Source organism: Pelophylax lessonae (assembly GCF_965119305.1).
Source record: "Pelophylax lessonae genome assembly, chromosome: 8".
NCBI classification, from domain to species: Eukaryota; Metazoa; Chordata; class Amphibia; order Anura; family Ranidae; genus Pelophylax; species Pelophylax lessonae.
Window position 1 is genome coordinate 250,547,692 of NC_138775.1, and position 144,179 is coordinate 250,691,870.

Below are 144,179 nucleotides of genomic sequence, written 5' to 3' on the forward strand. Positions count from 1 at the left end.
TATCAAGGTTTATATGTGACTTTTTATATGTCAACATCTCTTTAGGGTAAGGCCGGCCATAGACCATTTGAACCACGTATGGGCAGGCTTAATGTACTCAAGTTGATCGATCAACGTTTGTACAAGCAGATTTTACATGTGATTATCGCTAGCGGCTGTTATAGCTGATAGCAATAATCCCTGTGTTCTCCCGCTGGTGTGATGTCTCCCTCACCCCCCACAGGGAGAACACAATGACTCGTGCTTTAGGGGTTCCGCTGTCAACACTGTTCGTGGTTGCAGGAAAGAAATTCACTCCATCTATGGCCGGTCTAATGGGCCATACACACTATAAGATTTTCTGAAGACTTTTTCCTTTAGACTTACCAAAACCATATAATATGAGGTCAAACCTAAACACTTTCAATTTGTATGCAATCTGGCAGGCCCTTGCACTACATAGAAAAGGTAAATCTGAAGGAAATCTAACCACAAAAGTTGGATAATGTGTATCCAGCTTTAGTGACCCTTTTAGAAAAGAATGAGCTTGTCACAGCATGTTGCTGACAGACGATCATTTCACACAGACCAGAGGGTTTGTTTATAAATGTTTTTTTGTCTGATTAGAAAGATGTGCGACTCTTGGTTGAAAGCTATGTAAAATATTTTTAGGTAAACCCCTCAGCTAAAAATTATAGGCAGTATGGCATTGAGTATTATTCTTATACAGGATTTATGTAGTACAGTTTGTGCAGTGCTTTACAATATTAGGGCAGACAGTACAGTTACAAAACAATCCAATACAGGAGGAATCAGAGGACCCTGCTCTTTAGAGCTTACAATCCAAGAGTATGACGAGATCCGACACAATTTATTTCTCCGTTTTTTTTTTTTCTTTACAAATGAACCACATAGACCAATGGTGGACATAGACACCGTAAAGAAAAACAGATTGGATACTTATAAAATAACAGCAATTCCCCTATATTCATGGTATTTTATCTAAATACCACTTATTGATATTTGTGTGCCAGAGTTTTCTTCCTGCCAAGTGTGATTTCTCAATGGTTTCAATTGCACCTTCTTTAGCGCTAATGGGTCTGCCATGTGCTTTCAGAAAGGTTGGGTATTCTATCCCTTTACAGTACAACTATTCATCCTTTATAGCCCCAGGTTCCTCCTCCATTGCACCCCTCCTCTTCTTCATTGAGCCCTTCTGTTCTTTGGAGAACCTGTGCAGCAGTGAAAGTACAACAGGTATTTTTAGAACCCAACACCTAGTGCACATTCCCCCCAGATCTTTTACTTAGGGTCTCCCACACTCATTTGTAATAATATTTTGACTATGCTTATCTTGCTGATATTTGGTTGTATAAGGGTATCGAATCTGTATATTCTCAATACTTTATGTTGCGCTTCCCCAAAAAAAGCCGATTGGCAATTTGGTCGCTCTGTTCTGCACCTCGACTCCAAGAACAACCTCAGCCCCTCCGACACACCTAGTTGAATAAAAGTCACCCCAAGCACTTATAGGAACACAGGTATAGATACCTTTAACTATGGGGCCCAATTGTGCCATTGGTGTACTTGAGAATAGTCCCTGTCAAGCCTACTGGCAGCAATAAGGCTATTAATACTAGATGACTGTATGATCATTTCCTAAAGGGCTCCGTCTCCGTCTCGTTAGTAAATCCCCACAGCAGCAGCTCATCAGTCTGCAGGATTCAGCCCACCATCACGTCACACACAGCAATCACCCCGCTCTCTGTTCTTCACCCAGGTGACTCTGGCTGTGGGCACTACTGAGCTTAGCACTCTGGACCCTGCTCAGGCCACTGACATGCAGCAGGATTGGTGCACACTGGACAGCGATGTGCAACCTCTAGTCTCCCGCACAGCAAAAAAATGCTATATATATTTGTAGCCTGAGAAATACAGCTCTTTCCTCTACCGATCGCTGTCTCCCTCTGGGAACTGTGGTCCATAATTGTCCATAGCATGGCTCCCTTCCTGAACTTAAATTCTTACATTCCATTGTGAACAGCATAAAGGTTGCCTGATATTGTTAGGCTTGTATGCTCCCCCTACTGGCTGGAGGCAGGCAATGTTGATAGGTCCAGCATGAACAGTTTAGTGAGGACATATTGAGCAGCTGCAGCCAGTGTTTCTCTCTCACTCTTAATTCTTAGCCAAGCACCTAGCTACACTTATAGCTGCGTTTTTTAAAATTCTCTAGAAAATAATTAAATAGATCATTTAAAATAGGTCTCATTGCCAAACATATGAGGAGAATCCTTTTGGCTCAAACGTTTTTGAGCTTCTGTACATCATGCAAATGCTCTTTAAATATGAATGCCTTTTAGCAGGCAAACCTTCTACTCCTAAGATGAAACCTATTCATTTTGTTTTTCTCAGGCCCTAATGCATTCTTGATGCAGAATTTGGCTCTAGCCATTTCTGTGTGCATACAGCCATCTCTGTTGCCTGAAACAGTTGATTTTACATAGTTGATCTGGTTTAAAAAAAAAAAGACCAGTCCATCACGTTCAACCAATAGAAAAAAAAAAAACACAAACTCGCAAGTAGCAAACCTTCATAGCCACAATCCTTTACCTAGGGCTGGCCCAGGACCTTGTGCTGCCTGGGTCCAAGAATGAGATTCTGCCCCCCCCCCCTTAAAAAAAAAAAAAAAAAAATTGGGCTCACCAAAAGGCCCCCACATCAATTATATATAAAATCTTGAAAATATTATATACTTTTATCTTTTTCCATAACTCACCACCGGACCGGTCCACCAAACACCCACTGTCTGTCCTCAGTCCTCCTGTCACTCCTGTGCCTGCCACACCCACAGCCCTAGATGATCCAGCTTGCCCTGCGTGAGATGGGAGTGCACTGATGTTTGATGCCATTGCGCACACCACGATTATGTGAGGGACATTCCCTGGAGGAGACGCTCCGCCTCCTCATACTCATCGGTTTGCACTACGGGGGGGGGGGGCAGTATGAGCATTGGAAATGCCTCCTGTAACACCCCGCAAACTGATGACACACAAAACAGCTGGAAAAAAAATCTTGGGAGTCAATTTGCTGCCCCTCTCCAAGTGCTGCTTGTGTCCAATGAACCCAGCAGGACCCATGGTAGGGCCGGCCCTGCCTTTACCTACAGTTCATCCAGAGGAAGGCAAATGGGGATAACTATTATCTGGGGGTGCCTTTTTTAGGCTTCATTTGTGAGGATAACATGAAATAATGGGCACTAATGTATGTACTGTAGGTCTTCTCAACTGGGTTCCATTTACAGATGATTAATAAATAACTGTTGTAACTGTTTCTCTTCAGAAACTGTATTGGACAGAATTTTGCCATGAATGAGTTGAAAGTCGCCCTCGCATTGACGTTACAAAGATTTGAATTGAGTCCAGACCCTGAGAAAGTGCCAAAGAAAATTCCTCAGCTTGTTCTACGATCTGTAAATGGTGTCCATGTATATCTGAAGAAAATAAATATGTAAATAATAATAAAATAAATAAATCGCTGACTTTTGTAATATTACAAAACATTTCTGAGTGATAAATGTGTGTGAGTTTCTTGCAAGTCATAAAGTAAGAGTTCCTTACAATGGTGGCATTCTTAATAGCTATCTAACTCCCAGCCAAAAGCTGTACTTGAATTTACTGGGGGAGGATTAGAATATATTTGGGGTTTTTATTTCTGGAGAAATGTACTCACATTTGCATAGTTAGTCTGGTTGAAGAAAGACAAGTCCATCTAGTTCAACCAATAAAAGGGAGGAAAAAAATCCTAAAAAAATAAATCCTACGTTCCTATATACACAATCCTATACCTGCGATTGATCCAGAGAGAGGTAAAAAATCCAAAGCATGGTCCAATTTGCTCCAGCACGGGAAAAATTCCTTCCTATTACCCCGAGAGGCAATTAGATATTCCCTGGATCAACCCATAAATGTTTGTATCCAGTTATATTATGAATATCTCACTTCTTGGATGCTGGAATCTCATTGGAAGGGACAATGTTCACCAGAGGGGTGTGTACATTGGATCTCTGGGGGGAAGGGAGGCAGCACATCATATAAATCCAAGGGCTTTTTTCCAGGCAGAATGTGGTTGAACTCAATTTCACCACTTCCACATTTCACCCTCCAGCTCTCTGTTCACCTGGCTTCTGTGCTTACATGGACAGCTTGCCTCTCCCGGCTCTCCTTCCTTGCCCTGTGTTTACGGCCGGGGATATGGGAGTTGCAGATGGTAGCGGAGTGGGGTCATGGGTGGGCCGCACAGTAGGCTGCACCCTCTGGGATCACTATCTGCTCTTGGGTGCACGGATGCCGACACCCATGGATGATCTCACTGCAAGTAAGAGAAGCGAAGCCACCTGAAGTGAGTGGAGGCACTAGAGCCGAGCGGGTGTTTTTATTTTTTTTAAAGGTAAGATGTATGGAAGCTTTGAAGAAATGGCGGAGAGAGGACAGTGGAGAGGGTTGTGTGCAGAGATGGGGGATGGAGGGAGACGAGGACAGATGTCAGAGCTGGGAAGGGGTTGAAATGAGATATGAATGGGGGATGCAGAGGTAAGGACCTGTAAAAAGAGAGCACAACTTGGCACTCTGTAGGTAATTAACCCCTGAACCCTGCACTCTATACATGGCACACTTCTGAACTCTTCAATCTGTGAGTAGCACACCCCAGAACCCTGGACTCTGTGGGTAGCACACCCCAGAACCCTGGACTCTGTCCCAGAACCCTGGACTCTGTGGGTAGCACACCCCAGAACCCTGCACTCTGTAGTACACTTCTAGACACTGCACTCTGTATGTAGTACACTCCTGAACTCTGTACGTAATGCACTCCTGGTATTTAATGCTCCTTAAGACCCTCCCACTGCAGTTTGACTGCACTCACCATTGATGCAGTTTGCCAGGAGGGAAGGGTGTGTGGTTGGGTTCCTGCACCTATTCTCTGAGAAAAAAGCCCTATATAAACCATAAATCACAGTAGACCGCCTGGTGCCACCTTGAGCATGCCCTGGTCCTGGCCTGTGTGGCCTATCCAGAAATTCAACCTTGAATAAACCCAGGAAGAAGGAAGAAAAGTCTGCATAACATACACACATAACACAAGGATACACAAAGGTTCCTACAGCCTCCCAAGTAGACCTACATCTATCGCTCTCTGTCACATTTACTTAGTGTGGAAGACATACCTCTGTAAATGGATCATAGTGGTTACTATGGTATTTACCTCTAAAGTCATGTGTATGCGGAATCTTTCTGACTTGGCAATTCTCTATTTGAAAAAACTTAAACTGGTCTCCTGTGACAGATGGTCCAAACCACTTCCTTTTCCAGAAAACATGCCACCCTCTCTAATATGATTGAAAGGTATTTCCCTTAGGCCTGTTTCATACCTGTGTGCATTTTGAAATGCACAGAAATGCATGTGACACAAACATACATTGAAAACAATAAGCCTGTTCACATCTGTGTGTGCTTTGCGCTGCATTGGTACAAATCAGGCATGTATGATTTTTGTGCTCTGTGATTCCCAATAAAATGATGAATCCGTGGGTAAGATGCACAAAAGTAGATGCGAGCCTTAAAGTGAATTAGAATTTACCAATATACATCAACGATCCTATATTTATCATTCAAATTCTATCTTTTGTACAAGATGCATTTAGCATCCCTCTAACTAAATACTTAAGCTTGGTTTAGAGACTTATGCGTCTGCGTTTGTGTGCGCATGTTGGCCAGCCTATTCATTTCAATGGACTGCCCTACCTGCAAAAACATGGGGAAAGAAGTCTATGACCCTTTTTTTTTTTAAATAGTACAGTACTAAACCACAAGGTGCGGCAGCACCATGCCCTTTTGCCAATGGTGTGGAGGTGCCAATAAAAATCAATAGCAGTGTGCTTCTGTATAGGTCAGGAACGTGCGATTTTGCAGGATCACAACAAGCATAGATCTGTACCAAGCCTTGAACTCAACTATTTAAAAAAATCTCGTTATGTTCTTGTTTGTGTATTGCTTATCAAACATCTGCACCTCCTACAACACTACATGTAACTATTTTTTGACTGGGACTGTGCAAATTATCCTATTAAAACTGGCAGTTTTATCAACACATCATCAATGTCATCATCTTTTTTGTCATTTAAAAAAAAAAAATACATTCTATTATGTTTTCAAAATAAATATAGTAAAAAAAAATAGAAGAACACAATAAAGCAGACAAAATTATCAGGGGAACGAACCCTGCAAGCAGAATATGAATAAAGGGTACAGTACCTGACTACAATATGAATATAAACACCTCATATCTTACATGTCCATTGTAATAAAAAAATAATTCATTAGAAAACGAATAGCAGCTAACAAAATATACTGTAAGTACAGTGCCTTGAAAAAGTATTCATACCCCTTGACATTTTCCACATTTTGTCATGTTACAACCAAAAACATAAATGCATTTTATTGGGAGTTTATGTGATAGACCAATACATAGTGACACATAATTGTGAAGTGGAAGGAAAATAATAAATGGTGTTCAAATTTTTTTTTTACAAATAAATAGCTGAAAAGTGCGGCATGTATTTGTATTCAGCCCCCTTTACTCCGATACCCCTAACTCAAATCTAGTGAAACCAATTGCCTTCAGAAGTCACCTAATTAGTAAATAGAGTCCTCCTGTGTGTAATTTAATCTCAGTATAAATACAGCTGTTCTGGGAATCCCTCAGAGGTTTGTTAGAGAACCTTACTGAACAAACATCATCATAAAGGCCAAGGAACCCACCAGACAGGTCAGGGTTAAAGTTGTGGAGAAGGTTAAAGCAGGGTTAGGTTATAAAAAAAATCCCAAGTTTTGAACATCTCATGGAGCACTGTTCAATCCATCATCCGAAAATGGAAAGAGAATGGCACAACTGCAAACCTACCAAGACATGGCCGTCCACCTAAACTGACAGCCCAGGCAAGGAGAGCATTAATCAGAGAAGCAGCTAAGAGGCCCATGGTAACTCTGGAAGGGCTGCAGAGATCCACAGCTCAGGTGGGAGAATCTGTCCACAGGACAACTATTAGTCGTGTGCTCCACAAATCTGGCCTTTATGGAAGAGTTGCAAGAAGAAAGCCATTGATGAAAGAAATCCATAAAAAGTCCTGTTTGCAGTTTGCGAGAAACCATGTGGGGAACACAGCAAACATGTGGAAGAAGGTGCTCTAGTCAGATGGGACCAAAAGCAAAACGCTGTGTGTGGCGGAAAAACTAACACTGCACATCACCCTGAACACGCCATGCCCACCGTGAAACATGGTGTTGGCAGCCTCATGTTGTGGGGATGCTTTTCTTCAGCAGGGACAGGGAATTTGGTCAGAGTTGATGGGAGGATGGATGGAGCCAAATACAGGGCAATCTTAGAAGAAAACCTGTTAGAGTCTGCAAAAGACTTGAGACTGGGGCGGAGGTTCACCTTCAAGCATGACCCTAAACATACAGCCAGAGCTACAATGGAATGGTTTACATCATAGCATATTTATGTATTAGAATGGCCCATTCAAATTCCAGACTTAAATCCAATTTAGAATCTGTGGCAAGACTTGAAAACGGCTCTCCACAGACGCTCTCCACCCAATCGGACAGGGCTTGAGCTTCATTGCAAAGAAGAATGGGCAAAATGTTACTCTCTAGATGTGCAAAGCTGGTGAAGACATCCCCAAAAAGGCTTGCAGCTGTAATTGCAGCCAAAGGTGGTTCTACAAAGTATTGATTCGGGGGGCTGAATAGAAATGCATGCCACACTTTTCCGATATTTATTTGTAAAAAGTTTTGAAAACCATTTATCATCACAATTATGTGCCACTTTGTGTTGGTCTATCACATAAAATACACTTACGTTTTGGGTTGTAACATGACAAAATGTGGAAATTTTCAAGGGGTAGCCAAATACAGAGCAATCTTAGAGGAAAACCTGTTAGAGTCTGCAAAAGACTTGAGACTGAGGCAGAGGTTCACCTTCCAGCAGGACAACGACCCTAAACATACAACCAGAGCTGCAATAGAATGGTTTAGATCAAAGCATATTCATGTGTTCGAATGGCCCAGTCAAAGTTCAGACCTAAATCCAATTGAGAATTTGTGGCAAAACATGAAAATTGCTGTTCACAGACGCTCTCCATCCAATCTGACAGAGCTTGAGCTATGTTGCAAAGAAGAATGGACAAAAGTTTCACTCTCTAGATGTGCAAAGCTGGTGGAGACATCCCCAAAAAGACTTGCAGCTGTAATTGCAGTGACAGGTGGTTCTATAAAGTATTTACTCGGGCGTGGCAGGGGGTGAATACAAATGCACGCCACACTTTTCCCATATTTATTTGTAAAATATTTTGAAAACCATCTATCATTTTCCTTCCACTTCACAATTATGTGTCACTTTGTGTCGGTCTATCACATAAAATCCCAATAAAATACATTTAAGTGTTTGGTTGTAACATGACAAAATGTGGAAAATTTTGAAGGGTAAAAATACATTTTCAGCTCAATTTTGAAAAGCTCCATTAAAAGAGATTTGACTTCAAATATAGAAGGAAAAGTTTTTACTCCATTGTGTTAAAGGGTAACTCCAACTTAATGGGAAAAAATAACGAATAAAGAAAAAACAATAGCATATACAATTGTAACGCAAGTCATATTGTAATCAAATGTTATTAAAAATTGCTTTTCCTTTTCAATCTGCAGCTCTGTGATTTACTGTAAAATGCAATACACTATGGCTACCTGGAGGTGTTCTATACACAGAATGTATACTGACCACACCCCCAGAAACATCATTTCCTGCTTTTGTGATTGGCTCGCCGATTTTCCCAAGTCAGATTTGTGACATGCCCTGCAACAAAAATGCCATTTTTGGTGAGATATTTTCAATAGGAAATCACATTTATAGGCATGTAGACCCTGCAATGTTCCTCCTTAGTGCCCTACAGGTGCAGCAGTTGGTTGATAATTATAAAACCACTCCCATTAGACTCACATGGCACATGGACACAGAGAAACACACAGGGATTTCTTTAGAATAACAAAAGGTAGGAATCTGCAACAACGTTTGTTAAAATCCTCGCAATGTACAGAGATCACCCAGAGGGGAATGTTTTTTTCTCAACAAAAGTGGAGTCACTCTATATTATTAATCTTTTACCTATAAGTAAGATATAATTCAATAAGGTGTCTCTCAACAGATAATGAACAGGAACAAAAAGAACAGTTCTTAGGCAACAAAGGCGAAGAAAACTTTTAGGGCACATTTGTTAAACACAAGGCCCACGGGCCAAATCTGGCCCTCCAGGCAATGTCATGTGCCCCTCACACCCCTCCTGCAACTGCAGCACCCCTCTCGTCTCCACCCTCACCTCGTCTCAGCAGCCTGCAGCAGAGACTAGGACAGAACTTCTCCACCAAATCCTGCACTCTTCCGTGCAGCCGTACAGAGGCTCGTCTTTAACAACCTGTCTCAGCAGTCAGCAGCAAAGAGGACAAAACTCCTTCTACAGATCCTGCACCTCTCTGTGTAGCCACAGCACCTCTCCTCTCCACATCCCCTGGTCTCAGAATTCAGCAGACTCCAGCAGCTAACTCCAACCTTCCTCTGGTCTTCCTCCAGACCCTGCACTTTCTGCTTCCCAGGTCCATCACCAGCTTCATCCAAGGTAAAGGGGGTGCACTGTTAAAAAAGGGAGGGTGGGGCACTTTTTAAGCGATGTTCCAGTAATTTTTGTATTTATTAAAAGTCAGCAGCTACAAAAAGTGTATCTGGTGACTTTTATTAAAAACTCACTCCTGTCCCCCAATCCAGCGATTCGGCTGCTCGAACCCTTGGTTCTCTCCCTCGCCTCTCTCCGGCTTGCTACTTCGCAGCCGGGTGTGCACTGCGCAAGTCACGCTTTGCCTCCTTAATGGCTGGGCAACCTTCTGGGACCTGTGACGTGTCCCAAAATATTGCCAGGATGGGGGGGGGGGGGAGAACTTCCGCTCAAGTCACCTAGGCAGCCTGAGTGGAAATGGGAGTGGGTACTTGTCAAAACTAGGTACCCACTTTCCCTCCCACCCCCCCAAAGAAATGACATGCTAAATGTGGCATGTAAGGGGTGGGGAGTCCTTAAAGTGGAACTTCCACTTTTGGGTGGAACTCCGCTTTAAGTCCAAGCAAAGGGCAATGAGTGACATTAATTAGGATATGTCTGTAAGGGCTCTTTCACATGAGCCAGCGGATGACAGCTCCGTCTCCGCTTGCAGTGCGGAGAGGGAGGTGTCACAGCTCCCGCTGCTCTCTATGGGGAATCGGATGAGAGCGGACCGCCTGTCCGCTCTCATCCGATCCCATCCGATCCGATCCCCAGAACGGATGGAAAATAGGGTTTCCATCCGTCCGGATTTCACGAACAGGATCAGATGCGGATGGCAGCTGGTGTCAGCGGACATGTCACCGCTGACATCCGCTGCTCCATAGGGCTGAATGGGGCATCCGATCAGATCTGCCTAAAAAACTGACAGGCGGATCTGATCGGACCGCCCGTGTGAAAGAGCCCTAAGGCCCCTTTCACACGGGCGCTCCGTATGTCCGCAAATCATCCTATTTTTTTGCGGATGATTTGCGGACATAATGTAAGTCTATGTCATTGCGGATGTCAGCGGATGACCATCCGCTGACATCCGATTTTCTTCCTTTCAGTTCTGTTCTGTTTTTTGGAACGGAACAGAACCCTATTTTTCCTCCGTTCAAAAAACGGAAAGGAAGGAAAATCGGATGTCAGCAGTGTCATCCGCTGACATCCGCAATGCCATATACTTACATTATGTCCGTATATCATCCGCAAACGGATGGGATGATATGCAGACATACGGAGCGGATGACACAAATGTCATCCGCTCCGTGAAAAGAAAAAGTCCAGCAGCAGAGCAAAACACCGGACCGGCCGTGTGAAAGAGGCCTTTGTGTGGTTCTGAACATAAGAGCAACTATAGACAAAGAATGGTGTGTGTATGGAGTACAATATGATATCAATCAACTGGTCTGCCAATAAAGAATCCCTGCATAACAATAAGGAAAAACACAGAATAAGCAAAGTGTCCCTCAGATAGGGAGTTTTTAAATAGTAAAGTCTGAAGTTGATGAAAAAAACATTAATATATTATTATTATTATTATTACACAGGATTTATATAGCGCCAACATATATAAGCTGTAAAGTTGTACACAAACTGTTCTTTTCTCCCTAAGGGCCGGTTCACACCAGGAATCGCACAGGAATGCGCTGTGTGATTCACATGCGATGAAGTGCGGTGCAAATTTGAGCCTATTCATTTTGAATGGTTTGAATTGCACTGGACCGCACCAAATGTAGTGTATTCACTACTTTAAAAATGTTCTCTAATCGTATTGCATGGTACTTCTGTACAATGCAATCTGGTGCAGGCAAACATACTGCATTTATGCCCTGTGTTTGTCGTTAGCTTAATATTGATACCCACTGCAGATCCCAACTGCAGTGTGTCTTGAATGCAGTGCGGGAACTGCGCACGGAACACAGGTTTCCCTCACCACGTTCTGCTGTGAATGGGCACTTAAGGGCCATTCACACTATAAGATTTTCTGAAGACTTTTTCCTTCAGATTTACCTTTTCTATGTAGTGCAAGGGCCTTCCAGATTGCATACAAATGTAAAGTGTTTAGGTTTGACCTCATATTATATGGTTTTGGTAAATCTAAAGGAAAAAGTCTTCAGAAAATCTTATAGTGTGTATGGCCCATTAGTTTGTTGCAATGTAGCATCAAAAGAGGATTAAAGCTCTCTTAACCACTTTAACCACTTTAGCCCCGGAGGATTTGGCTGCTCAATGACCAGGCCCTACTGTGCGATTCGGCACTGCGTGACTTTAATGGAAAATTGCGCGGTCCTGCGACCCTGTACCCAAACTAAATTGACGTCCTTTTTTCCCCACAAACAGAGCTTTCTTTTGGTGGTATTTGATCACCTGTGCGATTTTTATTTTTTGCGCTATAAACAAAAAAACAGGACACAGAGGCAGCAGCAGGATCCATTGGCTGCTGTTGCTGTCAATCAAATTCTGTGAGGTGGGATTAGGGCTGAGCTGGGCTTTGTGTGTCTATGGACACACACAGCCTGGCTGGGGAGTGAGCCAACAGGTGTTCCCCCACAAAAGACGAAGAACCAAGAGCGCTAGTCGGGGACCCCAAAATAAGAGGTTTGTGGACGCTCTGTGAAAACCCCTTGCACAGAGCAGGTAAGTATAACATGTTTTAATATTTTAGAAAAAAAAAAAAACTTTTACGATTGATGTAAATAAAAGTCTGAATAATGTGATAATCATTTTAGTTAGGAGGTTTTGTTGATTATATTTTGGGATGAATATATGGGAGTGTGCAAATTACATAAATGTTGCTTGGAAAAAAGTTTACAGGAAAATGCATTATTTTTTTTTATTTTTATTTTTTTATTTTTTTTACGAATTATTACCAATACATAACAAATACATAAAAATAAATGTTTCCAAATGTGCTGCCAATCTAAAGCTTTATGTGTCCCAAAAAAGTACAGAATAAATAATAATAATAATAATAAAAATAATAATAAATGTTGGGGTAGACTCTAAAACCTAAAAAATATAATGTGTTGAAATGAGACATTGAAATGAAAAAATGCTCTGGAATTCAAGGGGATTTAGGGAGAAAAGGGCTCAGAACTCAAGTGGTTAAAATGATTGTTATATACAATATAAAATAGATCAAACACAGAAATAATATCAATAGGGGATAGGCCCAAAACAAGATGTTATAACTTATAAATACATACATAAATAAGACAAAATTAAATAAATCAGATGTAAATGTAGATATTCTACCACTAGAACTTTTTCCATAACAAAAAAAGCACAAATACATAGAGAGAAATGATAGAACAGAACGGATAAAATTGAATCTATAAATTGTTGTCGGAACCACCCCTGGATGGGGAACAAAACTAGGAATGTGATAAAAAATATCAGAAGTGTTTCATGCATATTAGATAGATACATTGATCTTTAACCACTTAAGCCCCGGAAGATTTTACCCCCTTCGTGACCAGGGTTTTTTTTGCGATTTTTTACTACGTGATTTTAACGGACCATTTCGCGGTCATGCGACGCTGTACCTAAACAAATTTCACGTCCTTTTTTTCCCACAAACAGAGCTTTCTTTTGGTGGTATTTGATCACCTGTGCGATTTTTTGATCATGCGCTATAAACAAAAAAAATAGCGTAAATTTTGCAAAAATAACAATATTTTTCACATTTTTTTAAATGAAATTCCCAAAAAAAAAATGTAAAAATCAAAATTTTTGAACATTTTTGGCCAATTTGTTTTATGCTACATATGGTTGGTAAAAAAAATTGCAAAAAGCGTATTTTGATTGATTTGCGCAAAAGTTATCGCGTTTACTAACAAAGGGAAAGATTTTTGTCATTTTTGGTGTTTTTTTTTTTTTAACGAGTAATGGCAGCGATCTGCGTTTTTTTTTTGCGGGACTGCAACATTGCGGCGGACAGATCGGACCCTTGACTGACATTTTTGACACTTTTGGGGTTACCAGTGACATTACTGCAGTAATCAGTGCTATACATGTGCACTGTTACTGTAAAAATGACACTGGCAGGGAAGGGGTTAACTGTATTGGAGAGGGAGGGGTTAAGTGTGTCCTAGGGGCGTGTTTCTAACTGTGATGGGACATGTGTACTATTGTAAAAACAGAGATCAACGGTTCTACATAGTAGAACCGTCTGATCTCCATTTTTACACATGGGAGAATGACAGGCGGCTTGTTTACATAAGCTGCCTGCCTTTCTCCCGCTCTACCGACGATCGTAGTGTGACCGGCGGACATCGGGTCTGCCGGTCACACGCACGGACTCCTCCGTGAACGAGCCGGGGCGTGCGCGTGCCTCAGCGGGCGCGCGCTCGCCTGCTATTGGCTCACAAACCGTATATATACGTCACTTTGCCTGGCCGGGGCTGTCAGGCGCAGTATATCTACTTGCGGCGGTCGGCAAGCTGTTAAACAAGAATTTATAGTGGATGAAAAACGAAGTGAATGTCATTTTAAGAGATACACTGTAGTGCTGTACAGCTTACCTCCTCTCTTCTCCTCTCCCGCCGGCTGCTGCGGGGGATGTTTCAGGATAGAGAGCGAGGGAAGGGTATGGTAAATAATTACTGACCCCTTCCTTTTGTGAATGAACAGTGAGTGATCTGTACCAATTGCTCCTGTGTTCATTCCAAACTGAAGAGTAGTAAACTATGTTCATTATGCTTCAATTTGCAAATGAACAGGAAGCCACTCAGCACAGAGCACTTCCCATTAGTTCACTATCCAGTCCCCAATCTCTGTCCTCAGTCCCTCTTTTTGTCTCAAAAGTGAGACATCAGGGGTCTGTTTAGACCCTTGATATTCACCAAAGCCTCCCAATGGGACTCCTAAAATTGTTAAATATTAAAAAATAATAAAAGTAAAAAACTACTGACACCGTCCATTGCCCTACTGAGACTGATCTCTGTTCTACTAACACCGTCCACTGCTCTGCTGATATACGCACATGTGTGTTTGTGCTCTGTGGTGCACACCCTAATGCAATAAGCTGCACACACCTATGCTTACTGTAACATGCGCCGTAATGTGAATGGGCTTATTACTGCAGAATTGAATCAGGGAGAGTGGTTGTAAAAAGAATTTTATGTGATTCATTGAAACATTTATTGTTCTTCCCTGTCATCTACTGTAGATCTTACAGTTATACAAACAAACTACGATGTTGCATCATTCAAAAATTCTTTACACCTGCCTTATACTATTGTAATCGTTTTACTGTGCTTATTTTACATGTTACAACCTCGCAAAGCACTAAAAACAATCTGTAGAAGAAAAGTAAATAAAAGTGATTACATTATGTAATACATTCAGAAATGTACAAGTAATCACGAGACTTGAATGTGTTACCTTTACCTTCCTTTCAATAAATAAAGCATGGGACAATTGTAAGAGTGATGACATTGCGTGTACTAACCTCATAGAAGATATTAAATTTCAGGCAGCTTGAAGGCCATAGGCTTATTCTGTGACATTGTATAGAGGGGAAAATGCATTATCCACAGCAATAGATCAGCCAAACAAGAACAACATGAATTACATTTCGTTTTTTTTATATTATAATGAGCACTTTGCTCCATGCCCTATTTTATGGGACTGGTCCAATAGTTTTACCTATAATTATTCAATTTAAAGAGAAATTATAATATTTTTTTTGTATTAGATACAGTATCCTGTATAGGTGAACAAAATATAAAAACATTAAATGAAAATGCACACTTATTATTGACAATCTAATGGTGTCATGGAGAATGGCTCATAAAATGTTGGCGCGGTCTGTAGTTTTGGCTGCTGGCCAAAGTTGGGTTAGCCTCTACTATTGTTCAGAAAACACATTTAGATGCCGGCAATAAATGAGAAGCCTATATTCCCGTTGTTGTGAGCAGCTCAGCCTGTCCTGACTTTCCCTCATTATAGATTTCCTTTAAGAATATTACTGTAAACAAACCCAGGATTGTGCCTATGAAAAATGAAAAAGCTTTGCAGAATGTTGAATCTGGGGTATCTGATTGCTTTTACCCACTTGGGTCCCCAGTGCCATTTTAAAACAATGTTGAGGATAGCGAATATTCATCAGCAAGGACTATAGAATTTTCATTATCTCAACGACATTCTTCTGAAATTTCATTTTTCAGAAATGCTGATCTACAGAAAGATGCTTCTTCAATCCTTCCAATCTTTCAGCTGGCTCGAAAACTTCAAGAAAAGCCAAATGGAGCCCAGAAAATTTGAGTTTTTGTGTGCAGTTTTGAACACTGCAAAGATAAGAAGAAAAAATGTGATTTACAGCAAGAAATTTGACGGCATCTCAGTGTCTAAAATGAATAAGCATTTTGTCCGCCATTATTCTAGCAGTGAAATGGGTTTATTGCAATATCAAAGGTTTTCAGGTAGAATTCCTGAGACAGTGGAGCTATTGGAGTCTTCTACAAGAGATCAGAATAACATCCTACCTGAAGCAATCCTTGTGATTGTGGGTGATGTTTTCAATTCTCATCAGTTTGTGGCTCTTGAATCATTGTTAAGCCCAAGGCCAGTAACACTGAATGGGGATCATACCTTAAGGATTTGCCAGTAGAAGTGGTCCAGACTGAAGACTGGCACAGTCTCCATTATTCTGGAATTGAGGGCAGCTTGGCAGAGTTGGAACAATTTCCATGCCAACAAGTAGTGCCTGAATCAGTCTAGTTTTAGGGTATGTGTTCCCTCAAATGGCCACAATTTCTCATCTCCTTGACAGTATGAATTCACATAGGGGCACTATTATAGTGATACTTCCATTCTGTACCCACAGGCTCTGGTTTCCATTGCTCCAGTTGTTAGCCACTGAACCTTTGATATTCTTCCCTCCAGTTTAGAAACTTCTGTACCAGGATCAAGTTCTCCATCCATGCCCAGATAAACTACATCTAGTGGCATAGAAGTAAAAGGGAAAGGCTAAAAAAAAATCAATGTTTCTTTTTTGCTCAGTGATCAACACACTTTTGAAAGCTCGTAAGACCTCAACAAATATCGTGTACAGCAGAGTATGACGAAAAATTCACAGAATACATGTCAGGAAATGACCTTGATCCTTTTCTCCCAGTGGTTAAGCATGTTCTAGAATTTCTTTAGAAAGGCTCCAACAAAATCTAAGAGTCAGAACTCACATGTATCTGTAAATTCTATCAATATACAGTGCATCAAAGCATGTATCAAGATTCCTCTCTGAGGAAACATTTCTTACCAACTTGGGATATAGCTATAGGGTAGGCAGCATTGTCAGCAGCACCCTTTTATTCCCTGGAATTATCTTCAATCTAGAATCTTACCTTGAAAGCAATTTTCCTGATGCCAACATTGCAGCATACATGTGATATAGCTCCACCCCGATATCCACCCACAAGACCTGTTTAAATTTATAAAAGGAAAGCTAGAGCAACATCCCCCATTCTCCTTTTTGTGCTAAAGATCTACACCTGCAAGATCGTGATGTTGCGATAAGTCCCTACCTGCCGACTGAGCCTTATCAGCCCCTCCCAGGCTCAGTCCCGCATCTTAGGTTGCTAAATGCACCAACAAGGTATGGAGCCCCTTCTGGTGGTCCTTTGGGGCTAAGGAGTTCTCTAACTAGAGACGTCAGAACCTCATGTGGTGCATCTGAGCTGGTGTTTGTGGGAGCAATTTGTTATTTTTTTTTCTTTTGTCTGCAGTTTTATCCTTTTCACCTGCGACTTTTCTTGTGACTGGTGGGAATGCACGATCTGGTCCAGGTTTTGTGTCTGTTTCTAGTCTGAGGGCTGGCTATGGCATTCATGCATGCACTACGCAGAGAGTCTCATGTGGCGGCCATCTTTGTTATTTCATGTCCAGCCTCAGGCATTTGTGAGGTGGGTTTTGCACTGGAAACATCTTCTGTTTTCTCTTGCTTATGCGGCAGGTGGATAGGGAGAGGAGGAAAGTGATTTTGGCACATGTCTTAATCTCAGTCTCTTTCATTTTACTTTCTGCTCAGTGCTGGCATCCTTGCTCCAGTATAAACTTTCTGCCACGTAACCAAGACTTCCATGTGCTCAAGTAGGGACTATTAGTGTGGTAAGTAAGAAGAGAAAAAAAGAGTACCTTTCCATGAGCATAGCCTTCATCTTCTGGTGCAACCCAAGTCCCGCACAGGAGGCGCAGAAAGTTACCAGTGAGTGTCAGCACTCCTCCTCCCCTGAGCGCTAACAGCGACAAAAGGGTAAGAAGTGCTGGGCTTGTGGCGTGGACCTATTACCAGACGAATGCGTCTGTGGATATTGCTGCCGAAACCTCTGTAAGGGCAAAGAAATCTTCGGGCCAGCAAGTCATGTCCCTTCGTGGGCAAGTAGTTACTCCCTTCCATACTCCATAATAAATGGAAAGGTGAAGAGGTTGATTCAAGAGGAGTGGCATAAGTGACATAAAGGTTTACATAAGTAAGCAGTGGCAAAATTATATCCTACCCCAGAGGGAAATTATGCTTCGCTGCTCAAAAGAATGGCACTGCAACATTTTAACTCACTAAACATACATTGCAGTAACACACACACTTTACAGCACTGCACCCTACTGGAAAGATGTGGACTCTACCATTATGCATTTTGTCAGGAGTGTTATTCTTCCTAGGGAAGATTCGGATTATGCTGGCTGTGTCCTCGATCAACGAATTGACGGATATCTGAGAGATTCATGTCGAGAGGCAGGTTTGCGAGCCAGTGATTGCATGACTTCGTGGCAAGAGCAATACAGTTGGGAACCAGAATCTTGAGGCCACCATCACCATCAATTGCTAAAAGAGCAGGATATTAGTGCTCCTGGTGAGCTTAAGTGCTTGGCGAATTTTGTGAATGAAATAGCATTTGTTATTATAAATGTTTCTGACTATACATTATACACTGCTCCAAAAAAATAAAGGAACACTTTGAAAACACATCAGATCTCAATAGCTAAAGATAGCATGCTGGAAATCTATACTGGGAAATGTTTTAGGAACAAAAGGATGCCATCATTGTTTTATAAAAAAAAAGACATATCCAGGGATCATCCGGGATATTTTCGCCCGTGATCTGCTTAATAAGTTGTTGTATCTTTAACCAGTACTTACGGATCTTGGGGCATTCCCACCATATATGAATCATTAAACCCTCTACCTGACACCCCCTCCAACACATGTTTGAATTCTCGGATTGGCATTGGTGAGCTATAACCAGTGTAAAAAAACATCTTGAGAGAAACTTGACAGGAGGCACTGATGGGCGGCACTGATGGACACTGATGGCCAGCAAAGATGTGCAGGCACTGATGGGCACTGACTGACAGCACTATGGGCACTGATTTTGGGCACTCTGGGCACTGATGGTGGGCACTGATTGGCACTGTTTTTCCACTTTTCTGTAATCAGGGCACTGATGACCTGTCCTAGTCTCCCCTTTGAGGAGGAGCCCTGATCGGCTCTCCTCACCACACACTCTGACTCTGACAGTGTGAGGCGAGGAGAGCCGAATAACGGCACTTTCTCATTTACATGTGACCGGCTGTGATTGGACACATTGCGTAAAGAGCCATGTCATTGGCTCTTTACCAAGATCCGGGCAGCGCCTTGTCCTAGCAACACGGTGCAGTCACGCACTGCACGCCCCCGCGGGCGCGCAAGAGAGGCCGTTCTGGTGAGCCTTCATATGCCGGCATCCCAGAACGAGAGCTGCACTGCTCCGACGTCATTTGATGGTGGGCGGGCAGTAAGTGGTTAATCCACTATTTAAAATTTCAGATTTTGTTGGATTTATCTTAAAGTTTGACAGTTATCTCCTCAATTCTTTGATGACATTTGGGAGACTTTTTCTAGGGTTGCTAATATAGAACAAAACATTGCTTACATATGCTGCAATTTTGTGTTCATCCTGCCCAATCTTCACCCCCTTTATATCTACGTTGCCCCTAATAGATGCCAGCTAAGATTGCCTTTTTACAGGAGATGTATATCACACAAAATACAAATGTGAAGATATACTCAAAACATTCCCGACCTGGTACTATGGAGACTCACCCATAAAAAGAATAAAGAGAGTAGCTATAGGGTTTGCTAAGGATGTGAGGTTTTCCCTAGAAGAAAGATTGGTCGACCCAGAAGGTCGATACATCTTTCTTAAAGGACAACTATATACTGCCCAAATTAAAACCTGATAGGTTATCTAAAGAAAGTATTGGATAAACTGTTTTTTTACACCTAGCAGGCAATTTTAATTTCTGTATGGACCCATCTATGGGCTGTACGTTGAGTGCACGGTTGAAGGAAGGAAGTTGTATTAGGAAACTGAGAAACAAGCTATTTCAATGCCAACTAGTAGACACTTGGAGAATCCATCACCCAAGGGAGAGAGATTATTCATTCTATTCTGCCGTGCACTCTATGTACTCAAGACTTGACTATATTATGATAGATCATAGGTTGATAGAAGCAGTAATCAGTACATCAATAGGGATAATGACCATTTCTGATCACGCCCCAACAGTTTTGGAAATAAAACCCCCAGAGTTCCTTAAAAAAAAGCAATCTCATGGAGACAAAATGAAGACTTATTGCAGGATGAGGAAGTGGGAAGGAGAGTTGAGGAAGAAATCGACCAATATTTCCTAGTAAATGAAACCCCCAATGTCTCACTAGCTACAAGGAGAGATACATATGGAGAAATAAACCGGGAAAATACCTGTCTGGGCTATTAAACAACAAAAAATCGAATAATTATATAGAAAAAAATAAAAACTAGCAAAGGAGAGAAAATAGCTTTTCAAAACTATTATAATAACCTTTCTACTGTTCGTCAAAAAACATACCTGAGGTGGAACAATGTGGAATCCTTTTTCAAGCAACTCCTTACCTGACGCAAGTCTCTTTGGCCTACATTGTGAAGCGCACCCACAGGGTGCCAACTGTGCCTAGACCACTGGGATCTCCTCCAAAGCTGTTCTTGGACAGTTTCTTGAATTACAGAGATTGCAACCTCATCATGCAACCCCAGGATGTTACGTCAGTTGTGTCTCTCCACACTCTCCCTGTAAGGTTTTTTTTAGAAGCCCTTCAAATAACTGTTCAAGTTTTGGGACATTAAGTCCTCCAGCACTGCTTTGTTTTATGTTGGCGAGACAGGGGGTGTTTTATCTTGGTTTATCTTTTTGTATTTTTTTTTTCTATTTCTCACTTTTTCTTTTCTGGGACTATGTTTTATTGCACTACACTGCTCTCCCTTAAAAGGTCTGGGGAGCATTTCAAAGGAATTGCACCTTTTCTGAGGAAGTTTAATTGGAAGATTACTACACAGCACTGTAAGTGGCAATGTATAGCTATATATTGTGGTTAGATCCCCCTCTTGTGACATTTTATGGTATTGCAAATACACTATATTACTAAAAGTATTGGGGCGCCTGCCTTTACACGCACATGCACTTCAATGGCATCCCAGTCTTAGTCTGTAGGGTTCAATATTGAGTTGGCCCACCCTTTGCAGCTATAACAGCTTCAACTCTTCTGGGAAGACTGTCTGCAAGGTTTAGGAGTGTGTCTATGGGAATGTTTGACCGTTCTTCCCGAAGCGCATTTGTGAGGTCAGGCATTGATGTGGACGAGAAGGCCTGGCTCACAGTTTCCGCTCTAAGTCATCCCAAAGGTGTTCTATCAGATTAAGGTCAGGACTCTGTGCAGGCCAGTCAAGTTCCTCCACCCCAAACTCGCTCATCCATGTCTTTACGGACCTTGCTTTTGTGCACTGGTGCGCAGTCATGTTGGAGCAGGAAGGGGCCATCCCCAAACTGTACACACAAAGTTGGGAGCATGAAATTGTCCAATATGTTTTGGCATGCTGACACCTTAAAGGTTCTCTTAACTGGAACTAAGGGGCCAAGCCCAACCCCAGAAAAAAGCCATTTTAAGGGGAGGAGAATTTAACATTTTCGCTCTCAACAAACTGTGCAAGAATATACTATTAATTCCTTTATTATGAAATAAAATAAAATGTGGTTGATATGTTACAATGTAAATGTGGAATACAATACGTTGGGCAAACCATCAGATCCCTCCAAGTCTGATTAGGATAGGGTGACCAGATGTCCCCGGTTTTCAGGGACAGTCCCCGGATTGAGGACACTGCCCCCGGTCCAAGTCTGTCCCCGGTTTTGTCCCCGGATTCATAGTTACATAGTTACATAGTCAGGTTGAAAAAAGACACAAGTCCATCTGGTTCAACCAACAAAAAAAACAGTATTGAAAAACCCAACCATACAATCCCATATACACAATCCTATACCGTTGTATACAGTTGATCCAGAGGAAGGCAAAAAAACACCAACAAAGCATGATCCAATTTGCTACAGCAGCATATTCCCTGGATCAACTTTACCAATAAAAAATGTTAATACCCATTTATATTATGTACACCTAGGAAAGAATCCAGGCCTTTTTTAAAGCAATGTATTGAGCTGGCCAGAACCACCTCTGGAGGGAGTCTATTCCACATTTTCTCAGCTCTTACGGTGAAGAAACCTTTCCGTATTTGGAGACGAAATCTGTTTTCCTCTAGACTTAAAGAGTGCCCCATTGTCCTCTGTGATGACCTTAAAGTGAACGACTCAACACCAAGTTCACTATATGGACCTCTTATGTATTTATACATGTTGATCATATCCCCCCTTAATCTCCTCTTCTCAAAAGAGAATAAATTCAGTTCCTCTAATCTTTTCTCATAGCTGAGCTCCTCCATGCCTCTTATGAGTTTGGTTGCCCTTCTCTGCACTTTCTCCAGTTCCCTGATATCTTTTTTAAGAACTGGTGCCCAAAACTGAACTGCATATTCCAAATGAGGTCTTACTAATGATTTCTACAGGGGCAAAATGATATCTCTCTCTCTGGAGCCCAGGAAATATTTTTACTTCTTTTTCTCTGTCCCCAACACCCCCCCCCCCCCCCCATGTATTCTTCTTTTTTTAGTTCTCTGTTTGTTTTTTAATACGTGACCTATGGTTGGTTTATTATTATTTAATTTTTATTAGGGATATTTATACTAGGTGGGGGTCTAGCCTTTGAGTGCCCCCCTCTGGTATACTATTAGATATACTTACAGTGCCTTGCGAAAGTATTCGGCCCCCTTGAACTTTGCGACCTTTAGCCACATTTCAGGCTTCAAACATAAAGATATAAAACTGTCATTTTTTGTGAAGAATAAATAACAAGTGGGACACAATCATGAAATGGAACTAAATTTATTGGATATTTCAAACTTTTTTAACAAATAAAAAACGGAAAAATTGGGTGTGCAAAATTATTCAGCCCCCTTAAGTTAATACTTTGTAGCGCCACCTTTTTCTGCGATTACAGCTGTAAGTCGCTTGGGGTATGTCTCTATCAGTTTTGCACATCGAGAGACTGAAATTTTTGCCCATTCCTCCTTGCAAAACAGCTCGAGCTCAGTGAGATTGGATGGAGAGCGTTTGTGAACAGCAGTTTTTAGTTCTTTCCATAGATTCTCGATTGTATTCAGGTCTGGACTTTGACTTGGCCATTCTAACACCTGGATATGTTTATTTGTGAACCATTCCATTGTAGATTTTGCTTTATGTTTTGGATCATTATCTTGTTGGAAGACAAATCTCCATCCCAGTCTCAGGTCTTTTGCAGACTCCATCAGGTTTTCTTCCAGAATGGTCCTGTATTTGGCTTCATCCATCTTCCCATCAATTTTAACCATCTTCCCTGTCCCTGCTGAAGAAAAGCAGGCCCAAACCATGATGCTGCCACCACCATGCTTGACAGTGGGGATGGTGTGTTCAGGGTGATGAGCTGTGTTGCTTTTACGCCAAACATAACGTTTTGCATTGTTGCCAAAAAGTTAGATTTTTGGTTTCATCTGACCAGAGCACCTTCTTCCACATGTTTGGTGTGTCTCCCAGGTGGCTTGTGGCAAACTTTAAACGACACTTTTTATGGATAATTTTAAGAAATGGCTTTCTTCTTGCCACTCTTCCGTAAAGGCCAGATTTGTGCAGTATACGACTGATTGTTGTCCTATGGACAGAGTCTCCCACCTCAGCTGTAGATCTCTGCAGTTCATCCAGAGTGATCATGGGCCTCTTGGCTGCATCTCTGATCAGTCTTCTCCTTGTATGAGCTGAAAGTTTAGAGGGACGGCCAGGTCTTCGTAGATTTGCAGTGGTCTGATACTCCTTCCATTTCAATATTATCGCTTGCACAGTGCTCCTTGGGATGTTTAAAGCTTGGGAAATCTTTTTGTATCCGAATCCGGCTTTAAACTTCTCCAAAACAGTATCTCGGACCTGCCTGGTGTGTTCCTTGTTCTTCATGATGCTCTCTGCGCTTTAAACGGACCTCTGAGACTATCACAGTGCAGGTGCATTTATACGGAGACTTGATTACACACAGGTGGATTCTATTTATCACCATTAGTCATTTAGGTCAACATTGGATCATTCAGAGATCCTCACTGAACTTCTGGAGAGAGTTTGCTGCACTGAAAGTAAAGGGGCTGAATAATTTTGCACGCCCAATTGTTCAGTTTTTTATTTGTTAACCAAGTTTGAAATATCCAATAAATTTCGTTCCACTTCATGATTGTGTCCCACTTATTGTTGATTCTTCACAAAAAATTACAGTTTTATATCTTTATGTTTGAAGCCTGAAATGTGGCAAAAGGTCGCAAAGTTCAAGGGGGCCGAATACTTTCGCAAGGCACTGTATATCTCTGCTATTGTCATGTTTTTTATGAATATATACTGTATTTGGGGGGTTAATTCTCGATCTGTATGGATCGCACAGTCTTTTTAGACACTTACTTTGATCCTACTCCCCTTTTCGTGCATATTTATCATTTGTATTCTTTTTTTTTATTAATTTTTTTGTGCGGCCAATTACCAGATGGCCTTTTCTATTGGATTGGGAATTTTACTGGCACATCACTAGATGGCATTAGGCCGCTGTCCACTTGGTAAAGCTAATTTTATTCTGTTTTAACTACTTCAGCCCTGGAAGGATTTAACCCCCTTTATGACCAGGCCATTTTTTGCAATACAGCACTGTGTTACTTTAACTGACAATTGCGCGATCGTGTGACGCTGTACCCACATAAAACATCATTTATGTCCTTTTTTTTTCCACAAAAAGAGCTTTCTTTTGGTGGTATATGATCACCTCTGCGGTTTTTATTTTTGCACTTTAACAGAAAAAGAGTGACAATTGTGAAAAAAAAACACTATTTTTTACTTTCTGCTATAAAACATATCCAATAAAAAAAAGTAAAACTATTATTTCTTCATCATTTTAGGGCCAATATGTATTCTGCTACATATTTTTGGTAAAAAAATCCCAATAAGCGTATATTGATTGGTTTGCGCAAAAGTTATCGCATCTACAAACTATGGGATATTTTTATGATATTTGTCTTTATTTTTTACTAGTAATGGCGCAGTGATTTTTAGCGGGACTGTGAGATTGCGGCGGACAAATCAGACACCTAACTGACACTTTTTTTGGGAACCAGTGATATTATTACCGTGATCAGTGCTAAAAAAACATGCACTGTTACTGTACTAAGGACACTGGCAGGGAAGGGGTTAACATCAGGGGCGATCAAAGGGTTAACTGTGTGCCTAGCTAGTGCTTGCTAACTCTCTCATTCTTCTCCCCTGTCATAATGGGGATCGGCCTTATTTACAAAGGCAGATTGCCATTCTGCCTCTCTGGGGAACGATCGCGGGTGGCTGGCAGACATCTGCTGATTGGCATCTTCTGTGTCCAATCAGTGCGTGACCGCGCCACTGGCAGCGTGCGCGCGCCCCCCAGTGTCTATTACACGAAATGACATACAGGTACCTTGTTTCGCACAATAGAGCCGACCTGCCACAGTAAAAGTGCAGTAGGCAGTCGGCAAGAGGTTCATATCTAGAGGTAATAGTTTTTTTTTCAACTAAATGCCGTCTCCTAGGTTATTACAAGGCCGCTCTCTATGCACGATTATTTCCTGATGGTTTCATACATACAGGAATTCCTGCTTCGCCCATGCTTTGTTATATATTAATAGTGTGGTGCACGTCTGTGAGCCACGCCCCTCACAATGTCAAATGTATGATGAAACTAGTTGGGTGGTACCAGACGTGACGTCATCACGCTCATCGGCCGGAAAAAGGAGGGGGAGATATACACATTAACAAGTGCTATACGATGGGAGTGGATAACCAGTACTATAGCCGCATAGCACCCACCTGGATCTGTGAGGCCCGCTTCTATGGTGCAAGGCATAGATTTGTGCAATAAAATAGTTACCTCTCTAGCATATGAGGAATATGTAGCATGTATGGCTCTTTGAATCCAGGGGCAATTTAGGCTCAAAATTTTGTTAGCCAGGAGATGGGTCTCCATAAGAAAAATGATATGAGGGCATTGAGAGCATAGGCATTGAGACATACACTATATTACCAAAAGTATTGGGACGCCTGCCTTTACACTCTCATGAACTTGAATGGCATTCCAGCCTTAGTCCGTAGGATTCAATATTGAGTGGCCCACACCATAACCCCCCTCCCCCACCAGTGATTTGGACCAGTGCACAAAGCAAGGTCCATAAAGACATGGATGAGCATATGGAAACGCAAAGTATTTTTTGCCTTAAATCTTACATAACATTCAAAATCAATGTTGAGTGATATATTTCTTCTCTCCCCCCCCCCCCCCCCTTAATTTTTTCTTCATCTTTTTTTTAGTTCTCCATTTGTTTTTCATTACGTGATCTATGGTTGGTGTATTATTATTATTGCATTTTTATTAAGGGATATTTATGCTAGATGGGGGTCTAACTTTTGAGTGCCCCCTCTGGTATACTATTCGATATACTTATATCTTTGCTATAGTCATGTTTTTTATGAATATGCACTGTATTTGCGGGGTTACTTCTCAATCTGTATGGACCCCACAGTCTTTTTAGTCAATTACTTAGATACTACCCCCCCTTTTAGTACATTTTTTATCACTTTTATTCATTTTTTATTTATTTTTTCTTTGGCCAATTACCAGATGTTTTACCTTTTTACTAGACTTTTTTTTCCATTGGATTGGCAATGTTACTGGCATTCCACTAGATGGTGGTAGGCCGTTGTCCACTTGATAAAGCTTGTTCTTTCTGTTTTAAAATTTAGAGGTAATATTTTTTTTTTTCCCTCACTAGATGGCGTTTCCTTGGTTATTACAAGGGTGCTCTCTATGCACGATCATTTCCTGTTGGTTCCATACATACGGAAATTCCTCGTTCACCCATACTTCGTTATATATATTATTAACTTGGTGCACCTCTGTGAGCCACGCCACTGACGATGTCAAAAGTATGACCAAACGCATTGGGTGGTACCAGACGTGACGTCACCACGCTCATCGGCCACCGGCTAGGATTTACTATATCGATGCCTGTTCAGCAGTTGCTGCAGCATTTCCACTTATAAAAGATGCCTGTTTTTATCTTAGAAAATGCAAGTGCACTCTATGTTTTAAAATAAAGAAGTTACATTTCAGTATCACACTATGAGCATTTGTATTTTACATGCCTTTTAACACCAGGAGCAGAACCGCAAGGTGGAAGGCTCCGGGATCACCATTTTCCATGTATATGTTTTTTTTTAGACAATTCCTGAGGCGTTTTTTTGGCTCTTTTTTGGTTTGGAAGCCAGTTTGTTCTGGTAAGCAGACATCTTTCACTGACTGGTTCTATCCGCGGAGGTTCGGGAAAGCTGGTTCTCTTTACACATGTCATCCCCTTGGAAAACACATTTGGGAACACCATTATCTTTTTTTTCTTTGCACTTCTTGGACTTGATTTCACTCATGTATATTTTAATGCTGTGCCATCTGTACAAGATGGTTTGGGAAATCGATTACATGTTTTATACACAAGAGCATTTATAATTTTTGTCACTTGTATTGATAAGCGCACTTTTTGTTTGTATATACACTGTTTAGGTTTTCATCTATTAGCCTGTGGCAGCAGCTGTTATGGTTATTTATCACGTAATTTAGCGCAGATTTTGCATAACTGTTTTTAAATGGTAAAAGATCTCTCATATCTCCCGAGGGGTTTGTCTGACCACTCTCCACTCCAGGTTATCCTCCAATTAGCAGATCCTAGACCTCCTGGGTCTCGGTGTCTTTTACCTGGGTGGGTGGGTGGGTGAGTGAGTCATTGGTCAAGGAGGTCATTCAACCTTATATGCTATCCGTTTGGCAGTTAAATGAAGGCACCTCCATGCCACAAATAACCCGGGATGCTTTTAAGGGGGGAGTACATTTCGACCATAAAGGCAACTAGGACTCAACAAAACCATACTAGAGTTCTGTTATGGTACAAGGAGAAAGCATGTGCTCAGGCTCATGCTGAGTTACCTTCTCCTGCCTCACCGTCAGACTTGCAGCAGGCAAGAAGGGAACTGTATCTACACTATCAAGAACTTACCCACAAATCTATGAGTCATACAGTAGAGCAAATGTTTGAAAAAGGAGATAAAAACAGACGCCTTCTGGCTATCTTGGTGGCAGATGCTCATCCCTTAACTGTTATGTCTTGTATTTCCTCTCCTTCTGGTTCATTAGTAACCTCCCGTGAGGAGATCCTTAGATCTTTTGTCTCCTTTTATACAGACTTCTCGCATACATCCTGCTCTAGAGAAGATCTAGTAGCGGTTCTGGAGCCCCTCCACCTCCCCACATTCCCTGGTGCGGCCTGTGACCTGGTAGATGCCCTTAGTAAGGTGGAGGAGATTGCCACAGTGATCCATTCTTTTCTGAATTGGAAGGCAGACGGGCTTCTGATTGCATAGTACAGGCACCATGTGGAAATGCTCTCCCCACGTCTTCTGACCCTATGTCGGGATTTTTCGGAGTGGCTGTCTCCCCTCCTCCTTTTACGAGGCCCATACAGTTCTCATAGCCAAACTGGACAAAGATCCTCTTCAATGTGCATCGTATAGGCCTATCTCTCTTTCAAATATGAATTTTAAAAATCTTACCAAAATATTAGCTAGTAGGCTCATGTTGGTTCTACATCATCTAATTTCTTCAGACCAAATGGGTTTTATGCCTGGTAAAGCCACTGATTTTAATCTCAGGAGGGTTTATACCCATATACAATTGGGCCTGGAGATCCCAAGTGGGGGATTCCTTGTGTTTTTATTCTTAGAAAAGGCCTTTGATTCAGTTGATTGTCAGTACATGCGTGAGGTCTTGTCTGTGTTTGGCTTTGGCCTGATTTTTCAACAATGGAGCCATAGTTAAACTTAATAGAATGGTCTCCCAGTTTTTCTAGGTAGCTAGGGGTACCCACCAGGGATGCCGTTATCCCCAGGTCTATTTGCCTTAATGATAGAACCGCTGGCAGTGGCTTTGGGGGCATCTTCTGGGGTGAGATGAATCCAAGTGGGCAAATACGAAAAGATGGCTTTGTGTGCATGCTATCACATGTATGCTGCCATTCAGCCTATCTGTTTTACAAGTCTGAAAGTTTTCCACGTTATTAAAAGTTTCTGGCATTCCCTACCAAGTTTTTTTGCGTGGATGTGCTATAAACCAGGAGTAAAAAAGAGGGGGGGGGGGGGCTAGGGACAGACAGAGCCACTGCTCTCGTATATGTAGCACACCCCTTAAGGAGCCACAAGTAACTGGGATCCCCCACACTGCACAACAAGGCATACAGAGCCTTCACAGGCACACTTGAGTCAAAGAACAGTCCGTGACTTTGTTGTTTTTATGGTTTTTTTTTGAGGGTAATAACTTGGATAGGGTTAGGAGGTTATGGGATGCCCACTTGAATTCAGAAAAAACTTCTGGGACAACTCTTCCTATATACAGTCTCTATATACAGCTCTATAGAGTGCTCCACTTCTTCCTCCAGCACTCACTTGATTACAGAACCCAGCTGGAACACTGTGAATTATCCGATAGTCACTCAGTCAGATGAAGTAACAGCCCATTACAGGCAGGAACGCGAGGCCCCTTAGATGTGTGGCAGAATTTCAGTGTCCAGCTTACATCACTCCTGTGGCTACTGATCCCAGCACTACCTCTTCAGGCACTGCCAACACACTTGGCTGCAGTTGCCCCCTTTACTAGTCACCGACAGCCTCCTCAGCACTCCATCTCCATCTTCCACCCAACTGCTCCTGCTGGCATGACTGATGTCCATTTATGAGGTGGTCTTCCTCCTTTCCAGCCTCTTTTTGCTGGGGATTGGTCAAGGAACTTATAGATATGCATGGCAGCCCCTCCTTACTTCAACCCTCCAGCTCTGGAAGTTTCTACCAGCTTTCAGATCAGGGGGAAGTGCCAGAGAAAGCTGCCTGATGAGTCATCCAACCCCTGAGTAACTGAACCCTGACCCAGATTCACAGCCCAAGCTTGGCCCTCAGCCAAACTAACATTTTCCTACACTAACACTACTTCTAGCACACACTAGAGGGTGCTACATGTAGTATGTAAATGTAAGCCTTTTTTTAAAACAATGTAAAAAGATCCTTATAACAAATGTAAGGTGCATCAGGAGCAATTAAGGGCATAACTGTGCACCACTGTCTTGAGCCGCACAAGGAATCAGTCCACAACCAAGTGTCTGGATCGCTGAGAGTGTGTCGGCTCAGATGCTGAGCCACCGCCTAATGTCCCAGTGCCGAAAAGGTCCACCACACAGATGACACCACCAGAGGATCCTGGTGACAACAGGACGCATTCAAGGAAATCTTCCTCTTCTTCAGCTCGGCATACACTCAGCAATCTGGACGCTGGGTTATGGACTGATCCACTGTGCGGCTCAGGACAGTGCACTGACAGCGGCACACAATTTTGCCTTTCATTTCTCCTGATGCATCTACCTTTGTGAGTAAGATCTTTTTACATTGTTTTAATAAAGGCTTACATTGACATCCCTTCCCCTTCTTTTGTCTTCACACAGACCCTCCTCCATGGTTGACAGCCGCATGCTTTTAGTGTCAGTTTTTTAATGTCTAGTCCAAGGCAACCCGCTCATTATTCTTTGGTATTTACCTTTTATCCCATTTGTTTAGATTTTTGGGATATTTTATATCTTTTTTTTTTTCTTCTAGTGAAACGCATACATTCATCAATTTCTCTTGTTTCTTTTACAGTCTTTAGAGAAAGCATTGGTGAGAGTCGAGGGCTGTGCACTGAGCGCCTCTCTTTGGCGCTCAGCTTTTTATGTTGTTCTCTATATACCATGAGTATGATGCCTTGATTATCAGGAAAATGGGAAATTGTATACTTACCTGTCGGTAATTTTCCTTTCCTGATACAATATCATAGTGTGATATTAAAGACACACGTATAGGTCCAGTAGAAGTTTATCATCCTTGATAAAAAGTAAGACAATAATGTCATTACCTATGCTTAGACAAGCCTCATTGAAGGGGGAATGTTGAGCCCTCGAAAAGTGATAGCATTATCGCCTGACCTTTTATTAAGAAAATAAACTTTGACTTGACCTATTACAAATGTGTGGCATGCTAATCTTTCACACTGTACTTGGGATACTCTGGGGACCCTAAGGATACCCCATGTAACAGAGAGTGGCTTCTAGCTACCTGCATTTTACGAGTGATCTAGCCTTTTTGGAACTAGCACTTCTAACACAATTTCTGTCATATAAATGCATTGCAGCATAGGATTCGCTCCTAGTCCTTTGGCACCTACTTATTTATTAATGTGCTGTGCCTGACTAGGTTCCTTTATTTATAGAGTGGTCGGTCCCATAGATTCAACAGACAAAAAAGCTCCTATGCACCGCACATCACTGGAAGACCCCGTGGATATGTGAAATGACAGACTCAGCCTGGTAAATAGGACCTTTTTTGTCTGTTGTATTATTAGAGCTGAGATGTGCTCTGTCCTTGCCAACACTCCCAGCGGTGTACTACAGGAGAGAACCTGGCTGGAGCCTTGAGTGCCACCCCTTATTTGTTGGCTGGTCCTATAGATGGGCAAAGTTATTCATGAGTGTGTTATCATGCATTTATATCAGGAAAGAAAAATCTGAAAGGACTGTCAAACCTTAGCGGCAGCGCTCACTCTGATAGGTTGGTGTTGTTGAAGACGCTGCTCTCCTTGAGCGGGGGAACTCCAAATCATTAGAAACAGAAAGAAAGGATGGCGCAAACGCCTAGTGCATTACCTTAGACACCTTAGAAATTTTATTTACAAAACGCCAAAAGCATACTCACAAACATAAAAGGATAAAATGCATGTCATACACAACTCCAGTAACGAGGATGACACATCTCTGTGGTTGGACAGCTGACACAGTTCAGGGCTCTGAGGAAGGCAGCATGCCCCCCCCCCCCCAACGCGTCAGTGTCCAACCGCAGAGATGTGTCATCCTCGTTACTGGAATTTTTCATGACATGCATTTTATTCTTTTATGTTTCTGAGTATGCTTTTGGCATTTTGTAAATAAAATTTCTAAGGTAATGAACTAGGCATTTGCGCCCTCCTTTTTTCTGTTTCTAGGAAAGAAAAATAACCAACAGGTAACTGTACAATTTTCCATCTTTTCCCGGTTGGAGAAGACTGGATCATGCTTTAGGCCCCTTTCACACTTTAGAGTGCAACTTTGATGCAACTTTGGATGGGAGCAAATTGGATAAGACTTTGGCTTTGACCAGTTTTAGTGGACAACTGTGCACACAAGTTGCATTGTATAACATTCAGGTATGACTTTCATGCAACCTCTGAGGGTTAACATTGAAGTCTATGGCCCTCAAGTTGCATGAAAGTCGGACCAAAGTAGTGCATGAACTACTTTGAAGCTGCTGCAACTTTTAGTTGCGCATATATGAATGGTTATCATTGGAAACATGGAGAATGACATGTCGTGCGACTGCGGGTTTGGGATTTTTATTTATTTATTTATTTGAAAGATGTGTCCTTTTTTCAATCTATGTAACCCAAGTGAAAATGAAAAAATGTATTTATTTTAATTCTGTTTTTACTGTAACTGCAACACTTACCTATAAATGAATTGCAAATAAATACATTTGGCTAATGCATACCTAAAAAAAATGAATCCACTAGAAATTGTTTTTTGATAGACTCGTTTGTTTGCTTTCTTTCCTTTGCATGCATGCTGATTCATGCACCTGCTCTATCTGTGAATGATTGTTTGGGAAGTCACACCTTTTACCTTCAGGGTTTATCCTCCTACGCCGTTCATTTCTAGCAATTGCATTTGTGAAGTCACGCCTTCTCCTGTTACTAAACTATATATAAGACTTGACATACAGTACAGAGATCACTCAGTGTAGTGTACACAGTGCAGTGTGCACTTCCAGCATGGCGTCCTCTATATTTGGATTGCCTTCTCTGAGTTTTTCAGATATATTTCACTGGGTTGCCTGGCTGTGTGTTCTCTATGTCCTATATACAGCTTATTCATTGTACCTGAGGAGGAAGCAGCATCTGAAAGATTTCAGTTCCTTTCCAGGTCCTGAGACGCACTGGCTGTATGGCAATGCACATGAGGTAAGGCGCTGTGATGTTTATCTTGACAATAATTAAAGCTCAACTGCAGACACCAGAATTTTAATGTGTGCGCGTGTTAAGCAGTTTGGCTCCAGATAATTTTTATTTTTATTTTCTGCATACACGCAAAAATCTACATTTTTGGCAATACAATTAATTAACCCCCAAGAAAATGATATATTTTCTGAAAGCAGAGGCCCTGTAGAAAAAAAAGGTCATAGTTTTCAAATTTTTGTTTCACATGATATTTGCGCAACTGTGTTTTAAACGCAAATTTTCATGAAAAAAATATAATAAATTTAATTTTAGTGCAAAATCACACCATATAATACCCATTTTTGGTTAAAATATAAAAGATGAGGTTGCATCAAGTAAATACATTCCATGTTTTAAAATTGCATGCACCCTCAATATCGCCAAAAACGATGGTGCCCAAAAATCCCAATAGATGATGCTTTGAAAGCCTTTACAGCTCATCATTTTAGAGTATATTAGTAGTTCTTATGTTAGAATTATTATTTTCACTCTGACGTTTGCACACGTATGGTGCGACTGCGATTTACATGCGCGTGCGCACCCTGGGCACACATTTGCGTTTGCACAGGCATGCAGGGCTACAGGGGTTTTCTTTTTTTTTTTTTATATATATTTTATTATAATTTTTTTTCTATTATTATTATATTTATTTTTACTTGATTGCTAATCACAAGGGGTTAACAAACACCCACTTCCGGTTTCATTGTTTGCAGATGAAAATGAGGCATGGATTTGCCTCGTCTCACTGCAATCTCTCTCCCCCAGCCGGCGGATGTGTTCCTGGGCACCATTGAGCATGGGACAGCCCAGGAACCACTAGGAGGTTGGGGGGAGGGGGGATGGCGGCATGGTGCGGCAGGCTAGGTGAAAGTAATCGGCAACTATGGAGCTGCACTTTCACTTTGAAGCTGAGAGCGGGCTGTACTGCAGCCATCAGCTTGTGATTAAAGGTTCACTCTTTGGATGTACATAGTGCGTCCAAAATGCTGAATTGGATAATCTGTTTGTAAGGGGAGGTTACAGGGTGGTCATCACGTCCTCTATGTTTCCCCTCTCGTTGGGCTCAAAGCAAGGGTCACGTGAGAGGCTTACCCTGGGGGGGGGTCTTCTTTTAAAAGGGTCACTGCCATACACATGAGGTATCTAAACTCTCTTGATGTCTGTTTCCCCTCTCGTTGGGCGCCAAGCAAGGGTCACATGAGAGGCTTACCCTTAGGTGGGCTCTTATTTTAAAAGGGTCACTGCCATACACATGAGGTACCTAAACCCTCTTGATGTCATATACACATTGGAGGTTGTGTATTGGTTTGGATTGAATTTTGCTTGTTTTGGAGCTCGTCCAAACACAGAACTTGTAGCCCATTAGGCAGAAGCTGATCATGCTATAAAGTAGCATTTTTTTTCTACTAATAATAAATATGACAGCTTCCATCTCCTGGCAATTGTTGTTAAGGAAGCAGCACGTACTGGCACCATTCTTGTCCTTAGCAACCAGTGATATCACCTAATCCCTTTAATTTGTTAGCCAGGAATCCCCGGCCATGTAAACAAAGGTGCAGGGATGGTAGCTGACATCATAGCCCAAATATGGCCATATGGCTGGAGATCAGCAGAGGAGTTTTAATGCCCGAAGGGCAAATATATTGCGTTGTGTTTTACAATGCAGCTTTATTTTACTTTTGCCTCTATAGTGGCAGATCAAGGCACATGTAAAGTCAAAACTTTCTTTTTTTTTTGGGGGGGGGGGGGTTGGATTTCCCTTTGCTATCTGTTTTGGAGGCTAAACAAGAAGTAAGAGGAAATCTCCCCAAAGTGATCGGAATGTGCATCTTAGACAGCTGTCATCAGTACATTTGTTCCCTCTGGAAGATTTCCCCTCACTTCTTGCTTTCATGACAACTCTAAACTTTAGGATACTTTCTGTATCAGGCTCGGGTCAATAAGCATGGTTTGTCTACATTTGCTGCACTTTTGGAATGCGGTACACATGGCAGTTCAGAGGCTGACCTGCTTTGTGTTGAGTTTTTTGGACGCAGCATGCCCTGAAAGATGCATTTGAACTTTAAAAAAAGCAGGCCAAATGCAGTCTTTTAGAATCTAGCAATGTTGTCCGTACATATGCAGCTGCATGTGTTGGACCCGAAAGCTCAGCGTTTGACCAGAACAGTCATCGCCAGGAATCAGCAGAAAATCACTTTGTGTTTGAACAGATTTACATAGGTTGCTAATGTGCAGGTAGGCAATGCTGGGCTCTCAAAAGTCTAGGTTGGTTTGGAGATTCAGTCATGCATTCACCTTGGGTAAAAGATTGTTTTGCAAACACAGACTATATACAAATAATCAAAATAAATACGTAGCACCCTCCTAACTAGGATGCTAGGTAAATTTCATTTTTGGCTCCTTCTGCAATCAAGGGAGCAGTTCTGCACTGTTAATGGTTTTACAGGCTAGGAGTTGACTGCTTCCCCTTGCCTCTGGAAGAAGCTTTTAGAGCTAAGGGCAGGAGATTCAAAACAACCAGCCTGAATATTTATCAGGTTCCAGACAATCCCTGGGGAGGAGTGTCCAGAAGGGGATTGGAATGGTGATAGATATACTGAAGCACTGGAGAGTGGGGTTCTCTCTCCCCAGGAGGGTTCCATAGCCTGAGGGGCTGCTGTCTTGAGGCAGCTCATGGAATGCGTAGTGGTTCTATAGGCCTCAGTGCCGGCGGTGTCAGGGCTGAGGGTCTGGATGAATCTACCTAGAAGCTGATGAAGCTCCTTCATGTTTCCCTCCTCGTTGGATGCCAAGCAAGGGTCACATGAGATGCCTACCCTGGGATGGGTTCTTCTGGGCAATGCTAATCACTTTGAACAGGGTCACTGCCATACACATGGGGTACCTTTTTCTCATGCTTATGATCCGGTAGAGGAAAAAAAATGGAACTCTAGTAAACTCTCTGGATGTATTAAGCATCACCATGGTTACTAGTGAAGGGACATGCTGAGCCAATGCCCTCTTTACCTGTTCAGTGTATCACTGCTACCTCACTCCCAGTAACGGTATGGGGTTGCGCCATGCACCTATCACGGACTCCATGTATGCACTTCACTTAACTCTTTCTCTTCCATACCTGTGTACAGGATGAGGGCCCCAGTGGTGCAGATCTGCTCCTGTTGCTAAGGGGGATGTTTTACGGCCGAAGGAGGCCTACAACGTTTCCCTCGCTGCAAGAGTCTATCTCACCTGCCATGTACACGCTTAATGACAGGCTGTTAGATAAACCTTTGTTACCCTTGGAAACCACTGTAACTTCATACAGTATTAACTCTTTGTACTGAGGTCTTCAAACCCAATGCGCATAGTGACCCAGGCTGTAGACTATAAGTTGCGGTTACTTACATTGCACGCCTTTAGTAACTTAAAAACAGGGAAAGGTTTAAAAGCTTTAATTTATTCTTTAAGTAACTTGATAGCATTCAGAAATAACAGTTTGGAATAAAGTGCAGACATTCCCCTAGCATCTCTAGTCTCTAACTCAGACTTGTGGCTGCCCCAGCATACCTGCATAGGAAAGAATCCATCTTTGGCAGGTTCCATACTTGACAGAGTCCGGGAACTGGCATCTTCGGGTAGAACTACAAGTTCCAGCAATTCTCCAACACGTTGCTGGTCATCTGTGTCTTTTCTCTTATACAGACAGCGTGACTGAATCTCCTCTCTCTCTCTCTCTCTAAGACCTCACTCACTCCCCTAGGATCGGGTCCTCATCCTTTTTATATCACACAGGATCGGATGGTCAGATCCAAAAAGAACCCACCAAAAAACCCAGGAATGTAGTTAACCCTTAACTTCCCTGATGGGGCAGCAGTAAACTCTACCTGCCCATATGTTTCCTTCACTGAACCATGTCCGGAGGAAGGTGGCTGGAAGGTGTGCTGGCTCTTGTAAGTAAAACGACCCTAAATTATCCCTCTGACTGTTCAGTGTTCTGAAAATCGCATTGGCCACCAGTAGTTGTACATTGGACGCAAAGTAATCCAGACTGCTCAGAAACTTGCCCCATGGTCCCCAGCTGTGAGGTCTTGATCTATTCAGAATATTATCTCATGTTTACCACCACCTACCTATCATGTTTTTGGAGACCCTGGAGCAATAGGACGGTAGAAATACCAACAAAAATTGCCACATTTTGGTAAACACCCAAAGGTATTTTTAAGAGGCATGGTGAGTCTTTTGAAGACTTCATTTTATTGCTTTAGGTTTTTGGAAAATATGGAAAGAAAATTAAAATTATTTAAACCTTTTCATGACCAGGCCATGTTTTGCTATCCAGCACTGTGCTACCCTAACTGGCAATTGCGTGGTCATGCAACACTGTAAGCAAATGACATTTATATAATTTTTTTTCACTTAAACTGAGCTTTCTTCTGGTGGTATTATATCACCACTGTGTTTTTTATTTTTTGCTATGTAAACAAAAAAAGACAGAAATTTTTTTAAAAAAACTCTATATTTTTTACTTTCTGTTCTAAAACATATCCTAGATTGTGAGCTCTAACCGGGATGATGCCTCTAGCTGCAGGCATCACTCTGGTACAGAACTTTCCCGAAATATCAGCAATATTGGTAACCTCAGGGGCCGATTCCGATATATTGGGGAAAGTGCATATCGGTCCCTGATATATCGGTGGTGCCGATAATCGGTCCATCCCTAGTATATATATATATATATATATATACGTATATATATTTGGTAATTGATCAAGAGCCTATCTCCTTTTTTTGAGGTCCTTAAAATGCCAGAACAGTACAAAAACCCCCCCAAATGACCCCTTTTTGAAAGTAGACAGTCTGAGGTATTTAGCAAGAGACATGGAGAGTTTTTTGTGTCACCATTTTCTGAAAAATCAAAAAACTAAATAAAGTTTGTTGTTTTTTTTTCTCACATTAGGTTTTACATACTGTCACCTATACAGTACAGCATCATCAAATGACTGCCATGGTGGCGATCAGGGATACTCACCGTGACAGTATGTAAAAAAAAAAAAAAAAAAAATTATGATAATAATTTTAATTAAATAATTTTTTATTCAAGGTCATCCTGTTCTGTGTGACAGTATACCACTCTAGGGGGGAATGATCATGGATTTTTCCCAAATCACCTTTTAGGACAGCACCTAGAGAGAGCGCAGCTCCACCCAATTTTCCCAGGAAACACCGTAGCCTTTAAATTCCCTCCTCTTCCACCATGCCTTCAGTTATTGTGTTTCCTCTGCCATTTTGGAAGCGCTGCAGGGAACCAGTTAGGGGGCTGCGCTCTCTCCAGGTGGAGAAGGGGTAGGCTTACCTCCTAGGTTTTTGTTTTTTATTGACCATCCCAGCACCCCCCCCCCGGTGTACTGGAGGGGGGTGTTCCGGAGCCTTTGGTCCTTAAAGCTCAGGGGAGCAGTGCCTCGCCGGAATGTCTAGCCTGTGTGCCCGGGAGCAGGGAGTTAGAGGCTGCTAGGCAGTCCATGCATGTCGGGCCTGGGTCCCGGCCGGCGAGTGAGGTTGTTCCGCTGGGCCGGACTTCCGGTGGGGGCGTAGCGGCATTGGTTCTGGCCGCTGGAACGCAAGGGTCAGTGGGCGGGTCGGAGGTCGGTGCTTCCGCTTCCAGTCCCTGGAGCAGAAAAAAAAAATTGAAGTAGAATGGAGCCTAAACCAGGAAGTCTTCCTGATGGTTGCGGAAGTCTGGGGCCATGCTCAGGTCAATCTATTTGCGAACCATCAAAACACAAAAGCACCAATATTCCTTTCTCTTCACACAGAGGATCAGGCCTGGGGTCTAGAGGCCTTGCTTATCCGTGGGACTTTCTCTTGTGCTATGCGTCCCCCCCTTCCAGCTGATACCTCTGGTCCTCGGGAAGTTCAAAGAAGAATCCACAGATTAATCTTGGACACTCAATTTTGGCCAAAGAGGCCATGGTTTGCGACACTTCTAAATCTAGCTACGAAACCCCCCCTGGAAATTTCCACTCAGGAGGGATCTACTAACATAGGGAACACTGAACCATCCGGAGTCAGATCGGCTACAATTGACGGCTTGTTTTCTGAAGAAGACCTCTTAAGGGCCAGGGGTCTGTCAGAGAAGCTTGTTACCACTCTTCTTTCTAGTAGAAAAAAGGTGACCAGGGCTATCTACATGAAGGTGTGGAAGAAATATAATTTCTGGTGCTCTTTCAAGGGTCTTCAAGTTAAGAATATAATTTCAGTTTTGGAATGGAGAAGGGGCTGGCAGCCAGCACCCTAAAAACCCAAGTGGCGGCTCTTTCAGTTGTTTGTGAGAAAACATTATCGCAAGAAACTTTAATTATTATAAGGACTCACTAAAACTAGGTTTGAACCTTTAGAGGAAGAAATGATGAAGATTTTAGTTCTTAAAACAATTTTTCTGGCAGCGATCTTGTCAGTCCGAAGAATCAGTGAAATTCAGGCCTTGTCAGTCGCAAATCCTTTTTTAATTATTTTTCCGGACCGAGTGATTCTCAGAATGGATCTGGCTTTTCTTCCTAAGATTTCTATGTCATTTCATCGTACTCAGGAAATAGTGCTCCCTACCTTTTCTTCGACTCCAGCTATCGCTAAGGAAAAGGCCTTCCATACTTTAGATGTGAGAAGATGCCTAATACAATTTCTATCATTAACCAAATATTTCAGGAAATCAAACGCACTCTTCACGGGATCCCGCAAAGGAGAAAAGGTTTCCAAGAGTACTTTAGGAAGGTGGCTTAGGTGGGCAATCAAAGAATCCTACATTGCCCAGGGGGAAAATCCTTCAGAGGGTATTGCTGCCTATTCTACAAGGTCAGTGGCAGCTTCCTGGGCCGAAAGGTGCTTCACCTGAACAAATCTGCAAGGCAGCTACCTGGTCCAGCTTTTCTATTTTCCTTAAGCACTATAGGCTAGACTTACTGTCAGCTGCAGATCAGGCCTTCAGTAGGAAGGTGCTGCAGGCAGTGGTCCCACCCTAGGGTAAATTTCTTGGTTATCCTCTCCACCTGCTGTCCTGAAAGGCGATTTGGGAATACCTTACTTATACTAACCAGTGACGATATTTCTAAGAGTCTTTCAGGACAGCAGCTACTACCCTCCCTGGGATTTTTTGTTTCTAAAATCTGACTTAATAGCTTGTTATGGTTGTTTGTGCTCTGTTTTCCAGCATGTCAGAGGGTACTCTATAACTGAAGGCATGGTGGAAGAGGAGGGAATTTAAAGGCTGCAGTGTTTCCTGGGAAAATTGGATGAAGCTACGCTCTCTCCAGGTGCTGTCCTGAAAGGCTCTTAGAAATACCATCACCGGTAAATCTAGCTAAGGTTTTGTTTTTTTTTTTTCACTATTATTGCTTATAAAACAGTGATATTTACGGATATAAGCAATAGTTTTAGTTGTCATTTATGGCTTTCATTTATGACAGTTTGATTACCATTGTGATCTGTGATTAGCTACAGCTAATCACGTGGTGCAGGGTGTTGTTATTGGCCCAGGTACCATGTGATAGCTGTGGGTCAATCACAGCATCACAATACTAAGCAAAACAGTCATGAATGGAAGCCATTCATGACTGTTTTGGTGATATTTTAATCATTTGATCGAGGGGAGCACCAGTGCACATGCTCACCAGTACGTCGCGGTGCCTGCAGCTGCCACCAGCTCACAGTGCATTTACAGCAAGCAGTTAAAGATCGTCTGTTTATTCTGAATTAAAGAAACGATTTTGTTCTTGCGAAAACCAACCATGGTGTTGTGGTCACATGTTAAAGTGTCATTTCAACCAAAAGTGACTTACATATTACATGTAATATAATCATTCTCTAGTTTTTTTGCATCCTCGATACTTCTACATATAAAACACATGCATTAAGAGGGATAGGATTACAGTGTACAAATATATTTAAGGGACTTCAGTAACTGTAATAAACTGTTTATTCTAAGGTCTTGGAAGAAGTTACATGGCCATGGCTGGTGGTAAGAAGAAAGGAAGTTTAACCTTAGATTGTGGAAAGGATTTTTTACGGTTAGACCAAAACTAAACAAAATTATTATGTAGTGCTTTTCCTTCCAAATAAATAAATAAAAATCACATATGTACAAAATCCAGAATATAAATAATCAAGTGCTATAATAACATAATTCTCCGTGTGATAATATTTGAGTGAAAATGTTTTTTATTATATTAAATAATAACTTTTTTAAAAAAAAAATCTATGTATAAAAGTGCAGTCCCAAATGGAGTTTTCCAGCGTCCAATATAATCCAAGTAAAACAACATCTATACACAGTGCCGTGTCTTCATGCACAAATTCCTCCTTGAAGCAAGAGACATTTTCTTTAAGCAGCTGGTATCTTAGGAATCCTGGGGTGCATCTGATGTACTTTATTTGGATTGACAAAGTAATGCTGGCCAGCCTGAAAATCGAGTATGACTGTCATGGTTTGAGGAGATTTAAAGAGAAAGTAAACCATTTTTTTCCTGACCTGCAAAGTAAAGACATAATGTGTTAGTATGCATCACACTCTAGCACATTATGTGAAACCTACCTGCAAATGAAGCCCTCCATCGATGTGTTGTCAGCGCTGGAGGCAGTGTCCATCTTCTCCCGTCTTCCTTCTGGGTCCGCAGACTCCAGCTGTGTGACTGGCCTGAGCCGCGTGATGTCGCAGGAGCCGCTGGTCACGGCACGGGGCTCTTAAAGAATGGCACGGGTGGCCGTTTCTTCAGGGCGCATGTGCCGATGATGCAATCGGCTGCATATACAGTAAATATCCCCTAAACTGTGCACGTTTAGGAGATATTTACAGTACCTATAGGTAAGCCTTATTATGTGCTTACATATAGGTACAAATGAACCAATGAGAGTTTACAACCCCTTTAAGCAGCTGTACTAAGGAGGATAATCGAGGGGAAAAGGACACCCTTTGTTTAGTCCTGGAAGGACTTTAAGAGCTGTTTAACCTTACTTAAAGTGTTACTATCCCGGGACCCTGCATTCACTGTATCTGGTCTCCCACACTGCACGGAACATGGAAATGCAATAGTTTTAGTACATATAAACTGTTAAATACCTTTTCTCATCACCGTATATAGCAGTCTTATGACTTCTATCAGTTCCTGGTAAAGCTTGTAGGAGGAGTTTTTTTTTTTATACTGTTTTTATACTGTAGTTTTTATACTGTACTGAGCTGTCCTATCAGGATTCAGGACCTCTGACACTCTTGGCCCTGTGCTGATCACATGCACTCTCCCAAGTAAAAAAAAAAAAAACCTCTCTAGCAATGCAAACCAAACTGAGCATGGGCAGCCTGACTCCAAAGGCTCTGGCTTATCCAGATACATAGCATTAAATATGCACAAAGGGTTGAACACAAGAAGAAGTTTGGGCATGAAGACACGGCACTGTGTAAAAATGTTGCTTCACTTGGATTATATTGGACACTGGAAAACTCCGTTTGGGACTGCACTTTTATAGATTGTTTTAATATTTTTTTATTATTTAATATGTATAATATAAAAAAAAATTCACTCAAATATTATCACAAAAGGAATTATGTTATTATAGCACTTAATTATTTATATTTAGGATTTTGTACATATATAAATTTTTATGAATTCATTTGGAAGGAAAAGCACTGCACAATCCTTTTGTTTAGTTTTGGTCAAAATGCACGGTATTATGGGAATGTAATGAGTGTCAGCATCTTCCATTAGATAAGCTAGCGTTATTCAGTTGCTCGCAAGGTTATTTCGGTTCTGACTTTTTTACTGTTAGAGCAGTAAAAATTTGGAACTCCCTCCCCCAGGAAGTGGTACGAGCTGAGAGTGTTGACAGCTTCGAAAAACTTTTAGATATCTTCCTCAGGAAGCAGAATATACAGGGCTATGGGAATTGTTAGAGAATAATAATCATGCACATACACTATATTACCAAAAATATTGAAACGCCGGCATTTACACACACATGAACTTTGGTGGCATCCCAGTCTTAGCCTGTAGGGTTCAATGTTGAGTTGGCCCACCCTTTGCAGCTACAAGAGCTTCAACTCTTCTGGGAAGGTTTAGGAGTGTATCTGTGGGAATGTTTGACCATTCTTCCACAAGTGCATTTGTGAGGATGAAAAGGCCTGCCTCGCAGTCTCTGCACAAATTCATCCCAATGTGTTCTGTCAGGTTGAGGTCAGGAATATGTGCAGGCCAGTCAAGTTCCCCCACTCCAAACTCACTCATCCATGTCTTTATGGACCTTGCTTTGTGCACTGATCCAAATCATTTGGTGGAGGGGGCATTATGGTGTGGGGTTGTTTTTCAGGGGCTGGGAACTCTTAAGGCATCAGCATACCAAGACATCTTGGACAATTTCATGTCCCCAACTTTGTGAGAACAGTTTGGGGATGACCCCTTCCTGTTCCAACACGACTGCGCACCAGTGCACAAAGCAAGGTTCATAAAGACATGAATGAATGAGTTTAGGGTGGAGGAATTTGACTGGCCTGGGAGCCAGGCCTTCTAGTCCACAACAGTGCCTGACCTCACAAATGCGCTTCTGGAAGAATAGTCAAATATTCCCATAGACACACTACTAAACCTTGTGGACAGCCTTCACAGAAGAGTTGAAGCTGTTATAGCTGCAAAGGGTGGGCCAATGCAATATTGAACCCTACGGACTAAGACTGGGATGCCATTAAAGTTCCTGTGCATGTAAAGGCAGGTGTCCCAATACTTTTGGTAATATAGTGTACACACACATAGGTTGAACTGGATAGACGTGTCCTTTTTCATTATTGTAAACTACAGTATCCCTCAAAAGTGAGTACACCCCTCACATTTTTGTAAATATTTTATTATATCTTTTCATGTGACAACACTGAAGAAATTACACTTTGCTACAATGTAAGGTAGTAAGTGTACACCTGTAAAAAAAAAAAAAAAAATGAGTTGGAAACGATGTATGCATTCTATATATGAGAAGCTTATATCCTTTGTTATTAGCAGTTCAGCTTGTCCTGATCTCTAAAAGGAATCTTTAGTTAGAAAGTATGCAGGTTTTCAGCGATGACCTCTTTTACTAGAATACTAATTCCCCGGATGTCATGCTAATACAAAGACTTTAATACCTTCCCCGTCAATGACCTGAGACAAGAATTCAGTCTGGAATCCTGACACTCTCTCTCATCACTGTGGGAACTGAAATATGATTTTGGTTCACATAGTCAACTATAGAGTTGTTCAATAGAAGATCACAAGAGAAAACCTAATGGCACCCTTTTGACTGAAATAAATGAAGTTTTGCCTCAACATATGGAAAGAGTTATGTATTAGCTGTGAAAATGTCCCATGAAGGATCGCATAAGAAAAGTTTTCTTTGCTGTTCAAGCTTTGAAAATGTGGAAGAGTCATGCAAAGCATCTCGTTCTGGCAGACACGGTAGATCGCTTAAGGAAAGTGTGACATATTTTGTGTTTCTGAGAACGCCAAATAAAACTGACTGTTATTATTATTGGGGGGGGGGAAAAAACATTGTAAAACCATGTCTCATACTTTTTATCTTGGGAGATCCTTTAAAACACAGGTGTCAAACACAAGGCCCGCGGGCCGAATGCGGCCCTCCAGGGCATTTCATGTGGCCCTCGCACCTCTCCCGCAGCTGCAGCACCCTCCTTGTCTCTTCCCCCACTTTGTCTCAGTAGTCGACAGCAGAGGGGACAGAACTCCTTTGCCAAATCCTGCGCTTCTCTGTGCTGCTGCAGAAAGGCTCGTCCCCCCCCCCCCCCTTATCAGCAGTCAGCAGCAGAGAGGAGGGCAGAACTCTTCAAACAGATCCTGCACCTCTCTGTGCAGCCACACCACCTTGTCTCTGCCTCCCTTGGTCTGCGCATTCAGCAGACTCTGTAAGCTGACTCCAGCCCTCCTCTGGTCCTCCCCCAGACCTTGCACTTTTTTCTTCCCAGATCCACCTTCTTCTTCTTCTTCCTGGCAGTAGCAGAAGGTAGGGGGTGCATTGTGATGTAAGGAAGGGTTGGTGACTCTTGACTTATGATGGTGGGGGGCTTTTGACATCTCATGTAAGGGTGTAAGAGGGAGTGGGGTGCTCTGGACATCAAATCTTACAGATATAACCGGCCCTTTGAGGGCAACCATAATGCTGATGCGGCCTGCGATGAAATTGAGTTTGACACCCCTGTTTTAAAAGAATTTTCAGGGAAAATGGAAAGAATGCTGGTTTGATTTACATTTGATTTACAACTTTTACCATGACTTGAAATTCTTATGTTCTCGTACAAAACTTCGAGTATCCTAGGGAACTAGTCTCCTCTGGTGGTAGGAACCTTCCCCTCATTCCCCTCCCCTCCCCTTCCTCCCCATCCTCCTTATTTCTACTTCACCCCTCTTACAAACCCCCCCTCAGCCTCGGGTATCAGGACATACCCGTCCAATAAAAGGGGCGCACCTTATACGGTATTAATAACTTACAATAATTGACAAGTAACTAGGCATGATTCAAGCCAGGAAAAGGAGGCCGGCCATGGCGGGTCTACCTTCTCACAGCACTGACCTGGAGCTGACTGATCACAGCTTGAACCCTTTGGGGTGACAGGCAACTCCCTAATAAAAAACAACTTCCTGGAATCCCTCTCAGGCTAGTCAAGAAGTGCGACCCTGAGTGAGATAAGCTGTAAGGGCTCTTTCACACGGGCGTTCGGTTTTTTTTGCCCGATCAGGTCCTTTTCTTTTTTTTTTTAAACGGACACGGATGACACTTGTGTCATCCGGTCCGTCTGTCAGTTTTTCATCCCATCCGTTTGCGGTTTTTTATCCCATAATGTATCTCTATGTAAATACGGATGTCAGCGGATGACACCACTGACATCCGTTTTTGCGTCCATTCCGTTTTTTGAACGGAAGAAAAAATAGGTTTCTCTTCCGTTCCAAAAAACTGAACTGAACGGAAAGGACGAAAAAACGGATGCCAGCGGATGATCATCCGCTGACATCCGTATTTACATAGAGATACATTATGGGATGAAAAACGGACATACGGAACGCCCGTGCGAAAGAGCCCTAAGGCCCCGTTCACATAGGGGCGACGCTACTTCGCGGAGGTCGCGGTGCGAGCAGCGCGCCGCGACCTCGGAGTGGCCGCCACGGACTTCATAACATTGAAGTCTATGGCGGTCGCCTCCTGGTCGCCCCAAAGAAGCTCCGGACCCTTTTTCTAAGTCGGAGCGACTTGTGTCGCTCCTATTAGAACGGGTCCGCAGCTTCCCTATGGGAGGCGACCTACGGCGACCTGTGTGAACCGGGACTAAGAGTTGTGTCTGCTATTTTGTTCAGATTCCAAACATTTTGTATTATGCTTCATTGCTTCATTTGTACTACATATTGTCAAATTTTGTACTAAGGTCAATTTATGACTGGATTTGCTGTTGATGTTTACAGTTCTACTCTGTATGTTCTTTTTCAATAAAAAATTCTTGGTTAAAAAAAAATAAACAATTTTCAGGGATTGAGGACCCCCTGCTAAAATTTACATCTCATGGAACATTGGTTGTAGAAAGGTTTAGATGAAATAATAAATCATTTGGTGTACCTAGTGTATTTGAGACCCAGGGTCGATCATTTTACACCCCCCTACCCTATACAGCAAAATTATTTTCAGAAACAATCTTAAAATGAAAAATAACCACACAACAGAAACACAGACATTAAAGGGATTGTAAAGTCTAATTTTTGTTTTGGTTAAAGATAACACACAGGTTATACTTACCTGCTCTATGCAGTTGGTTTTGCACAGGTTGACCCGGGTCCTCCTCTTCTCAGGTCCCTCTTTGCTGCTCCTGGCCCCTCCCTCCTGTTGAGTGTCCCCACAGCAAGAAGCTTGCTATGGGGGCACTCAAGCCAAGCTGCAGCTCCCTGTGTCCATTCAGACATGGAGCCGTGACCTGGCTCCACCTCCTCTCTCTCCTCAATGGCTAACTGATTTTGACAGCGGGAGCCAATGGAGCTGTGCTGCCATCTCAGCCAATGAGGGAGAGTCTTGGGCAGCCTAGATGGATCTAGATGGGGTTTAGGTAAGTATTAGAGGGGCTGAGGGGGGCTGCTGCACACAGAAGGTTTTCTATCTTAATGCATAGAATGCATTAGGATAAAAAAAACCTTCGAACTTTACAACCACTTTAACAATTGTCTTGTCTTCTTATCTTTTGTGGTCAGCTTAGAAAAGGTCCTCTACATTGATCCTTAGTGTAAAATCCTCCCTTTGCATTGGTGGTCAGTACAGAAGTGACTCTCTACATTGGGGATTAGTGAAAAAAATGACACTTTGCATTGGTGGTCAATGTAGAGAAGGCTCTCTATGTTGGGGGTAGTGGAAAATTGCTCCTTTGTATTGGTGGTCAGTGTTGACCGACACTCTGTATTGATAGTTGATGAAAAATTGCTCCTTTGCAATGGTCATCATTGTAGAAGCTCCCCTCTACATACGTGGCTAATGGAAAATTATCCCTTTGCACTAGTGGTCACTGTAGGCGAGAAATAAATCTGCTCACTGCTCAAGGAGCTCATAACCTTCCACAGGAACCCAAGGGCACCATGGAACCCTGCTCGAGAAAGGCTGTTTTAGCATGTTTAATTTGGAATTTGTGATTGCCTTTGAGGATTGGTAAGGATTTTTCCAGGGGTGTAACTACAGGGGCTGCAGGGGTTGCAATTGCAACCGGGCCCAATGCTCCAGGGCGCCTGAGCGGCTCCCCTGTACACCTGAATAAGAGGGGCAGTGGGGGCAGCATGTAGAGAAATCACTGTCCTCCTTTTTCCTCCTGTAGCTGCAGGAGGAAAATGGAGGAGATTGGTTCCTCTTTATGCTGCCCCCGCCACTCCTTCTATCCAGTTCACTTGTGTTCTGCTGTCTCTGGGCCCCTGTGTGCTCCCCTGGTCCCCCTTCCCCACTGTGCTGCCCCCCCCCCACCCCCACTGTGCTCCCTCCCCTCTCCTGCCAGCTGCTGCAGGGGATGTGTCACAATAGAGAATCAGGAAGGGATCGGTAAATATGTAATTTACCAGCTCCTTCCCTTTCTGAATGGACAGAGTCATAGTCAATGACAATGTAAAAAAATAAGATAAAATGATAAAAAATAATACAATTAAAATACCAAAAAATGAAAACTACTGACACGAGTGGGTGAACTTCCAGGATCCCAAAGGTCACACTTGCAACCAGGTCCTGGCATTCCACCACTGTGGGGAGGCCCCAAGATGGCAGAAAGGGGGCCCACTGCAGAACTTGTGAAAGGGTCCCGCTGCGGGACTGTAATAAAGGGCCCCGCAATGAGAGTAAAGGGCCCCAGGATCAGTGGGAAGAGCCCCAGGCTTGAAGGGAATGGCCCCGGCCAGGGGTCTGGGGGGCCCTTCATGATTTCTTGCATCGGGGCCCTGAAGGTTTTAGTTACACCTCTGGATTTTTCCCTGCTGTAATGATATTTTGCCTTTGTAGTACCCTCCTAGTTAGGTTGCTTGGGGAATTTAGTTTTGGCTCATTCTGTAGCCAGAGGAGCTGGATTGTTTGCTTTAGTCTGTAGTGGCTCCACAGGCTGTAGTATTGATTGTTTCCCCCTGGTTTTGTTGAGAAACTTCCAGAGCTTGGGGCGGGAAAATTTAAATCCCCAGCCTGAATATTTACTACCCCATGTCCAGTAGCGGGGAGGGAAGAGGTAAATATGCTGGAGCCTGGACAGAAAGGGGTTGTTGGTGCTTGTTTGTCCTGCCTGCAAGAATGAACTGCCATTCCTCCAGGGGGCTGCTTACCCCTGCAGCCTTCCAGGACTGGCTTTTGGATTACTCAATGCTATGGACAGAGCCCTCAAACAGGATCCATCCTTTGTCTGTGAGTAAAGCCTGAGCACTGTGCTGCAGTTTTCAATGGTCCCAGCTGTGGATGTGTGACTGTTCCAGGTAGCCCAGTTTGTCCAGACTGTCTTATGGTCATAAGCTGAAAGAGATAGGCTGCTCCAGTCTACTACAATTGTGCTGATTTTCATTGTACATGGTCAACATGAACATGTGAACCTAGTGACTGTGCTACTGCTATAGAGAGAAGTGTCCTCAGCTTAAAGAGGAGCTCCAGGCTCTCCCTCAAAAAATTACAAATACTGCAGCTGCTGACTTTTAATATAAGGACACTTACCTGTCCGATTCTTCAATGGGTTTCGGGTGCAGACGCCGGTATTGTAAGTAAGGGAAACTGGCAGTGAAGCCTAGTGGCTTTACAGTTGGTCTCCTACTGTGCATGCGCGAGCTGCGCCACGCATACTTTCCGACTTTTTCAGATGGGAATGTGGGACACCTATTAACAAAAGTATGTAAGCATAGGACACGCCCCTCTGCCACGCCCCCTTAAAGAGGAATTGCACACAAAAATTTGTTATACCCACAAGTGCTTTTTTATTTTTCTACCACTTCTATTCCTTTATACTGGCTTTGAGCTTTACAAATGCCGCAATTTAGAAATTGGATAAAAGGTTTAGCACTGGGAAACACTTTTTGAAGGATAAACAGTGCATTTTATATACAACTATACAGATCAGACCAAAATGAGGGACAAATTGAGGAGGAAAGAGGGACAGAGGGACTTTGTTCCAAATCAGGGATAGTCCCTTAAAATCAGGGACAGTGGGGAGCTATGCATTGTGAATGATCCCTCTGGGACCTCTTATGTGTCACCGAAGGCTGCGGGAAAAGGGGGGGGCGGAACTTCCGGCTCAGATCGCCACAGTGCATTTGATTGAAAGTGGGAGCAGGTACCTGACAAAACCAAGTACCCACCCCCCGCCAAAAAGTGCTAAGTGCCATGTTCCATTTTAAATTTGCACTCAAGCATTTTGGAGTATCCCATTCCAATTGTTGTCCTTCTGTTCAAGTTCTACTGCAATAAACCTCAAAAAGACATCCAGACTGTTTTCTGTGCTGAAGCGAATGAACTGTTTGCTGTTTAGGGGAGCACCTGTGCTAAAATTCGAGTGAGCGACCCCCCCTCCTGAACCATACCAGGCCTCTTGCCCCCAACATGGGGAGGGTGTTTTGGGGTGCCCCCAGGTGGTTAAGGGGAACCCTATGACAGAATAAGAAAAAAAATACATGGGGTCCCCCCAAAATCTATACCAGGCCCTTCAGGTCTGGTATAGATTTTAAGGGGAACTCCACGGAAAATAAAAAATGGAGTGGGTTCCCCCCTAAAATCCATACCAGACCCTTATCTGAGCATGCAGCCTGGCAGGCCAAGAAAGGGGAGGGGGAATGAACATACTTTAAACACTTCAGCTCCAGAAGGATTTACCCCCTTAATGACCAGGCAATTTTTATGATTCGTGCGACGCTGTACCCAAATACAATTGATGTCCTTTTTTTCCTACAAATAGAACTTTCTTATAGTGGTATTTGCTCACCTCTGCAGTTTTTAGATTTTGCGCTTTAAACAAAAAAAGAGCGACAATTTTGAAAAAAGCACAATATTATTTACTTTCTGCTATAAAACATTCCCAATTAAAAAATCTATTTTTTTTTTATCAGTTTAGGCCAATTTGTATTGTGCTACATATTTTTTGGTAAAAAAAATCCCAAAATTCGTATTTTAATTGGTTTGTGCAAAAGTTATAAGTTTACAAACTACGAGATAGATTTTTGGACTTTTTATTTAATAATATTTTTACTAGACAGCGATTTTTAGCGGGACTGCGACATTGCGGCGGACAGATCAAATACCGAACTGACATTTTTGACACTTTTTGGGACCAGTGACATTAATACTGTAATCAGTGCTAACTAATATGCACTGTTACTGTATAAATGACACTGGCAGGGAAAGGGCTAACACTGGGGGGGTGATCAAGGGATTAAGTGTATGCCTGATAGTGCGTACTAACTGTGTGGGGGGATGGGTTGGACAGAGGCAGAGAGAGATCGATGATTCAGCTTGGCTGAATCACACTATCTTTCCCTGCCTCTCTGACAGAAAAGCCGCCTGCTTTGTTTACATAGTCAGACGGCTCTTTTGTCATTCAAGCCAAAGATTGTGGGAGGCCGGCGGTGATCAAGCATGCTCCTCCTGCGGTCTGGCTCCCGCTGTGTCTAATCACAGCGGGAACGCAGCTCCGGCGGCGTGCGCGCGCTGCCGAATCCACGTGCACATAATCACGTAGATCTACGTGATTATGCGCAGCCGAGCCGCCCCGCTGCAGTAAATCTGCGTGGGGTGGTCGGCCAGTGGTTAATATTCAGATATAAAATATTATATATTTTTATTTTGAATTACCAGTTATTAGTCAGTAGGTGGTGACCTACAGCACCAGCTTTCTGCGTTAGTTTCTTTAAATGGGCAGCCTGTGACAGAGACCTGCATAGTGGGAATGATGAGTTATAAAACTAATGCCCCTTTCACACAGGCCGATCTATTTTACAGACTTTGCTTACTCACTGCTCACTGTGCAGAGATGGACTTGTCAGTAGGGATGATCGAACGGTTCGGGTCGACCTTCGGTTCGACCCGAACATTGACTGTTCGAGTTTCGGCCGAATTCCAAACTTTTTGCTAAAAAAGTTTGGAATTCGGCAACCAGAACCGACCAAAATGCAATGGGACAGGAACTGGGCTTTAAAAGCCCGTGATTGGACCAGAACCATCAGTAAAGCCAATTGAGGGGGCAGTAGAATGCTAGGAATGTGATTGGAGCGACTAGGGGGTCCAGAGGCCAATCATTAGTGAATACGCCCCCCCAGTATATAAGATAGCCCTGCCAAATCTCTACCATTTTAATACAGGGCTGTGGAAGAGAGTGGAAGCAGTTCTGTTACTTCTGCTCTCAAAGTGTCATTTAGCAATTATTAGTGTGAGGAAAGGGATATCTAGTGTAGTTAGGGTACTATTTTCCACTATAGTTAGATTTAATAATCTAGTTTCTGTAGGGAAAGTGTTAAGTGCAAGGGGACCGTAGTGTAGTGTAGGGTTAACTGACTCTGACTGCTATGGCAGGGTGACAAAACCCTTCCATTTCAGGGTGACCGCTATAGAGAAAAGATCGTTTCTCTTAGAACACTTATAGAACCGGATAATAGCTTCGCCTCTGTCACCCTGCTTTTTGTTGCAGGCGTTTATAGGGCTTTTTTGAGGACATGTTTGGAGTCAGGCATGACATCTGAACTTCTGTGTAGGGGTATATATACACACACACACACACATGTATGTATATATACACATACACATATACAGGTGTGAAAGTAGCAGAAACCTATGCTTGCACTAATGAAATAATTAACACCCATATGGCTTCTCTGCTATAACACCTGTATGTGTGTATGTGTATAAATACATATAAGTGTGTGTGTATATATACCCCTATACAGAATTTCAGATGTTTTGCCTGCCTCCAAAGACCCCCAAAAAATGCCCAAAAAAAACGGCTGCTGCAAAAACACACCTGGGCGTTTTGTAGCTGGTGTTTTTTTGGGCATTTTTTGGGCGTCTTTGGAGGCAGGCATAACATCTGTACTTCTGTGTAGGGGTATATATACACACACACATGTATGTATATATACACATATATAGGTGTGAAAGTAGCAGAAACCTATGCTTGCGCTAATTAAATAATTAACACCCATATGGCTTCTCTGCTATAACACCTGTATATGTGTATGTGTATAAATACATATAAGTGTGTGTGTGTATATATAACCCTATACAGAAGTTCAGATGTTATGCCTGCCTCTAAAGACCCCCCAAAAATGCCCAAAAAAAACGCCTGCAACAACACACCTGGGCGTTTTTTTGGTGCAGGCGTTTTTTTGGGCATTTTTTGGGGGTCTTTGGAGGCAGGCAAAACATCTGAAATTCTGTATAGGGGTATATATACACACACACTTACATGTATTTCTACACATACACACATATAGGTGTTATAGGAGCGGAGACATATGCCTGTTAATTATTTCATTAGCGCACGCATAGGTTTCTGCTACTTTCACACCTATATATGTGTATGTGTATATATACATACATGTGTGTGTGTATATATACCCCTACACAGAAGTACAGATGTTATGCCTGCCTCCAAAGACCCCCCAAAAATGCCCAAAAAAACGCCTGCGCCAAAAAAAAAACGCCCAGGTGTGTTGTTGCAGGTGTTTTTTTTTGGGCATTTTTTGGGGGTCTTTGGAGGCAGGCATAACATCTGAACTTCTGTATAGGGGTATATATACACACACACTTATATGTATTTATAGACATACACATATATAGGTGTTATAGCAGAGAAGCCATATGGGTGTTAATTATTTCATTAGCGCAAGCATAGTGTTCTGCTACTTTCACACCTATATATGTTTATATATACATATATACAGAAGTTCTGATGTTATGCCTGCCTCCAAAGACCCCCAAAAAATGCCCAAAAAAACGCCTGCTACTAAACCGGCAAAGTGTGAAAATAGGGGAGCCACTATCCTGTTCTATTGCAATTCTAATACAAATGAACTTTTTTTTTTTTTTCTGGTTCTGGACATGCTACAGAGCTGAAACTTCACAGGTACACTTTTTAGACCCCCCAGACACTAAATCCAAAGAAATCTCATTTTTTTATTTCAATCATTTTTTCAATAATTGTCTCTCTATCAAAAATGACAATTTTTAAGAACTTTTTTGTGTGATTAATAGAACCCTAGGCACTTTTTAGGGGCATTTATTGGGTTTTAGGGTTTCAAAATTGTGTTTTTTGATTACCGAAGTTTGGGTCCCATTGATTTCAATGGGGTTCTGAAATCCGGGCCGAACTTTCGGGAAGTTCGGGTGTTCTGGTCGAACCGAAGTTTTGAAAAGTTCGATCATCCCTACTTGTCAGATCCCCGCTCTCCTCTATGGGGAGATCGGATGAAAACAGACCGCCTGTCCATTCTCATCTGATCCGATCCGCCAAACGGATGTAAAATAGGACCACCATCCGTCTGGATTTAGCAGACAGGATCAGATTGGATAGCAGCGGAGAAGTATCCACTGACATCCACCGCTCCATAGAGAAGACTGGAGGGTCCAATCAGGTCCCCCTGAAAACTGACAGGCGGACCTGATCGGACAGCCCGTGTGAAAGAGCCTAACTCAAAAGAGGGAAAACCAAATAAAACAAATATATAAAACATATTTTTTTAAACTTGTAAAATATTAAAAATGTGAATGAAATTGACATAATCATACTTTCACTTTAAATGTTTTTAGTATGATATAAATGTAGCACTGCCCCCATGGGAGCTGCTTAAAGTGGATTCCCCTGGGTTACCCATAGCAACAACTGGTATTTTCTTAGCATTTTAAGTCCTTGACTCAGTCAGTAAACAGTCCAGGAGATTTGTTTTTTTTTTTTGGTATTTTATTTGAACTTGGATGGGAGAAGGAATGAGTGGATACTCCAACTTAACAAACTATGCACAATCTTGAGGACTTCTATCTATGTTGAATGTGGCAAGGCCGCTGCTTCACCCTGCCACTGAAGTATTGAAAAGCATACTATTTGGTAGATTACTCTTCAGGGTCTAACTTGGCACCCCCTTTCTTACTGACTGTGTGCGCTGACCTTCTGGCTACTGACCTCGCTGGAGTGGTCCCCTTCCTAGGCAGACCCCTGGCAAGCCCCCTGGTACTCCCGGACACTGTTTTTCCCAGATAGCTCTGCCTTCACCTCCCCTGTCAGTTTCTTCAGGACCTCTATGGCTCGGCTCCACACCTGGCTTACTAGGCCGACTGCCTGTGACCACCTTCCTCTCTGACAGGAGGAGAGACAGCTGTCACCCTCCTCCTGGGACTCTGCTTCCCACCAAAGACACCCTGTCACATGTGCCCTTGACTTTTATGGTCAATCCCAGGATGCACTGCGGTGGTGCCCTCCCACTGGAACTGCCACAGAAACCTGTGTGTCACTGGTTGGGTTTCCTCCACTGTCCAACTGGCTCCCCTATTGGATACAGTGGGGACACTCCCTCAGACCAAGTGAATCACACCTGGACACATGTAACAGGCCTAACTAACAATCCTGCTCCCTGATAAACACAAGATCAAACACATGATTTTTCCTAGCACCTATCTAGGAGGGTGCTACATCAATAACCCTTACCTAAACATAGTAGAATATAATAGATCTCGTAATAACTTGCAATACAAATTATACCAGATTTTTGCCCTTTATTCCAGATTTATCGGTTTGTTGAGCTTGCAGATTGCAGTTTAATCTCAGGTTCCGGTTCCAGAGGGCTTGTCTTTCTGATAATAAGCCTGTGTTACTGTGTCATTACTGCACTGACCTATGTGCTATTGATTAACCATTCATTTCAATGGCCTTGTCACACAGCTGTTATCAGTTGAAGGGAAGAGACAATCAGTAAGTGTCAAAACAAATGTCTGGGTTCAATGTTAAGATCTGATCTACTGGGTGAAAGGTACATAATACATAATAAAGGTAAATAATTCCGATCATACACACCACGCAGTATTAGTTGTTAAGAAATGAAGATGCTCTACCAATATAAAAGGTTAGCTGTGAAGGGGAGTAAACTAAGTAGCTCAACTCCAGGCTCAAGTTTTTTTACATTTGTCAGAGTGAAAAGCGTTATCCAAATAGAGGGATGACTCTTGTGGCCCGTACAACACTATGATAAAATCGGGTGAACGATCTGCTGGTTTCCCTTGATGCTTCACAGCAGGTCAGACCTGAGGATAGAAATAATGTATGTAGCTACCTCCTAGGTAGGTGCAAGTGAGAGAGTATAGTTTTGAGCAGGGCTTTTTATCAGGGGGAACGCGGGGGAACGCAGTTCCGGCACCTCTAGCACTGAATGTATGCCATGGCAAGGGGTGCTGGAGGGTCTACTGATGCTGGATCTATTGATGCTGAAGGGGATCTATTTTTGGATGGCAATCTATTGTTGCTGGTGGGGGATCTTTTGATACTGTGGGTTAATTGTTGCTGGAAGGGATCTACTGTTTGGGGAGGGGGTCTACTGTTGCTGGCTGCTAGAGAGTCTATTGATGCTGGCTGCTGGGAGATCTTTTGCTGCTGCTGGGGGTATATTGCTGCTGTCTGTGGGGGATCAATTTTATTGCTTTTCTTGTTATCATAACCAAATTCCATACATTCCACTACAAAATTATACTTGGCTCTATATTCTCTAAAAGGGGCTGTACTGGAAGCTGAGTAGGGGGTGGATCCAAGTGTCGGTGCTCAGAGGTGGAAACAAGGGTTAGTGCTCGAAGATGGGTAGGGGGCGGAGACACAAATTAACTTAGAAAGGGGAGATCCTGCACCTTTTCTCTGAGAAAAAAAGCCCTGGTTTTGAGCTCTGTCTGCTTACCAGAAGAGCTGCAGGTAAATCTATATTGTTCTCTGCCTACCAGAGAGCAGGATCTGTTAGTGAGGTCTGCTCATTGTGCTCACCATGCCATCATTCAGTCTAGAGAGTGTTTCACGCTGGGAGGAATCCTGACGAATGGGTGCATAGGCTTTTGATACAGTCCTGATGATTGGCAGAGGGCAGGTTGCCTCAGTGTGCATGCTGGGATACTGTATAAAATCCAGGAGCACATGTGTCTTTCGTTGGAGAGCGGAGTCCCGGAGGGAAGGGGCGGCTGCCTCCTCCTCTGTAGAGGTGCCATGCAGTCGCAGGAGGTCGTCCTGAGGACCAGAGGAGCAGTTGAGAGGAGCTGAACTCAGAGGTCCTGGGAAGCGGACCGACAGACACCGGAGACCCTGTTGCTGCAGTACAGGAACGTGTGTCAAGGGTCCTGACCTACAAGTGGAGTCGTGAAGATAGTAGTCCCCAGAATTTGTGAATAGTTAATTTGGAGTATCCCGCTATTGCCTTCTCCTATCCAAATTACAAAATAAATGTAGCAAGGTTTCCAGGCCCATGTGAGCTGCGACCCTGGGTGTGACAACTGAAGCAGCGACAACTCCGGCATCTTTGTTTGTGGTTTTTATTGGAATAAAGGGGATGGGAGAAGGGAATGAGTGGGATACTCCTTGAGGCTTAAACTAATTACAATTGGGACTTTACTTCTGAAATGCCCGTTGGCGCTTCCTTGATGCCAGCCTGCGCCAGCCAACGCTCACTGACACTGAGAACACTCTGTAGAACAGAAAAAGTGCTGAATCCTCGACTTATAGTCCAGAAGATCCAAGACTGAGAACTGTAGAACTGCTGACACTGTTGTACTATGAAAGTCACTGAATACTTTCTCCCCGCCTGGCACAGCTTGAGGTAGTATATAGTAGAACTCTGTATAACTGTCACTTTAACTGGCACGCTCTGTGCAATTCAGGGCCCAAACTGCAGGTGCCCCCTTTGACCTTGAACTCTTCAGGGTCCACTGACTATGTACTCCCTCTGTAGCTTCAGGGTCCTCAACCTAGGTGCCCCCTTTGCAGCTAGCTGACACTGGATCCCAGAACCTCTTCCGGAGTTGTCCCCTTTAACTTCAGGCAGACCCCCAGGGGCAATCCTCAGTACTCACCTGTGTAGGCTTTCCTGGGACTGGACCCTTCTCTCTCTCCGCAGGCTCGCAGCACACCGGATCCCCTCAGCTCAACTCAGCACTTTCTGGACACGCAGGCGACACCCTGAGACATCCGCCTTCCTCAGACAGGAGGAGAGACAGCCGCACTCTCCTTCCTGGGACTCTGCTCCAGCCAAAGACCCCGTGCCACGCACTTCCCCCCTAACTTATACCTACTCCCAGAATCCTTTGCAGCAAAATCTGCCTTCTGGGGTAGTTACAAGCTGGGATGTGTCCCCTGATTGGGCTTCCCACACCGCCCTATGAGAAGCCTCTTACAGGAGCCAGTGGGGATACTTCTCCCCTCAGCAGGCACATCTAGAAGCCCTGACACCCTAGCTAAATAAATCACAGCCCTGCTGTTAGGCAGACAAGGCCCACTATACATTTACCGAGCACCTACCTGTAGGGTGCTACATAAACAACAAAAGAACCTTATACCCTTGGACTTGTTATTGCAGTGAAGAGCCAAGAGGAATATAGGGAGAGCCCACGGAGTTAATATCCAGCAGTCCCTAAGGGGGCAGTGCTACATGTATGAAAATTATCATACGACAAAGGCTTTTTTTTTTTTTCTATATTTGTTGTTTCTGATCATGTACAGTCATTCGTATCTGATGTTTCTCATATGAAAATCGTACGAAAACGGTACATATTAAGCGAAAATCTTTCGTTCTGTTCCCATACGAGAAAAAATTTGGAGTTTGTCCCTTTGGAAATTTTCGTTCAGAAGGTCGGAATCGGCTGTCGAACGTTGTGTAAATACTCCCAGAAAATCGTACAATCGTTCCTCGAGCGAAAATTATTTTCCTATAGTGTGTACGGGCCTTTAGTCCCGGTTCACACTGGTGTGATGCGGGAAATGCACACGATTTTCTGCATTGGCCCACATCACATCGCACTCTAAGCAATTGCACAGTGTCCATGCAATCTGCCTCGGGGGTCAACGTTATTTTAACAACCCCCCGAAACAGATGAACACTCATGCAATGCGATTCAGGTGTGGAGGAAAAAAGGGTTCTGCACCATTTTGCTGCAAATGTGATACGATTTCAGCCATACAATCCTACATTGCATGTGATATGCACAAGAATGCGATGCGAATCACTGCAATCGCACCAGTATGAACCTAAAATGGAACCTAACACACACACAATGAGATTATTGGACGAATGAACAACTGTTTTTTTTTTTTTGTTTGTTTTTTTTTTGCATGCTAGTCTCCATATCGAAAAGGAAGAGGTTTCTAAAGTTACGAAAATTCTTGTACGACAGAATTAAAACTCGGAAGTGATGTCATGTGTAGCCGGACTACTAGCATATATATATATATATATATATATATATATATATATATATATATATATATATATATATATATATATATATATATATATATATATATATATATATATATATATTTACTTATCTTATTGTTGGAGTCGTTTGTGTGCCCCTTTAAGTCTGCTTTCAGAGGAGATCAGCCTCTCACAGGAAGTAGAAGAACTGGATTGCGGGAGAAAGGGTTCTGAATTGATAGCAGACCGTTATCTGGATTGCTGAGGGAACTGTTCTCCCAGGGAGCAACGGGGAAGCAAAGGACCATGGGAGAGTCTATAAATCTATCTGCTCCAAAGCGTGAAGCTCTCTTGCTTCCGGGACTCAGTGAGTGCACATCAGCCTGTCCTGTGTGAAGGACTGGCTGCAGTTGCGGCCTAGTGCACGAGGCCCGACCTGTTTGCGGAACTCATCCTGATCGCTGTACTGTTGTGGACGCTGTCACAGTATAGCTGAAGAGGAAGCGAGTGAAGGCTAACCGAACAGCCTGAGGAGGCAGAGTACGGCTCGTTCCCAGACGCCGGAGCATGGGAGAGCACATCGCCTATCTTATGGGGCCATCACTGACAGACATCCAGGAGAGAGAGGGTGCCTGTGTCGGGTTCTGATCGCAGGTATAACCTTTTCATCTATACACTGACTGCAGACACTGCAATATACATCACTTCTTATGGGATTACAAATTAACATCTGATTCTCCTACTATTTTATAATCACTTTGGACAGTGTTCAAGAGCTCCAACTGCTGGTGAAGATATAGCAAGGTCTTGCCAAGGGAGGGGTGTTGATATATACTGCTTCTTCAAGCGGACACGTTCTATTTAAGTGCAGTATTGCTAGTTAGGAAATTAACAGTACAACAATAGTTCGGAGTTCTCCTTTAATCTAAATATTGCATTATTATCATAGAGAAGTTGTTCTAACATTGTTCTTTGATATTGTAATTCATTATTCTGGTTATTTTGCGTCAGTTTTGCTGAACCCCGTTGGTTTAGGCGGGATTCGGCTGACTGACCTATTTATATTGGTTTATTCACTAAATAAGAGAACAAAACTCATTTACATGGTGTCAATGTGTTTTTAAAGGTATATACACAATGTCAGAACCTAGAGTGTCAGGTGGGCTGGACGGTTCACAGGGTCATATGAGTGCTGAGGTACACCCATCAACCAGCAACCCTCACGGGGGTAGTGCTACATTTGTGGGCTCGTCGGGGATATCATCTGCTACTACAGGCCCTAATCAGCCTAGGTACGGGAAAAAGGCGAGAAAAATGTAGCCACAGCTCAGTGGTGCAAAGAGGAAAAGGGCCACCTGGAACTAAGTGAGGTGGCGGAGATCCCCGGGAATGCATGGACGGACGTGCAGATCCAACAAATGGTGGAGGTTTTACCCCCTGTGAGGAAGGTGTCGGTATTGGATCTGAAGATGAGTTAAGACACCTCCCACACTCTAGTGTTATTGGAATGGCGGAGGGGAATTTCTGCCTGCTTCCAAGGGCCTAACATCTGATTAACTGAAGGCATAGAAGCTCATCTAATCCAGTTGGGAGGGACAGAAGTAGGTCAAGAAGGCCCAAGTCACACTATCCCAGCTGATGAAATACCCACACCTACGACCTCAGTTACTCTGGGCGCAGAGTTCTTCACCGCTCTGGGGAATCTCATGACTAGATGTAGCCAGACCAATATTATCCATTCCGGGGCTGGTTACTGACAGCTGAGGTTCTTTTCGGGGGAATGGCCAGTGCCAAAAGGGGAGGAAGAGTATGAGACCTGGATGAAGCAGGCCCTCGAGGAATGGGATGTTTCTGAAGCCCAGAAGAAACAGCGGATCACCGATAGTGCTGCCGAGGCCATTAGAAATCTTAAATTAAGCCAGAAGACCTGCACTAGATATCTTCCTTCTTCTCTCTACAAATTTGTATACAGAGCTTATAAAGCAGGAGGAAAGTAGACTTGCAACCCCCAAAGTGTCTTAAGAAAGTCCCTGGATACGGTGGCGTGATTCTATACATCCCCAAAGGGGAACAGCTGTTGTGGCCTTGTGGTAAAATACAGGTCTAAGTGTGAGGTTAGAGGCCATCCATATATGGTGGAGAGATCACGAGCACCTTTAAATAATCTTTGAATCACCTGTGCACCTATGGGACTTTGAAGATATACTGTATCTATTAACTGTTGGATGCACTTTATGGACTGATATATGCTTGCACTTTATTTGAATGATGCTTTAATATTGATTATTGTTTGCACCAGATGAAAATTTGCACAAATATTAGCACTTTAATGCACCTTATTATTTGCATTATTTGCACATTGGTATGATTATTATGGTGTAATAAGTGCTTCATGATTGTATTTTATATTATGGATGCACAAAGATGAACATAAGATAAATTAACACAGTAATATTGAATGGTATCAGTTTCTGTACCATTGCATGTTACTTCTGCACTAGTTTAGCACCTTTACTTTATGTATGCACTATATTCTTGTTGGATTTTCACATACACATGAATATTTAGATGTGAGTAGCGCTGTATCTTTGGATTAGATCCAACAATTTTTAAGGAAATCCTGAGGAGGAATATGATATTGCTGAGCAAAAATATATAAAGGGACAAACATTTGCAGGGCACGGCCAGTCACCGTACAATTCCGACTCCATGATTAAATGTACAGGCATTTCCAGGACCCAGACTGGTCCTGGTTGAGTTGACACAGGCTATTGACACAGACTGGGCGAGTTGACACAGGCTATTCCAAGACGAGATACAAATGTACCACATCAATAAGGTCCAAAACTGTATCCCTAGGTTTGGGAGAAATATCGTGAGATTTAGCCTCTTCCTGTAAGGAATCTTTAGAATCCAAAGAAGTATCATCCAGATCCTCCTCCCAGGTAGCATAACAGTAGCTGGCAGAAAGATAGAGATAGACTATGGAAGAGACACTGATGTTGCCCTCTGTGGTCTAAACTGAAAGTGTTTCCATAAATCAGATATGGTAGCTAAAAACACCTACCTTGAAAAGCAGGAGGAGGGTGCTCCACAAGGTGGACTGAAGGTCTGAGAGGAGGGAAGAGATTCAAATTGGGGACAGTGGTCAGTATGTCAGAACGAAAGTCTTTTTGGAAGAGATTTGAGACCCCCCCCACCCCGAGTCGTTGGCAGACCAAGAGCAGGCTAGGCCCACTGACCCACTCCCCTTGCACCTATGAATGCCATATGCACAAGGTAAAAAACTCACAACTAAGGATGAGTTTGGGTTCAGTCTGAACCCAGAAGGAAGCTGTTTGTCCTGACCATGTGGTCATATTCGGTCACTGATGTCACAAGTGATGCTCCTTTGTGTATGTGCAGCTGCGGGATGGGGAATGCCCCAGCTGCAGTTGATGGAGCTGACACTGACAGTTTCCTTCCGGATTCAGATGAACAGGAGTTTGGACTGAACTCAAGCCTATCCCTACTTGCAACCGGTATACTGTGGAGCAGGAAAGCCAAGCATTGTAGGCAGCTGGAGCCCAAAAAAACATCCAAGGATCTCTGTCCTGTAATGTGAAGATGGAACTGAGGAAGCTTGGCCATTAAACACACATTGATATGGAAAAATTTTACACACATATGCACAAAGATTTGGGAGGCTGAGGCTGTGCAGGCACAATGGCAACATAAGAGATGATGTAGGAGTAACTGTCCACACTCCAGCTTGGCCGTGTTAATGACTCATTAGTGTGTGTTAGTCCATCCAATAGAAAAGCTAGCATTATATTGTTTATCAGCTGAGCTGGAAGAGGGAGACCAATAAAGAATACATAGTGATCTCACAAATGAAATGGCATTTCTATAACCAGGTAACAATGCTAGCTGCCTTACAAAGTACGTTAAAGTTACTTCAGTGTTGTCAGTCTGTGCATCCATAAAGGGCTACATGATTATTTACATTGAGGAGGAGGGTTAATAGATTGTAAGCTCTTCTGAGCAGGGCCCTCTTAATTCTCTTGTATTTTATTGTATTGTAACTGTATTGTCTCCCTTTTATATTGTAAAGCGCTGCATAAACTGTTGGCGCTATATAAATCCATAATAATAATATTAATAATAATATTAGTGTTGTCACAGCAAATAAAGCTTCTCCTAAATGCCTATCAGTACCCAGCAACCCACACACCCCTCGCCCATAGGCTCTGTGATTGACAGCATAGCTGTCAATCACAGGAATAAGTTAATACATGAATAAATTGAATAGCAAAGCTCACATGTAAGCCTAGCCCAATTAGTATAAGAATATGAGGGCATACCTCCCAACTTTTTGAGATGGGAACGACGGCCACCACCAATTAGCAAAAGTATGTAGACATAGGACACACCCCCTGCCATGCCCCTGTAGGGGAAACCCCAGACCTCATGGGTTTCAGTAACATTTTGACTGTTGAAGCCAGATTGAAAAATAGATGTATTTAATATACAAGCATGTAGTTACCTACATGTATGGAGAGCAGCACAAATACATAATGTTGGTTTCAAAAAGAATAGCTCTAACTGTCTATAAGTATGTGCTATAAGTATGTGTGTATATATACCACTATACACAAGTTCAGATGTTTTGCCTGCCTCCAAAAACCCCCAAAAAATGCCTGCAACAACACACCTGGGCGTTTTTTTTTTTTGGCGCTAGCATTTTTTTGGGCATTTTTTTGGGTTCTTTGGAGGCAGGCAAAACATCTGAACTTGTGTTCATAGCTGTCAATCACAGGAATAAGTTAATACATGAATAAATTGAATAGCAAAGCTCACATGTAAGCCTAGCCCAATTAGTATAAGAATATGAGGGCATACCTCCCAACTTTTTGAGATGGGAACGACGGCCACCACCAATTAGCAAAAGTATGTAGACATAGGACACACTCCCTGCCATGCCCATGTAGGGGAAACCCCAGACCTCATGGGTTTCAGTAACATTTTGACTGTTGAAGCCAGATTGAAAAATAGATGTATTTAATATACAAGCATGTAGTTACCTACATGTATGGAGAGCAGCACAAATACATAATGTTGGTTTCAAAAAGAATAGCTCTAAGGGCTCTTTCACACGGGCGTTCCTTTTTTTTTGCCTGATCAGGTCCTTTTTTTTTTTTTTGTAACGGACACGGATGACACTTGTGTCCTCCTGTCCGTATGTCCGTTTTTCATCCCATCCGTTTGCGGATGAAAAACTGACATAATGCATGTCTATGTAAATACGGATGTCTGCGGATGACACCACTGACATCCGTTTTTGCTTCCGTTCCGTTTTTTGAAAGGAAGAAAAAATAGGGTTCTCCTCCGTTCAAAAAAACTGAACTGAACTGAACTGACAAAAAACGGATGTCAGAGGATGATCATCCGATGACATCCGTATTTACATAGAGATACATTATGTCTGTTTTTCATCCGCAAACGGATGGGATGAAAAACGGACATACGGAATGCCCGTGTGAAAGAGCCCTAACTGTCTATAAGTATGTGCTATAAGTATGTGTGTATATATACCACTATACACAAGTTCAGATGTTTTGCCTGCCTCCAAAAACCCCCCAAAAATGCCTGCAACAACACACCTGGGCGTTTTTTTTTTTGGCGCTAGCATTTTTTTGGGTTCTTTGGAGGCAGGCAAAACATCTGAACTTGTGTATATGGGTATATATACACACATACTTATATGTATATATACACCTAGACATATATAGGTGTGATAGTAGCAGAAATATATGCTTGCGCTAATTAAATAATTAAGACTAATATGGCTCCGCTCCTATAACACCTATATATGTGTAAGTGTAAAATACATATAAGTATGTGTGTATATATACCACTATACACAAGTTCAGATGTTTTGCCTGCCTCCAAAAACCCCCCAAAAATGCCTGCAATAACACACCTGGGCGTTTTTTTTTTGGCGCTAGCGTTTTTTTGGGCATTTTTTTGGGTTCTTTGGAGGCAGGCAAAACATCTGAACTTGTGTATACGGGTATATATACACACATACTTATATGTATATATACACCTAGACATATATAGGTGTGATAGTAGCAGAAATATATGCTTGCGCTAATGAAATAATTAACACTAATATGGCTCCGCTCCTATAACACCTATATCTGTGTAAAGCCACGTACACACGTACCGACTGTCGGCCATAAATATTCGGCCGACGACCGATCGGCCGATTGTAGGCTTGTTAGTATGATGCTTCCGAGAGCCGACAGCGCATTTTCGGCCGAACAGAATCTGTCGTGCAGGCATTAAAATTTTTGTTGGCCAACACCAGAACAGCCGATTGTTCGCCAGTCAGTACAGATTTCGGCCGACAGACAGCAGATTAGCAAGACTGGGCATGCTCAGAAAAGAAAAAAGACAAGGAAAGTTAACCATCACATGACATCACTTCTGCAGTCGGCTGTTGTTGGCCGACAAAATTCGTGTGCAGTCTTTAGCAGTTTTCAACAGACACGACAGCCCTGGACAAAAGACGGCCGATCGTTCGGCCGACGATCGGTACGTGTGTACGGGGCTTAAGTGTAAAATACATATAAGTATGTGTGTATATATACCATTATACACAAGTTCAGATGTTTTGCCTGCCTCCAAAAACCCCCAAAAAATGCCTGCAACAACACACCTGGGCATTTTTTTTTGGTGCTAGCGTTTTTTTGGGCATTTTTTTGTGTTCTTTGGAGACAGGCAAAACATCTGAACTTCTGTATAGGGGTATATATACACACACACTTATATGTATTTTACACATACACATATATAGGTGTGATAAGAGCGTAACTTATTGGTGTTAATTATTTCATTAGCGCAAGTAGTGTTTTCTGCTCCTTTCACACCTATATATGTGCAGGTGTATATATACATACATGGGTGTGTATATATACCCCCTATACACATGTTCAGATGTCATGCCTGACTCCAAACATATCCTCAAAAAATCCCTATAAACGCCTGCAGCCAAAAAGCAGGCTGACCGGCGAGAAGCCATATTAGTGCACCGAATGTGACTTAAGAGAAACTATCTTTTCTCTATAGCGGTCACCCTGAAATGGAAGGGTTTGGTCACCCTGCCATAGCAGTCAGTGTCAGTTCACCCTACACTACATTACGGTCACCCTGGCACTTAACACTTTCCCTACAGAAACTAAATTTTTGCATCTAACTAAAGTGTAAAAGAGCACCCTAACTACACTAGATATCCCTTTCCTCACACTAATAAATGCTAAATGACACTTTTAAAGTAAAATTAACAGAACTGCTTCCACTCTCTTCCATGTCCCTGTATTACAATGCTAGGAATTTGGCAGGGGCTATCTTATATACTGGGGGGCGTATTCACTAATGATTGGCCTAGGTACCCCCTAGTCACTCCAGTCACATTCCTAGCATTCTCCTGTCCCCTCAATTGGCTTTTACTAATGGTTCTGGTCCAATCACAGGCTTTTAAAGCCCATTTCCTGGCTCATTGCATTTTGGTCGGTTCTGGTTGCCGAATTCCGAACTTTTTCAGCAAAAAGTTCTAAATTCGGCCGAACCTCGAACAGTCAATATTCGGGTCGAACCGATGGTCGACCCGAACCGTTCGATCATCCCTAATCCTAATACAATTCATTTGGTCAGAAATGAGTGGCACCTATCTATCTAAAGTTTCTTTGAAGTCCATCTGAATTTCTGGTGACATTCATTTATACATGAATAGTTGTTCACATAGGCTTCTGACTTCCAGTGACTCCTCGGAGGAACAGGCTGAGATAGCAATCTTCACAGCTGGAGGTGCAAAAAGCATTTTAACACAAAATACAGCTGTTACACAATATGACTTCTAATGAAATATACATCCAATATACTGTATCTGCTTAATCAGTAATAAATGTTTGACAAATAAATGGCTATTCCATTTACCCGATCACCCCCTTAACCTGCCTAGCGGTATCCCCGAGCGTGACTCGGGTGGATTTTTTAGACTAGTATAGGTATCCCCGAGTCACGCTCGGGGTGGATGTGCAGAGCGTTCAGCGGTGTCTTACCTTCTCCTGGTGATCCAGCGATGATCTCCCATTGCTGTGATCACCAGCCATCTGAGATCCCCGCCGCTTGTCCGTCCTCCGTCGGTCTGATGACTTCCTAGTTCCGTTCCCTGCAGCAGCAATACTGCATGGGAGCGGAACCAGGGAGGGAAATTCAAACGTTGAACGTTGCACAAAACACAAACACACACATAACATTTATATTATATATATATATATATATATATATATATATATATATATATATATATATATATATATATATATATATATATATATATATATATACACATATATATCTATACACACACACACACACACACACACACATATATATATATATATATATATATATATACACATATATATCTATACACACACACACACACATATATATATATATATATATATATATATATATATATATATATATATATATATATATATACACATATATATCTATACACACACATATATATCTACACACACACACACACACACACATACATATATATATATAATATAATAAAATTATATTATTGATTAGATTATAATTCATGCGTTTGTGTTTCAAATTTATCACTTCTGGGATGTCTACTAGAGTCTTGTTTTGGTCAGGTTTAAGTCAGTAATTACTAAGAATTGTAGGCCTATAATACATAATGCCAAATTTCCATGCAAAAAAATTGTACCGCTTTTGGTACAGAATTCCTGACATAATCATACCGCCAGGGAGGTTAAAGGAGAATTATATTTTAAAAAATGATCAGTTTAAGCCCACAAGTGCATACCTCCCAATTTTTTTTAAATGGGAATGAGGGACACCTATTAGAAAAAGTATGTAGGCATAGGACACACATCCTGCCATGCCATCTTAAATGAGAATTATAAAAAAAGTATAATTAGTTAAACCCACAAGTGCTTTTTTTTTCCACTACCATTCCTTTTATACTGGCTTTTGACATTTACAAATGCAGAAATTTAGAAATTGGATGAAAGGTTTAACACTGGGAAACATTTTGAAAGATAAATATATATAACTATATAGATCAGACCAAAATGAGGGACAACTGAGGAGGAAAGAGGAACTTTGTTCCAAATCAGGGACAGTTGGGAACTATGCAAGTGCTATTTTTTTACCACTACTATTCTTTTATATTGGCTTTTGAAATTTCCAAATGCAACAATGTAGAAATTGGATAAATGTTTTAACACTGGGAAATACTTTTTGCAAGATTAAAAAGTGCATTTTATATACAATTATATAGATCAGACCAAAATGAGGGACAATGGGGAGGAAAGAGGTACAAAGGGACTTTGTTCCAAATCAGGGATAGTCCCTCAAAATCAGGGACAGCCATACATTAAATAACTCATTGCAACTGTTTAGTGTTAATTTTCACACTTTGGGCTTGATGTACTAAAGGGAAATAGATTGTGCACTTTGCAAGTGCCATGGCACCAGAGCTTAGTAAATGAGATAAAGCTTCACTTTGCACAGAAAACCCAATCACATGCAAAAAATCTTTTTTTTTAAGCATTTAACAGCATATTTGCTTGGATGATTGGATGATGGAAGTCAGCAGCTCTTCCCCTTATTTACTAAGCTCTGGAGCAACTGCACTTTGTAGAGTGCACAGTTCATTTGAATCTGCTGAATGACTATAATCTGCTGAATAATGCATTATTTTCTCCATCTTTTTTTTTTTGTTATATATAGTTTAAGCAGGATGGCACTGATCTGGACATTGTGGCTGGTCATGGGAGAAAATTTGGATACGCATATCCCATGTGGATTGGAAGATTCTTTGCCTCACTCGTGATCTGCCATCCAGACTACGCAAGGACCATACTGTCCAGACAAGGTAAGAGGGTTTGTTTTTTTGTTAAAGAATTTAGATTTATAAAATTATACCCCATTTTGTGATTAGGATTTGGATAAGTTAATGTGGGTTACTTTGCAGTCTGAGTTGTGCCTTACTGAATAGGGTAATAGTGTTTTTGAAATGAGCTCTCCAGAGCAAGTATGCAGAAAGTGAAATTTGAACTCCCAATCTTCATAATTGTCAATGACTCAAAGTGTTAAAGGATGACTCTACTTTTGTGGGGAAAAAAATAGCAAATAAAGAAAAAACAATATAGCGTATACAATTGCGACACAAATCATATTGTAAATGAATGTTCTTAAAAATTTTCAATCTGCAGTTAATTTTCTAAAAATGCAATGCAATATGGCTACCTGGAGCTGTTCTGAACACAGAATGTATACTGACCACACCCCAGAAACATAATTTCCTGCTTGTGTGATTGGCTCTCCAAATTTCCCAGAAGTCTGCCTAAGATACAAGTCAGATTTCTGGCATCCCCTGCAACAAAAATGTATTTTTTGGTGAGATACTCCCAATAGGAACACGTCTAAAGGGATGTAAACCCAGCAGCTTTTTTCATTAGAGCCCAGCAGCTGCCACAGCTGATAGATAATTATGATTCCACTCCCATTTGACCCACTCAGCACAGAGGAACAAACAATGATTTCTTCAGAATAACAAAAGATAGTGTAGCAGGTTTTCCAGGCATTGGGCCTGTTGTGGGTCTGCCATGTTCACCGCCGGTAACACCTTAAGCCCATTTAAGCTGAATACCCAAGTGTGAGATTTGAGTCAAGGACCATTCCGGCATCTTTGTTTTGTTTTGTTTATTTTATATTGGGGATGGGAGAAAGGAATGAGTGGGATACTCCTCTGGCTCAACTAGGTACAAACGGAACACTTCGAAGAAAAATGCCTTTCAGCACTGTATTGACGCCGGCTGGATGCCGACCAACGCTTGCTGGCGCTTGAAAAAACACTGACTTGCTGTACTGTGCTTGAAACTTGACTTCTGACACTCTGGTTAGCTCAAAAGTCCTGGACTGTACTGAGAACTGACTTCTGACGCTCTGGTTAGCTCAAAAGTCCTGAACACTGGTCTCTCCAGTCCTCCTGACTGAGGTAGCTTCTGTAACTGCTTCTGCTGCTGCAACTCTCATCGCTGTACACTGCACACTGCACCCTTGAATACTTCAGGGCCCACACACTGGCACCCGCTCTATACTTCAGGGTCCACTCACTAGGCACCCCCTCTACGCTTCAGGGTCCACACACTGGCACCCCCTTTACTTTTCAGGGTCAACACTGCCACCCCTTTTACTTGGCTCCTGCACCGGCTAGCTAGTTCCCGGATCCCTCTGACCTTCTCTGTAGTGGTCCCTTCTCACTATGCAGACCCCCAGGGGCAGTTTGCAGTACTCACAAACTGGGAATGCTTTCCTGAAACTGGACCCCTCTCAGCTCCGCTGGTCCTCTGCACCGGATCCTCTCTGCAGCTCAGCTCAGCCTTCTGTCTCCTCTCACTAGGCAAGCCGCTTGGGACACCCAATTCCTCTGACAGGAGGAGAGACCGCCGTGCTCTCCCTCCTGGGACTCTGTTTCCTGCCAAAGACCCTGTGTCATGTGCTCCCCTCGAACTTGTACCCACTGCCAGAATGCTGTGCGGCAGAATCTGCTTTTCTGGGGTAAATACAGGCCTGAATGTGCCATTGGCTGGGTTTCCTCCTCTGCCCAATGAGAACCCTCTCATGGAGCACAGTGGGGAAACTCCCCAGCCTCAACAGCCACACCTGGGAGACATGACAGCCCAGCTGAAAATCATGGCCCAGCTGATAAGCAGACAGGCCCCACTATACTTTACCTATCACCTACCTTGTAGGGTGCTACAGTAGGAATCTGCAACAAAGTTTGTTAAAAATCCTTGCAAAGTATATAGATCACCTAGAGGGGAATGTTTTTTTCCCAACAAAAGTGGAGTTATGCTTTAAAGCCATGGCAGGTATTTTCAGAAGAGGTCATCAATGAAGTCTGGATACGCCTTTCACTACAACGTTTCCATTGCTGACCATTTATAATGGTGAAACAGAACCTCTGTTGGGTTTTTTATTGTTGTCTGTGATCAAATTCATCAAAGGAACCAGGTCAAATAAATTAAAATATAAAATTGTTTTTACCAGTTAGAAGGAATAGGATGGGAATTTCATCATGGGTACACTTATTTCAATGAAATCTGTCAAGGTAAGATCAACCCTTACTATCCCCTACCTTCAAGCTGAAGGACAGGCAGCAATAAAAACCTAACAAAGGTCCTATCTCTTCCCCACTCTTAAAAACAAGAAGAAAACATTTTTCTACATTTAACCTCCCTGGCGGTATGATTCTCTCCGATTTTAGGTGCTGAAAGCGGTAAAATTATTTTGCATGTAATTCTTAAGAATAAGCAGCCCAAACCAACTATTTACATATGATTTTTTTTTTTTTTTACTGTGCGTTCTTCTTTATAACATCCCGGGTATGATAAAGTTTGAAACACAAAATCTTAAATTATAATATAATAAATGACTATAAATAAGTTAAAGTACGTATATATATATATATACTGTATATATACATATATATATAAATATATATATACGTATACATATATTATACATATACATATATATATATACACGTGTATATATATATATATAAATATATATATACGTATACATATATTATACATATACATATATATATACACGTGTATATATATATATATATATATATATACATAAAAAGTACAGTAACACTGCAGGAAAGGGCACTGGGGGGCAATCTAATGTGAATTTATTTTATTTTGCAATGTATCAGTGTGTTTGGTGTGTTTTACTTTTGAATTTTCCGCCGGTTCTACCCCCCTGCGAGCATCACGTCGCAGGAGACGGAAGCCGGGGCACAGAGAGCATCGGGAAGAAGATCCGCCGCCGCACGCCGCCCGCATACATGGATCCCCCTGACAAGTAACCCCTCTACCAGGATCCAGCGATGGTTCTGGCGGTACCCCGAGTGTGGCTCGGGGTTACCGCTTTTGGCACTGAAATGTAACCCCGAGCCACACTCGGGAATACCGCTAGGAAGGTTAAGGTTTATAGGATTTGTTGTGTCTTGTGTTGTTTGCATGTACTGTATACCCCCCTATGCTATTAGACACATACGCGGTATTTACTGTTATAGCATAAGATGGTTGCCCACACCAAGACCAGATATGGCTGCAATACCCACTAGATTCTGATGATGCCCCCCGCTACAAGTTGTCCCAGCTGGATGATAGTTTGGGGGAACCTGTGTGTGTGGTGGTGCATCATGCTGCCTTGCATTCATTGTTACTTAGTTGGTAAGGTTGAATAAAGACACCAGTCCATACAGTTCATTCTGTGCGTGTGTGTTTATAACATTACCATCTCCCATATCCCTGTATATTGCGATGACCATCTAAAAGTTTTTCTAATTTATTGAGACTCCCCACTGACCCCACCAACTTTTCAAGGGAGTTCCACGTCCTTTCCGCAGAGTAAAGAACCTCCTACGCAGTTTAGGGTTAAAACACTTCTCATCCAACCTTATTGAGTGACCATGTATCTTCTTAAGAAACTTGCAACTAAATATTTTTTTTCCCTTAGGCTAGAATCACCATTTAGATATTTCTATATCACTATCATATCTTCTCTTAAGCGTCTCCCCAGGGGGAATACGTTTAATGTTTGTAGTTACTCATGACCATTTCCAACTCCAGTTGAAGCACATCCTTCCTGAGGACTAGTGATCAGAACTGGACGGCATACTCAAGGTGTGGCAAAACCAGAGTTTTGTAAACTGGAAGAATTATAGTCTTATAACTTGAGTAAATACCTTTTTTAATGCATGCTAATAGTCTGCTGGCATTGTTTGCTGCAACTTGGCATTGCATTATATTGTTGGGTTTGTCATCTACTAGGACCCCCAGATCCTGTTGCATCTTAAATTTTCCCTATAGGGTCTTCTCCTATTGAGTAACTTACATTCATATTATTAGCCCTCAAGTTAATTACGTTACATTTTTCAATATTAAACCTCATTTGCCATGTACTGTAGTTGCCAACCTCTTTATTTTATCAAGGTCTTCTTGCAAGGCTGCTACTTCTTGTTGTGAAGTTATTACCCTGCTTATCTTTGTATCATCAGCAAACACCAAGATTGAACTATAGTACCACACTTATAACTCCAGACCATTCAGAACATATTCTATTTATTACCACCCTCTGAATGTGCTCCTGTAACCAGTTTTCTTTTCAGGTACATACAGTCTTTTCAATGCCAGCACACCTTAAGCCAGCCATAGAGGGAGCGATTTTTCGTTCCTGCAAAAAGAAAATTGCATAATCCCTTCATCAACACAGTCAGTGGTAATAGGGGAATCCCTCCTGCAGAGCCATTGTGTTTTCCCAGCGGGGGGGGGAGCTGTCCCCACTGGGAGAACAGTGATTCCTGCTAGCAGTATTTGCACGTAAAATCTGACAGGCTTGTTGTACCCAAATTGATCGATCAATGGACTTGGGTGCATTCAGCCTGCCCATACTGTACAAGGTTCAAATCTCTGCCTTTCCTTGCTGAACTGGCTGAGATTCGAACCATCTATTTTGTTTGTTAATTAAGCATTTATGCGGTACTGTAAAATGCTTTAGTGAAATCCAGATACATCACGTCAGACACGTCCATATGCCTTCCTTTATCCAGACTACAGCTCTCCTGCTCATAGAATAGGTTGGTCTGGCAAGCATGATCTTTCATTAAACCATTGCTAGTTACTGCTAATGACACTACTTTCAAAAGCAAATTCTTGAATGTGGTACCTTATCAACCCCTCCAGTAGTCTACATACTACTGATGTTAGGCTGACTGGTCTGAAACTCCCAGGTATATATCTCAGCCCTTGTTTAAATATTGGTACTGCATTAGCTTTCGCAAATCAGTTGGTACCGTTACAGCAGACCCTTTTCTGAGCCCCCCAATAATTTTTTTTTTTTGGCCCCGCATACCTGAAGGTGGTATCTGCATAATTGAAATACTCACCAATCTAAGGAATCCAGCATTGACCTGCTGAGATCCTCTCATGCCCTGCCACCGTTTTGTACTGCTCCGCCATATTCTTTCTGATGTCACTGAGAGACCAGCTGGCTCTTCTGGGTTCAGCGGGCAGACCTCTCGATTACGTGCCAGTGGACCCACCCCCTTCTCCTTTCCTTGAATGAAAGGCTATGCCCCCTGGGGTATGTGACGTGCCCCCAGGAGGCATAGCGGGCAGTGTGCGCATAATTCACCTAAGGTAAATGACGTGCATAGGGAGGCAGGGCTGGACATTTTTGCAAATAACAAAAGATAATAAAAAAAACTGTGCAATACTTCTGCAGGAGATGTAATGGCTACATTATTTGTCTTTTTTACGTTTTCTTTCTTCTATTTTCATCTGGTGATCCAGCCAGTAGGTCTGTTGTTTTTAAAAATGACAAGTTCCCAGTTACAGGGATGAGACAAAACATGTAACACTGACAAGGGTGCTTACCATGGTCAGCATTTATTTATTTATGTAAAACCTTTATCCTAAAAGGAAAAATAAAAAAATGTTGCTGTAGCTGCTTATAAAGTGTAGGCTGGAGTTTGGCTTCAATGTGTTCAGTGTATCTAAATCTGCTAGTCCATCTAACACTCCTCTTCCCCCAGATGTGTTACTGGCCAGGTCACCATATGAAAACAGAAGGAAACAAGGGTAAAAAATAAAACTAATGCAGCCACCACATCTAATGATTGGTAGGCTGCAATATATTACAATATTGGTTTTGGGTTTAATACGACTTTAAGTAGCATACCCACTTATAAATACAAACAGTAGATGGCAGCAGATCCTTACAGTTATATAGAAAGGTGGATCTAAGCCACTTCTTGTAGGATGAACCTAGAAAGCCATAAAAAGATACTCCATTTTCCTTTTGCCCTATTTTGGGTTTTGCCATATTGTACCCTAAATCAGGTGTTTGAAACATTTCAGTACTTTGTATGAACTATCATCTTCTGTTCTTTATTACAGATCCAAAGGACAACTTTGCCTATTACTTCCTCACCCCATGGATTGGTATGTAACAACTTTCCTATTAATTATAATTAATGTTAGATTAGGAAATGCATACCTTTGTTTATCATTTGCTCCTCCTATCACTTTCTATCATTTTCTCTTCTGTACATTCCTGTTTACTGCTTATTGGCAGGTGACACTTACACATACCTCCCAACTTTCTGAGATGGGAATGAGGGACACCTATTAGCAAAAGTATCCGAGCCACAGGTTAAGACAGACACTCTACAGCAGGTCTTCATGTCATAAGATCCAGATCATTTGTTCTGTCTCTCAGGTCCTATTCTGGCCGACCCCATGTGCCAGGGCGTGGACGTTTTTGTGCCCACTCGTCGGCATACACTCTACAATTTTTGAGGGGATATGCAGAAGCTTTTCTATTTCTTTTATTCTTGGTTGTGGTTTGTGCTATTGCATACAGCATATAAGAATAAAATTCAACCAATGTGCCCCTAAAGAAGATGAAATCCGTTTTGTAGTATTCTAAATGCGTCAGGCCTCCCTTACCCCACTACCTTTTGGGGTTGGGTTCACTTTGGTTGATATCTTTCCCGATTGTGTATGCTTTTTACTCCACAACCTTCTTGTTTTTATTGTGTCCTATATACTTTTTTGCTATGATTGTTTAGACATATGAGTGCTGGCAGCATTCATACATCTATTTCCCAAAGACAACCTCTGGATATGACGATGAGCATGTGCACTCAAATTCTTTGGTTGACAAGGCCTGTTCTGAGTGCAACCTGTCCTGTTAAACTGCTGTATGGTCTTGGCCACCGTGCTGATGCTCAGTTATAGGGTCTTGGCAATCTTCTTATAGTCTAGGCCATCTTTATGTAGAGCAGCAATTCTTTTTTCAGATCCTCAGAGAGCTCTTTGCTATGAGGTGCCATGTTGAACTTCAAGTGACCAGTATGAGAGAGTGAGAGTGATAACACCACATTTAACACACCTGCTCCCCATTCACACCTGAGATCTTGTAACACTAACGAGTCACATGACACAGGGAGGGAAAATGGCTATTTGGGCCCAATTTGGACATTTTCACTTAGGGGTGTAATCACTTTTGTTGCCAGCGGTTTAGACATTATTGGCTGTGTGTTGAGTTATTTTGAGGGGACAGTAAATTTACACTGTTATACAAGCTGTACACTCACTACTTTACATTGTAGCAAAGTGTAATTTCTTCAATGTTGTCACATGAAAATATATAATAAAATATTTACAAAAATGATGAGGGGTGTACTCACAATATTTAAAAAAAAAAACAAAACATGTTTTTCTTTGTTTCTGTTATAAAAGTTTGCGAACCAATAATCTTTATTCATAAATTTACACCAAAATGTAATCTGCTACACTTCTTTGGTAAAAATAACCCAAATCTGTGAATAATATTTGGTCTGTAGGAAAGTTATAGAGTATAGCTATAAGATTCCACAAACTATGGCATATCTCTCTCTCTCTCTCTCTATATATATATATATATATATATATATATATATATATATATATATATATATATATATATATATATATATATATATATATATATATACACAGTATTTGAAAATTGATCAATCCTGGTGTACTGCCAGCCTATTATTTCTTTAGGCCCCAAAATGCCAGGACAGTGCACATGTTTGACTATTGGAGGACAGGCAGGCTGGCCAGAAAACTGACCACACTGGCATGGATGTGCTTCTTGGCCTTGCATAGTCAGTTTGAAATAGGAAAGTGGGAGGCTGGCAGAATCACCAGGTATTTCACACAAAGGAAGACATACAAAGAGAACAGGATACTTTTAAACACAAGTACCTGGTACAACAGACACACACACAGGAATATGAACTGCTGGGGTAACATACATGTTAAAGAGCCAGTGGAATATTCAACTCAGTCAAATCTGATATTTCAGTTTGGTATCCATGGACCATGTACATGTAACTCTGGTTGTTATGCATCTTGTGCTTTGATCCTCCTACTGTGCTTTTGTTATGCAGGGAAAGGGTTACTGATATTATCTGGTGCAAAGTGGTTCCAGCACCGCAAGCTGCTAACCCCAGGTTTCCATTATGATGTTCTGAAGCCGTATGTGAGAGTAATGTCAGACTGCGCTAATGTGATGCTGGTAAGGAGCAATCAATAATGAGATACAGACTGACCTTGTAGAACGTGAGCAAGTGAGTAGAATAGTAGAGCGGAGAAGGGATAGCACCTAAAATGTTTTTATTGTTGTCTGTCCCTTCCTTTTCTGGTGACAAAGGCATCTCCTATTTCTTGTCCTGGAATCAGAGGGACAGGAAGTGAGATACAATCTTATCAGTGTGATCACCTATAGTAATAAAAAACAGACAGAAGTTTTTGCTTTTCCATCCTACTCTATCCAAGGAAACATAAAAAAGCTGGATTTGGTCTTTAAAGTAGAACCAAAGGCAAAACTTTTTTTCTGTTTAATTCGTTTTTATTGAATTTTCAAAAAAAGGTATACAAGACAGTCAAACGGTCCATGGGTAGGACAATAACAAAAAAGTTACAAGCATGACAACGTATGGATACTGGTAGGGATACAAGTTTAGCACCAACAATATAGACAGCACAAAATCTCTAATAACGATATCCTGGGATACAGTCATAAAGCATTGAAATTATGATATATCACTATATATGAATCTCCCCTGTACTCGACTCAGGGCGCACCGCGGACCCAGACACCCCAAATGGTAACTATAACTGTGTCCGAGACCGCCGCTCGGCCATTAGCCATAAAGTAGCACTCGGGGTGAAAAGACGCCACTAATGGCGACTGCTGTGTGTTGGTATGGGCCAAAGAGTTAGTCATATAGAGGATGAACTAAAAGAAAAACGAAATAAAACAGCATAATAACATAATTAAATTAACTTAAACAAGCAAAACTAAGTGACCACCAGAAGAGCAGAAACAATTTGTCATCAAGAAATTAGCATCCTTAGCTATGTCCTATTTAGGGTACCAATCCTGGAAAGGCAAAACTTGTTTTTATCATTTTGGATAGAGTATGGAATGGTTATAATCCCTGTTTTTTTTTTTTTTTGTTTTTTTTTTGCCATCTGTGTTCCATTGGGGAGATTTCTCTTCATCTTCTGCCCATAGCCAAAACATGAAGTGAGAGGAAATTTCTCCATCAGGATCTCCAGAACTAGGGTCCCATTTGGAAGACTTCCTTTCTATTCTTAAGCCTCGTACACACGCAACGAATTTCCGCCGACCGGTCATCCGTCTTTTGTCCAGAGTGCGTGTCTGTTGGTTGGAATGTGCTCTAGACTGCACACGAATTTTCCTGTACGACAGAATTCTATTTTAGAAGTGATGTCATGTGTTGGATTGCTTTCTATGTGTTTTTTCATCTCTGAGCATGCCTAGTCTTGCTCATAAGATTTTTTCCCCGTCGAAATCTGTACTAATGATACGAAAATTGGACGTGTGTTGACGGACGACAAAAATTATATAGCTTGCACACCAGAATTTTTTCAGCCGAAAAGTCGGAGTCGGTTGTCGGAAGCACCATACTAACAAGCCGAAAATCGGCAGATCGGTCGTCGGACGAAATTTCCCGGCCGAATTTCTTATCGTGTGTACGGGGCTTTATTCTGTTAACAAACCAAAACTTGGGTTTTTCTTTCACTTCCACTCTCTGTGATAGCAGTACAGAAGCCAAATGGAGAGGGGGAATCTCCACTATTTCAGCAAAGACACCAATAAAAATCGGACAGGTATTCTAATCCTTTTCCACACTATTCAGAATTAAAAAAAAATTGCCTTTAGTTTTATTTTAATAAATGAAAGTAATCATATGATCTCTCTTGTTTAATCTTCATTAGGACAAATGGGAGTATCTGGCCTCAGAGAGGAAGTCTATAGAGCTGTTCCATCATGTGAGCCTCATGACGCTGGACACCATCATGAAATGTGCCTTCAGTTACCAAAGCAACTGCCAGAATGACAGGTCAGTATCTTCCGAGCAGTACTAAAATATTTTTACTTGTTTGGCTTATTGCTATTAAGGCACCTGGTGGCTGAAAGATATTACTGCATGGCATTGACTGGTCTCACATTTTGTTCCCTTACAGTGAGAGTGAATACATCAAGGCTGTATTTGAGCTCTCCTATCTGGTGGATCATCGAGTGCGAATATTCCCATACCATAGTGATCTCATCTTCAACCTGAGCCCCCATGGATACCGCTTCCGGAGGGCACTAAGAATAGCTCATGAACACACAAGTAAGCAGGGGTGTAGATAAAGGGGATATAAAGGGGGTCCAAACATCCCCCTGGCAGAGTTGCCAATCATAATAAAAAAAAAGAAAGTTTGTTTCTTAGCAGTCCGTGAAAATAACCCTAGTTCCTGTCGGCTGCCACCCGTGCATGCAGTAGATCAGAGACTGATTACAGACTTATTAGGGACTACTTGTAAGCAGGCCCCTGGTTGGTTGCCAGCAAAGACCATGCTGGCATGGGGCCCCTTTGTTCATCATCCTGGAACATGAATGAGATGTGGTACCACATAGCTTGATAAGAGACACTTCCGCCTATTTGGCTATTCACTTACTGTTGGCCTGAGGCCTGCTTCCACAGTACGCCTTGACACTTTTTCACATGAACATTTGTCCACACAGCCAGCTTTTTCAGATGCTTTACTGTGAACAGGAACAGGGTAAAATGTACCCTTTTGGTCGGGTTATGCATAGCCTCCACATCACTTAACAGTATAATGTCACGGTATAATGTATAGTGCAACATGGGGTGCCAACCAGCTCCTCCAACTTTCCTCCTTTGTAAGTTTTTTTCCTGACATGGGCTCTTCTTCCATCTTTTCCCTTGGCCTACCCCTAAACGATACCTTCCAACACACGTTGTGTAGTCAATAGCTTAAGGTTGGCATTTGCCATCAACCTTTGCCTTGCCTGCCCCACTCTAACGCTTACAGGATAAAGAGATAGCCCAACCCACTTTTCACTCTCATGATGCTACTTTCCCATAAGAAGGATCATTTGATTGCCTAGAATTAACCCCATTCACAAAAGACAGGAGCTTCCTGGTGCCCCATTGTAGCAACCCTGTCATCACTAGTGTTAGTAAACCATTGACGTGTTTATCAACCCTGGCTCATTTTCAGATTGTCCCCAATGCCCATGTAATATTTCATTACAAAGGTATCCCACACTGCTAAACTATATCAGACCTCTTTAGGCATCCCGTGCTTTAGTGTGGCTGCAAACCCATCAATAACTAAGATCCCCATGGAAGCCAATTCTCCAGAAGATATCACAGAAGCAGGGAATGCACAGATCTTTTGGCACTTTTCAAGTACTTCCTTCCCTGCCTAGTGTTCCAAATTACTCCTTGCAAACCTGGCAACATAAATCTAGATTTTAGCTCAAACAGGCACCTGCACACCCTAGGGCAGCTAGTTGCCCCAATAGATACCACATTATCACTGCTAAATTTACACTCTTGATATTCTCTTACCCTAACAAAGTTTGCATTAGCACATTCACATCCTGTAAGTTCTTACTCAAGGTTAGCTGTGTGCAGGAAACTTATGTAATGGAAGGGTTCATTTTTAAAAAAATGATTGTACATGTCTGTTAGACTCTTGCTTGTGGCACAGTAATTAAACATATTTTATGGGTACAAGGACTGTGCCATATGTTACGATGTCCCCCATTGGTAGGCTCAAGTTTTAAGTCTCTTCCATTGTTAGTGCAATTTTGCCTCACCCATTATTCACCGTGGCATGCAGTTCTTCTCTGGGTATCTAAAGTCTCGTACACACTACTGACAACTCAGGTTGGAGCTGCTGTACTAACTATGCATTTCAGTACAGCAATCTCCCTCACTGAGCAATGGTGTTCTTACGCCCCCCCCCAGAACACTCTGGCAGACCTTTTTTGATCACGAGCCTTCGACAGACCGGCTGCCTTAAACAGGGACTGATTGAATTGTTTCTATTGAACTAGACTTAGGGCTGAACCATTCCCAAGGGAAAAAAATATATATATATATATACAACCCTGCAGGTAAATGTTAACTTATGAATGCTTCAAGACATGTCATAAAAATACAAAGGAATGACATCACTGACCTGCTTTGGAAAATGGTATTTGTCTGGCTGCCCTTGACTTCAGTACTTTATTAACCATTGGCCTGGAATAAGTATGCCGAAATCTTAATCTGTGTACTGGTCAATGAAAATACTATAGTTTGAGGATCAAAGTGTATTATCATCCTCTAAGCCAGCCATTCTCATCCACATTTCTGTGGCCACCCATGCCACCTCAGTGCTCATCCGTGGCTCATCCATGCGACATCCGTGCTCACCCATGCCACAACAGTGCTCATCCGTGCCACATCCATGCCACATCAGTGCTCATCCATGCCACATCAGTGCTTATCTGTGCCACACTCATGCCACATCAGTGCTTATCCATGCCACGTCAGTGATTATCCGTGCCACATCCATGCCACATCAGTGCTCATCCATGCCACGTCAGTGCTAATCCATGCCACATCCATGCCACATCAGTGCTCATCCATGCCACATCCGTGCTCATCCTTGCCACATCCAGGCTCATCCTTGCCATGTCAGTGCTCATCCTTGCCACGTCAGTGCTCATCCATGCCTCCTACGTGCCATATTAGTGCTCATCTGTGCCACATCAGTGCCACTACCGTGCTTATCAGTGCCCTACAGTGCCTCACAAAAGTGTAATTGGTAGTCAGGAAATTATGGTGTTCCCTGCATGTGGGGCCTCTGTATGTGGCCAGGCTGTGTAAAAGTCTCACACATGTGTTATCGCCATACTCAGGAGGAGTAGCAGAATGTATTTTGAGGTGTAATTTTTGCTATGTACATGCTACGTGTTAGAAATATCTTATAAATGGACAACTTTGTGTAAAAAAAAAAAAGTGCGTTTACATCTTCTTTCCACATTTTACAAAAACTTGTGGAAAAAAATGACATGTTTAAAAGACGCATTATACCTCCTAAATTATGTGTTGGGGTGGTTGCTTTCCAAATGGGGTCATTTTGTGAGTGTTTCTATTGTCCCGGTGCTCCAGGGCCTTCAAAAGTGTGAGTGTCTGTCAGGAAATTATGTCATTTTTGCTCCTAGAACACCTGGCGGTGCTAATTGGATGTTGGGCCTCTGTATGTTGCCAGGCTGTGTAAAAAGTCTCACACATGTGGTATTGCCATACTCAGGAGTAGTAGAGTGTATTTTGGGGTGAAGTTGCAAGTATGCATATACAATGTGTGAGAAATAACTTTCTATAATATGTAATATGACAATTTTGTAAAAAAAGAAAATATTCATTTGCAAAGAATTGTGGGTAAAAAGTACAACTTCAAAAAACTCACCCTGCCTCTTAGTAAATACCTTGGCATGTCTGCTTTCCAAAAAGGGGTCATTTGGGGGGTATTTGTACTGTTCTGGCTTGTTAGTGTCTCAAGAAATGAGATAGGCCATCAGTACATCAGGTGTGCCCAGTGGGTAAGTGGTTAATTGTTGATAGCTACATTATGTATATTAACTTTATATAAAATGGTGTCTTAAAGTTTGTCTCTAGGCAAAACCTTTTTCTGTGTTTTGGATAGAGTGAGATCGGGTAAGAACCTATAACAAATTTTTATTGCTGCCTGTGTCCTCAAAAGGGTAAAAAGGTTTTAATATTCTCTAAAATTAAAAATTCCTCTTTTTTTGTAGGACTTTTATACGACAACCACAACTATTACATTTGATATATAAAAATATAAATGTTATTGTTGTTCGCAGTTTAAAGAAAAGAGACCTCCATGAGACTCCAACATGTTAAAACCCATCAATTTGATCATACAGCATTAAAGCACAAAAATTATTTTCAGCGATGGTGATATCCAATACCATATGATGCTGTCAATCACAAGCTTCAATAACAGCTTTGACATGGAAAGGGACACATTTGGATGTCCTTTTTTATACTGTGAACAACAATAAATTAATATTTTTATATATCAAGTGTAATAGTTGTGGTTGCCATATAAAAGTCTTACATAAAAAGAGGAATTTTACATTTTCGAGATTTAATGACTAGGTGGATGGCAACCTTCGTCCAAAACTGAGTAACCATATTTTTTCTATTAAAGGTTTTATTATTTTCCCACTCAATCCAAAAAAAAACAAAAAATAATACGTTTTGGTTATAAATACACTTTAAAGCCGAACTAAACTGTATCTGAGCACCACAAAATGAAAACACTGCTTAACTAATTTTTATTATTCACAGCAAACGCATTCATTCATGTCTCTATGCTTTATTTTGTTGAGAAATCACTTTGAAAAACACCTCTGAAAGTGATTTGGGCCAATGCCCACCTCTTAATATATATTTTCTATAGTCCCTGACTATGAGCAAAGTCTAATCAGAACTCTGTAAGAGAAATGGAGCCTCCGGGAGTGTCCTTTGCCACTGGAATAAATCAAGTAGTCTGCGTGTGGTACAAAGGACTTCTCGTCTGTTTTAATACATATCCAGAGATCTTATACAAAGAATACAGGATGCACAGTAAAAGGGGGGGGGGGTGTCTAGGGTAGGTTATGTGTGCAAATAAATGGTTAAACATGAAAGTTAAGCAATACTGATTTCAAGTTCTAAAAGAGGAACTAGGGGTACAATGTCTACAGGAAGCGCATGTGTATATTTAGAAAATGTGTTAAAAATGTAAAATATGTGTGATATTATCTGTCTGAAACTGAGTTAGAACTATCTTAGACAAAGTGTGTATTCAAAATGGATGCAGTAATAGAACAGACTTTAAGAACATACAAAATGGAAGAACATATGTCAATGTCACGCCTCTTCAACCTCCCTAGCATTTTTAGCTATAAGAGCAGATGAATCCTATAGCACTTACCTCCTGGAATCCATCTGTCCTTAGCTCAGGCATGCAGGCATGTGCTTAGCTGAGAAAGCCCCTCTTCCTCTCCTCCAGATGACAAATAAACAGACTTCTTTGATGTAGGACATCATTTTGGCTTAGGCTGGAAACTAGGAAGTAATTGAAGTAACTAAAAAAAAAAAAAAAAAAAAAGATTAATAAATATCTATAATCTAGTTTTCTATCTATTTACTAAGGCTAGTAACATCAGGATTTAAAATGGTTAAGATTGAGAGATTTTAGTTTCCCTTTAACCGGTTAACGACCGTCCGCTGCAGTTATACTGCGGCAGGCAGCCGCTCCTGGGCAAACCGACGTAGCTATACGTCGGTTGTGGTCAGGAGTCTAGGAGGCGAGTGCATGGCGCCCCCGGCCCGCTCCCGCCCCCGCTCGTCAGTGGGGAAGCCGATGCAGTGGGCAGGCGGCTCCGATTGCCATCTGACACCTGCGATCGTTCCCGCTGAGAGAGAAGGATGGTCGGCTGTTGTAAACACCGCTGACTGTTCTTCTCACTGGGATGATCATAGAGCTCCTGTGATCCTTCTATACAGGATCACATGTCTCTATGGTCATTTCAGAAGCCACACCCCCCCACAGTTAGAATCACTCCCCTAGGCGCACATTTAACCCCTTGATCAGCCATAATGTTAACCCCTTCCCTGCCAGTGTCATTATTACAGTACCAGTGCATATTTTTAGCACTGATTACTGTAGTGATATCACTGGTCCCCCCAAAAGTGTCAAAAATGTCAGTTAGGGGTCCGATCTGTCCGTCACAATGTCACAGTCCCGCTAAAAATCGCAGATTGCCACCATTACTAGTAAAAAAACAAAAATAAAAACAATTAAAATGACATAAATCTTTCCGGTAGTTAGTAGACGCGATAACTTTTGCGAAAACCAATCAAAATACGCTTATTGCAATTTTTTTTACCAAAAATATGTAGCAGAAAATAAATTGAAAAGTTAAAAAATTTTGATTTTTTATTTATTTTTTTGAGAATGTCATATAGCAGAATGTGAAAAATATTGTTTTTTTTTTTCTCAAAATTGTCGCTATTTTTTTGTTTATAGCGCAAAAAATAAAAATCATACAGGTGATCAAATATCACCAAAAGAAAGCTCTATTTGTGGGAAAAAAAGGACATCAAGTTTGTTACGGTACAGCGTTGCATGACTGCGCAATTGTCCGTTAAAATAACGCAATGCTGATTCGCAAAATAGGGCCTGGTCAGGAAGGGGGCAAATCTTTCCGGTCTTAAAGGGGTTAAATAAAATCTGTGTTCAACTTTTGTCATGCATAACTTCACTCTAACTTTTCTATAAAGAATTCCTTTTTAAAAGGGGAGGGGCTCCAGGACATGGAGCTTGTAAAATAAAGTTTCGCCCAAATGTGGACACGGACTTATTTATAAGACTATTTGAATTCATTCTGAATTTATGTTTTTCTTTTGTACTAAGGGTATGATTTATTAACATTTTATACATTTTGTAAAGTGACAGTAATAACATTTTATATGCTATGACATCATGACCTTAGTTTAGTTGAAATAATGGGGTTGATTTACTAAAACTGGAGAGTATGAAATCTGGTGCAGCTCTGCATAGAAACCAATCAGTTTCTAATTTTTATTGTTAAAGCTTAATTGAAGAAGCTGAAGTTAGAAGCTGATTGGCTACCATGCACAGCTGCACCAGATTTTGCACTCTATAGCTTTAGTAAATCAACCCCAATGTCTGTAACATGTATTTTTCAATACAGATAATGTGATCAAGCAGCGGAAAGAATCTCTTAAACAGGACACTGAGCTGGAAAACATTAAGCAAAAGAGACGCCTGGACTTTCTTGACATTCTTCTGTACGCCAAGGTACCAAATCCAAGATGAAAGGACCATTTGACATAGAAGATATAATTTTTATTGAATGGCTAATACAGAAAAGATTTCAACAACATCCATGGATAGATATGTAAAATTTTAACAGATCATCAAAATAGAATTCTTTCAGAGAAAGCCTATGCTAAGAGAAACCTTAGATGCCTGTTGTCATTCTGCAAGTAGCAGTTTCCTGGCTATATTGCTGACCCTCCTTACTTCAAACCTTTGCGTCACTAAGAACATGTATGCAAAGAAGGGCATCTGACTTTGCTGATCTGCATTCTTGTTCTGGGGTCAATTTCTCAGGATATACTGTAGTGAAGATAAATTACATTAATAAGCTCAAAAGTGATGTGCGTCATAGGATCTGATATCATCATCATGCATGCCACGCCACGCTTTTTTCTCCTAAAAACACAGCGGAAGTGAACGTTTTTACTATTAATAACTATTTCAAGTGTGTTCATGTTTTCACATTTGATTTATTGCACGGGTCACTTATTATACATAGTTTTTCAATATTTGAGTGGTTATATGAATGTCTGTGGATTTTGGCTCTTAAATGGGTAGCGCATCACTTTTGAGTTTATAATTGTTAGATATCTTTATGTGGGTATTGTGTGGGCTGCTTCCTGTTTTTTATGATTAATATTTAGTTATTCTAATTTGACAATGAGCGCAGAGAGGTTGTAAAGTGTATGTGTGTGTGTATATATGTATATATATATATATATATATATATAATATATATACAGGCGGTCCCCGGGTTACAAACAAGATAGGAACTGTAGGTTTGTTCTTAAGTCAAATTTGTTTGTATGTCGGAACAGGTAAATTTTTTAAGTTTAGCTCCAGCCAAAAAAATAATTTTTAAGTTTTTAGATAGTATAGGGAAGGATTAATCCCTCTGTAACATTTGTTTTGCTAAATTGGTATTGAAGAAGTGCGTTGGATAAAATAAAGTAAAGCTGCAACCTTAGAACCAATTGGGATAATAATAAATAAATAAAAAAGCAGGTGCGCTGAACTCATATGTGTCAACCACTCAGGGTGAAGTGAACCAATAACGTGATCTCAAAATTAATTAGTTAAAAAACGAATAATACGTGCCACAGTGAGTACTAAATGGTATATCTGATGTGCCTCAAAGGACCAAACATAAATCAACAGTGGAAAAACATAAGATCACACACTGATATGAAATGACAACAAAATTCTAAAATTGCAATTAAGGTAAGGTGCAAAAAAGTCCAAAACAAAGTCCGTGATATAATGTAATATACAGTGACTCCTAGGTGTAAAAATTCACAGCAACTAAGGTGCAGGTGATCCCACCACCATGTCTGGACTGGCCCCTTACCAGAGAATGGAATTTGTAAGGGCCTATAGATAATGAAATCCAGATGAAGGAAATTTCCCAAGTGAGGATAAAAGCTGGAAATCACCACTCAAAAGGGAGGATGAGCCTCTTACCGGATGATTATTGGTATAGGGCTGATCACAAGCTCTCCTGATGATAAATATCCTCCTTCCTGGGTAGCCTAGGTCTGGATGTATCCACTCTGGTACCAATAAATGTCTCCTCACTGTGTTTCATTAAAATAAAGACCAGACAATAGTGCAGTACCTTCCAACCATTTAATGATGGAATATAAGGGTGCACTTACATATAGCGTCTTTAATAAAACATCGGGACTGGATCGAAGAGAGGTAACCGGGGCCGCCTGCAGCGTGGTCCGCGGCGATGAGTGATGATGATTGCCAGTCCCGATGTTTTATTAAAGACGCTATATGTAAGTGCACCCTTATATTCCATAATTAAATGGTTGGAAGGTACTGCACTATTGTCTAAAAAAAAAACTCTCTCTGAGGCTAATATGTGACAGGTTCGCTAACAAACCAATTACCTCTTTTCTACCGCGCCACGTCCTCGGTAGCCAAACCAGTGATATGTTACTATCTTGCTGCTCCCGCATGAAATTTTGCATCATTCTGGGCCAGTGAAGGAAAAATTCAATAAGGGAAAACAGTCACCTTGTCTAGGCGATTCTCTTGCTGGAAGCAGAATTACTCATCTTACAGTGATGCAAACACAATGTTTTAGTACTTTAGGAGAAGACTCGAACGTCTATCATCTTTTTATTGCTTTATTTGTTCCCCTTGGAGGTTTATCCTTGCTTCCTTTTATGTCTCAATGTTAACAGACAGGAACTGAGGACAGATCTCTCCAGCATACAAAATTCAAAAAACAAAAAAAAAAAAGATCTGCACACCCAATAGCAGGGATCTCCAAACTATGGCCCTCCAGCTGTTGCAGAACTACACATCCCATGAGGCACTGTAAACAATCTGACATTCACAGACGTGACTAGGCATGATGGGAATTGTAGTTTCTGAACAACTGGAGGGCAATAGTTTGGAGACCCCTGCCCTATAGATTTACCTCTGGGTAATTTATTGGCATATATAATGAAAGAAAAAGAAAAGCATCAGTACCCAGAGACCCCCTCCAGACAAGAACCCCCCCCCCCCCCCCACACACACACACACACACACACTTACACACTTAAAAACCCACTACACAAAACAACCCTAACCGGCAAAAAAACCCTCCCTATGAAAACCCTAGCTGAGGAAGAGAAAAAACCCCCATGTGGGAGCTGGTGTATGCCAGGACTACTTTCTCTTTGTTTGTTGCAACAACTCTGCAGCAGGTACACCGTGAGCAATAAAGTCCTAACAGAGCTTTCCTAACTTTGCATAAAAGTGCATATGTACCTTCACTCGCAATCTATGCTAAGAATTTCTATAGAATTCAAAATTTAAAGGCAACTTTTGAGGGCAGAAATATAGAAGAAGCTTCAATTCTTTGAGGAGCCTGGGTAGACTGGTGCAGAGCTTTTGCCCTGTTTTTTTTTTTTTTTTTTTTTTTTTTTTACTATTATATGCTTGAAAGTTTGCTAATTTATCAATTTTTTAAACCAACAGGATGAAAATGGTAAGGGTCTGTCAGATGAGGACCTGCGTGCAGAGGTGGATACATTCATGTTTGAAGGACATGATACAACGGCCAGTGGGATCTCTTGGACATTATACTGTATGGCTACACACCCTGAACACCAGGACAAATGCCGGGAGGAGATCAGAGAGCTTCTGGGAGATCGAAACACCTTGGAATGGTGAGAACATGTTGTGTCAATGTCCTTTAATATGATGAGCTACCAAACTGCTTTCTGTGCACTAATAAAGGCTAAATCAAATCAAAGCCTAAATAACAGTTTAGTGTGGATGCTTGATAGTTCCCAGTGTCTCCCAGCTTTCCTGAATTACAGATTTAAGGAGCTAGTTGGTGGTTAAACCCACTCTTGTCCATGCTCAACATTAATATCAGTTTTGGTTGGACTGAGCCTGTAATAGTGAGTGGGAAGTAGGGGTTAAAACTGCACACTACCTTACTCATGTTAGAATGAGGCCAGAAAAAAAGGTATTGTTTGTAATACTATAGTGTCAGTATTAATATTAAAGATACAAATGAAGTAGGAATTGACTCAGTCAGGGAAGGTAAAACGTTTTTGCTCATTTTATGAAGCTTGTACATCACATAGTAACTGGATTTGGAACTTGTCTAGACTACCAGAAAGGAGTTTTTAGTTGTACTTTAACCCTTTTGTTATACTAAACAGGATATGGCAAATATCATCCATTACTAAATTGAATTGCAGGGGGTAAAAAACCTTAAAAAGCCAGCGCTGGGCTCCTCCCCAGTTTACCCCCCCCCCCCCCCTCGGCATTTTTTGCTTTTTTATTATTTGAAGGGCAGTCCTTAGTCATGCATAGTCATCAACGCAGCACTGCACTCTGCATCACTCAGTATGAATGCAGAGAATGGGGGGTGATGCCCCCTCCGTGGTGGAGTCCGTGATGTCCTTGTACATACAAGATATACTCTTCTGAGCATCGATCAATCTAGAAGACTGAGGACATCAAGCAGGGCCAGTGGAAGGATTTTTGCTGCCCTAGGCAAAATAAAAATTGCTGCCCCCCGAAACATATTAGTTTTCCTGGCACTGCAGGACCCTGTAGTGCTCTCTCCCTCCCACCCCCATCCCAAGTTTCTGAAGGGGTTAAAACCCCTTCAGTGACTTACCTTGGCGCTGGGACAGGCTCTCTTACTCTCCTTTGTTGAGCATGCGCATTAAGTCTCCCCCTGCTAGCCGACATCGGCGGGGGAGACCTGATTTGCATGCGCATTAGACCTCCCCAGCATTATTCAATGCTTTCCTATGAGGATTTCGGCGATGCTGGAGCCCTCAGCCCTCACAACATAAAAAGGCTTGCTGTGTAGGCACACAGGCGGCACTGTGGCAGGCGCAGCACTATGAAGTGCCTTGTGCGCTGTGGCATTAGAAGAACTTGATCTCTCTGAGTTCAGTCTAACCAGACTGTCTGTTACTCTATAAATTCCTTCAATACCGTTCTATGGAAAGCAGTAGGTTTAACCACTTTACCACCGGAGGATTTTGCTGTCTTCCGTCCAGGCCACTTTTTGCGATTCAGCGCTGTGCGACTTCAACTGACAATTGCGCGGTCGTGCGACGCCGTACCCAAACGAAATTTACGTCCTTTTTTTCCCACAAACAGAGCTTTCTTTTGGTGGTATTTGATCACCTGTGCGATTTTTACTTTTTGCGCTAAAAAACAAAAAAAGAGCGTTTATTTTGAAAAAATAACAATATTTTAAACATTTTTTTATATGAAATTCCCCCCAAAAAAGATGTAAAAACCAATTTTTTAAAAAAATTTTGGCCAATTTGTTTTCTGCTACCTATGTTTGGTAAAAAAAATCGCAATAAGCGTATTTTGATTGGTTTGCGCAAAAGTTATTGCGTTTACTAACAAAGGGAAAGATTTCTGTCATTTTTGGTGTTTTTTTTTTTAACGCGTAATGGCGGCGATCTGCGATTTTTTTTTTGCGGGACTGCGACATTGCGGCGGACAGATCGGACCCTTGACTGACATTTTTGACACTTTTGGGGGTACCAGTGACATTACTGCAGTAATCAGTGCTATATATATGCACTGTTACTGTAAAAATGACACTGGCAGGGAAGGGGTTAATTTTATTGGAGAGGGAGGGGTTAATGTATGCCTGGTGCTTACTGACGTGTAGGGGGGGAGGTGACTGAGTGACCTCCCCCCCTACATGTGTTCGATAGTTTGATGCAACGTTTGCGTATTTTTTTGAGTTCGTGTTCGATTTAAGTTCGTTCAGTGGAACTACAAGTGAACACATAACTAGTTCAGTATACAGTTCTAATCACATTACTAACAATAGGAACATATAGAACTGTTAATTACCTATTTTTGGCCACTTGCTTCCATAAAACATACTCTGTGGATCTGTGTCTGTACAGATGTCCTCTCTGTAGTGGAATGAGAATGCTGACTGAAAGCATGGAACTTTAGACAAAAGAAAATGGGTGTAAGGCTGGCTGTAATTGGCCAAGACTGTTGCTGAGTGTGAGATTGGCTGTGATTGGCCACAAACTCCATATGGGTAATAAAGTTTAACTCTGTGCTTTCTGGTTTCAACTCTGTTGTGTCTGAGCTTACCTTACAGGCATATAAATGAATCTTACAGGCATATTTTCTCTTTTGTTTCTGTGAACACAATATATAACTGTTATATGACATCCAAACATAAAGTCACAGTAAATAACTGCTTTTTGTCTCTCACATATAAACATATGCACTGTTTTGAGGTTTTTAGCAGGTCTAGCTGTATATGCATGTAGGTCATATTAGCAACCTAGGCCCGGTTTTAGCTGGCCAGCTACAGGCACAGCATGAGGAGTGCCTGTGCGGCACCGCACCGGCCGGCGGTCCATACTGATACCGGGTGCAGCAGGATGCCAGGGTCCCCTGATAAGTTGCGCCCTAGGCGGCTGCCTAGGTCACCTTACCGGTCGCACCCGCCCTGACATCTAGTCACACAATAGAACTACTGCAGGAGACAAGTGTAAGAGTTGAGAATTGCAGCCAGAGCAGTTTTTTTAAAGGGGGGGGGGGGAACTACTTCAAAAAATTCTCAAGGTTACGCTTTAAATATTTAGCATATTTCACTTTTGTGTGTGATCAGGGAGGATCTGGGTAAGATGCCGTACACCACCATGTGTATTAAGGAGAGCATGCGCCTGTATCCACCTGTGCCAGGAGTGGCACGTCAGCTTACCTCACCCGTCACCTTCCCTGATGGACGGAGTCTGCCTAAAGGTCAGTGATCATAAATCCATCGTACACTGAGATTGTGTGTTCTGTGTCTTTAAAGCCTAACTACTGTTTTTTATTTTTGAAAGTATACTATTTCTAAAATTGCAGTTATAACATTTCTATTGTCATATTTCTATGAATACATAATAAGCACATGTGCAAACTGTTTGTCCATGATGCGCTCCAAGAATATGTTTGCCACACAATTATGTCCTTACCATGCTAGTGAACATACTGAATTGTTTTATTATAATTTGCTATTATGACTGTTATAATGGCACAGAGCCACCTACAGGCTGAAAGAGAACCTGCACATGCCTACATATTCGAAGCCCATATTGTTCAGTTTCCTGAGAGGAGTATGAAGAACCAAAAATGGCAAGAATGTATGGCATCTCTCATAATATTTGCAGTTCGTTCACAAAGACCGTTCAAATAGATAACTTGGAAGTGGGGACCCAATAATCCACTCTGCAATCTTAACCATCCTCTGCACATATTTCATCTTGGTCTATGTACAACTAGTGAAAAAAAAAGCTATATATATGCAAGAGATCCTGCACACATAATCACTTAGCCCTCCAAAGCCCTACTTATGCCGTAACATTATATAGGAGTCCATGAACAGTTTCTAGATGAGTATGAGGAGCAAAGGAAAATCCTGCAGCTCCTCTGTAGCAGATCCTGGGAACGATCCAGTCAGATGATGTATGAAGATAGAAACAGCAAGGGCACAAGAGTGAGTTAAAAACTGTATATAGTTTTTATTTTTTTTAACAGAAATATCACTCACATTATAGTTGCCAATCGCTGACTTACGGGGCAGGAAGAAGATGTAATGCAACAACCAGGGGCTTCTTAGTGGAAGCAATGATGTTCAGTAAGCCATGGTTACAGTAGTGCCCACTTGCTTTAAAATTAGAGCTTATGGCATCTACAGGTGTGTTCTGTACACCTCACAGACAGAGCACAATGTCACAGGGGATGGAATGGGTAGCGATGTGTTTCAAGGACACAGCCCTCTTTGTCAAGCCTGCCCGAAAGAACGAGATGCCAACCATAAGTAAGCACAGCATACAGGAGTGGGAGGGGAGAGCAATGTGATTGGGGATTAGCGAGATGTAAAAGGGGAACTACAAGGACTAGCTGGATTACAAGGTAGCAAAAGAGATAAAAGCAAACAAAGGCAAAAAGATCAGGGCACAGAATAACAGTACTAAAACATAATAAGGCAGAATGGAAAATAAAAGGTTGGTACCGGCGCTACCTGGTATGAATATATATCGAGACCAAGATCCTATGGTGGTCTTATTAATAAAGCATATAAATAAATAATGCACTAGTGCAAAAAAAATTCCCTTACAGTGCAAAAAGAAGTGCAAGTGCAAATGACAGGATCTAGATCTTGGCTGAAATTAATGCCCTAAGAGTGCTCTGAGTGCTGACAGAAGGTTAAAATCTTATACAACAAAGTGCAAACAAAGTAATTTATTTGTGAAGATTTTCACCTTTTGAAAACGTCACAGGAAGTGACAAAACGCGTCAAGGTTGTGGAACGCACGTCAGCACGCTACGCACCACGTGGAACGCAAGCCGGAACACTCCGCTCGCCACTCTGCTAGGAGGTGTTTGTAAGCGGTTTCATTGCCTGCAAACTTGGATTCTGAGTCTTTCTTCGCTCCGATTTTTATGAATATTTGATGAATAAACTTTTAAAATGATAATACATTATCTGGAGCCTTTCTTTTAACCCCATATCCTGAGGATTGAGATCGGGTAAGGAGGAACCTAACCTGTATCCCACCAGAATCATCCACAAAGGGGATCCCCAATCCGGCCTGAACGGCCTCTCAGCGCTGTAGGTCCTAGTGCTATACAGCACATAGGACCCAACAATTCTAGTAAGTCATTTATTTCTACCACAAGCCACAGGAAAAGAGGAATCCACATCACGAAAGTCACAAACTTTTATTTATTGAGCACGAAGCACTTTGCACCTGATCACCACTTGAAAATACTTTATTTATTGAATTTTACATTTATTTTATTCACATATATTGATCAAAAGACTTATTTATCTATTTATCAATTCCTTGGAACTTTTTATTAATTTTCATGTGTTTAATTGATTTGTATTTTCACGTATACTGTAAAGATACGTTTTCAACATTGTTCACATACATTAAGTTAATTGTTTTTCTGCGGCAAGCGCTGTATATAGCCTAGGCTATTTTTCTATCATCCATTTTAAATCTACAGCTGCTGCCACACAATATATATTTTATATTTATATCTCACTAATTGCACACATATTTTTATATATATATGAAAAAAAGCAATAGTATGTATGGTTTGCCACTAATGTCCGATTGCCTCCATCCCTTTGTATACATATATAAAAACAAGAGAAATTGTGGGACTTTAAATGAGGCCGTTTGGACATAAAAATAGTCTTTATTTAAATACCATGAATAATGTGATATAAAAAACAACAACAATGACACTGTTACATAAAGATACAGAGATAATGCACACAATAAGTACAGCAATACATAATTGAATCCAAAATAAATACATACAATATCTCCTGGACCAAAAGTGGATCACTCAGGAATATAATGGATAAAATATGACACAATGCTCTGTGTGCTCACAATATTGTTATATCACAGTTAGTTGAAAAATATGAGTAATTGCAGGCTCGACGCGTTTCATGGACCTCCGTCCACTCATCAGGAGCTTTGATATTTTGTCTAAAATTGAAGATATAGGTTATATTAATGTACTAGTGTAAATTATGGATAATAATGAGGAATATAATGGATAAAACACTACCTTGGAGCAGTGTCATGTATCCAAGAGCCATCCAGTCTGAGATGGGAAGACCAAAACCAATCCAAGGAGTGTCTGACCCAGGGCTGAGTGTCTGAGCCCCGGGTCAGACACTCCTTGGATTGGTTTTGGTCTTCCCATCTCAGACTGGATGGCTCTTGGATACATGACACTGCTCCAAGGTAGTGTTTTATCCATTATATTCCTCATTATTATCCATAATTTACACTAGTACATTAATATAACCTATATCTTCAATTTTAGACAAAATATCAAAGCTCCTGATGAGTGGACGGAGGTCCATGAAACGCGTTGAGCCTGCAATTACTCATATTTTTCACTTTTTAACTGTGATATAACAATATTGTGAGCACACAGAGCATTGTGTCATATTTTATCCATTATATTCCTGAGTGATCCAATTTTGGTCCAGGAGATATTGTATGTATTTATTTTGGATTCAATTATGTATTGCTGTACTTATTGTGTGCATTATCTCTGTATCTTTATGTAACAGTGTCATTGTTGTTGTTTTTTATATCACATTATTCATGGTATTTAAATAAAGACTATTTTTATGTCCAAACGGCCTCATTTAAAGTCCCACAATTTCTCTTGTTTTTATATTTTATATATATATATTTTTTTTTTTAAACAAAACCTTTTCCGAGGCGCAGGGAGATACACTAGTATAGTGTTATCTTTTTTCTATTTATACCTGTATATATTTATTATATTACTCCATAGCGCTGGTCAACCCCCTGCCTGTTTTTTACTATAATGGAAAATAGGCGGGTCCGGCACCATTGTAACCGAGGCTAGTTGAACATCAGTGCTTCCATTTTGGGGCCCTGTTGGTTGCATTACATCTTCTTCCTGCACCCTAAGACAGACACAGGCAACTATATTGTGAGTAATGCTATTTCTTTTAATAAAACTTTTCACATAGTTACATATTTAGTCAGGTTGAAAAAAAAAAGACACTAGTCCATCTAGTTTAACCAATAAAAAAAAAAAACACAGAAGAAAACCTCCAATCTCATGCTGTAGTTCCTCCCACCGGCTCATAAATCACTACAGGACATATGAAGTGGTGAGAGGAACCACTGCGTGTGGTGCAGAAATTGGTATTCGCACAGCTGAAAGTGTAGAATACCTGCAGTGGCCAATGGTCAGCAAAGCAACAGAGATTTAATGCATTGCAACGATGATGACGGTCATTGGAATGGTAATAATATAGCATCTTATTTTACACTTTGAAGTTATTTCATTTTTAACCCTGTAGTGAAAGGATCAATGTAAACGCATGAAAAAAAACATTTATTCATACCAATTTAGCTATCTGCGATTTACAACATCAGACTTTTTTCTATTTTATCTGACAGATGCAGTTATTCTAATGAGTATATATGCCATAAACAGATGCCCCACTGTCTGGAATGACCCAGAGGTAAGGTTGGTCTACTTTTAGCATTAATGTGTATAGTAATAGCATATAATTGATCATTCTTTACCTCTAATTATTTTATCCAGTAATATCAGCTGTAGGCATGTTTTTTTAGCTGCATTTTTCTCCCCTGGAGCAAAGGTGTCCAGGAGAGGTAAAAAAAGGCATGAGGCCAAAAAACGTCCTGAATGCATGAGGCTTTAGTCCCAGTTCACACTGGTCCAATGAGGGAAACCCTGTGAATCAGTGCCGGTTTTCGCATCGCACCAGAATCGCACAGTGGTTCACAATGAGATCTGCAAATCGCTGGGGGTGTTAATGACAGATTGGTTCACAGATCGCAGTGCGAACTGTGAAATGGTGCAGGAATCAGATCGCATTGGTGTGAACACCAATGCGATCCAATTCCAGTGCGAACCAAAAAAAAGGGTCCTCCATCATTTTGGTTCGAATGCGATGCGATTTCAGCCATACATTTTGTATAGCTAAAATCGCATCGCACAGACATCGCACATGATCTGCACAGGTGTTACACTCACCTCCTGTTCTGGTGACAGCTAAATCATTTTGGATTTCCTATCATTTTCTGGTTTGGTGGCAATGGTCACCAGCGAAAACAGGGAAGATGAATCTTCTCCACTGGGAACACAGAGAGCAATAAAAACTTGACAAAAAAACCTAATATTTTCACACTTCATCCAAAACAAAAAAAAGGTTTGGACTATACAATTATACATACACTTGAATGGTCATAACATTCATTTTTGTGTTGCATAATGCTGTTAACATTTTCTTAACTACTGCTTTAAACTTTGGTTGTTTTTTTGTCCTATTGGTATTTTAGGTTTTTTAGAGATCATTTAAATTGATACACACATTATTATTTTTGGCTTTCAGGTTTTTGATCCCTTGAGATTTTCACCAGAGAATTCCAATGGCCGACATTCATACTCCTTTATACCTTTCTCAGCAGGATCAAGGTATATGTTTTAGCCTGATTTTATAGTGCTGAGCTCATTATAGCATGTTACTGATGATCAATTGTCCGTTATCTCTCACACACACCAGAAATGTTTTCACGTAGGATTCATGCAATTTTCCCCCCAGGATTAACTCGTTTATCCAACTGAGTCCGATTTAGATGTGTGAATCTTGGGTGAAAGTTGTCTAAAACCATTTATAAATAGACCTTTAGGCTAGAAATATTGTTATTGTTATTTGTAAAGAGACATTGGAATAATCAGATCAATGATTTACTGTTTTGTGTACCAAAAAATGTTATTGAATCATCAAATTACATACATGATAATGATTTATTTCAAACCTTACTTTTTTATCTACCAGTGTCATGCAGTGAATTATATTTGAAACCTTCGACCAGGGTTCCTCCTGAGGTTGCTAGGGGTTCCTTGAGCAATGGGCAATTTCTGCCTCTGATAAGTTCCCAATGACACCATTGTTCAATTTAGCTATCTGTAAGGGGGGTAATTTTCCCCAATGATGACAAGAGTAAGGAGCATTCTTCCCACTGACTGTCACACTTACTAATGTTAACGTGTCACGAGTTGTAGATTTTTAATTTTTAGCAGGTGTTCCACGAGACCAGAAATTTATTTCAAGGGTTCCTCTGTGTTGAAATGATTAGAGTGCTACTAAACACATACTGTTTAATTTACATTGGCCCTTCTATTTCTGTATATAGATGATGGCACTGTAACTATTTTAACAAAAAAAAAGTACTTTTTTCCTAATCGATATACAGCGGTCACATGACCCAGCTCTTTCCCAGTCTGATTGTGGGGAAACTTAAAGTGATTGTAAAGTCTCGCTTTTCTAAAAAACAAAACAAACATGTTATACTTACCTCCTCTGTACAGTTGGTTTTGCACAGAGTGGCTCGGATCCCCCTCTCATAGTTACATAGTTAGTGAGGTTGAAAAAAGACATCAGTCCATCCAGTTCAACCTATGATGTGTGTGTTTGCTGTTAACCATACATTGTATACCCCTGTATGTTGTGGTCTTTAAGGTGACTGTCTAATAATTTTTTGAAACTATGGATGCTCCCTGCTGATACGACTGCTTGTGGAAGAGAATTCCACATCCTTACTGCTCTGACAGTAAAGAACCCCCTACGTATTTTAAGGTTAAACCGTTTTTCCTCTAGTTTTAGTGAGGGGCCCAGGGTACTTATTGTATTCCCTTTCTCTGAATAGTTTGTTCCTTATGCTAGGGTCACCAGTACAGTATTTGTACATTGATATCATATCCCCCCTCAATCGTCTCTTCTCCAGAGAGAATAAGTTCAGTGCTTGTAGTCTTTCCTCATAGCCGATGCCCTCCATTCCCCTAATTATTTTTGTTGCCCTTCTCTGGACTCTCTCCAGTTCCAGCACATCCTTCCTGAGGACCGGTACCCAGAACTGGATGGAATACTCCAGATGTGGCCGGACCAGAGTCTTGTAGAGTGGGAGAATAATCTCTTTATTTCTGGAGTGAATCCCCTTTTTTTATACATGTCAGTATTCTGTTGGCTTTGCTTGCAGTGGCTTGGCATTGCATGCCACTGCCAAAACTGTTGTCCACTAGGACCCCCAGGTCCTTTTCCATCTTAGATTCACCCAGAGGTTCCCCCCTAGTGAGTAGCTTGTGTTCGTGTTTCTGATGCCCAAGTGCATTACTTTACATTTTTTCAACATTAAATCTCATCTGCCATGTAGTGGCCCACCCCATTATTTTGTTCAGGTCCGCTTGTAAGGTTTCCACATCCTGCATAGAAGATATTCTCGGATCCCCCTTCGGCGCTCCTGGCCCCTCCCTCCTGTTGAGTGCCCCCACAGCAAGCAGCTTGCTATGGGGACACCCAAGCCAAGTCAAAGCTTCCTGTGTCCATTCAGACACTGAGCCGTGACCCCGCCCCACCCCCTCCCTCTCCCGATTGGCTGATTGACTTTGCTCGACAGCAGCAGGAGCCAATGGCGCCACGCTGCTGTCTCAGCCAATGAAGAGGGGAGTTGCGGCCAGCTGAAACACTCCGGCAACATCGCTGGATAAACATGGGCTCAGGTAAGCATTAGGGGAGCTGAGGGGGGCTGCTGCACACAGAAGGTTTTGTTATCTTAACACATAGAATGCATTAGGATAAAAAAAGTCTTCTGCCTTTACAATCCCTTTAAAGTGATGGTAAAGTCTCGTCTTTTTTTTTTTTTTTTTTTTTTTTTAAATAACAAACATGTTATACTTAGCTCCTCTGTGCAGTTGGTTTTGCACAGAGCAGCCTGAATCCTCCTCTTCTCGGGTCCCTCCTCTGTGCTCCTAGCCCCTCCCTCATGTTGAGTGCCCCCACAGCAAGCAGTTTGCTATGGGGGCACCTGAGCCAAGTCACAGCTCCCTGTGTTCATTCAGACATGGAGCTGCAACCTAGCCCTGCCCCCCTCTTCTGATTGGCTGACTGACAATCGCGCTACGCTGCTGTCTTAGCCAAAGAGGAGGGGAGTCCAGGGCAGCTGAGATAGAGCTGGATAGAAATGGGGCTCAGGTAAGTATTAGGGGGGCTGCTGCACACAGAAGGTTATGTATCTTAATGCATAGAATGCATTAAGATAAAAAAAAAACCTTCTGCCTTTTCACAATCCCTTTAAGCAAGAGGAGCTTCTAGTCCACCGCTGCTGGTCGCATGTTAAAAAAAAAAAAAAAACAGACTTTGTAATACCGAGTAAAAATAAATAATATCAATAAACTGTTTAAAATTGTCATATAAATATACAGTATATTTAAAGTGGAACTGCACTGCATCTCAACACCACAAACCAAAAATGCTTTTTAATTCATTTGTATTATTCAAAGCAGTCTCCCTCATTCATCCATGTCTCTATGCTTTATTTTGCTGAGAAATCATTTTGAAAGACACCCCCTAGTATTTCTGGTCGTAGCCATCTTGAGTAGGGGCAGATGATTCATGTATCATTTACTTCCTGGGATTCATCTGCCCTTAGCTCAGGCATATGCTGAGCTAAGCACCCTCCCTTCTCTCCTGAAGACTCCTGGGATGTATGACATCATTTGCCTAGGCATTGAAACCAAGAAGTAACTGAAGAAATGTAACAAAAAAGTTTAAAGCAAGTAAATATGAAATACTTTCCTATTTACTAACACTAGCAGCATAAGGGTTACAAATAGTCCATGTTGATTGAGTGAGTGAAGTTCCACTTTAAAATCATTTTTTTTATTATTATTTGACAATAACATGGTGTGGGTGAATTTCTGCCAGTCACAGACTATGTAATGCTCCTCCAGCCTGTGTCTTAGAATACGAGGGAGGTGAAGCCACCATTAATCTACATGTAATATCCCACCCCCATTGTGTTTAGCTGGTTAGTGGGCATGGAAGAGGATGGAGGGAGTCATTTGGATACGCCCACATGTGCAACTCTATAGTCACATAGGCTGCTCAGATTTAATAGTGAGGAAACGCTAAGCATAGAAACTGCTAAACTATTATTTATCCAGGTAATGGTATGCAGTAGCTTGTACTACTGAAAGATGGGACTTACTACCAGCTATACTTTATGCTAGAAATGTTCAATAATTGTTATTAAAGCCCTAATCAAACATGCCAATGTTGTTTCCTGCAGTGTTCTCATTTACATTCTGCCACCAAGCCATGCACAGGCATGTCTCCCTTTTAGAAAGAAAGAAATAAGGATGCACTAGCCAATCCTAAAGATTGCAGCACCTTAAACTCCCTGAATACCGGGGGATAAATGAGTGTAGTGAAAAAAGCTAGTGCGCTATCTTATACAGATTGAAACACAACAAATGTTTTGATGGTGTAAATTCACAATGTGAACACAGGAAACAAGTGATATTAAACGCAGACATACATAACTAACCACTTGATACTGCTAAAATTTTGCACTTCAGTGCAAATAAACGTGACATACATATTGAATAACCATGTGACTAACAAAGTAGTGAAATAGTGTATAGTGATTGAAAAGAAGACTTCAAATTTCCTCTGGTAAAAAATGTCCCATATAAAGACTGTGAACAATTAGGAATCAATCGCAATAGTGTAAACAAAACTTGTGAAGTGCCATTGGTGAACTCCTCCGAGTACTGCAGGCATCCCCTGTGTGCTCAATGGTAAAATAGATGACTGCTTACCAGACACCAGCGGTCAGAAGGCATATAGGAATGCTCCACTAAGCGGGCTTGATCTGTATCACCTTCCCTAACATTCAGGGAATCTCGGCATTGTGGTAGGTAGGAGAAAAGAGGGCTAATAGTGCATTATCTTTCACCTAAAAATGCATTAAAGAGTTGCACTTACAAAAAAACACTTGATTTTAGCATCAAACTCATGGAAGCAAGGCTGCCTGCAGTGAGGTCTGTGCACGATGATGACATGGTTGGCTCCATCCGACGCGTTTCCTCTCAGAAGGCGTCAACTGGGATTGGAGCCTTAATCAAACATGCCAATGTTCTTTCCTGTAGTGTTTTCATTTACATTCTGCAGTCAAGCCATGCACAGGCATGTTTCCCTCTTCTCCTCCCTGTCCCGCTCTTCACCAGCCCACTGTTCAACCTTCTTTCACCCTCTTCAATTTAAATTTCCTGTCCCCCTCTTCACCACCCCTTTCCCTCTTCAACGCCCCCCCCCTCCAAGCCCACTGTTTACCCTCCCTTCAACCTCTTTCATTTTCTTTCCCCCTCTTCACCACCCCTTTCCCTTTTCATCCCCCCTCCCAGCCCATTGTTCACCCTCTTCGATTTCCTGTCTTTCCCTCTTCACCTCCCCCCAGCCCACTGTTCACCCTCCCTTCCCCCTCTTCAATTTCCTGTCACCCTCTTCACTTTCCCTTTTCTCTACCCCCCCCCCCCCCCAGCCCACTGTTCACCCTCTTCGATTTCCTGTGACCCTCTTCACTACCCCTTTCCCTTTTCACTTCCCCCCTCCCCCAGCCCACTGTTCACCCTCCCTTCACCCTCTTCAATTTCCTTTCCCCCTCTTCACCAGCCTGACTTTATTTTTTTTGTACCCCTCTTTGCGCAGAGGTGCAAGATTTGACGGTTGTCTAAAACTGTTGGTTTCAAATGGAAATAACTATTATATGGGGGTACCTTTAGGCTTAATTTCTGAAAAGTTTAGCTAACATTACAAAATGGCCTCTTCTGTATGTATATGTTCTCTACTGGGTTACATTTATAGATGATCATTCAGTAACTTTTTCCCTGTACTCTCCAGAAACTGCATTGGACAGAACTTTGCTATGAATGAGATGAAAGTTGCCCTCGCATTGACATTACAGAAATTTGAACTGAGCCCGGACCCCGAGAATGTGCCAAAGAAAATTCCTCAGCTTGTTCTACGATCTGTAAATGGTGTCCATGTATATCTGAAGAAATTACCACAGAAAAAATAAGACACAGAAAACAAAAGAATATCATTTCTGTGATGTTGCTGCAGTTACTGTACTTTATGTATAATATACAAATATATCAATTGGTGCTTTTTGGATATTAATTGTTTTCTAGGAGACAAGTTGAATAAGGCCCTTTCACATGGGCGGATCCATTTTCACAAACTCTGCTTGATCAGTGGGGATCGCTCCATTAATCCCCCGATGAGCAGGCGGATGACAGGTCCGTCTCTGCTCACTGTGCAGAGACGGACCTGTCAGGGTCCCACTCTCCTCTATGGAGAGATTGGATGAAAATGGACAGCCTGTCGGTTTTCATCCGTTCCCATCCGATTCGACCCGCTGGAGGAATAGCTAACGTATCGCCATCCGTCTGTTTTCAACGGATCTTGGATTGGATGACAGACGGGTGTCAGTGGACACATCTCCTCTGACATCCACCCCCCCATAGAGTAGAATAGGTGGCCCGATCAGGTCTGCCTGAAAAATTAACATGCAAGCCCAATCGGTACAATCCTGTGAAAGGGGCCTAAACGTTTCATTATGACCCAAATCTATAAATTGCTGGTTTTGTTAATATGACAAAACAATTCTGAGTGATAAATGTGCGTGAAAGTCGCTTGTTTGTCATATTGCTATGAAGTAAGACTTCTTTACAATGACAGAATTCTTAGCAGCAATCTAACTCCAGCCAAAACCTGTATTTTTTTTCTGGGGGAGGATTAGAAATGCTTTCAGGTTTTTATTTCTTGGAAGATTTACACTCAGTTCCTGGATGCTAGAATCTCATTACCTAATGGGACAAAGTTCAACAGAGGGGTGTATACAGTAAACCCCCCTCCATTGCGGGGGTTACGTTCCGGACCCAACCGCGAAAAGTGAAATTCCGCGAAATAGAAAAACCCTATTAAAATGCATTGTAGGCATTTTTTTTTACTGTCACTGTACGTGTAAAAGCATTTTAAGGTCTTTAAACACACTTTTAAAACAATAGAAACTCATTTAAACACATAAAAGATACTTAGAGACAGAGCAAGAGCTATGGAAAACACAAAAATATTTCATTTTTAATGATTTATATAGTAAAATAACATTACAAAAAAAAAAACGCAAATTACCGGGACCGCAAAAACTGAACCGCGATGGAGCGGGGGATTACTGTAGACTAAATCTCTGGGGACATTAAGGCAGCACATGATATTTACCACATATCACAGTAGGCGGCCTGGTGCCACCCTGAGCATGCCCTGGTCCTGGCCTGTGAGTCTTATCCAGACATTCAGCCTTGAATGAACCCAGGCAGTGGGAAGACAGGTCTACAAAACATAAAAGTAACACAAACACAGGTTCCTACATCCTCCCAAGGAGTTTAACTCTCTGTTTTCTGAGTTTGAGACAATTGAGTACTGTCTGTGATACTTTTTTTATTTGCACTAACATACAATTTTTTAGGACAGGTTTTCGGGTATGTCCCCTTCATCAAGATTCAAGCAGTACTCAGTACTTGAGTACTGCTTGGATCTTGATGAAGGGGACATACCCCGAAATCTTGTCCTGAAAAATTGTATGTTAGTGCAAATAAAAAAAAGTATCACGTACAGTACTCAATTGTCTCTGTCGCAAGTGCACTAATACGGCTACAATCACCTCAAGCAGTTTTTCTGAGTTTGGAAGACATACCTCTTTAACTGGATTATAGTGGTGTCTATGGTACTTACCTCCAAAGGCATCTGCATTGGAAGTATCTTTCTGACTTGGCAATTCTCAATTTGAAAAAAAACTCCATTGGCCTCCTAAGACAGGTGGCCAAAACGTACATCCTTTTCCAGGAAGCATGCTATCTTCTCTTATAGGATATAGAGATATTTCCCTTAGGCCTGTTTCATATGTTTGTGCATTTATGTGCATTTTAGAGTGCATGTGTCATAAAAATTAATTCAATCCAATGTGCTCATTCACATCTGTATGCTGTATTGCACTGCATTGGTTAAAATGAAGCATGTCCGATTTTCTGTGCATTTTTAATGCTCTGTGATGCCTAATAGAATGATTGAAACATGTATAAAATGCAGACACAGATGGAATTAAAGTGAATTACATATTCAGAATATACATCAATGATATTATATTTATAAATCAAATTGTATCTTTTGTGGGAGATTCATTATCAAGAAGTATTACTAAATACGTAAACATAGCCTTTATTAAAACTATTAGTGCCCATTCACACTAGGGCGACTTACGAGGCGACTTGTGTCGCCCCAGGTCGCTTGACATAACCAAAGCAATGTAATTCAATCAGTGCCGTCTTAATTGCCACTACTGAAGTCGCTCCGACTTCAGAAAAGAGTCCGGTACTACTTTGAGGCGACCAGTGATCCGACCTGTCCCATATACTTCAATGGGAGTCGCCTCCTTATCTTAATTGAAGCGACTTGTGATCCGACTTTGCAAAAAAATGGTATTGAACAAGAAAAGAGCATCATTTTTATTAAAAAATGAATATGTCTTCTGTCAACCTGGCCGTTTTTCTTGCAGGCATTTATCGGGCATTTTTTTAGTCAGGCATGTCTTTTTTTGTATTTAGTGTCTGGGGGGTCTAAAAAATGTACCTGTCAAGTTTCAGCTCTGTAGCATGTCCAGAACCCCTAAAAAACAGCATTTTTCTTATAATTTCAGTAATACGGCTTCTCTGCTGCTGGCTTTTTTTCTTGCAGGCATTTATCGGGCATTTTTTTAGGCAGGCATGTCATTTTTTGTATTTAGTGTCTGGGGGGTCTAAAAAGTGTACCTGTCAAGTTTCAGCTCTGTAGCATGTCCAGAACCCCTAAAAAACAGCATTTTTCTTATAATAGTTTAGTAGAAAACTAATGCAGTGTCTTTCCAGCTGTCTTTTTCTTTTTTTTTTTTTTTCTTTTTTTTTTTCAAAACATCATATTGTGATTGGCCAAATAAAAAGTCGCCTCACGCTGAAGTCGCGCCAGAGTCGCGCTAAGTCACGCCAAAGTCGCGCCAAAGTCGCACTGGAAGTGCGTCGCGGCAGTGTGAACCGGCACTTAAAATTATATTGTTGTCTGTGTATTATTTATCAAACATCTGCACCTCATACAACATGGAGAGGTTGATTTACTAAAGGCAAAAATACTGTGCACTGCAAGTGTAGTTGCTCTAGATCTGAGGGGAATCTTTGAATTAACTGGAAGCTCTGCTGATTTCCATCATCCAATCATGTGCAAGCAAAAGTGCATTTTTTTTTTTTTCCCTTGCATGGTATTTGGTATTCTTTGTTAAGTGAATCTTTACCTCATTTACTAAGCTCTGGAGCAAGTCTATTCATGTACTAGATGTGGTACATGTGTTACTTTGTTAAAACCAAACTAAGGAGGAAATTCTTTAGGCTCCATTAACACCTTAGCCATATGCAGCGTTAGCTGCAGCGGTATGTTTTTTTTTTTTTTTTTTTTGTTTACTTGAGCGTTTTTTGAGTGGCATCATTTATTTGAATGGGCCTCCCTCCGCTCCAAAAGAAGCCCATGTACCAAATCTTGGCACAGAGCCAGGAGCGTTTGCAGTTGCGATTTTTGCCACGATTGTACTGCGATTTGTCTCTTGATAATCGCAGAGAAATTGCACTACATTTGGGGTGCCATTAAGAAATAATGGCATTGCAAACGCGTTCCGATTTTGACGCAATTCTGGAATGAGGGGGGGTGGGGGCTTTGAGTGCGCTCTGCGCCCCCCACCGCAAAGGACCTTATCCCCATGTTGATGGGGGCAAGAGCCTCTATCGACAACCTGGGCATTGGTTGTGGGGGGTCTGCAGGCAGGGGGCTTATTAGAATTCCCAGCCCCCATCCTTATGTGAATGAGTATGGGGTACATGGTACCCATACCCATTCACTTCAAAAGTGTCAAAATAAATAAAAACAGTACACAGGTTTTTGAAAAAAGTCCTTTATTAAAAATGAAGTAAGTTCCCTGTCGTAGTTCCCTCTGGTCTTTTCCCTCTGGTTCTTCTCCCTCCGCGTCTTCTCCCTCCATTCTTCTCCCTCCGGTTCTCCTTCCTTTGGTTCTTCTCCCTCCCCTGGTTACTTCTCCTGATGCTAGCTCCCACTGCTGTGTCAGCTCCCGCTGTCTGCCATTTCTTATATAGCAATGGGGGGGTGGCCATCCAGTGACACTATCCAGAGACCCCGTCCCCTTGTGACATCACCGCCCGCGGAAGACGTTACTGGATGGCCATGCCCCATGGCTATTTAACAAATGGCAGACAGCGGGAGCTGACACATGACCGGGAGCCAGTGTTGGGAGAAGTAATCAGCGGAAGGAAAAGATTACTTCAAAGACTGGAGGAAGAAGACACTTTAGAGCTACGATGGGGGACATTCTTCATTTTTAATAAAGGACTTTGTCGAAAAACCTGTGTACTGTTTTTATTTATTTTATACATTTTTTGGGGGTGAACGGGTAGGGGTACAATGTACCCCATACTAATTCACATAGGGGGCCGGGATCTGGGGGCCCCCTGCCCGCAGACCCCCAAAACCACCGCCCAGGGTTGTCAGGTAGAGGCTCCCCCCCCCCTTTCCTGATCTGCCAGGATGTGGGCTTGGATAAGGGTCTGGTATGGTAATTTTTTTTGGCGTGGGGTTCCCCTTAAAGATCCTTACAGCATGTCACAAGTCAGATCAGTTAAGCTGATGATATGACTTGGATGCGATTTACATTCAAATAAATGGGCTGAAATTGTGCCCAAGTTGGACCAGTAGACAGGAACCTTTTTTAAAGTTGGACCGACACATTGATTTATACACGTCATGCGACATGTGCTCCCAAAGTCAGAACGTATGTCGCACCAGTGTGAACTGTGAACTGGGCTTAAAACCTGGAAGCTGATTGGTTTCTATGCACAGCTGCACCAGATTTTGCACTCGCCAGTTTTAGAAAATCAACCCCATAGTGTTTAGTTTGTAAATCCAGTAGGTTACATTGTTCAAGAAAAATAGAAGAAATAGTTTCATTGGCAAACACTAGAAAATATGCTAAGCAAACTAATTTATTATGTACTATTTATTTCCTGGAATCCATCTGCTTTTAGCTTAGGTATGCAGCAAAAAGTGTGTTTAGCTGAGAAAACCCCTCCTCCCCTCCTCCATTAGAAAGAAAAAAAAATGCCCATGAAGAAGCCTGGGATGTATTTATTCATTTTGCCCCAGACCAGAAACAAGGAAGCAACTGAAGAAATTAAAAAAAAAGTTAGGACAAGTAAATATAATATACTTCCCTATCTATTTTATAATGCTAATAGGATTAGGAATAGACATAGTTAATGCTGATTAAGAGAGTTTAGTTCCACTTTAGAACCATATTTACTCTTGTATTTGCGTATGAAGTGATGTGGAACGCTATGATGGACACTTTTTCCAATGTAGTGCCGAATCGCAAAAAATGGTCTGGTCATTAAGGGGGCAAATCCTTCCGGTCCAGAAGTGGTTAAGAACTATCTTCAGTGTAAAAAAGAACAAGGAGTCCTAGAAGCAGGGGCGTAACTACAGGGGTTGCAGAGGTTGCAATTGCAACCAGGCCCCATGCTCCAGGGGGCCTGTGTGGTTCCCCTGTACACCTGGATAGGAGGGGCTGCGGGGGCAGCATGTAGAGAAAATGGAGGAGATTGGTTCCTCTGTATGCTGCCCCCACCACGCCTCCTATCCAGTTCTCTTGTGTTCTGCTGTCTCTGGGCCCCTGTGTGCTCCCCTGCCCTCCCCTACTACCCCCCCCCCCCAACTGTGCTCGCTTCCCTCTCCTGCCTGCTGGGGATGTGTCACACTTGCGACCGGGCCCTGGCATTCCACCTCCGTGTGGAGGCCCCAAGATGGCAGGAAGGGGGCACACTGCAGAACTTGTGAAAGGGTTCCGCTGTGGAACCATAATAAAGGGCCCCGCAACGAGAGTAAAGGGCCCCAGGATCAGTGGGAAGAGCCCCAGGCTTGAAGGGAAGGGCCTTGGCCAGGGGTCTGGGGGGTCCTTCATGGTTTCTTGCACCGGGGCCCTGAAGGTTCTAGTTATGACTCTGCCTGGAAGTGATGGTTTGGCCCCCAAAGAGTCCTGATCTCAACATCATGGGGTCTGTCTGCAATTACATTGAAGATTTGAGGCAGCCTTCATCCACAGAAGATCTGTGGTTAGTTCTCCAAGATGTTTGGAACGTGCTATCTTCCAAGTTCCTTCAAAACCTGTGACCAAGTGTTCTCTTCTGTTCATTTACTTGTGAAACTCATTTTGTTAATGGATAAAAATAAACTAATAACACTTCTATTTCTGAAAGCTTTCTTAATTTACAGCATTTGTTTCACACCTGCCTAAATGCACAATACGAGGAGGGAGCACTCACTAGTGCCCCCAGAGGTGGGCTGTTACTAAAGACGAATGGCATTTAGGGCAGCACCCATCTTAAACAGCTTAGCGGTATCCCCGAGCGTGACTCGGGGTGGATTTTCCATGCTATTATCGGTATCCCCAAGTCACGCTCGGGGTAGATGTGCATAGCGTGCAGCGGTGTCTCTTACCTTCTCCTGGCGATCCAGCGAAGATCTCCCATTGCTGTGATCGCCAGCCGAGATCCCCGCCGCTCGTCCGTCGGTCTGATGACTTCCTGGTTCCGTTCCCTGCAGCAGCAATGGTGCATGGGAGCGGAACTAGGGAGGGAAATTCAAACGTTGCACAAAACACACACACATAACATTTATATTATATATATATATATATATATATATATATATATATATATATATATATATATATATATATATGTGTGTATATATATATATATATATATATATATATATATATATATATATATATATATATATATATATATATATATATATATATATATATATATATATATATATATATATATATATATATATATATATATATATATATATATGTGTATATATATATACACATACACAGAGATATATATATATATATATATATATATATATATATATATATATATATATACACACACACACACACACACACACACATATATGCATTTATATATATATATATAATATAACGCATGCATTATAATCTAATCAATAATATCATTTTATTATATAATATAATATAATATATAATTATATATTATATTATATAATAAAATTATATTATTGATTAGATTATAATTCATGCATTTGTGTTTCAAATTTATCACATCTGGGATGTCTACTAGAGTCTTGTTTTGGTCAGGTTTAAGTCAGTAATTACTAAGAATTGTAGGCCTATAAAACATAACGCCAAATTTCCATGCAAAAAATTGTACCGCTTTTGGTACAGAATTCCTGACATAATCATACCGCCATGGAGGTTAAAAGCAACACTTCTCCACACAGACATAATTTAACTCCTTGTAATCCATGGCTTAACATTTGCAACACATTGCCTTTTTTACCACAGACAACAGTTCCTCATTACATTCCATAATTCGTCTCTCTTATGTGCAGCATTTCTGAGGCGGTGCTGTGGAGATTGCACTAAACTCCACCAGCCCAGTTACCTGTCACCTCATCCCAGTAACATTGATTCATATGTTACACTTTAATCTTAAGAAGCTAAACTCTGTGCATAACTCATGCTTATTCTCCCCAAGGCCTCACTAATTCTCCGTGACATTCAGGCTGGGTCCCTAGGACTCCCTGTGCCATGACTGGGACCCAATATTGGGGTTACAGTCACTGGGGAAGGAGCAAAAGCACACAAGCTCCTTCGCTACCAGGGCGCTACGTCACCTATGTCAAGTCACCACCACTTCCTGACTGGCTGGCTAATGCTTGCACCTAGACACTAGTACTGTAGTAATTGGCAATGGCAATATAGCCTTCTCTAATTGGCTTCACTGCACATTAAACTTTTGAACTGCATCCTCTCCCGTAACAAGAAAAATAAATAGGCTCTAGAGTTTCGTACACTCCAACAGTACAATACAATATAAATTGAGTTTGCTTTAAATTAAAGCATAAGTTCACCTTTACAAAAAATCTTCAAAACAGGGGATGGGGGGGGGGGGGTGGTTGGGGCTGCGGGGACCGTTACATCTGTAATATTTTACATCCTGAATATACATGTAGCATGTTACAAAAGGTGCACTTATTGCACATTAAGGCCCCTTTCACATTGCGGACCATTCAGATCCGCCTGTCAGTTTTTTAGGCGGATCTGATCGGATGCCCCGTGCATCTCTATGGGGCATCGGATGTCAGCAGAGACATGTCCGCTGACATTCGATCTGATCCTGTCAGTCAAATCCGGACGGATGGAAACCATATTTTCCATCCGTCTGGCGGATCAGATGGCATCAAATGAGAATGGACAGGCAGTCCGTTCTCATCTGATTCCCCCATAGAGAAGAGCTGGGACCTGAAAGCTCTGTCTCCGCACACAGCGCGGAAACAGAGCTGCCATCCGCCTGCTCAGCGGGGATCGGTGGATCGATCTCCGCTGAGAAAATCGGAGTCCGCCGCCAGAGTAGCAAGTGTGAAAGGGGCCCTAGGCTTTTTTCACACGGTCCGCCTACGTAGGCAGATCTGTGCTGCTCAGCGCGGGATCGAATACACCGCTCCTCGCTGAGCAGGCAGGTGACAGCTCCCTCTCCGCTCTGTGAGCGGAGAGGGAGGTGTAAGAGCCCCATGCATCTCTATGGGGGAATCGGATGAGAGCGGACCGCCTGTCTGCTCTCATCCGATCCCATCCGATCCCATCCCCTGGACGGATGGAAAATAGGGTTTCCATCCGTCCGGATTTCACGGACAGGATCGGATGCGGATGGCAGCGGGTGTCAGCGGACATGTCTCCGCTGACATCCACTGCCCCATAGGAATACATGGGGGATCCGATCAGATCCGCCTAAAAAACTGACAGGCGGATCTGATCGGATCGCTCATGTGAAAGGACCCTTAGACAGTGGGGTAGATTTACTAAAACAGGTGCACTCAGAATCTGGTGCAGCTGTGTATGGTAGCCAATCAGCTTCTAATTTCACCTTGTTCATTTAAGCTTTAAATATGAAACCTGGAAGCTGATTGGTTTGCATTTGGAGCTGCACCAGATTTTGCATATGCCGTGGATACAGGAATTTGCCCCTTGCACTACTTCAGTGAATAAGCCTATGGCATTCAAGCTGCCTGAAGCAAATATCTTCTTTTATGTGGTTGCAGGATAGTACTACTCCATGTCATCACCCTTACAATAGTCCCATCCTCTATTTATGGAAAGGAAGGTAAAGGTAAAACTCATTCAAGTCTCGTGATTACCTGTACTCCACCCTAAGTCTAAATGTATTACATAATCACTTTTTCTTGACTCTCCTACAGACTTTTATACTGCCAAGCAAAGGTTATTACATGCAAAGTTTACAAGAGTATTAGGCAGGTAAACAAATGTGTTAACATCTTTAAGACCGGAAGGATTTGCCCCTTTAATGACCAGGCCCTATTTTGCAGTTAATTTAACTGACAATTGCGCGGTTGTGCGACGATGTACCCAAACAAAATTTACGTCTTTTTTTCCCCACAAATAGAGCTTTCTTTTGGTGGTATTTGATCACCTATGCGATTTTTATTTTTTGCACTATAAACACAAAAAGAGCGACAATTTTGAAAAAAAAACAATATTTTCACATTTTGCTATTCGACATTCTCAAAAAAAAAAATCAAAAATCAAAATTTTTTAACATTTTAGGTCAATTTGTTTTCTGCTACATATTTGTGGTAAAAAAAATCACAATAAGCGTATTTTTATTGGTTTGCGCAAAAGTTATCGCGTCTACTAACTACGGGAAAGATTTATGTCATTTTTATTGTTTTTTTTTTTTAATAGTAATGGCAGCGATCTGCGATTTTTTTGCTGGACTGCGACATTGCAGCGGACAGATCGGACCCCTAACTGACATTTTTGACACTTTTGGGAGTACCAGTGACATTACTACAGTAATCAGTGCTAAAAAGATGCACTGTTACTGTCATAATGACACTGGCATGGAAGGGATTAACAGTGTGGGTGATCAATGGGCTAAATGTGAGCCTAGGGGAGTGATTCTAACTGTGGGGGGGGGCGTGGCTTGTGAAATGACCATAGAGACATGTGATCCTATAAAGAAGAATGTTTACAACAGCCAACCATCCTTCTCTCTCAGCGGGGAATGATTGCGGGTGTCAGGCGGCAATCGGAGCTGACACCCGCTGACGAGTGGGGGCGGGACCGTGCCGCTGCCGGTGCGCGCTCGCCCCCTAGCTAACCACTGACCGACGTAGACCTACCCTGAGCCACCCTGCCACAGTAAAAAGTAAAAAGGCGACGGGTGGTCGGGAAGTGGTTAATGATGCAAATTTGTAGTTTGTCTGTGTAAGATCTGTAGCAGATTTCAGGGAGGAACAATGAATGTTGCAATAAATCACATAAAATTCTTTCTACAACGACTTGGCCGGATTCAGTTCTGCAATACTAACTTGCCCATTCACATCACAGCACTTTACTGTGAGCATAACACACCCACTCTGGTATAAGCTGAATCCATAGGACATAAGACAAATTTGGGAAGATTTACAAAAACTGGTGCAGCTGTGCATAGTAACCAATCAGCTTCCAGGTTTTTAGGTCCTTTCACATGGGATTTCCGGTCAGCAGCTTCCGTTTTGCTCTGCGGGGATTGGGATTGCCCATATATCCCACAGCAGGGATGCCCTGTGTATCACGACAAGCACAAAAGCTTGAACCTTGGTGAAAACACTGATGACAAACTGAAAGGTAGGTCCACAATCTGGAAATCTGGAGGACCCCATACTGTTTAGTTTGTAAATCCAGTAGGTTACATAGTTCAAGAAAAATAGAAGAAAAAGCTTCCATGGCAAACAATAGAAAATATGCTATCTCTCAGATTGTAAGTTCTAACGAGCAGGGTCCTCTGATTCTTACTGTATTAAAGTGTATTGTATTTGTACCGTCTACCCTCAAGTTGTAAAGCGCTGCGTAAACTGTCAGCACTATATAAATACTATATAATAATAAATAATAATGCTAAGCAAACTCACCCATCCATCTGCTCCTCCATGCTTTATTTTGTTTAGAAATCACATTGAATAACACCCCCTTGCATTTCTAACTGAAGCCATCTTGAGTAAGGGTAGATGATTCATCATGTACCAATTATTTCCTGGAATCCATCTGCTCTTAGCTTAGGTATGCAGCAAAAAGTGTGTTTAGCTGAGAAAACCCCTCCTCCATTAGAAAAAAAAAAAAATGCCCATGAAGATGCCTGGGATGTATGACTTCATTTTGGCCTAGACCAGAAACAAGGAAGCAACTGAAGAAATGAAAAAAAAAAAAGTTAGGACAAGTAAATATAATATACTTTCCTATCTATTTTCTAATGCTTATAGCATTAAGAATAAAAAAAGTTAATGCTGATTAAGAGAGTTTCGTTCCGCTTTAGAACCATATTTACTCTTGTAATTGCGTGTGAAGTGATGTGGAACGCTATGATGGACACCTTTTTCAATGTACAGTAATCCCCCGCTACATCGCGGTTCAGTTTTTGCGGTCCCGGTAATTCGCGTTTTTTTTTGTAATGTTATTTTACTATATAAATCATTAAAAATGAAAGATTTTTGTGTTTTTCATAGCTCTTGCTCTGTCTCTAAGTATCTTTTATGTGTTTAAATGAGTTTCTATTGTTTTAAAAGTGTGTTTAAAGACCTTAAAATGCTTCTACACGTACAGTGACAGTAAAAAAATCATGCCTACAATGCATTTTAATAGGGTTTTTCTATTTCGCGGAATTTCATTTTTCGCGGCTGGGTCCGGAACGTAACCCCCGCAATGGAGGGGGGTTTACTGTATCAAATATTTTCACTGGTTCACTTTTGCAAGGGTCTTGTTTTGCAGCTCATACAGTGCTGTGTAAATGTTTTAGGCAGGTATGAAGACATGCTGTAAAGCATGGGTGTCCAACCTTTTGGCTTCTCTGGGCCACATTGTGTGTAGAGAAATCTTCTCGGGCCGCATATTAAAAATATACTATAGTTAAGGTATAGAAGTAATAAAATGCCGCCGCGCCCCCCGCACTGATTTAACACAACTAGAGGATGATCAAATGAAATGGAATCAGTATACAGAGGTTTACTTCTTTTGAACGATAATAAAGGAACACTCTAACCACCATGACCACTTCAGTGATTTGAAGTGGTCATGGCGGTAAGAGTCAGAAACACTGCACATGCTCCCCTCCCCCCTCTGAGACAGCCTCTGCCTACCATTAGTTGGAAGCTGCTGTGGCCATGCCCCCGACCAGACTTCCTTCCTGCCCAGCAAAAAAAAAAAAAAAAATTGTCAGGGGGCAGTGGGCCGCATTGCCTGAGGTTCCGGGCTGCATGCGGCCCTCGGGCCGCAGGTTGGACATGCCTGCTGTAAAGTAAGAATGCTTTCAAAATAATATATTTTAATTGTTTATTTTTTATCAATTTACAAAACGCAAAGTCAGCAAACAGAAGAAAAATTTAAATCAAATACATTTTTGGTGTGACTACCCTTTGGCATTAAAACCAGCATCAATTCTTACACGTGCACAATTTGTACACTTGCACAAACTAGGATTAGAGTCAGGTTCATATGTTACACTTGAATCTTAACCATTTTAGGACTGCTCACTGTGCTGCTACTGCGACACAGTGGCAGCCCTGTGTCCAGCGTCGTACCTACGTCGCTGGAATCCTAGCTGTCTCAACGGCGCACGCGCGCCGCCAGAGGCTCGCTCCCGCTGTGTTTAGACACATCGGGAGTCGGGCCGGAGGAGGAGAGGCGGTGATCACCGCTTCTCTTCACCGATCGTCGGGGAAAGAGTGAGAAAATCTTCTCTGTGACAGACAGGGAGGAGATCACAGGATTCAGCATAGCTGAACCAGCGATCTCTGTCTGTGTCACAGAACCCCCTCCCCCCACACACGTCAGTAAGCATGAGGCATACATTTAACCCCTTGATCACAAACAGTGTTAACCCCTTCCCTGCCAGTGTCATTATTACAGTATTTTTAGCACTGATTACTGTAGTAATGTCACTGGTCGCCCCAAAAGTATAAAAAATATCAGTTAGGGGTCCGATCTGTCCTCCACAATGTCGCAGTCCCGCAAAAAAAAAAAACGCAAATCGCCGCCATTACTAGTAAAAAAAAAACAATAAAAATGACAAATATTTCCCTTAGTTAGTAAACGCGATAACTTTTGCGCAAACCAATCAAAATACACTTATTGTGATTTTTTTCACAAAAAATATGCAGCAGAAAACAAATTGGCCTAGAATGTTAAAACATTTTGATGTATACATTTTTTTTGGGGGAATGTTATAAGCAGAATTTGAAAAATATTGTTTTTTTTTCAAAATTGTCGCTCTTTTTTTTCAAAAATTAAAATTTGCACAGGTATTCAAATACCACCAAAAGAAAGCTCTATCTGTGGGGAAAAAAGGATGTAAATGTAATTTGGGTACAGCGTCGCATGACAGCGCAATTGTCCGTTAAAGTAGCGCAGTGCCGAATCGCAAAATATGGCCTGGTCAGGAATGGGGTAAAATCTTCCAGTCTTAAAGTGGATAAAAATACGCTCATTGAGAATTTTTTTGTCAAAGACATGTAGCTAAATACATTTTGGCCTAAATATATGACAAAAATTGAATATATTGGATATTCTTTTAACTGTCAATGTAGAAAATGTCAATTTTTCGCAACATTTTTGCTAATTTTTTTATTAATATCGAAAAAAATAAAAACCACAGAGGTGATCAAATACCGTCAAAAGAAAGCTCTGTTTGTAGTAAAAAAAGGACGTAAATTTTGTTTGGGTACAGCATTTCATGACCGCAAAATTGTCAGTTAAAGTCGCGCAGTGCCAAGTTGAAAAAAGTGGCCTGGTCATTGAGCAGCCAAATCTTCCGGGGCTAAAGTGGTTTAGAAGCTAAACTTTGTGCATAGCTCATGCTTATTCTCCCCGAGGCCTCACTAATCCTCCGTGACATTTAGGCTGGGTCCCTAGGACTCCCTGTGCTGTGACTCTGACCCAATATTGGGGTTACAGTTGCTAGGGAAGGAGCAAAAGCATGCAAGCTCCTTCGCTACCAGGGCGCTACGTCACCTATGTCAAGTCACCACCACTTCCTGACTGGCTGGCTAATGCTTGCACCTAGACACTAGTACTGTAATAATTGGCAACGGCAATATAGCCTTCTCTAATTGGCTTCACTGCACATTAAACTTTTGAACTGCATCCTCTTTCATAACAAGAAAAATAAATAGGCTCTAGAGTGAATTTAGTACACTCCAATAGTATAATCCATTATAAATTGAGTTTGCTTTAAATTAAAGGATAAATTGTTCACTTTTATAAATGTAGCACTGCCCCCTAGAGGACTGCTGAGATTTACACCTTTCGGGTCCCCTGGGTTACCATTAGCAACTGACAGTACATAAACAGCATTAAAAGTTCTTGGCTCAGACAATGATCAGTCCAGGGGATTTGTTTTTTTTGTGTTTTATTTAGAACTGTGATGGGGGAAGGGATGAGTGGGATACTCCATCTAGTAAATATGCACAAGCCTGAGGACAACTGACTGTAGAATGCGGCAAGGCTGCTGCTTCACCCTGCCACTAAAGTGAAGATAAATTGACTGTTCCTGCTTGAATATTCTCTTCAGGGTTAACAACTTGGCACCCCCTTTACTCTCACTGCCTGTGTGCTGCCACCCGTCTGCTGACTCTAGCCATTGGAGTTGTCCCCTTCCTGGGCAGACCCGTTGGCAAGCTCCCCTGTACTCACAGACACTGTTTTTCCAGAATTGCTCTGCCTTCTCCTCCCCAGTCAGCTTCACTGGTCCTCTGGGATCAGCCACACTTTGCTGGTCCACTAGGCCGACTGCCTGTGACCACCTTCCACACCTTCAGAAGAGGAGACAGCCGTCACCCTCCTTCTGGGACTTGGCTTTCCTTCCAAAGACACCCTGTCACATGTGCCCTTGACTTTTATAACGTATCCCAGGATGCACCACTGTTGTGCCAACCCACTGGGATAGATACAAAAGCCGGTGCGTCACTGGATGGGTTTCCTCCACTGTCCAACAGGCTCCCCTATTGGATACAGTGGGGACACTCACTCAGCCCATATGAATCACACCCTGGACACAAGTAACAGGCCTAACTATTAATTAGGCTCTTCTGATAAGCAGACAGAGCAACTATATGTAGAACCCTCCCAGGTAGGTGCTAGGCAAACTATAAAGGGGTGCCTTGTCTGCTTATCAGATGGGCCTAATTGTTCAGTTAGGCTGTCATGTGCTTTCAGGTGTGACTATTGAGCTTGGGAGTCTCCCCACTGTGCCCAATGAGGGCTCTTATTGGGCAGTGGAGGAATCCTGACCAATAGCACACCAGGGCTTGTATCTATCCCAGAGGGCAGAATATGCTGCAATGCATCCTGGGATGGGATATAAGTCTGAGGGGAGCACATGACACGGTGTCTTTGGCGAGAAGCGGAGTCCCAGGAGGAGGGTGATGGCTGTCTCTCCTCCTGTCAGCGAGAGGAAAGGTGTCCTTGGCGGTCGGCCTAGAGGACAGAAGGTTGAGCTGAGCTGCAGAGAGGGATCCAGTGTGCTGTGGACCGAGTGGAGCTGCTGGGGCAGGAGTTTCCAGGAAAGCAGTGTCGTGAGTACTGTAAACTGCCCAGGGGTCTGCCTAGTATAGGGGACCACTCCAGAAGGTCAGAGGGATCCAGGAGCCAGCTAACCAGGAGAAAGCTTAGAAAAGGGGGTGCCTGAGTCCTGAAGAGAAGTGTGTAAAGAGGGCACCGGTGTGGGCCCTGAAGTGTTAAGATTTGCAGCAGTGTTTACAAGTAGCTACCTCAGCCAGGAGGGCTAAAGGCAGCAGTACAAAGGACTTTGTGCCCACGGAGAGTGACAAAGTCAGTTCGGAGTTATCAGACAGCAAGTCAGCGTTAACTAGCGCCAACCGGCATTGACCGGCATTCAGCCGGCATCAAGTCCATAGGCATTTTTCTCAGTTGTTCCATTACCTTGTGAATAGTTGAGCCAGAGGAGTATCCCACTCATTCCCTTCTCCCATCCAAGTTCCTAAATAAATACAAAACCCAAAGATGCTGGACTGTTTCTTGTCTCAGTGCTCACACTTAGAGAATATGCTTAAATGTGCTGTTGTTACTAGTGGTAACCCTGGCAGACCCACATCCAGCACAATGGCTGTGAATCCTGCTACATATATTTTCTCTGCCTAGCACCTACCTAGCAGGGTGCTATACAAAAAATAATAAATTAACATTTTCTTGTAGGTAAGACCATATATTTTTAAAAATGTTTTTCTGTTAGGAGCCTGTAAAGCATTGCACCCATGATCAGCATGATCGTGATCAGTGTAATGCCACAGTCCTGTAGACTATCTATGTATCTGCCTTCCCATACCTTCGATACAGGCAGGCAGTCACACTCTGACAGGAAGAGACAATGAACCACCACATCGCTCAACGGAGCCCTGGTAGTTCTTTGAGAACTACAAGCCGACACCTGAAAGGATTGTGACAGTGAGTGGGGGATCTTCTCCTCCCCCGCTCGCTGTCACAATCTTCAAAACAGGGGATCAGGGGTGTGGGGACTGGTACATCTGTAATATGTTACACCCTGAATATGTGTGTAACATGTTACAAAAGATGAACTTATTGCACATTAAGACAGTGGGGCAGATTTACTAAAACAGGTGCACTCAGAATCTGGTGCAGCTGTGCATGGTAGCCAATCAGCTTCTAATTTCACCTTGTTCACTTAAGCTTTAAATATGAAACCTGGAAGCTGATTGGCTTGCATGCGGAGCTGCACCAGATTTTGCATGCTCCAGTTTTAGTAAATAACCCCCAAAGTGTGTTAGTGGGGGAGAAGAATGCCCAAGCATTGATATTAGAGTTAAGAATGTCCCAGTGTTGGTGTCAGAGGAAGAGTAGCCCAGCGTTGGTGTCAGCTGGAAGTAGAAAGACAGGTCCGGAGCAAAAAAAAAAATAGGCGTAGGGCCTCATGAGGGGGTGGACAGGGGACACGGCAATGGAGGGGTTAATGGTGGGGCTGTGGCCGGTGGTCAAGGGTGGCCATTGGCTAGCAGTAAGGTGGGGGTGGGGTCAATGGCCTGGTAATACTGGGAGGGGGCTCGGAATCTACAGCAGTGCCGCGTGGGACCGTTGGAAGGAAGAAGAATCCCCGCCCTCCCGCCCTTGAGCTTCAGGATGTGGACCATGGAGCTGGAAGCTGCTAGTGGGCATGTGGGTTGTAAAGTGTTTTGGTGCTGGCGGTTGGGGGTCTTTGGAGGCGTTAACAGATTTTGGTCAGTGCATAGGGTGAGGGTGACCCATCCAAGGTATGGAGCCCTCTAGTGGATCCCGGTTAGTAGGGGATTAACCGGGAAGTGGTAAAGAAGTGGTATCGGGGGTGAAGTGTGTTTGTTCCCGTGCTGGTGTTTTGCGGCTGGGGACCGTTGGATTTTTGGATACTGATACCGTTTTTGAATTGGAATTTTTGGTGCCTCCCAAGACCAACAACCCCTTTTCTTGATATGATACTGGAGTATTTATGGTTCATGTTTAAAATGTTTATTTTGGTATTTTGGTTTTGTTAATAAAATGGCCTACCAGGCCACATTTTCTCCAAGTCGGTTGTCAGCAGTATTTTGTTTAGAATTAAGAGAAAGGGGTGGGTACACGTAAGATCAAGAGTGGGCATCGGTTATACCCCAATCATGCTCCTTATCAGTGGCATTGAAGGAAGAATCCATTACATAGGTGTCAGTGGTTAGCTACCTAAGTAGATGATAGACCAAAGCAATACAGGTACTGTACTGACAGCCAAAGGTTCAACACTTCTGGGTAGTGAATGATAGAGCCTGCCTCTACCTCTCCATCCCCTCACACTTAAGGTGGCCCACTAACCAAAAGGAACAAGCAGGATGACACAGGAAAGAATTTTAAGGAAATACCAATACTTTGTTTGTCAGGTGGTGCCAGTATTTGATATTCAAGCTTTTAGAGCCTGAAGCAAGTATGTAGTGCTGCAACAGCTTTCTTTTCCACCTGCACACCCCAATGCCAGAACATTCTAAAGGGGAAAGCTTTGACTCTTTTCTGGGTAGTGTCAAAACTTGCCCACTCCCTCCCCCTGAGCATTCATACTGGCAAGCCACTATGATGGTCTGCTTCTCCGGCTCAATGGAATGTCCTGGAGGCGAGTGGCGTTGAGCAAGCTACATCACAAGCAGGACTGCCAGAGCTTTGCAGAACTGGAATAGCCCAGCATTTTTGCATAGAGTGGTAAAGAATGTTGCTGTAGTTTTTAGGCACTTTATTAATTTTGCACCTAAAACATAACATAAGGCTTTGAGGGCTGGTTGTATGGGTTAAGTTCAACGTTTGGTTCACACTCTTACAGTGTATTAATGTGCATTGGCATTCATGTTCATTTTAAATGAATGCCAACAAAGTTTTTAAAGGATCTGCATCTTTTTTTTTTAAACTTAAACGCATTTGGAGAGGTTATACATGAAATTAGGAATATAACACAAGACATTTAGCACTAGAACTCAAGTCATCTGAGTGACGTGGGGGATATTGGTAGAATTCCATTTTGGCCTTCATTATTACTTGGGGCTAGTCACACCAGCAGCTTTGGACTGCATTGACCACCACTGCCCCATAGCAGGAACAAGACATTGGAGGAGCTTTGCTAAAACTGGAGCACTCAGAATCTGGTGCAGCTGTGCATAGTAGTCAATTAGCTTCTAACTTCAGCTTGTTCAATAAGGTCCCTTTCACACAGGCGGACCGTTCAGATCCGCCTGTCAGTTTTTTTGGCGGATCTGAATAGTCACCCCATGCATGTCTATGGGGCATCGTCCGCTGACATTCGATCCGATCCGTCAAATCTGGACGGATGGAAACCCTATTTTCCATCCGTCCGGCGGATCGGATCGGATCAGATGAGAATGGACAGATGGTCCTTTCCCATCCGATTCCCCTATAGAGATGCATGGGGACCTGACAGCTGTGTCTCCGCGCTGTGTGGAAACACAGCTGTCATCCTCCTGTCAGCGGGGCATCGGCGGATCGATTCCTCGCTGAGATAAACGGAGTCCATCTGACGGACGGACTGTGTGAAAGCTTAAACTTTGACAATAAAACCTGGAAGCTGATTGGTCACTATGTACTAGTGATCGACCGATATCGATTTTTCATTGCCGATACCGATATTTTGGCCATTGAATACCAGTATCGGCCGATATTGGCCGATATTTAGTTATTTTTTTTTTTTACTTGACAGGTACTCTTGTGGAGGGATCTGGGGGTCTAAAAGACCCCAAACCCCTCCTCTGCACTTTAAAGCATTCAAAACGCCAAGTTTGGCTGTTTTGAATGCTGTCATTTTTTTTAATCTGGCGCCGAGTACCCGGAAATTATGTCATGACATCACTTCATTGCTTGTATCTTTAATTTGTACATACAGTGGGTACGGAAAGTATTCAGACCCCCTCAAATCTTTCACTCTTTGTTATATTGCAGCCATTTGCTAAAATCATTTAAGTTCATTCTTCTTCCTCATGAATGTACACATAGCACCCCATACTGACAGAAAAACACAGAATTGTTGACATTGTTGCAGATTTATTAAAAAAGAAAAACTGAATTATCACATGGTCCTAAGTATTCAGACCCTTTGCTCAGTATTTAGTAGAAGCCCCCTTTTGATCTAATACAGCCAGGAGTCTTTTTGGGAAAGATGCAACAAGTCTTTCACACCTGGATTTGGGGATCCTCTGCCATTCCTCCTTGCAGATCCTCTCCAGTTCTGTCAGGTTGGATGGTAAACGTTGGTGGACAGCCATTTTTAGGTCTCTCCAGAGATGCTCAATTGGGTTTAAGTCAGGGCTCTGGCTGGGCCATTCAAGAACAGTCACGGAGTTGTTGTGAAGCCACTCCTTCGTTATTTTAGCTGTGTGCTTAGGGTCATTGTCTTGTTGGAAGGTAAACCTTCGGCCCAGTCTGAGGTCCAGAGCACTCTGGAGAAGGTTTTTGTCCAGGATATCCCTGTACTTGGCCGCATTCATCTTTCCCTCGATTGCAACCAGTCGTCCTGTCCCTGCAGCTGAAAAACACCCCCACAGCATGATGCTGCCACCACCATGCTTCACTGTTGGGACTGTATTGGACAGGTGATGAGCAGTGCCTGGTTTTCTCCACACATACCGCTTAGAAGTAAGGTCAAAAAGTTCTATTTTGGTCTCATCAGATCAGAGAATCTTATTTCTCACCATCTTGGAGTCCTTCAGGTGTTTTTTAGCAAACTCCATGCGGGCTTTCATGTGTCTTACACTGAGGAGAGGCTTCCGTCGGGCTACTCTGCCATAAAGCCCCGACTGGTGGAGGGCTGCAGTGATGGTTGACTTTCTACAACTTTCTCCCATCTCCTGACTGCATCTCTGGAGCTCAGCCACAGTGATCTTTGGGTTCTTCTTTACCTCTCTCACCAAGGCTCTTCTCCCCCGATAGCTCAGTTTGGCCGGACGGCCAGCTCTAGGAAGGGTTCTGGTCGTCCCAAACGTCTTCCATTTGAGGATTATGGAGGCCACTGTGCTCTTAGGAACCTTAAGTGCAGCAGAAATATTTTTGTAACCTTGGCCAGATCTGTGCCTTGCCACAATTCTGTCTCATAGTTCTTCAGGCAGTTCCTTTGACCTCATGATTCTCATTTGCTCTGACATGCATTGTGATCTGGAAGGTCTTATATAGACAGGTGTGTGGCTTTCCTAATCAAGTCCAATCAGTATAATCAAACACAGCTGGACTCAAATGAAGGTGTAGAACCATCTCAAGGATGATCAAAAGAAATGGAAAGCACCTGAGTTAAATATATGAGTGTCACAGCAAAGGGTCTGAATACTTAGGACCATGTGATATTTCAGTTTTTCTTTTTTAATAAATCTGCAACAATGTCAACAATTCTGTGTTTTTCTGTCAGTATGGGGTGCTATGTGTACATTCATGAGGAAGAAGAATGAACTTAAATGATTTTAGCAAATGGCTGCAATATAACAAAGAGTGAAAAATTTAAGGGGGTCTGAATACTTTCCGTACCCACTGTATGTGAGTGGCATATTCAATAACATTTGTAAATGGAATTATGCTATGTGACATCATTTTACTCTTACATGAGCAATATTTGGAATATCGGCCAGTTCCGGGGGCCGATACAGATATATCGGCAAAAGTCAATATCGGCCCTCGATATATCGGCCTTGCCGATAATCGGTCGATCCCTACTATGCACAGCTGCACCAGTTTTAGTAAATCTCCCCAAATTTGTCTTATGTCCTATGGATTCAGCTTATACCAGAGTGTGTGTGTTAAGGCCCGTACACACGTGCAGATTGTCGGCCGAAAAGATTCGGCCGACGACCGATTGGCCGATTTTCGGCTTGTTAGATGATGCTTCCGACAGCGCACTTTCGGCCGAACAGAATCTGTTGTGCAAGCATTAAAATTTTGTATGCCGACACCAGAACGGCCGATTGTTCGCCAGTCAGTACAGACAGCAGATTTGCAAGACTGGGCATGCACAGAAAAGACAAAACACACGGAAAGTTAACCATCACATGACATCACTTCTGCAGTCGGCTGCTGTTGGCCGACAAAATTCATGTGCAGTCTTTTGCAGTTTTCAACAGACATGACAGCCCTGGACAAAAGACGGCCGATCGTTCGGCCGACGATCGGTACGTGTGTACGGGGCTTTATGCTCACAGTAATGTGCTGTGATGTGAATGGGCACTTAGTACTGCTGAACTGAATCCAGCGAAGTAGTTGTAGAAAGAATTTTATGTTATTTATTGCAACATTCATTGTTCCTCCCTGAAATTTACTACAGATCTTACACAGACAAATTACAAAGTTGCATCACTAACACATTTGTTTACCTGCCTAATACTCTTGTGAACTTTGCATGTAATAACATATGCTTGGCAGTATAATAGTCTGTAGGAGAGTCAAGAAAAAGTGATTATGTAATACATTTAGACTTAGGGTGGAGTACAGGTAATCACGAGACTTGAATGAGTTTTACCTTTACCTTCCTTTCCATAAATAGAGGATGGGACTATTGTAAGGGTGATGACATGGAGTAGTACTATCTTGCAACCACATAAAAGAAGATATTTGCTTCAGGCAGCTTGAATGCCACAGGCTTAATCAGTGAAGTAGTGCAAGGGGCAAATTCCTGTATCCACGGCGGTTTACTGAAGCCAAACAAGAATAACATGGATTTCAATGAGTTACTATGGGTATTGTACTTAGCACTTTGCTCCTTGCCCTATTTTATGGCACTGGCTCAATAGCTTCAACTACAACCCAAAAGAGAAATTAAATTATTATAAATGTTTGTGTTAGTTATACTGGACAATACACAATAAGCATACAATAAGCATATAGCAATACACAATAAGCATACAGTAAAACCTTGGATTGAGAGTAACTTGGTTTGAGAGCGTTTTGCAAGACAAGCAAAATATTTTTTATAAATTTTGACTTGATAAACAAGCAATGTCTTGATATACAAATAGCGTCATGTCACAACTGAGCCGGTTCACACTGAGGCGATCCGACTTGCCGGGGCGACCTGTGAAGTCGCGGAGCACAGCGCGCACCGCGACCTCGGAGTGACATGCACGGACTTCATATCATTGAAGTCAATGCAGGTCGCTCCAGGTCGCCCCAAAGTAGTATAGGACCCGTGTGACTTGTGTCGCTCCTATTAGAACGGGTCCTGTGCTAATCTATGGCAGGCGACCTACGGCGACTTGTCAGGCGACCAAGTCGCCTGACAAGTCGCCCCAGTGTGAACCGGCTCTAAAAGAGAAGAGAGGCGCCTCTAAGTGTAGCAATATGGTTACATTTAATGAAGGTCCAATATTTAGCAACTCACATAACTGATGATTAACCACTTCAGCCCCAGAAGATTTTACCCCCTTCCTGACCAGGCCTTATTTTGCGATTCGGCACTGTGTTACTTTAACGTACAAGTGCGCGGTCGTGCGACGTTGTACCCAAACAAAATTGATGTCCTTTTTTCCCACAAATAGAGCTTTATTTTGGTGGTATTTGATCACCTGTGCAATTTTTTATTTTTGCGCTATGAAAAAAAAAAAAGAGTGAACATTTTGAAAAACAAAAATATTTTTCAAATTCTGCTATATAAAATTGCCAAAAAAATTTAAAAATCTAAATTTTTTAACATTTCGGGCCAATTTGTTTTCTGCTACATATTTTTGGTTAAAAAAAAAATCGCAATAAGCGTATTTTGATTGGTTTGCGCAAAAGATATTGCGTTTACTAACTACGGGAAAGAGGTCATTTTTATTGTATTTTTTTTTTTACTAGTAATGGCGGCGATCTGTGATTTTTTGCGGGACTGCGACATTGCGGCAGACAGATCGGACTCCTAACTGACATTTTTGACACTTTTGGGGGATCAGTGACATTACTACAGTAATCAGTGCTAAAAATATGCAATGTTACTGTAATAACGACACTGGCAGGGAAGGGGTTAACCCTATGGGTGATCAAAGGGTTAAATGTTTGCCTCATGCTTACTGACGTGTGTGGGGGGGGGGGGGGTTCTGTGACACAGAAAGAGATCGCAGGTATGCTGAATCCTGTGATCTCTCCCTGTCTGTCACTGAGAAGATCCGCCTGGTTTATTTACATAAGCAGGCAGGTCTTCTCACACTTTCCCCTACGATCGGGGAAGGGAGGCGGCGATCGCCGCCTCTGCTCCTTCCGCCTGACTCCCGCTGTGTCTAAACACAGCGAGAGCGAGCCTCCGGCGGTGCACGCAGGCCGCCGGGACCACTAGTACGGTAGTCCAGCGACGTAAGTCTACTGTGTGCAGTCGGCTAGTGGTTAAAACAGGCAGATCTAAGTATGCAGGTATTCGGGGTAAAGCTGTCCACATAGACCGTCCTCCGCACTGCCATCAACATCATTCCTTCCACGCTGCGCTTCAAGCCTCACTTTCAGATCGTTCCAGCGCAGGGTAGTCTTTGGCGGTGAGTAGGGATGATCGAACTTTTGAAAAGTTCGGTTCGACCAGAACACCCGAACTTCCCAAAAGTTCGGCCCGGATTTCAGAACCCCATTGAAATCAATGGGACCCGAACTTCGGTAATCAAAAAACACAATTTTAAAGCCCTAAAACCCAATAAATGCCCCTAAAAAGTGCCTAGGGTTCTGGGTCATGCCCCAGGGACTATTAATCACACAAAAAAAAGTTCTTAAAAATTTTCATTTTTGATAGAGAGCCAATTATTGAAAAAATTAAAAAAAAAAAATGACTTTGGATTTAGTGTCTGTGGGGGTCTAAAAAGTGTACCTGTGAAGTTTCAGCTCTGTAGCATGTCCATGACCAGAAAAAAAAAGGTTGTTTGTATTAAAATTAATATAGAAAAGGGATATACAGTATATGGCTCTGCTATTTTCACACCTTGCCTGTTTTGTAGCAAGCGTTTTTTGGGCACTTTTTGGGGGTTATTGGAGGCAGGCATAACATCAGAACTTCTGTGTAGGGGTATATATACTGTAACAGGAAGTCAGCTAAATCTGGGAATGTAGTCACAGGAAGGAGATACATTTCTACCTGATTTAGAAAGTCCATTAATTAATTTAGGGTGTTGGCTACAGAGCTAGCCAGCAGGAAGTTGAAAGGCCTTCACCTGTTCAGAATGAGGGAGTTAAGGCTCTATAATTTGTTCAGAGAAATTCCTATTGTTTGCTGCCTCCAGAAGCTGCATCCTGAAGCCATGTGGGCTGGGAGCAGGAGGACAGTCAGCGTGTGCCTCCCGACAGGATGTGTGGGCCTGGGAGAAGACCCCCCCGGAGTGATGTGTGCCCGGGACGGTAACCAAGGGTGAGTACGTCTCAAAGGTGAGAAGACGAACTGTTGATGTGAAAGAAACAAAAGGACTGTGTTGCCCTGTGAAGCTATTATAAAAGGACTATTGAGTGTCCGCTGTAGGACAAGGAAGTCTGCCCGACGGTAGGTTGGAGACAGACACTTAGGCAGGTTCCAGCTGTGAGAAGGTAGCCGCCCACAGAGGCAAGGATTTATTTTCTGTTTTATTTTATTTTGGATGTTTTGCTGCATACAGCCTGGTGAAGAAAACACCATTTAATAAACCACACTGTTTGTTTGCAAGCACTTGTCGGCTACCTCTCTGGGAAAACGCACCCCCCAAGGGGTCATCCACACCCGCCACCGAGCTAATCCCTTACATATGGTGGAGGTATGCAGTGGGCATAAGCAGAGATCCCTGCAATGGAGTGCATATGTTTGATGAACTTTGTCTGGTGCATGAGATTGCACAATCTATGTGTGCAGGAGAGAAGATCCTGACAGAAAAAAAAAAAAAAGTGTTTTAAAGAGACAGCGGTCTCAAAATTATTTGATGAACTTTGTTGTGTCTGGTGCAAGTGACTGCACAAACTGTGTGTGCAGGAAAAGAGATCCTGCAAGAGAGAGAAAAACTACATGTGTTGAAGAGACAGTGGTCTGAAAATTGTTTGCTGGACTGTGAAAAATTTGTTTGTGGAGTTATTGAAGATGGGGCGACCCAAACGCCTGAAAAATGCAAAGATAGATGAAATGAGAGACCGGATTCTATGGATGGAGGGGATGTTACCGTCTGAACCAACCCCATCCATGCCTAAAGAGAGTCTACTAAAGAGGAAGGTTGTTGTCCCTAGCAACACTGATGAAACTGTTATGGAGACGCAGTGTGCTCAGATGAAAAGTAAACCCAAAATGGGGGAGATGCTGAAACAACGGAGCTTTGCAGCTCAACAAAAGGCTCATCAAGAGAGCATGGCAGGCTGGAAACAGAGACGCCAGCAGCCAATGGAGGCCATCGGTATGGAGGAAACCGAGTATGTGTGCAGGGCTAAGTTGGATGCCTTGCAACGGAAAATGGAAGAAAAGGAACAAGCCTTGGAATTGCTTAAAATGGAGCATAGAAACTTGCAGGAAACGAATGAACTACTCAAGTCTCATGTGTTACAGTGGGAAGAATCCACTGCTCTTCTTTTGGTCGAGTTGCAAAAACGCAGAGAGACTATAATGGAGAAAGATACCATCCTCATGGAAAAGGAAAGTGAAATTCAGACTTTGCAGAAGCAAAGTATGGCTGATATGTTGGAGTTGCGTAATCAGCTGGAAAAAAGTCTTCAGTCTTTGGGAGCTACAAAAATAGACCTGCAGGAGTCGCAGGAACAGAATGTCGCTCTGAAAACGACATTGTCTCTCAGCGACAACGAGAAAAGTGAAAGAGAGGCTAAATTACTGAGTACTGTGTATGAGCTCACTACTTTGAGCAATGTGGTAAATGAATGGCGTGCGGACTGTGAAAGTTGGAAAGGGGAAGCCCAACGTGTCCAGCAGCAGTTAAAGGAGAAAGAAGCCTGTGTGGCAGAATTACATTCTTATTCCCAGATGCTAGCCAATGAGGTGAAGGCTCTTATGCAGGGAAAAGGAGATTGTGAACATAAGAGGGAAAAAGTAGAGGCACAGCTTCTGGAATCGCAAGTCAAGGTGTCAGAAGGTGACCGATTGTGTGCTAAGCTGTCAGAGAAGGCAAACCGACTGCAGGTTGAGTTGGACAATGTTACAAATCAGCTTTCTCAAGCAGACAGCAAATCTAGAGAAATTGCGGAAGATTTTTCTATCTTGGAATCGCAGCTGCAAGACACGCAGGAACTCTTACAGGAAGAGAGGTGTCAAAGGCTGAGTTTTAGCACAAAGCTCAAACAAATGGAAGATGAGAAAAATGGCTTCCTGGAACAAGTAAAAGAGGAGGCGGAAGCAAAGAAAAACCTATCAGAGCAAGTCGCAACATTGCAAGCTCAGATAGCGGATATGAAAAAACGCATGGAAGAAAGCGTTGGTTCATTACAGTGTGTTGAAGATATGAAAAAGAAGTTTGATCAGATGCTTGGTGAAGAGAAGACTGTGTCTGCAAAATATGCAGAAGAACGCGCACGTGCAGAAACGGAGGTGCGTGATAACGAGAGCAAAGCCCTGTTCTTGGCTCGCTCTTTGGAGGAAGCTCTAGAGTGTAAGGCTGAACTAGAAAGTGTTAAACAGCTGCGTACAGAAATGGAAGAATTGGTCAGCTCCAAGGATGATGTTGTGAAAAGCGTTCAGGAGCTAGAAAAGTCTAAGCGAGCCTTAGAACAGCAAGTAGAAGAGATGAAGATTCCGTTGCAGGAACTGGAAGAGGAATTCCAGGCAACAGAGGATCTGTCCCAAAGAGGGGATAGTGTGCCTGATGCAGTTTTTAAAAGGATCAGTGTTTTGGGGTCTGTCCTGAGTGAGCCTCAGAAATGTGACGACATGTGGCTTGAATCACCCCTTTGGAATAAACCGTTCCTTCAAAAACTTCAAACATTGGAAAATGTATCATTAGAACTTCAGCAAACAAAGGAGCTGAGTAAGAAATGTGGTGATTTCTCAGTTCAGGCTGAAAACCTAGTGGAGAAAACTAAGGCTGTTGGTGAAAACGTGAAGCAAATGAATAAGTGCCTTTCAGGGAGTGTTTCCAAAATGGAACTGGTGAAAGACGGGTGGCAGAAGTTTGATCGTGATCTTGAGATGCATTCCATGTGGAATTCAGATAGAGAAAAAGAACTAGGTGACCTTGAGCGGTCAAATAGTTCAGCAGAAAGTGCATTGAAGAAACCTGTAAAAGAATGTGTTGCAGTTCCATGCTTCTTCACTGATGCAGAGAGGAGGTCTATAATGGATACCACCCAGATCGCTGGGTTCAACTGTGTTGTTGCCTTTAACCCCTATGTTGGTGGAAGGAAAGTTGATGATGTTCTGGTTGGCTACTTCTGTGAAGAGTTTGGCAAGAAATATAAACTGAATATCAAATCAAGTAGTAGGCCTTTACTGCGACTCGCTCAGGAGGGCGAAAAGTTTAAGAAGTTGATGAGTGCAAATGCTTCAGATCTGCCTATGAATATGAAATGTTTGAATGATATTGATATCTCTGGGAAAAGGAACAGGGGTCACATTGAAGAAATGTGTGACAGCCTGTTGTCTCAATTGGAAAATCCTCTGCACAGCATCTTAGAGCAAGCAAAGCTCAAGAAGGAAGATCATTCCCTTTTACAACAAAAAGTCAATGATTGTGTACAGCTGTATGGAGAGGCAACTCAAGTCACAGAGGGATGTCAAGAGTCCCTACTTGGAACAAAGCTTAGTGAAGCAAAGGTTCTCAAAGTTTTGTGGAAAACATTTATGGATTGCAGAGAGAGGCGTCTTAAGAATGTTGAAGACATTAAGACTAGCCCAATTGAGTTGCCTATGGATCACGGTCCTCCATGGTGGATTGGACAGACGGTTATGAGGGACAAGCTGTCTGACATTTATGAGAAAGCTGTCAATGAAGATGACAGAAACGAGAAGGAGCGAAATGATGCCAAAAATGCAGTTGAAGAATGTGTATATGAGATGAGAGACAAACTGTGTGGCATTTATGAGAAATCCGTCAATGAAGATGACAAAACAGTTTCATCCGGAAGCTTGAGGATAATAGGAGGCTTATCAGTGAGTCAGCAGTGCCTGACACATGCGTGCCTGGAAATATGTGTCCCAACCCTAGGGTTGAAACAAGAGGGGGGGGTATGTAACAGGAAGTCAGCTAAATCTGGGAATGTAGTCACAGGAAGGAGATACATTTCTACCTGATTTAGAAAGTCCATTAATTAATTTAGGGTGTTGGCTACAGAGCTAGCCAGCAGGAAGTTGAAAGGCCTTCACCTGTTCAGAATGAGGGAGTTAAGGCTCTATAATTTGTTCAGAGAAATTCCTATTGTTTGCTGCCTCCAGAAGCTGCATCCTGAAGCCATGTGGGCTGGGAGCAGGAGGACAGTCAGCGTGTGCCTCCCGACAGGATGTGTGGGCCTGGGAGAAGACCCCCCCGGAGTGATGTGTGCCCGGGACGGTAACCAAGGGTGAGTACGTCTCAAAGGTGAGAAGACGAACTGTTGATGTGAAAGAAACAAAAGGACTGTGTTGCCCTGTGAAGCTATTATAAAAGGACTATTGAGTGTCCGCTGTAGGACAAGGAAGTCTGCCCGACGGTAGGTTGGAGACAGACACTTAGGCAGGTTCCAGCTGTGAGAAGGTAGCCGCCCACAGAGGCAAGGATTTATTTTCTGTTTTATTTTATTTTGGATGTTTTGCTGCATACAGCCTGGTGAAGAAAACACCATTTAATAAACCACACTGTTTGTTTGCAAGCACTTGTCGGCTACCTCTCTGGGAAAACGCACCCCCCAAGGGGTCATCCACACCCGCCACCGAGCTAATCCCTTACAATACACACACACTTACTGTATATGTATATATACCCATACACATATATAGGTGTGAAAGTAGCAGAACACTATACTTGCGCTAATGAAATAATTAACACCAATATGGCTCCGCTCCTATCACACCTATATATGTGTAAGTGTAAAATACATATAAGTGTGTGTGTATATATACCCCTATACAGAAGTTCAGATGTTTTGCCTGCCTCCAAAGAACCCCAAAAAATGCCCAAAAAAAACGCCTGCGCCAAAAAAAACGCCCAGGTGTGTTTTTGCGTTTTTTTGGGTTCTTTGGAGGCAGGCAAAACATCTGAACTTCTGTATAGGGGTATATATACACACACACACACTTATATGTATTTTACACATACACATATATAGGTGTGATAGGAGTGGAGACATATTGGTGTTAATTATTTCATTAGCGCAAGCATAGTGTTCTGCTACTTTCACACTTATATATGTGCAGGTGTATTTATAGGAGTATATATACAGACATGTGTGTGTATATATACCCCTATACACAAGTTCAGATGTCATGCCTGACTCCAAACTTGTCCTCAAAAAATCCCTATAAACGCCTGCAGCAAAAAGCAGGCTGACTGATGAGAAGCCATATCGCTGCTCTGTAAGTGACCTAAGAGAAACAATGTTTTCTCTATAGCGGTCACCCTGACATGGAAGGGTTTGGTCACCCTGCCATAGCAGTCAGAGTCAGTTCACCCTACACTACACTACGGTCACCCTGGCACTTAACACTTTCCCTACAGAAACTGAATTTTTGCATCTAACTAAAGTAGAAAATAGCACCCTAACTACATTAGATATCCCTTTCCTCTAATAAATGCTAAATGACACTTTTGAAGCAGAAGTAACAGAACTGCTTCCACTCTCTTCCATGTCCCTGTATTACAATGCTAGGAATTTGGCGGGGCTATCTTATATACTGGGGGGCGTATTCACTAATGATTGGCCTATGGACCCCCTAGTCACTCCAATCACATTCCTAGCATTCTCCTGCCCCCTCAATTGGCTTTTACTAATGGTTCTGGTCCAATCACAGGCTTTTAAAGCCCATTTCCTGTCCCATTGCATTTTGGTCGGTTCTGGTTGCCGAATTCCGAACTTTTTCAGCAAAAAGTTCGGAATTCGGCCGAACCTCGAACAGCCAATGTTCGGGTCGAACCGATGGTCGACCCGAACTGTTCGATCACCCCTAGCGGTGAGGAGGATGGTCTATGTGGACAGCTTTACCCCAGATGCTTGTATACTTAGATGTGCCTCTTTTAATCATCAACCATGTGAGTTTCTAAATGTTGTACCTTTATTAAATGTAACTATATTGCTACACTTAGAGGCACCTCTCTTCTTTTTTATACTCTGTAGCTCCTGCTGAATTTTGCTTCTAATCCCCTTGTGGAGGCTGCTCTTTGTGGATGAACATTTTATGGTTACACAACCTATCACATTGCTATATTGCATATTTTTTTATGGGCTAAAAACTGAAGCACTTATGAGTAAATGGTTTTGGAAGGAAACATCTGAGTTTCCATTATTTCTTATGGGGAAATTCGCTGTGATAAAAGTGTGCTTTGGATTACAAGCATATCAAAGTTTGAGACCAGCTATACCAGCTTGGGATATAGCCAGGGGTGTATCTGTCACAAGGCAAACAAGGCGTTTGCCTTAGGTGGCATTTTTCAGGGGAGCGGCAAAAGGACTGCTGGGTGCGGGCTGTCTGTGCTCTCTCCTGGGACACACGGCTCCGAGCCCCACTGCCGCCTCTTCAAAACTCTGCCAGAGCCGGACCAGGGCAAAGAGAGAAAAGTGAAGGCTCTGACCTCCCTCCACTCTTCTCAGAGGCTGTGCCCAGACCTCAGTTTCTGCTGTCAGCGATCAGGGTGGGCGATCATGCCAACTACCAGGTCCTAGGAGGAGAGGTGAGTGAGCCATGTACCCTGTGAAGAGCGGAGGGGGGAGGGAGTCTGTGAAGAGGTGAGAGCTGTGAAGGGGGGAGAGGGGCTGTGCAGAGGTTAGAGCTGTGAAAGGGGAGGGGGGATTGTGAAGGGGAGGAATTTGTGAAGAGTGGGGGGTTTGTGAAGAGGTGAGAGCTGTGAAAGGGGGGGGGGGGTGTTGTGAAGAGGTGAAATCTGGGAAGGAGGGAATTTGTGAAGAGTGAGGGGGTTGTGAAGAGGTGAGAGCTGTGAAAAGTGAGGGGTGTTGTGAAGAGGTGAAAGCTGTGAAAGGGAGATTTGTTAAGAATGGGGGGGGGTTGTGAAGAGGTGAGAGCTGTGAAGATAGGGGGTTGTAAAGAGGTGAGAGCTGTAAAGGGGGGGGGGGTTGTGAATAAGTGAGAGCGCAGTGAAGGGGGGGATTTGTAAAGAGTGTTGGGGGGGTTGTGAAGAGGTGAGAACTGTGAAGAGTAGGGGGAGGGATTTGTAAGGAGTGGGGGGGTGGGAGTGTGAAGAGGTGAGAGCTGTGAAGAGTGGGGGGTGGTGAAGAGGTGAGGGCTGTGAAGAGTGGGGGGGGGGGGGTGTGAAGAGGTGAGAGCTGTGAAGAGTGGGGGGGGGGGTTGTGAAGAGGTGAGGGCTGTGAAGAGTGGGGGGGGGTGTGAAGAGGTGAGAGCTGTGAAGAGTGTGTGTGTGTGTGTGTGTGTGTGTGTATGTGTGTGGGGGGGGGGTGGTGAAGAGGTGAGGGCTGTGAAGAGTGGGGGGGGTGTGTGAAGAGGTGAGAGCTGTGAAGAGTGGGGGGGTTGTAAAGAGGTGAGGGCTGTTATGAGTGGGGGGGGGGTTGTGAAGAGGTGAGGGCTGTGAAGAGTGGGGGGGGGGTGTGAAGAGGTGAGAGCTGTGAAAAGTGTGTGTGTGTGGGGGGGGGGGGGGTATGCGAATAGGGGAATTTGTTAAGAGTAGGGGGAAATTTAGGAAGAGGTGAGAGCTGTGAAAAGTCGGGAAGTTTACAGATGAAGGGGTGGGTCTTAAACAGAAGGGGGTGGGGCAAATTTAGGGGGGGGGCGCCTGATTTTTATCTTGCCCAGGGCAGCACAAAACCAAAATACACCACTAGTGTATGTAGCGTAGGAAGTGTTGTCAGCATTCAGCAACACCTTTTTTATCTCTTTACATCAGAATATAGAGTATCAGAAACACTAGAAGCCATATCTATGTTTTTTTCAGAACAGAGTGGTTCTACTCACTCATTTTTGGCCACATTTGTCTTTACCCTTTAACATTACCCAAGAAATTGACCTGCTGTCCTTACCAAGTATGTAAGGACACAAATTCACTAGATGCAGTAAATTTCTCCACATCTATTTTAAAAAGACTGGCTGTTCTTAATACCAGTAGAAGCAAAAAAAAAAAAGGTCAATCTGCAAGTTCTTGAACCATCTCTTCATAATTTGTGAATTTTATCCAGAAGATATAAAAACCTGAAAGGTCTTCTGGTTCCAGTAGCCATCACTGCGCAGTCTACAAGAGCTATGTATGGCATGGGTTTTTTTTTTCCAGAAGAGATGCCACATGATCATCTTATGGGGCATATCTAGCACATTATAGAGTCGATAAAGCAGCTCTGATTTCTGTGGGGTTCAGCCAAGTCTGAACATTTAAGTGTTAATAAATTAAAATTGTATACTTACTTGTTGGTAATTTTCCTTACCTGATATAAATGCATAATTTGAAAGATCTAGCCAGGAGAGCGCCACACATTTCACACGGAGGAAAAATGGGAGTGCTTCAAAAGCATACTTAACAAGGCAATTGGCCAGTGCATTCCAAAGGGAAATACATTTAATAGAGCTAAACTAAACCCTGGGTGGCTAAACTCCACCATAAAAATGCATATTAGTGCTAAAGAAAAGGCCTTCAAAAAATACAAGACTGAGGGGTCATTGGCAGCATTCAAGCATTACAAAGAGTGCAATAAGAAATGTAAAGACGAAATCAGGGCAGCTAAAATAGAACACGAGAGACATATAGCGGAGGAGAGTAAAAAGAACCCCAAGAAATTCTTTAAGTATATAAACAGTAAGAAAGAGAGGCCAGAACACATTGGCCCCATAAAAGACGACAAAGGCAATATGGCCACAGAGGACAGAGAAAAGGCGGAAGTGTTAAATAATTTCTTCTCTTCATTCTTCACAAAAGAATCGGGGGGGCTACACTAACCCAGCTTGTAAGGCCAAACTAAATAATACACCTCAGGAAGTGCCGCCATGGCTAACAGAAGATAAACTTAGAACCAAACTAGAGAAACTTAACATAAATAAATCACCGGGACCGGATGGCTTGCATCCGAGGGTTCTTAAAGAGCTCAGCCAGGTGATTGCCAGACCATTATTCTTGATCTTTAAGGATAGTTTACAGACGGGTATGGTACCAGCTGATTGGAAAAAAGCTAACGTGGTACCCATATTTAAAAAAGGCCCGAGATATATCCCGGGTAACTATAGGCCGGTCAGCCTAACATCTGTAGTCTGCAAGATTTTGGAGGGGATGTTAAGGGGCCACATACAAGACTTTAGTAATGAAAATGGTATTATTCGTAGTAATCAGCATGGATTCATGAAAAATCGTTCTTGCCAAATCAAACTATTAACCTTCTATGATGAAGTGAGCTGCCACCTAGATAAAGGAAGGCCCCTTCCCCACAAACGCTTACTGTTCAAACTAAGGAAGGTAGGTATGAACCATAAGGTGAGTATCTGGATAGAGAACTGACTCCAGGGGAGAGTGCAAAGGGTGGTGATTAATGGGGAGTCCTGGGACCAATCTTGTTTAATTTATTCATAAATGATCTAGAGGAGGGGATATCGAGTACAATCTCAGTATTTGCGGATGATACTAAACTAAGCATGCCAATATCTTCTATGCAGGATGTGGAAACCTTACAAGCGGACCTGAACAAAATAATGGGGTGGGCAACTACATGGCAGATGAGGTTTAATGTTGAAAAATGTAAAGTAATGCACTTGGGTGCCGGAAACCAGAAAGCAAGCTACTCACTAGGGGGGGGGGGGGGGGAACCTTTGGGTGAGTCTAGGATGGAAAAGGATCTGGGGGTATTGGTAGACAACAGGCTTGGCAGTGGCATGCAATGCCAAGCCGCTGCAAGCAAAGCCAACAGAATACTGGGATGCATAAAAAAGGGGATTCACTCCAGAAATAAAGAGAATATTCTCCCTCTCTACAAAACTCTGGTCCGGCCACATCTGGAGTATGCTGTCCAGTTCTGGGCACCGGTCCTCGGGAAGGATGTGCTGGAACTGGAAAGAGTCCAGAGAAGGGTAACAAAAATAATTAGGGGAATTGAGGACGTCAGCTATGAGGAAATACTACAAGCACTGAACTTATTCTCACTGGAGAAGAGACGATTGAGGGAGGATATGATATCAATGTACAAATACTGTACAGGCGACCCTAGCATAAGGAACAAACTATTCAGAGAAAGGGAATACAATAAGACACGTGGCCACTCACTAAAACTAGAGGAAAGGCGGTTTAACCTTAAAGTACGTAGGGGGTTCTTCACTGTAAGAGCGGTAAGGATGTGGAATTCTCTTCCACAAGCAGTCGTATCAGCAGGGAGCATTGATAGTTTCAAAAAACTATTAGATGGGCACCTTAAAGACCACAACATACAGGGGTATACAATGTACGGTTAACAGCAAACACACACACATCATAGATTGAACTGGATGGACGGGTGTCTTTTTTCAACCTCACTAACTATGTAACTATGTAACTATGTAATTTCAAATCATTCCAACAAATATTTGTTAGCCTTGTTAAGAAGTCACATGATGATACCATAAACTACAGTATACTTAGACCTAATTTTACTACTAAAAGAAAAGGAATCAGCACAAGAAACACATCCTACTGACTGTAAGTGATGTCCCTTGTGCTAATTTCTCAGTTTTTGTGTTTAGCTGCACTTAGGCTTTAAAGCGGTTGTAAAATAAAACATTTTTTAATAATAAACATGGTATACTTACCTGCTCTGTGTAATGGTATTGTACAGAGTGGCCCTAAACCTCCTCTCCTGAGGTCCCCTGCTGGTGCTTTTGGCTTCTCCTCTTCTTTGTGTGCCCCCCATAGTAAAATTGCTTTCTATGGTGGTGCATCTACGCACTCACTTCCAAGCCAGGCTGTGTGCATCAATACACATTACCAGTCCCTGCGCAGATCCTGGAGATTGATTCTCAAGCTGGGGAATCTTGTAATATGGCCTGTGGTGAAACACATGAATGAAGCATGGCAGCTCTCCTAACCCTCCATGGGATATAAGGCAAAGCAGCTGTACCAAAAATAAAGGAACAGAGCGCACACCGCCCTAGTGTAACACCATTTATTTGAAGTTAATAGAAGCCATAAAAACAGGTACTCACAAACAGATAGGAAGTCATGCATGGAAATAAATATCCCCCAATGATGTTTACAGGGCTCTCTCCTCCTAGCCTCGGCGGCTCAGCTGTTCGTCCTGCACTAGTCAGTGAGTATCGTACGGCTAAGCCAACCGCCTCGGATTACTCAAGGAGACTCGATGTGGTGAGCCTGCGCACGGGCCAGCCGCCGCCGCACACCCTCCAAGAGCCGGATGCTATAGCCGCTCAGAGAAACTGACAATGCGGTTAAGCAGAGGGAGACTCCACGATCGGGACCCAGAGCATGACTTGCATTCTCTCTCTCTCTCTCTCTCTCTCTCTCTCTCTCTCTCGCTCTGTTCCTTTATTTTTTGTGTGTGCATGAATAGACACACACAGCGTGACTCGCTTTGCCTCACAGGATGAGAGAGAAAAAGAGAAAAAGAAAGAGAGAGAGAACAGGTTCGCAAACATGGTAGTTTTTGTTTAGCATAGCCTCCCCACCTTAACCCCAAAGAGCTGGTGTTGAAGGAGGCCCAAAAATTGTAAAGGTGTGCACCTGTGGAACAGGTGCGCAAACATGGTAGTTTTTGTTTTAGCATAGCCTCCCCACCTTAACCCCAAAGAGCTGGTGTTGAAGGAGGCCCAAAAATTGTAAAGGTGTGCACCTGTGGAACAGGTGCACAAACATGGTAGTTTTTGCTTTAGCATAGCCTCCCCACCTTAACCCCAAAGAGCTGGTGTTGAAGGAGGCCCAAAAATTGTAAAGGTGTGCACCTGTGGAACAGGTGCGCAAACATGGTAGTTTTTGTTTTAGCATAGCCTCCCCACCTTAACCCCAAAGAGCTGGTGTTGAAGGAGGCCCAAAAATTGTAAAGGTGTGCACCTGTGGAACAGGTGCGCAAACATGGTAGTTTTTGTTATAACCAAACTGAGGCTCAGCTGCCACATCGCAACGATAGCCTAGTCTACAAGGTCTGCATCAGGTGCATCAAAGCTTGATATCCACGACTGATTCATTTTAATGAATGTCAAACGGTCGACTGAGTCGGTGGAGAGTCTCGTTCGATGGTCTGTGACGAATCCTCCTGCTGCGCTGAATGCCAGTTCCGATAGGACACTGGAAGCAGGGCAGGCCAACAACTCCATGGCATACTGGGCTAGTTCTGGCTAGTGGTCTAATCTTAAGACCCAATATGCCAGTGGATCGGCATCGTCACGTGAAAAGCCCTCTGTGTCACTTTGTGCCCTCACGTAATCGTCCACCATGTGATACAGACGCTGTCGATGCGATGTGGCAGCTGAGAGGCCTGGGCGGTGAGGACTAAAAAAAGACCGAAAGGCATCCGTCAACCGCACGCCTTCTCCAACGCTCCTCTCGTGACCACCAGTAGAATCCATGGTAGGTTGTCCCCGCCCCTGCACCCTACGGGAGTCGGGGAACGTGTTCACCAGAATCCTCTTGAGACTGTCTTCAAGGGATTTGATCCTGTGGACTCTCTGGGTGGATGGGAAAAGCTCAGAGACTTTAGACTTGTACCGGGGGTCAAGTAGGGTGGCCAACCAATAGTGGTTAGTCTCTTTAATGGCCTTGATTCTGGGGTCCTTTCGCAGGCTCTGAAGCATAATGTTTCCCATGCGTCGCAAATTAGCGAAGGCCTGAGAAGCTGACTCCTCGGGGTCACTCAAAACGACATTATCTTGAACGGGCTCCTCCTCCTCCCAGCCACGTACTACTCCAAAGTGTCCCGAGGGAGTCAAACTAGGCCTTGCAGATTGACGCATGTCTTCCTCCTCCTCCTCCTCAAACCCTGCAAAAGTTCCCGCAGAATCGTCCTCCTCCTCCTCCTCTTCCACCCCTGGATCCTGCTCGGGCCTCTGGGAGCTAGGCATAATGGGGTCAGGATTCTCAGGATAAAGGGGGCCTTGAGAGGCAAGGAAGTCCTCCTCTTCCTCCTGCTGCTCTGCCTCCAGTGCCCTGTCCATAATGCCACGCAGAGTGTGCTCCAACAAAAACAGTACCGGTAGGGTGTCACTGATGCATGCGCTGTCCCGGCTGACCATCCTTGTGGCCTCCTCAAATGGCGAGAGGACAGCGCATGCATCCTTAATCAAAAGCCACAGCCGTGGTGAAAAGAAGCTGGTGCCGTACTCGCATAGGTATTCATTGAGGGCCCTCTGCTGCGTGTACAGGCGCTGCAGCATAGCCAAGGTGGAGTTCCAGCGGGTGGGCATGTCACAGATGAGGCGGTGTACCGGCAGGTGAAACTCACGCTGCACTTCGGCCAAACGTGCAGTGGCACTGTACGACCGCCTGAAGTGACTGCACACCCTTCTTGCCATCCTTAGCACATCCTGCATTCCCGGGTACGAGTTCAAAAACCGCTGTACCACGAGATTCAGGACATGCGCCAGGCATGGCACATGGGTTAACTTTCCCTGACGAAGGGCGGCCAGGAGGTTTGACCCATTATCAGTAACCACCATCCCTGGCTGCAGCTGGCGTGGTGTCAACCACCTCTGGGCCTGTGCCTACAGAGCCCCAAGAATCTGAGGGGCAGTGTGCTGCCTGTCCCCTAGACACACAAGCTGCAGCACTGCGTGACACCTTTTGGCCTGAGACATAGAATAGCCCTTTGAACGTTTACGTGGTACCTCATCATATTCAAAGGACCATGCTGCAGAGGAGGGCATGGAGGAGGTAGAGGAGGCTGCTTGCAGAACCCCCAATCATTATATATATATTTTTTTGCAGAGACTTGCCTAGAGAATAAAATGGAGATCGTTGCAATACTTTATGTCACACCGTATTTGCGCAGCTGTCTTACAAACGCAATTGTTTTAACGCAATTTGTTTGGAAAAAATACACTTTTTTTAATTAAATAAGAAAATAGTGAAGTTAGCCCAATTTTTTCTATAATTTGAAAGATAATGTTATGTTAAAATCTCCATATGCGACATTTTAAACATTTCTACAGGTTACCAGTTTAGAGTTACAGAGGAGGTCTAAGGCTAGAATTATTGCTCTCACTCTAACGATCGCGGCAATACCTCAGATGTGTGGTTTAAACACCGTGGGTCAGAGGGACGGGGCGCTCTAAATTTTTTTTTTCTTATTTATTTTACCTTTAATTTCTTTGTTTTTACACTGTCCCTTTAATAATTTTTTCTTTTGCTCACTTTTATTCCTATTACAAGGAATGTAAACATCCCTTGTAATAGAAATAAGCAGGACAGGTCCTCTTTAATGTGAGATTTGGGGTCAAAAAGACCTCAGATCTCACATCTACACTTAAAAGCAAAAAAAAAAGTCTTTTATTTTCAGCATGAAAAAAATTGGCCCTTCAAGGCCATTGGGATGAATCGACGTATGACGTCGCTCTGGTCCTCCAAGGCCGTAGGGTCGAGTGGGGGTCATCTTGCCCTCACTCGACTTCCTGCCTGGGACATGGATGGCTCGGATCGTTTTCCCCGCTACCGACGGCTCGGGTAAGCAGGGAAAACGACCAGGAAGCGGCCGGGGGAGGGGGGGCACCTCTACCACTGCCCATAAAGGTGATCCTGTGGTGAATCCGCCGCTGGGACCACTTTTATGTGAAAGAGGACCGCCCACCCTGTAAAAAAATATCGGGGTAATGGCAGCCATCTGCTGCCATAACACCAGTATTCACCATCAATATACCGACGTAAAACTGCGGGGGGCGGTCTGGAAGTGGTTAAACACAAGCTGATGGTTGCAGTAGCAGACATCAGCCTGAATGGGTTTTGTAGAGTCGGCGACCGGCTTCAAAGTGAAAGTGTTGCAGCAGCACTATAGCTGCCGTTCACTTTCATACAGCCAGAAGCGTGGTGCCCCCCCCCCTATCGCCGGTGGCCCCCCTGCCTCCCATTGTTCCAGGCTGCCCCGTGATTACCAGCGCCTGGCAACACATCTGCCAGCCTGGGGAGAGAGATTGCAGTGAGACAGAGGCTAATCCATGCCTCGATCTCACCTGCAAACAATGAAAAAGTGATGTCCCTTCCAGTTTCAGATGCACACTTGGCCAGTACAGCCAGGAGCAGTGGGTTGTCAGCGCCCGGGGTAAGGTAACTAATTTGTGCCCCCTACACAAACCTACTAGACCACTACACAGACACCTACACTGACCTAGCTGACCACTACAGAGACCTACGTTATTCCTACAATGACCTACCTGATTACTATACTTACACCTACACTGACCCCCCCCATACACTGACACCTACAATGACCCCCCCATACACTGACCCCTTCACTGACACCTACACTGATCCCACACACTGACCCTCACCCCTACACTGACACCTACACTGACCCCCCCTACACTGACTCCCCCCCCCCTACGCTGACACCCTCTACATTCCCTTTTACACTGACCCCCCTACACTTACCCCCATATACTGACCCCGACACTGACCCCCCCATACACTGACCCCTACACTGACACCTATACTAACTCCCCTAGACTGATCCCCCCATAAACTGACACCTACACTGACCCCCACACTAACCCCCCCCCTACACTGACACCGACACTGACTCCCTCATACACTGACCCCTACACTAACACCTATACTGACCCCCCCACACTGACCCCCCACATTCCTACATACACTGACCCCCCCACACTGACCTCCCAACACTGACCCCCCCCCATACACTGACACCTACACTGACACCTACACTTACCCCACTTCACTAACCCCCCCTACACTGACACATACACTGACCCCCCCCTACATTTCCACATACAATGACCCCCCTACATTTTCACATACACTGACCCCCCCCCCACACCCTGACCCCCCCATACACTGACCCCTACACTGACACCTATACTGTCACCCCCATACACTTATCCCCCCCATAAACTGACACCTACACTGACCCCCCCCTACACTGACACCGACACTGACTCCCTCATACACTGACCCCTACACTGACACCTATACTGACCCCCCCACACTGACCCCCCACATTCACTGACCCTCCCTACAGTGACCTCACTACACTGACCACCCCCATACACTGACACCTACACTGACCCCCTTTCACTAACCCCCCTACACTGACACATACACTGACCCCCCCCCCCCCATACACTGACCCCTACAATGAACCCCCCTACATTTCCACATACACTGACCCCCCTTACATTTCCACATACAT

General features: G+C 42.6%; 2 protein-coding genes across 2 annotated transcripts in view; both read left to right on the top strand.

Annotated features, from left to right (window-relative positions):
- LOC309561372 (cytochrome P450 4B1-like) overlaps positions 1-3,493 on the top strand; it is a gene marked incomplete at its 3' end in the record, with an annotated part of 42,305 nt that extends 38,812 nt beyond the window's left edge. Inside the window, exon 12 of the mRNA XM_082265252.1 lies at positions 3,322-3,493. Within this exon, the coding sequence (XP_082121378.1) occupies positions 3,322-3,493 (172 nt within the window). The remainder of the gene's footprint in view (positions 1-3,321) is intronic.
- Positions 3,494-33,040: 29,547 nt separating this feature from the next.
- On the top strand, positions 33,041-103,228 carry LOC309561370 (cytochrome P450 4B1-like). The gene is made up of 12 exons (XM_082265250.1): positions 33,041-33,260; positions 69,020-69,164; positions 75,271-75,315; positions 77,316-77,443; positions 79,174-79,298; positions 79,423-79,574; positions 86,033-86,139; positions 89,137-89,327; positions 92,288-92,421; positions 96,636-96,700; positions 97,595-97,677; positions 102,944-103,228. The coding sequence occupies exons 1-12, from the start codon at positions 33,072-33,074 to the stop codon at positions 103,119-103,121; spliced, it is 1,542 nt and encodes a 513-aa protein (XP_082121376.1). The 5' UTR covers positions 33,041-33,071; the 3' UTR covers positions 103,122-103,228.
- The last annotated feature ends 40,951 nt before the right edge of the window (positions 103,229-144,179 follow it).

What these genes read in the sequence shown, in the direction of transcription:
- LOC309561370 (XM_082265250.1), top strand. Translation starts at nt 33,072, where the DNA reads ATGGCGTCCTCTATATTTGGATTGCCTTCTCTGAGTTTTTCAGATATA. An exon ending in TGTATGGCAATGCACATGAG is followed by an intron (nt 33,261 to 69,019) that starts GTAAGGCGCTGT and finishes TGTTATATATAG; the next exon opens with TTTAAGCAGGATGGCACTGA. An exon ending in ACATTCTTCTGTACGCCAAG is followed by an intron (nt 86,140 to 89,136) that starts GTACCAAATCCA and finishes TTAAACCAACAG; the next exon opens with GATGAAAATGGTAAGGGTCT.